Source organism: Suillus discolor, assembly GCF_016758755.1.
Source record: "Suillus discolor strain FC423 chromosome Unknown F5147scaffold_93, whole genome shotgun sequence".
In the NCBI taxonomy this organism is placed as follows: Eukaryota; Fungi; Basidiomycota; class Agaricomycetes; order Boletales; family Suillaceae; genus Suillus; species Suillus discolor.
In genome coordinates, this window is record NW_024541340.1 from 1 (window position 1) to 126238 (window position 126238).

At 48.0% G+C, this 126238-nt stretch overlaps 47 protein-coding genes across 47 annotated transcripts; 31 read left to right on the plus strand and 16 right to left on the minus strand.

The window, feature by feature from the left end:
• Nucleotides 1-611: 611 nt before the first annotated feature.
• F5147DRAFT_748049 (uncharacterized protein) lies at nucleotides 612-2552 on the minus strand (the record flags this gene model as incomplete). Its single annotated transcript, XM_041440020.1, has 7 exons — nucleotides 612-814; nucleotides 888-944; nucleotides 1131-1283; nucleotides 1333-1671; nucleotides 1775-2023; nucleotides 2264-2408; nucleotides 2460-2552. 7 exons carry the CDS (start codon nucleotides 2550-2552, stop codon nucleotides 612-614), a joined length of 1239 nt encoding a protein of 412 aa, XP_041286687.1.
• A 704-nt stretch (nucleotides 2553-3256) lies between these two features.
• F5147DRAFT_748050 (uncharacterized protein) lies at nucleotides 3257-6461 on the minus strand (the record flags this gene model as incomplete). The annotated part of the gene is made up of 11 exons (XM_041440021.1): nucleotides 3257-3561; nucleotides 3616-4280; nucleotides 4332-4470; nucleotides 4517-4693; nucleotides 4754-5148; nucleotides 5204-5352; nucleotides 5404-5569; nucleotides 5619-5692; nucleotides 5721-5813; nucleotides 5861-6193; nucleotides 6297-6461. 11 exons carry the CDS (start codon nucleotides 6459-6461, stop codon nucleotides 3257-3259), a joined length of 2661 nt encoding a protein of 886 aa, XP_041286688.1.
• A 776-nt stretch (nucleotides 6462-7237) lies between these two features.
• Nucleotides 7238-7931, plus strand: F5147DRAFT_779798 (uncharacterized protein; the record flags this gene model as incomplete). Its single annotated transcript, XM_041442361.1, has 2 exons — nucleotides 7238-7283; nucleotides 7330-7931. The coding sequence occupies 2 exons, from the start codon at nucleotides 7238-7240 to the stop codon at nucleotides 7929-7931; spliced, it is 648 nt and encodes a 215-aa protein (XP_041286689.1).
• Nucleotides 7932-8431: 500 nt separating this feature from the next.
• Nucleotides 8432-9684, plus strand: F5147DRAFT_779799 (uncharacterized protein; the record flags this gene model as incomplete). The annotated part of the gene is made up of 5 exons (XM_041442362.1): nucleotides 8432-8511; nucleotides 8568-8729; nucleotides 8784-8962; nucleotides 9276-9322; nucleotides 9373-9684. 5 exons carry the CDS (start codon nucleotides 8432-8434, stop codon nucleotides 9682-9684), a joined length of 780 nt encoding a protein of 259 aa, XP_041286690.1.
• A 347-nt stretch (nucleotides 9685-10031) lies between these two features.
• F5147DRAFT_779800 (uncharacterized protein) lies at nucleotides 10032-11355 on the plus strand (the record flags this gene model as incomplete). The annotated part of the gene is made up of 4 exons (XM_041442363.1): nucleotides 10032-10444; nucleotides 10505-10633; nucleotides 10683-10789; nucleotides 10844-11355. 4 exons carry the CDS (start codon nucleotides 10032-10034, stop codon nucleotides 11353-11355), a joined length of 1161 nt encoding a protein of 386 aa, XP_041286691.1.
• A 914-nt stretch (nucleotides 11356-12269) lies between these two features.
• F5147DRAFT_779801 (uncharacterized protein) lies at nucleotides 12270-12972 on the plus strand (the record flags this gene model as incomplete). The annotated part of the gene is made up of 2 exons (XM_041442364.1): nucleotides 12270-12883; nucleotides 12933-12972. The coding sequence occupies 2 exons, from the start codon at nucleotides 12270-12272 to the stop codon at nucleotides 12970-12972; spliced, it is 654 nt and encodes a 217-aa protein (XP_041286692.1).
• Nucleotides 12973-16630: 3658 nt separating this feature from the next.
• On the minus strand, nucleotides 16631-17838 carry F5147DRAFT_657781 (uncharacterized protein; the record flags this gene model as incomplete). The annotated part of the gene is made up of 7 exons (XM_041434332.1): nucleotides 16631-16669; nucleotides 16743-16793; nucleotides 16843-17067; nucleotides 17261-17419; nucleotides 17472-17532; nucleotides 17596-17681; nucleotides 17749-17838. The coding sequence occupies 7 exons, from the start codon at nucleotides 17836-17838 to the stop codon at nucleotides 16631-16633; spliced, it is 711 nt and encodes a 236-aa protein (XP_041286693.1).
• Nucleotides 17839-18284: 446 nt separating this feature from the next.
• Nucleotides 18285-20249, plus strand: F5147DRAFT_434954 (uncharacterized protein). The gene is made up of 4 exons (XM_041429843.1): nucleotides 18285-18517; nucleotides 18600-19051; nucleotides 19102-19312; nucleotides 19361-20249. Exons 1-4 carry the CDS (start codon nucleotides 18434-18436, stop codon nucleotides 20096-20098), a joined length of 1485 nt encoding a protein of 494 aa, XP_041286694.1. The 5' UTR covers nucleotides 18285-18433; the 3' UTR covers nucleotides 20099-20249.
• F5147DRAFT_722621 (uncharacterized protein) lies at nucleotides 20156-23773 on the minus strand. The gene is made up of 14 exons (XM_041438922.1): nucleotides 23567-23773; nucleotides 23239-23508; nucleotides 23035-23181; nucleotides 22902-22981; nucleotides 22502-22840; nucleotides 22154-22451; nucleotides 22020-22094; nucleotides 21667-21968; nucleotides 21535-21607; nucleotides 21338-21481; nucleotides 21015-21282; nucleotides 20858-20953; nucleotides 20517-20806; nucleotides 20156-20456 (listed from the first exon to the last, which is right to left on the minus strand). The coding sequence occupies exons 1-14, from the start codon at nucleotides 23702-23704 to the stop codon at nucleotides 20400-20402; spliced, it is 2577 nt and encodes an 858-aa protein (XP_041286695.1). The 5' UTR covers nucleotides 23705-23773; the 3' UTR covers nucleotides 20156-20399.
• Nucleotides 23774-23837: 64 nt separating this feature from the next.
• F5147DRAFT_619722 (uncharacterized protein) lies at nucleotides 23838-24791 on the minus strand. Its single transcript, XM_041432596.1, has 3 exons — nucleotides 24512-24791; nucleotides 24405-24461; nucleotides 23838-24356 (listed from the first exon to the last, which is right to left on the minus strand). Exons 1-3 carry the CDS (start codon nucleotides 24714-24716, stop codon nucleotides 24244-24246), a joined length of 375 nt encoding a protein of 124 aa, XP_041286696.1. The 5' UTR covers nucleotides 24717-24791; the 3' UTR covers nucleotides 23838-24243.
• Nucleotides 24792-27257: 2466 nt separating this feature from the next.
• Nucleotides 27258-30019, plus strand: F5147DRAFT_722631 (lysophospholipase). The gene is made up of 7 exons (XM_041438923.1): nucleotides 27258-27383; nucleotides 27437-28244; nucleotides 28322-28456; nucleotides 28509-28660; nucleotides 28709-28954; nucleotides 29006-29047; nucleotides 29097-30019. Exons 2-7 carry the CDS (start codon nucleotides 27461-27463, stop codon nucleotides 29547-29549), a joined length of 1812 nt encoding a protein of 603 aa, XP_041286697.1. The 5' UTR covers nucleotides 27258-27383; nucleotides 27437-27460; the 3' UTR covers nucleotides 29550-30019.
• A 942-nt stretch (nucleotides 30020-30961) lies between these two features.
• F5147DRAFT_435038 (cytochrome P450) lies at nucleotides 30962-33279 on the plus strand. Its single transcript, XM_041429844.1, has 9 exons — nucleotides 30962-31415; nucleotides 31465-31482; nucleotides 31537-31660; nucleotides 31713-31895; nucleotides 31943-32038; nucleotides 32099-32259; nucleotides 32317-32498; nucleotides 32551-32954; nucleotides 33015-33279. The coding sequence occupies exons 1-9, from the start codon at nucleotides 31057-31059 to the stop codon at nucleotides 33069-33071; spliced, it is 1584 nt and encodes a 527-aa protein (XP_041286698.1). The 5' UTR covers nucleotides 30962-31056; the 3' UTR covers nucleotides 33072-33279.
• A 1255-nt stretch (nucleotides 33280-34534) lies between these two features.
• F5147DRAFT_822719 (amino acid permease/ SLC12A domain-containing protein) lies at nucleotides 34535-37164 on the plus strand. Its single transcript, XM_041443748.1, has 12 exons — nucleotides 34535-34613; nucleotides 34672-34718; nucleotides 34780-34862; nucleotides 34916-35004; nucleotides 35062-35083; nucleotides 35244-35274; nucleotides 35332-35422; nucleotides 35476-35582; nucleotides 35636-35897; nucleotides 35953-36175; nucleotides 36237-36531; nucleotides 36584-37164. Exons 1-12 carry the CDS (start codon nucleotides 34586-34588, stop codon nucleotides 36842-36844), a joined length of 1539 nt encoding a protein of 512 aa, XP_041286699.1. The 5' UTR covers nucleotides 34535-34585; the 3' UTR covers nucleotides 36845-37164.
• Nucleotides 37165-38269: 1105 nt separating this feature from the next.
• F5147DRAFT_779808 (uncharacterized protein) lies at nucleotides 38270-39631 on the minus strand (the record flags this gene model as incomplete). Its single annotated transcript, XM_041442365.1, has 3 exons — nucleotides 38270-39077; nucleotides 39134-39533; nucleotides 39592-39631. The coding sequence occupies 3 exons, from the start codon at nucleotides 39629-39631 to the stop codon at nucleotides 38270-38272; spliced, it is 1248 nt and encodes a 415-aa protein (XP_041286700.1).
• A 244-nt stretch (nucleotides 39632-39875) lies between these two features.
• On the plus strand, nucleotides 39876-41586 carry F5147DRAFT_722661 (uncharacterized protein). The gene is made up of 6 exons (XM_041438924.1): nucleotides 39876-40269; nucleotides 40335-40661; nucleotides 40722-40889; nucleotides 40943-41162; nucleotides 41259-41336; nucleotides 41448-41586. Exons 1-6 carry the CDS (start codon nucleotides 40236-40238, stop codon nucleotides 41512-41514), a joined length of 894 nt encoding a protein of 297 aa, XP_041286701.1. The 5' UTR covers nucleotides 39876-40235; the 3' UTR covers nucleotides 41515-41586.
• Nucleotides 41587-41939: 353 nt separating this feature from the next.
• Nucleotides 41940-42349, minus strand: F5147DRAFT_722664 (uncharacterized protein). The gene is made up of 2 exons (XM_041438925.1): nucleotides 42139-42349; nucleotides 41940-42090 (listed from the first exon to the last, which is right to left on the minus strand). The coding sequence occupies exons 1-2, from the start codon at nucleotides 42302-42304 to the stop codon at nucleotides 42020-42022; spliced, it is 237 nt and encodes a 78-aa protein (XP_041286702.1). The 5' UTR covers nucleotides 42305-42349; the 3' UTR covers nucleotides 41940-42019.
• Nucleotides 42350-42864: 515 nt separating this feature from the next.
• Nucleotides 42865-43426, plus strand: F5147DRAFT_779810 (uncharacterized protein; the record flags this gene model as incomplete). Its single annotated transcript, XM_041442366.1, has 2 exons — nucleotides 42865-42952; nucleotides 43008-43426. 2 exons carry the CDS (start codon nucleotides 42865-42867, stop codon nucleotides 43424-43426), a joined length of 507 nt encoding a protein of 168 aa, XP_041286703.1.
• Nucleotides 43427-45143: 1717 nt separating this feature from the next.
• F5147DRAFT_722671 (uncharacterized protein) lies at nucleotides 45144-46744 on the minus strand. The gene is made up of 2 exons (XM_041438926.1): nucleotides 46701-46744; nucleotides 45144-46616 (listed from the first exon to the last, which is right to left on the minus strand). The coding sequence occupies exon 2, from the start codon at nucleotides 46539-46541 to the stop codon at nucleotides 45198-45200; it is 1344 nt and encodes a 447-aa protein (XP_041286704.1). The 5' UTR covers nucleotides 46542-46616; nucleotides 46701-46744; the 3' UTR covers nucleotides 45144-45197.
• Nucleotides 46745-47188: 444 nt separating this feature from the next.
• F5147DRAFT_435224 (uncharacterized protein) lies at nucleotides 47189-48031 on the minus strand. Its single transcript, XM_041429845.1, has one exon. The coding sequence runs from the start codon at nucleotides 47852-47854 to the stop codon at nucleotides 47336-47338; it is 519 nt and encodes a 172-aa protein (XP_041286705.1). The 5' UTR covers nucleotides 47855-48031; the 3' UTR covers nucleotides 47189-47335.
• F5147DRAFT_534976 (uncharacterized protein) lies at nucleotides 47858-49923 on the minus strand (the record flags this gene model as incomplete). Its single annotated transcript, XM_041430141.1, has 3 exons — nucleotides 47858-48025; nucleotides 48077-48304; nucleotides 48355-49923. Coding segments are annotated over 3 exons (1965 nt in total), but the record flags the coding sequence as incomplete, so codon positions are not given.
• A 601-nt stretch (nucleotides 49924-50524) lies between these two features.
• F5147DRAFT_619738 (histidine phosphatase superfamily) lies at nucleotides 50525-53362 on the minus strand. Its single transcript, XM_041432597.1, has 11 exons — nucleotides 53258-53362; nucleotides 52738-53201; nucleotides 52284-52686; nucleotides 52145-52233; nucleotides 52065-52083; nucleotides 51730-52009; nucleotides 51607-51682; nucleotides 51549-51554; nucleotides 51281-51487; nucleotides 51157-51230; nucleotides 50525-51103 (listed from the first exon to the last, which is right to left on the minus strand). The coding sequence occupies exons 2-11, from the start codon at nucleotides 52907-52909 to the stop codon at nucleotides 50813-50815; spliced, it is 1617 nt and encodes a 538-aa protein (XP_041286707.1). The 5' UTR covers nucleotides 52910-53201; nucleotides 53258-53362; the 3' UTR covers nucleotides 50525-50812.
• A 107-nt stretch (nucleotides 53363-53469) lies between these two features.
• Nucleotides 53470-54720, plus strand: F5147DRAFT_642942 (60S ribosomal protein L10A). The gene is made up of 6 exons (XM_041433109.1): nucleotides 53470-53518; nucleotides 53565-53720; nucleotides 53769-53882; nucleotides 53934-54049; nucleotides 54107-54271; nucleotides 54323-54720. Exons 1-6 carry the CDS (start codon nucleotides 53511-53513, stop codon nucleotides 54418-54420), a joined length of 657 nt encoding a protein of 218 aa, XP_041286708.1. The 5' UTR covers nucleotides 53470-53510; the 3' UTR covers nucleotides 54421-54720.
• A 2629-nt stretch (nucleotides 54721-57349) lies between these two features.
• F5147DRAFT_722686 (uncharacterized protein) lies at nucleotides 57350-59440 on the plus strand. Its single transcript, XM_041438927.1, has 2 exons — nucleotides 57350-57851; nucleotides 58021-59440. Exons 1-2 carry the CDS (start codon nucleotides 57517-57519, stop codon nucleotides 59177-59179), a joined length of 1494 nt encoding a protein of 497 aa, XP_041286709.1. The 5' UTR covers nucleotides 57350-57516; the 3' UTR covers nucleotides 59180-59440.
• A 60-nt stretch (nucleotides 59441-59500) lies between these two features.
• On the plus strand, nucleotides 59501-61492 carry F5147DRAFT_722691 (Metallo-dependent phosphatase-like protein). Its single transcript, XM_041438928.1, has 9 exons — nucleotides 59501-59581; nucleotides 59735-59858; nucleotides 59919-60009; nucleotides 60073-60359; nucleotides 60421-60496; nucleotides 60575-60764; nucleotides 60833-60911; nucleotides 61011-61396; nucleotides 61454-61492. Exons 1-8 carry the CDS (start codon nucleotides 59562-59564, stop codon nucleotides 61059-61061), a joined length of 918 nt encoding a protein of 305 aa, XP_041286710.1. The 5' UTR covers nucleotides 59501-59561; the 3' UTR covers nucleotides 61062-61396; nucleotides 61454-61492.
• Nucleotides 61493-61855: 363 nt separating this feature from the next.
• On the plus strand, nucleotides 61856-62502 carry F5147DRAFT_722696 (uncharacterized protein). The gene is made up of 2 exons (XM_041438929.1): nucleotides 61856-62059; nucleotides 62116-62502. The coding sequence occupies exon 2, from the start codon at nucleotides 62235-62237 to the stop codon at nucleotides 62487-62489; it is 255 nt and encodes an 84-aa protein (XP_041286711.1). The 5' UTR covers nucleotides 61856-62059; nucleotides 62116-62234; the 3' UTR covers nucleotides 62490-62502.
• Nucleotides 62503-64548: 2046 nt separating this feature from the next.
• On the plus strand, nucleotides 64549-65396 carry F5147DRAFT_435447 (uncharacterized protein). The gene is made up of 2 exons (XM_041429846.1): nucleotides 64549-64690; nucleotides 64744-65396. Exons 1-2 carry the CDS (start codon nucleotides 64670-64672, stop codon nucleotides 65137-65139), a joined length of 417 nt encoding a protein of 138 aa, XP_041286712.1. The 5' UTR covers nucleotides 64549-64669; the 3' UTR covers nucleotides 65140-65396.
• Nucleotides 65397-66197: 801 nt separating this feature from the next.
• Nucleotides 66198-68242, minus strand: F5147DRAFT_722703 (protein-tyrosine phosphatase-like protein). Its single transcript, XM_041438930.1, has 7 exons — nucleotides 68038-68242; nucleotides 67734-67987; nucleotides 67613-67666; nucleotides 67365-67557; nucleotides 67035-67306; nucleotides 66929-66982; nucleotides 66198-66869 (listed from the first exon to the last, which is right to left on the minus strand). The coding sequence occupies exons 1-7, from the start codon at nucleotides 68100-68102 to the stop codon at nucleotides 66568-66570; spliced, it is 1194 nt and encodes a 397-aa protein (XP_041286713.1). The 5' UTR covers nucleotides 68103-68242; the 3' UTR covers nucleotides 66198-66567.
• A 648-nt stretch (nucleotides 68243-68890) lies between these two features.
• Nucleotides 68891-71221, plus strand: F5147DRAFT_722705 (uncharacterized protein). Its single transcript, XM_041438931.1, has 9 exons — nucleotides 68891-68981; nucleotides 69035-69147; nucleotides 69205-69322; nucleotides 69379-69453; nucleotides 69501-69874; nucleotides 69922-70450; nucleotides 70504-70861; nucleotides 70938-70999; nucleotides 71055-71221. Exons 1-7 carry the CDS (start codon nucleotides 68948-68950, stop codon nucleotides 70854-70856), a joined length of 1596 nt encoding a protein of 531 aa, XP_041286714.1. The 5' UTR covers nucleotides 68891-68947; the 3' UTR covers nucleotides 70857-70861; nucleotides 70938-70999; nucleotides 71055-71221.
• A 1327-nt stretch (nucleotides 71222-72548) lies between these two features.
• On the plus strand, nucleotides 72549-73651 carry F5147DRAFT_764187 (uncharacterized protein; the record flags this gene model as incomplete). Its single annotated transcript, XM_041440691.1, has 1 exon — nucleotides 72549-73651. A coding segment is annotated over one exon (1015 nt), but the record flags the coding sequence as incomplete, so codon positions are not given.
• A 1061-nt stretch (nucleotides 73652-74712) lies between these two features.
• Nucleotides 74713-76326, plus strand: F5147DRAFT_822756 (uncharacterized protein; the record flags this gene model as incomplete). The annotated part of the gene is made up of 1 exon (XM_041443749.1): nucleotides 74713-76326. The coding sequence occupies one exon, from the start codon at nucleotides 74713-74715 to the stop codon at nucleotides 76324-76326; it is 1614 nt and encodes a 537-aa protein (XP_041286716.1).
• A 778-nt stretch (nucleotides 76327-77104) lies between these two features.
• On the minus strand, nucleotides 77105-78050 carry F5147DRAFT_779822 (uncharacterized protein; the record flags this gene model as incomplete). The annotated part of the gene is made up of 3 exons (XM_041442367.1): nucleotides 77105-77295; nucleotides 77358-77516; nucleotides 77570-78050. 3 exons carry the CDS (start codon nucleotides 78048-78050, stop codon nucleotides 77105-77107), a joined length of 831 nt encoding a protein of 276 aa, XP_041286717.1.
• Nucleotides 78051-79064: 1014 nt separating this feature from the next.
• F5147DRAFT_722712 (uncharacterized protein) lies at nucleotides 79065-79914 on the plus strand. The gene is made up of 4 exons (XM_041438932.1): nucleotides 79065-79307; nucleotides 79363-79555; nucleotides 79608-79839; nucleotides 79897-79914. Exons 1-2 carry the CDS (start codon nucleotides 79217-79219, stop codon nucleotides 79497-79499), a joined length of 228 nt encoding a protein of 75 aa, XP_041286718.1. The 5' UTR covers nucleotides 79065-79216; the 3' UTR covers nucleotides 79500-79555; nucleotides 79608-79839; nucleotides 79897-79914.
• A 326-nt stretch (nucleotides 79915-80240) lies between these two features.
• F5147DRAFT_435582 (uncharacterized protein) lies at nucleotides 80241-80844 on the plus strand. The gene is made up of 3 exons (XM_041429847.1): nucleotides 80241-80274; nucleotides 80325-80494; nucleotides 80550-80844. The coding sequence occupies exons 2-3, from the start codon at nucleotides 80404-80406 to the stop codon at nucleotides 80675-80677; spliced, it is 219 nt and encodes a 72-aa protein (XP_041286719.1). The 5' UTR covers nucleotides 80241-80274; nucleotides 80325-80403; the 3' UTR covers nucleotides 80678-80844.
• Nucleotides 80845-81334: 490 nt separating this feature from the next.
• F5147DRAFT_722717 (uncharacterized protein) lies at nucleotides 81335-82246 on the plus strand. The gene is made up of 4 exons (XM_041438933.1): nucleotides 81335-81479; nucleotides 81532-81692; nucleotides 81748-81927; nucleotides 81981-82246. Coding segments are annotated over exons 1-3 (291 nt in total). The 5' UTR covers nucleotides 81335-81477; the 3' UTR covers nucleotides 81876-81927; nucleotides 81981-82246.
• A 79-nt stretch (nucleotides 82247-82325) lies between these two features.
• F5147DRAFT_722720 (uncharacterized protein) lies at nucleotides 82326-83029 on the plus strand. Its single transcript, XM_041438934.1, has one exon. It carries the CDS (start codon nucleotides 82368-82370, stop codon nucleotides 82806-82808), a length of 441 nt encoding a protein of 146 aa, XP_041286721.1. The 5' UTR covers nucleotides 82326-82367; the 3' UTR covers nucleotides 82809-83029.
• Nucleotides 83030-86549: 3520 nt separating this feature from the next.
• Nucleotides 86550-88427, plus strand: F5147DRAFT_435635 (uncharacterized protein). Its single transcript, XM_041429848.1, has 4 exons — nucleotides 86550-87022; nucleotides 87093-87410; nucleotides 87461-87726; nucleotides 87778-88427. Exons 1-4 carry the CDS (start codon nucleotides 86951-86953, stop codon nucleotides 88226-88228), a joined length of 1107 nt encoding a protein of 368 aa, XP_041286722.1. The 5' UTR covers nucleotides 86550-86950; the 3' UTR covers nucleotides 88229-88427.
• A 1967-nt stretch (nucleotides 88428-90394) lies between these two features.
• On the plus strand, nucleotides 90395-93331 carry F5147DRAFT_722750 (uncharacterized protein). The gene is made up of 11 exons (XM_041438935.1): nucleotides 90395-90599; nucleotides 90665-90859; nucleotides 90915-91029; nucleotides 91085-91227; nucleotides 91280-91836; nucleotides 91891-91917; nucleotides 91967-92378; nucleotides 92426-92560; nucleotides 92610-92797; nucleotides 92857-93125; nucleotides 93177-93331. Exons 1-11 carry the CDS (start codon nucleotides 90476-90478, stop codon nucleotides 93289-93291), a joined length of 2280 nt encoding a protein of 759 aa, XP_041286723.1. The 5' UTR covers nucleotides 90395-90475; the 3' UTR covers nucleotides 93292-93331.
• Nucleotides 93332-93848: 517 nt separating this feature from the next.
• F5147DRAFT_840698 (uncharacterized protein) lies at nucleotides 93849-94737 on the plus strand (the record flags this gene model as incomplete). Its single annotated transcript, XM_041444318.1, has 2 exons — nucleotides 93849-94212; nucleotides 94263-94737. 2 exons carry the CDS (start codon nucleotides 93849-93851, stop codon nucleotides 94595-94597), a joined length of 699 nt encoding a protein of 232 aa, XP_041286724.1. The 3' UTR covers nucleotides 94598-94737.
• A 183-nt stretch (nucleotides 94738-94920) lies between these two features.
• On the plus strand, nucleotides 94921-96436 carry F5147DRAFT_722757 (uncharacterized protein). Its single transcript, XM_041438936.1, is given in 7 exon segments — nucleotides 94921-95780; nucleotides 95827-95908; nucleotides 95969-96017; nucleotides 96052-96144; nucleotides 96176-96178; nucleotides 96226-96255; nucleotides 96267-96436. The coding sequence occupies 4 exon segments, from the start codon at nucleotides 95246-95248 to the stop codon at nucleotides 96124-96126; spliced, it is 741 nt and encodes a 246-aa protein (XP_041286725.1). The 5' UTR covers nucleotides 94921-95245; the 3' UTR covers nucleotides 96127-96144; nucleotides 96176-96178; nucleotides 96226-96255; nucleotides 96267-96436.
• A 1142-nt stretch (nucleotides 96437-97578) lies between these two features.
• On the plus strand, nucleotides 97579-99305 carry F5147DRAFT_722765 (uncharacterized protein). The gene has a single exon (XM_041438937.1). It carries the CDS (start codon nucleotides 97868-97870, stop codon nucleotides 99212-99214), a length of 1347 nt encoding a protein of 448 aa, XP_041286726.1. The 5' UTR covers nucleotides 97579-97867; the 3' UTR covers nucleotides 99215-99305.
• A 3012-nt stretch (nucleotides 99306-102317) lies between these two features.
• On the plus strand, nucleotides 102318-103099 carry F5147DRAFT_586049 (uncharacterized protein; the record flags this gene model as incomplete). Its single annotated transcript, XM_041431905.1, has 4 exons — nucleotides 102318-102396; nucleotides 102451-102565; nucleotides 102621-102763; nucleotides 102819-103099. 4 exons carry the CDS (start codon nucleotides 102318-102320, stop codon nucleotides 103097-103099), a joined length of 618 nt encoding a protein of 205 aa, XP_041286727.1.
• A 234-nt stretch (nucleotides 103100-103333) lies between these two features.
• F5147DRAFT_779833 (uncharacterized protein) lies at nucleotides 103334-106037 on the plus strand (the record flags this gene model as incomplete). The annotated part of the gene is made up of 11 exons (XM_041442368.1): nucleotides 103334-103404; nucleotides 103459-103850; nucleotides 103908-104016; nucleotides 104093-104270; nucleotides 104327-104483; nucleotides 104532-104596; nucleotides 104650-104849; nucleotides 104907-105044; nucleotides 105102-105169; nucleotides 105221-105653; nucleotides 105686-106037. The coding sequence occupies 11 exons, from the start codon at nucleotides 103334-103336 to the stop codon at nucleotides 106035-106037; spliced, it is 2163 nt and encodes a 720-aa protein (XP_041286728.1).
• A 178-nt stretch (nucleotides 106038-106215) lies between these two features.
• On the minus strand, nucleotides 106216-107869 carry F5147DRAFT_840703 (uncharacterized protein). Its single transcript, XM_041444319.1, has 4 exons — nucleotides 107626-107869; nucleotides 107468-107557; nucleotides 106596-107412; nucleotides 106216-106537 (listed from the first exon to the last, which is right to left on the minus strand). The coding sequence occupies exons 2-3, from the start codon at nucleotides 107553-107555 to the stop codon at nucleotides 106634-106636; spliced, it is 867 nt and encodes a 288-aa protein (XP_041286729.1). The 5' UTR covers nucleotides 107556-107557; nucleotides 107626-107869; the 3' UTR covers nucleotides 106216-106537; nucleotides 106596-106633.
• A 1089-nt stretch (nucleotides 107870-108958) lies between these two features.
• On the plus strand, nucleotides 108959-110578 carry F5147DRAFT_722790 (uncharacterized protein). The gene is made up of 6 exons (XM_041438938.1): nucleotides 108959-109072; nucleotides 109138-109464; nucleotides 109522-109689; nucleotides 109746-109962; nucleotides 110058-110132; nucleotides 110243-110578. Exons 1-6 carry the CDS (start codon nucleotides 109039-109041, stop codon nucleotides 110310-110312), a joined length of 891 nt encoding a protein of 296 aa, XP_041286730.1. The 5' UTR covers nucleotides 108959-109038; the 3' UTR covers nucleotides 110313-110578.
• A 1978-nt stretch (nucleotides 110579-112556) lies between these two features.
• F5147DRAFT_722794 (uncharacterized protein) lies at nucleotides 112557-113709 on the minus strand. The gene is made up of 4 exons (XM_041438939.1): nucleotides 113598-113709; nucleotides 113377-113538; nucleotides 113114-113315; nucleotides 112557-113017 (listed from the first exon to the last, which is right to left on the minus strand). Exons 1-4 carry the CDS (start codon nucleotides 113653-113655, stop codon nucleotides 112933-112935), a joined length of 507 nt encoding a protein of 168 aa, XP_041286731.1. The 5' UTR covers nucleotides 113656-113709; the 3' UTR covers nucleotides 112557-112932.
• A 1547-nt stretch (nucleotides 113710-115256) lies between these two features.
• F5147DRAFT_822772 (kinase-like domain-containing protein) lies at nucleotides 115257-116130 on the minus strand (the record flags this gene model as incomplete). The annotated part of the gene is made up of 5 exons (XM_041443750.1): nucleotides 115257-115445; nucleotides 115500-115721; nucleotides 115768-115805; nucleotides 115859-115889; nucleotides 115951-116130. Coding segments are annotated over 5 exons (660 nt in total), but the record flags the coding sequence as incomplete, so codon positions are not given.
• A 2316-nt stretch (nucleotides 116131-118446) lies between these two features.
• Nucleotides 118447-120119, plus strand: F5147DRAFT_779838 (kinase-like domain-containing protein; the record flags this gene model as incomplete). Its single annotated transcript, XM_041442369.1, has 10 exons — nucleotides 118447-118453; nucleotides 118498-118571; nucleotides 118633-118811; nucleotides 118865-119012; nucleotides 119063-119140; nucleotides 119194-119388; nucleotides 119445-119475; nucleotides 119530-119567; nucleotides 119619-119843; nucleotides 119901-120119. 10 exons carry the CDS (start codon nucleotides 118447-118449, stop codon nucleotides 120117-120119), a joined length of 1194 nt encoding a protein of 397 aa, XP_041286733.1.
• Nucleotides 120120-126238: the final 6119 nt, after the last annotated feature.

The window sequence follows — 126238 nt, forward strand, 5'->3', positions numbered from 1 at the left end:
ATGGATCAGGTACACGGCCGTCTAGGCCAGGGGGGGGTCATAGCGCCAGGCGGGGTCATAGCGGTCCAGACCGCTGTCTTTCTAGGTGCGGGCGGCGCACCGCTGCGCGGGGGGAGTCTAGCAGAGCGGGGGCGGGTGTAGGCAGAGCTGGGGCTCTAGTAGGTGTTGCAGATGCCTGTAACACCTTGCTTCGGAGGTGCACAACACACAGAACCCAGTGGCCAACATGTGATGGTCTATGGATGGGAAGGATCCATACCTCTTTGGCCCAGTAACGTGTCCATGACATGTTTCACCACAGAACATCATGAGGTGCATTATATCGGATGCACGGGAGGTCATGAGTTGAAAGGATAGCAAACTGTTCAACCATGCGAGATAATTGTACTGCCTCTAGGTAAAGAAGCATAGCGCATTCATTGATGCAAGTGTCATTGAGCAGCGCAGTCTGAGAAGCAAGAAGTGCAATATCCTTTGGCTCGAATACTTGACTAGGACATCCATGATAAGGAGCAGATACTCATGTCTCGACAGTGCCTGGAATGATGATCCCTGCATCTGGTAGAGGCCTTCGGTCAAATGTGATGTCCTAGAAAACTCATGAGCATGGATTACAGCGTGAACATCAGAAAAATAAATGCTACCTCAGGGGATTGCCAGCAAAGGTCGGCCTTAGGTTCATTCATGATAGTGTCGACATTATCATCCTCACCTCCAGTGACTCCACCAGTCAGAATGTCCACAAGGACAGCATCTTCGGTGAAGGTACAACAATTCAGATGGTGAGTCTGAACAATGTTGGGTCTTGCAGAACCTAGCTGCTATGCGACCCTAAAGGGTTTCTGGACCAGGCTCAAGGCTCAGAGAAGAGGAAATATGATAGAAACTTGCTGAATACTCAGACTCATAGTAGAACTGGTGAAAAGGTAACTTGATTATGTAAGCTACAAAAGTGCAAACATAACACTAAGGTAAAAACAGTCTCTGCAAGCCCAGCCAGAAATGAATCCCTACATCGGGTTTGAGAGCTGCATGATCAGCTTCAAAGAACACTTCTTGTCCAGCCTCTTCATCCTCAGTAGGTATGATATACGAGACAGGAAACGTATTGATGCATTCAAGAGGACGACCTTCAAAAACACCTGATAGTTTTTGAGCTAGGGATATGGCATCCGTTGCGCAAGATGTGAATCGTGCTGCAGGTGCAAGTGAGCTTGTCCAACGGGTTTGAAGATGCTGAAGATGCTCCTGCCGCTGGCGAAGTGGGACTAGGAAAATTTCATCTGCAATGCACTGAGCTTGCGTAAGGACAAAGGGAAGTAGGATACTTACTACCGGGTGTCAAAAGAGCAAGTTCTATTGCTGAAAGCTCATTGCCAAACCATCTGCAGAGATTGTCTGCCTCCAATCCAAGACGCTGCTTCTCTTCAATACATCTATCTCTCTTCAACATCGCACGAATTCCATCACAGATATCTTGGTCCTCTAGCCAACGAGGAACATCACCTGTCGAAGGGGTGATCCATACATCTTCCATCAAAGATTGATCATTACGTAGATCATTGAGCTTGGTTGGAAGTGGCATTGGAAGCGGGATGCTGTAGGTTGGGTCATAGAGCTCCTCGAGGCGCTCACAATATGCATTGAACTTGTGGAGTGCAGTCATCAAGGCTGGTTAATGCTTTGAGATTGCCTTGTGAGTCTGTTGATGAAGTTTAGTGCCTACCAAGTATCATCAGCGCCGTCAAATAGAAGTATTACTAGTACCACCTACCCAGTGCCTGTTGTGCACCACCCACTGCACGATCCAACTTATCCCATTCAAAGAAGCTCCCAATAGCACGTTTGCGAATATTGATCTTGATGTCCCGTGCTAAAAGAAGTGTCCAAACAAAGTCAAGGTTCACACCTTTCAACTCTGGAAACTGGTCATGAACATTCAGCGATGCATATAACACCTCAACTTTGGCCATGAGATGTTGATGACCCCGTTCAAGGCTGTCGAGTGCCTCAAGTGTATCATCTGTGGCATCAGCTTTGGTCATCATCTCTCTTGTTGCCTGCAATGCCCTTTCTGAGGCGTCCAGATCTGCTTGTAGAGCAAGAACAGTGTCTAACTCTTTCTTCAGGCGTGCAGGTGCATCTAAATCAAAAGCTCAGTGAGGCTCGAGAGGGCTGGGAGGGTACATACAAGCATGAATCGATAACTGAGATTGTCTCTGGGAGGCCCATTCATTGCATAGCTCATTGATAGGCACTCCACATTCCTCAAGCACGCTCTGCGCTGCTGTGCCTTGCTCGCCAACCCCACATTTAAGTCGACGCTTAATCCAATCTCCTAGATCTGTACACATTTCAAGTCCAATAGCAGCTGCTTGTTGATCAAGCAACCACAGTCTACGCTGATGCTAGGACCAGCTGTCAATAAATTCCATTAGTAGAACATCGAAAGAACTTACTGAGGAAGAATGCTGGATTCCTATCAGCCGAACAAGTCTTGACCACAACCTTTCAGTTCCCTTGCCATCTGACAGCCCAAGGCCATGGCACATTCATGGGTTGTACTCAAGTTGACAGGCCCATTCATGACCATAGGCATGCATTGCTGTGGCGAAGCGCAAGCGCTTCATGATAGTTGGTGGTAGGATGTCATACTAGTAGAATAAATCAGAATCTGATCTCCAAGTCATGAAGTGACTCACCTGATGCAGTGATTGTGATAAGACGCACCCAACATCATAAAGTGTGACAACGGTAGCACCTGATGGTGGGGTAGTCATGCATGATAGTACTGTTACTAGAGTACAGACGTCATGCATCTTGTACTGCTATCCTAGTCTGTCATTCATGCATGGTATACATCAGGCTACACTGTCCCTTGCCATGCATGGTGTCTTGGCTGCACCCCCAGTCTTGCATAGTAGTGTCTTGCCGTCATGCATGATAGCCGCCGCCTTGCATAGTGTCTTGCCATGCATGACAGCCGCTGCCTTGCATGATACCCGCAGTGTTACCCCATGCATGACAATCATGGCACCATACATGACAGCCGCAGTCTTGCATTGCGTCTTGCCATGCACGACAGCCGCTGCCTTGCATGATATCATGCACGACGCATGATAGTTGCCTCCCACGGTGACCGACGCCCACTGTTGCCTCTCACGGTGACCGACACCCATACCACACTGAGAATAGCAGGCCAAAATGCATCATAGTAGATAAAACGTGACTACTGTACAAGCATGTATCTCAAAAATCAAACAGTGAATGTTGCTGTGTCGATGCTTGTTGCTGCTGGGAGGGTAGGTGTCGTCCACAATGCCTGAAATTGAGCCGATAAAGCCCTGCGCAGCGATGCCTGGCGTTCGGCATAGGCCTTCAAACCTTCCCTCAAGCAGTCATCCAAGTGTTCTGAATCGCGGCCTTGTCTTTGACACCACCACCAGTCTGCCTGCCAGTCCAGGAATGCAATGACCCGCCGTTGCTCCTCCTTCAGCAAATCGACCTCCTCCTCCCATCGCATCGCGCGCGCGCGCGCCTTGCACCATTCGATACGAAGGGCTAACCATAAGCATGTCTGTCAGTGCAAGCAAATTGAAAAATATTAGGCCTTACCATCATGTAGGCCAACACTGGCGTCCTCTGCCACCCCCGGTGTCTTCCAGATCCACGACAGGTGTCTCGTCCCCTCCGTCTCCTTTTCCCACATGTCCTTCAACGATTTCAGGTCCCTGTTGCGATTGAGAGGCTTGAATATATCTTGCCAGGCCGGGCCTTCATCGAGAATCTGCGCCAGAGCAGTGAGCGCCGCCCTCGCAACTTCATAACGCTCAGCGGCCATGCTGACTTTGACATCGGTCTTATTGATAGTACTTCTTGCGCGGGTATTAGCTGCTTGGCCGACGATGTTGTTATCCTTGAATTTATATAGGTGTGAGCGGAGACGCAAAAGATTTCGAATGTCCTTTAACGCATCATTTGCTTGGGCGTAGCGTAACATCCATTCGAAGCGATGAAGCTGAGTAGGACACTGTGTGTCTGGGCCGACTGCAGATGGTAGCCACAGATTAATAGCTTCGACAGCGGGTGTTGCATCCGTAGAGGAGCGTGCACAATCTTCATTGGCGCGTAGGCGAGACACGAATGGCATATAAAGCAATTGGATCTCCTGCCACCCATCAACTTTCCTGCGTAATGTATTGGCATGCAGCTGGACCTTAGCGAGTTGGTGGTCGGTTGCATGGGCGCCGAGTGCTGCTATCTCATGCGATAAACGTCGTCTGTGTGCTCATTAGTTCTTTGCTCGTGAATTCACGAGCTGGTTAACTTACTGTTGATCTTCTAGGTCAATTGCGGAATTGATTAATACCGAGGGGGGGACTTCTGCATGAAGGGAGACATTTGTGCCAGACTCAAGTTCTGCAGCTTCAATACGTGCGAGTTCTAGACGAATAGCAGCCTGTGTCTCGGCTAATAAAGTCAACGGAGAGAAATTGAAACGAACAAAAACACATACGTGCTACTCGGACCTTGAATGGATTTGGCTGCATGCGATCCAGTTCCCAAGCCTCTATGTCAATTCTCCATTCGGAAATATCTTGTGCTTGCAGGCAGCTTTCAAGTTCCAAAAGCTCGCGTTGATGATCGGCTTTTTGCTCCACGGCGTTTGCTAATTTTCGAGCAGTGAGTCGTCCTAAGTGCAATATTGCATCATGATTAGTAGAAAGAACAAAATGCCAACGACAATGCTTACCAAGCTGGACAACACGCTTCCAATTCCAATCACCGAAATGGTCATCGAGTGTATCACGCCGAGAGCCTGGGCCCATCTCCTTGGTGCTTGATGCGATCGGGTTAATATTAGCCCACCCGCGTTCCGGAGCTTCGCCATCAGTACGACCAACATGCCGAGAGAAATTAAAAGAAAAATCAATCTGGCATGGCTCGATGTGGGCCGGTAGATGGAATTTTGGAATAAGAAAGTTGACCTGTTTGTTGTCGTGATCCAGATGAAACGCGGAAGGAAGCTTTGACATCCGCGACCACAGATGCTTGGACCATTGACACGCGATATCGTATGATATGTTGAGAACGATGACGTCGTGGTGTTTCATTGCCGAAAAAAATAGGTAATCCATATTAATGTACCTGTGCAGTGTTGTAAGGCGGTAGCGTGACAAAATAAACAATGGGGAATACATACTTCTCGCCCTTCTGTAAGTCACCAACTGCGTTGCGAAGTTTCATATTGTGCCTGGCACAATCCACCGTCCCAACACCTGTAGCGGCAAGGCCTCTAGACTTCTTTGTATCGGCCATATTCACAGTGTTGTGACTGGCGCATGTACTGCGCTATCGGTGACTGAGTTGTTTGCAACAATCGTTGACCAAAAAAAGACTTACCTCCTGGTTCCGGTCTTTATTGTCTTCTAGATATGATTTGTACGCCTTCTCCTCCACAAAATACGACCATCCCTTACTGACTCCAGGATCAACAATATCACTTGATACCAACTTCCGCTTCAGACGGAAGTTGGCATCGATGCCAACGAATAAAGCATACAGCCATCTGTGTTTGGATTAGAAGGTAAAGAATTTTGAACCAATATGGAACTTACCGCTTATCAAGCGAGGCGTTCTCCCAGTTCTCCGGCAGGTTTTTTTCCGGGGTGCGGACAGGCAGGGCAGAGCACTGTGCACTGTCCAGGCTCTGTTGTCACGACGCCATCCGGACAGTGTCCCCGAGCGAAACGTTTGAGCAACTTGAGGATTCGCCATTCGTGCACTACTCGCAAGAATGTAGGATAACGGTCCTGTAGTTCTTGTTATCACAGTGCTTCGCAATAAGTAAATAAAATACCTTTGGCGGATCCATGCCCGTATTGTTGGATAAGCGCGCGAGGGCTTGATAGAACTCAAACGCGGAGGCTTTAGACTCAAAAGACAGTAAGTGATACTGTTCGAGCACGCCGAAAGTAGCCGCAGTTTTGGGGTCAGTAACGGTTGCTGGAAAGAGTCGAGAGCGTAGCAGTTGCTTAACGTGTGTTTGCATGGTCCCACAAGCACAGAAATCCAGTCCCACTTCATGTATTCCAGTCGAGTCGATTATTATGAAGTCGTCATTGAACGCACGGTGAGGGTTGCAGCACGTGTCTCCGATACGGTGCCCCAGCTGAATGCGTAACCCCAATGACTTGAGGGTGATTCATTCGAAGTAGTTACCATTCCAGCGCTGCATAATAGTAAATACCGGATGTCAGCGGATCCTAAAGTATAGATCTTGGGAATCACATTACCTGAAGACGATGTAAGGGCAGACATCGGTGCCGTTCCACAGTACACGAAGGGCAGTAGAGTTCCTGTAAGAAGCAATCTGCGCATCGGATGGTTGGGGCATGTTCTTGACAGTGTCGACAGACAGAATCCTCGGCGTAATCTCCACGGCCTTCCAGGCGAATCATCTCGTCCAAAAATGTGGGGCATTCCGGCTGCCATGCTGCAAGGGGGTGATCCTGGTAGGTACAGGATAAGCAAAATGTTGAGAATAAAGAACAAAACTTACCCCGGCTGTGCGTTTCCTCTTCGAAGTCTCAGTCTCGACGCGAAACTCGTCAGGAATCGGCATATAGTCGAGGAAAGAGCCAGCTTGGTATATTTGCCATTGGTTAGATGCTGGTGGTGAATCCTCATTACGGAGAAGAGTCGTAGGGGGGACAGTTGTGGGAGCAACATGGGCGCCAACCAGGGACTCCGTGCGTACTAAGGGCTTGCCAGATTGGAATGTGTACATGGAGGCCGTGTGGATGTTGGCTGAAGGCGTGTCTGCAAGCTGCTCAGCAGTATGACGCACTAACTTCTGTTTTTTCTTGCCCATTGTGAATGCAGACAGTAAAAAACGAATGAAAAAACGAATGAATTCATCACAGCGAATAAATTTGAGACACACCTTATCAATTGCATCACCCGACATCCAAGGATCTTGCAGTGGTGAATCAAAGAAGTGTTTGTTTGTATCTGTTGAATTTAGACGCATCCGCCAAGCCTTCCTGAGACTCACCTAGTATTACACTTGCATACACCATGACTATTACGTTGTGGGCGATGAATCTATCGCCTTCCTCTCCCACCCAGAATCAGTCGCGAGCCTCCATGGTACTACCATAAATAAGCTGCCAGACGGTAAGTGTCTTTCTCCCATCACTCCACTTCAACCCGAACACGAACATTACTTTACTAGATGACATCAAACAACCCAAGCTCGGTGTCTTCTAGTCACGCAGTCGGTAAGTTTATGATATTTTTTTTAAAATGTGCACTGACTCTCTCTAGATGCTCTTGTGACAGCACTCATGAATCTTAACATGAGTTCTGTCACTGCCCATGCACTCGTTACCATCATCCAAGCAATTGCAGATGGTGGCCAGACCATTCCGTCAGCAGCCGTTCACCCTGGACAGAAAGATCACACAGCCGATTGTGATGTTGAAGACAATGCTGATGAGGGAGCTGAGGCTACTCCAGCCTCCACCACCACTCCACCGCTCTCCTCCACCACACTGGCACCCGATATCGGCAGTATTGCTGAAGCCATCGCGAAACTCTCGCTCTGCAACAATGCAGACTTAGTTGGGACCAACGCAGACTTAGTTGGGACCAACGCAGACTTAGTTGGGACCAACGCAGACTTAGTTGGGCTTCCGCCCAGATCAGTTTCGTATAAAGGGTTCCCATACGAGATTCCGGATCTGTCTGCTGAAGGGCCCTTCTACTGCGTGATTAAAGGCAAACGTGTTGGAGTTTTGGCCACTTGGTACGCCTTTTTTTTGGCTCTATCTTACGCACTTAACAATCAACCAACAGGGAAGACACTTCTCCCCAAGTCACGGGGGTCAGTGGTGCTATCCATAGCCGCTGTCCGTCAGTTGAAGTAGGCGTTGCACGGATCCATGCAGCCATTGAACGCAATAATTGTCAGTACTTGGGGGCGTGATATACTGTATATACAAGTCAAGTAGTTGTTCATAGTGTGTATCATCCGAGTCACGGCAATACTGAATTGGTTCTCTTGATCGAACATACGAGTGAAGGGAAGGCCAGTAGTTGAACGAACGCGGCACTGATAAATAAATCTCCTAAGAAAGTATTCTGCGGCAGGTAAAACATACAACACGCCTACCACCATGTAATGCTGGCCTTGTCCTGCATCAGACTCTGTTTATTTCATGAATACAGTCGTTTATCTTGGTATGTTGCATGAAAAAATGTTGCTGAGCATGTATTCTTGAGTCTTGCAGTGCATACAACGAACAGGCATTCAAACTCGAATTAGGTAACTTAGCGACTCGGATGTGATCACGCATCATTCGTACTACTTACTAGTCTTTCTCTCTCTCTCAGTCTCGACATTCAACACCTCTTTCACACTCCTACCATGGCTCGGAAAAAACTGCACAAGTCCAACAAAGAACGCCAAGAAGCTGCTAAGGGATACAGAAAGGTGTATTATGAGAGGTATGTTCATGTTCTTTCGAGTCGCAGTCACTAGTGTTCATTGCATTCTCCAACAGAAACAAAGTCGCCATCTTGAAAAAGATGAAATTAAAGTATCATGATAGTACATCGAAGCATCCGCAGCATCCAAGGTATCTACGCACAACCCTTCAGAACTCCGAGTCAAACGATACAGGAGACAGCGGCGATACAGGAGCCAGCGACCTCACTACTAGATTGTATGTACTCAATCGCCATATCATTTCAAACTCACTTTGACAACAAACCTTTAGATCTGAACCACAGATTAAATTCCATAGGCTTGTCAATGGGTCCACCCATAAGTTCTTGGATGACCTGGTGTTGCAGTATACGGGTAGCACTCGTTCCGAAGACTCACGGCGGCCTATTCTGGATGCACTTGATATCGCTCAAGAGGCCGAAGAAGCAGTTACAAGAAGTGGAGATGATGGTATGCAGTGCCGGCAAGTCATACTATTTCTTGAAGACATTCTCTTGCGTGTTTTTGAAGATGATGACATCACATCTGCACATAGTCGAGGATTTCTTAGGTATCAGTTGACATCCGATTTCATTATTATGTAGTGATACAGGTTGATAGCTGTACTACGTGTAGATTGGGTGACCGCATCAATGAGATTCAGGTTAATAGACTCAAGCGTGCCGTGTGCTGCCGTGTGTTCATGTCATTCGGCAATTGCCTTGTGGCTTGATGGAGCTGTATTGATGCTGTAAAATTTTCATTTTGTTATTTTTGCACTCAGGCGTCAAAACGTTAAATCCCCATCACGAAATTCAAAGAGAGCGAAAGGTGCGCGGCCGATCAATTTTTCACACAATTGCCTAACATATATCTCACAGATGGTTGCTAGTGAATGGACATCTAAGGAGCAGAAGGAGTGGTTAACGGCACAGCTTCCCGGGTATCAAAAGTGCTCGACTAAATCTAGCTATGCAAAGTTCTGGCCCCCCATCTATGAGCAATGGGAGCAGCAATGGCCCATATATAAAGAGCTCTGGCCAGAACTTCCCGATGAGGATGGTCTGAATGTTACAACCACTGTTTCTTACTATTGTATACTTTCACGCTTCGCGCAATATGCCTTCCCTTTTTGGTCTTGTACTTACTATCTCACGATGACTTGGTCTGTGCACACATATGGACCTATTTAAGCACATGTATTACGCTTGTATTCTTTACTTGAATCTTACTAGGTTTTACCTGGAATATCCTTCGCTTAAGATCTCCAATCTTAAGTCGTCTAGAACCTTGATTCTTAGTTGAAGCACTCCTTTAACTAAGTCCACCGAACTCTCTCTTGTCTGAGAGACTGAGAATCTCAACGACCGAGAACTCTGTTGAGTTGTCGTTGTTAGAACTATCCTAGTTCGTAACACTGAATGCCATACAATCGGCAGCAAAGGGGAAGGCAGTAAAGAGGCGTCAGAAGGTGATGTCGTTAGTTAATTGTGAGCTTGAGATCTTAACCGAAAAGTAAATGAAGCAACTGCGCACCTGGATGTCGTGGCATTCGGGTAATTCCGCATCTCGCAAAGGCAGAGTGGCGCAATCTTCCACACGGGCCACTCGTTTACTCAAGGACCTCCTCCAGCCTCGGGGTGCAAGAGCTCTGAGCGAGGCCGAAATGTACTCCCGACTATATTATAAAACCAATATCCGTCCAACTGTCGAAGCTGCAGTTAGCAAACGTGGCTCCACAACAAGAGGTGAAAGACTAACGATTGTACGAGAGGTCACACGTCAATGTTGGGAGCAAGAAGCCGATGAGACTATTATTGCGGACGTCAAGGCCAGGATGAAAGCAAAGAAGAAATCGAGGAAGGCGAATACTGATGCAGATGATGAAGACGCCGAGGCTCTGGAGGACGAAGATGAAGAGGAGCAATCACCAACCACCGAGGATATGCTTGAGTACGTTCTTCTCGACTATTTTTTTTGATTTGTTTGTTGAGCAACATGTCATTCAAACAGAGCACAGGAAAACTTACCTGCTATCTTCAACACAATCCTCACGTACCTCGAGCACCAAACTGGGTTTTCGTTCTTGGTGTTAATGGGTGGGCCAGATCCCTCGAACAACAACAAAATCTCTGTCGCATTGTAAGTTTGTGAATGTCTTGTGAACAAATGGAGCGCTTACTAGTAGCAGGGTTGACGTCGGTACCACCAAGCTGGGACATTCAGCCCCGCAATTATTGCCTGACTTCAAGGAACACTTTCTTGGAACGTATCTGAAATTCCTTCAAGGTGTACAAGGTAAGTTAATCGTTACTGTCAAAAGGGCATTGCACTTACGCGACAATGATGTAGGCTATTCCTCCCCCGAACCTGAGATGAAAGGCGATGCCAAAAGAGCGGTAGCTGCAGACAACGGAGAGGCCGGGGATGGAGACCAGACGGACCTTGAAGATCAAGACGAAGTAGATGCTGACCCTTTCACAGATGAGCCGGAGGAGGAAATAGAGGTGTCGCAGAGTGAGGGGAATGTTTTGGACGGGAGGGAGGAACGTCAAGAGCAGATTCTCGATATTTATTCGCCTAACTATGCTATGCCCATGCATGACAATCCGACTCAGAAGCCTGACACCATGCATGACTCATTGCAGCCCATCAACATGCATGGCCTCCAGCAACCCATCAACATGCATGGCCTCCAGCAGCCTGAGGGTCAGGCAAATCTCGCCATGCATGATGCCAACTCATCATACTTCGCCAACTCTACCAACTTCAGCAATGATGGTCACTCTGCGGATCTCGGTCAACTGCTCAGCAATCCTCAATTGTGGACTTTCGCCCCTCCACCAATCTATGATCCGCTGTAGAGACTCATGCCTCTCATTGTGCAATATGGCAGTTTTCACTGGGGAGTACATGGCACGAACTTGTAGCATCACTCTGTGTGCTACCTGCAGCTATCTCTATATGAGGCGCAGCTTTCCCGCGCAATGCGCGCCATGCGCGCGTACCTTTCCCGCGCTTCACGATGTATATGCGCGCGCGCTTTCCCGCGCTGTAGCGCCCTATAGCGCCAGCCATCCGGAAGCATCCATCCACTGTCCACCAAGTTCCCTAGTGCGTATATTTCCAATTCTCACATTTGCATATTGTTCCATCTTTATTTTTATCATGGACCCTTACTTACATATATCTTTACATACCTTACTCGGTAGCGCTTCGGCTCCGCATGACAGCGCTTAGGCGCCATACTTAAGCGCCAGCAGTACATACTAACTTACACACCCACCGGGACTCACTTACTCTCCCACCAGAACGACAGAGGACTTACTGGTTACTACCCATCATTTACCTAGCAGAACATAGTAGAAATCTATTTGTTTACACCTCGCATCTCCCTTCTCTTGTCTTACATCATATCATCACCTAAGCAAACTCACTCTTACTCTCTCTTGTTTCCGCATACACGCGCGCGCATTCCCGCGCTTCGCGCATTCTCGCGCCTCGCGCGCACCTGCGCTTTCTCGCGCTTCGCATTGGCCAACCAGTAGCGCTTTCAGCGCATACCTCTAGATCCTTGCTGCACTCGCTTCCCCTTTAGGGTCGAACGCACTTGTCGTCTCAAGTATAGCAGACTAGGCAACGCGCGACCTTACAACATTTATAGATACAACCAGGAGCATTGTTCGTGCCTCGCTGTATCGTTGAACCTTCACCGCTTCAAAATTTCAACAGTTTCAACCATTTCAACCCAGTCCCTAGCTACCCCTACCCCCAGCCTATGGGCTATCCCCAGCCTTCGAACTACCAGCCTTCAAACTTCCCCCAGCCTGCGAGCTACCTCCAGCAATCCAGTGGCCATCTGAGCCATGCTTTACCACCATCACCACCTGCCACCGACAATTCTCCTTCGTCTTCTTCAGACGGCTCACCACCACTGTCACCTATTCCCACACCGTCTCTTTCAGACGGCTTACCACCGCTGTCACCTATTCCCACTCCGTCTGTTTCAGACGGCCTACCACCGCTGCCACCTGTTCCCACACCGTCTGTTTCAGACAGTTTACCGCCGCTGCCACCCGTTCCCACTCCGTCTCCTTCGGTCACCTTACCACCACTGCCACCCGTGCCCACAGGCGATCCTCCCTCGGTTCCAGCAGGCCTTCCTCAGAAGGCAGCAGGTGGTAAAGCTAAACGCGCAGCTTCTACCAGCCAGCCCGAACCCACTACTCGCAAGTCCAGACGTCCACCGAAACCATCTACTCGCAACGAAACCGCTAATGCCATTGGCGCTAATGCCCTCAGCGAAATGCGGGAGAAGGAAAATACGGCCACCGTGGGGGGAAAAAAGGTCCGTAAACACGGACTGGAAGCAGGTGGAGAGCCTATTGCTAAGTACTGCGTACGCTTCATCGGAAATAATGGCCACTGACCGTTGGTTTAGGAAAAAAAAGGTGGCTGCTATTTCCACGGCCCAGGCTTAGTGCACAGGTATCTGACTCTTCGTTTTACTTATTCTTGTCTTCTTGAAAGTGATTAGTGACGCATCTTGATAATCCCCATACCCGTATCTTCGTAGCAAACATATTCGTAATGTAATCTTGAGCAATATATTCATATCTTGTAGCATCCGAGTTGTGAATGGGGGAACTTACTAGCTTTTTGAGAGAGTCGCTATCACGCGCATACGAAGGTAAATGTTCAATAACAGGCTAGTAATAGCAGGATGACAGTAGTAAGACATGGGGGAATTAAGTAAACAAGTCTTGTGGTAGTGTTACATATATACATACAGCAGATTCGGACGATCATGCATGATTAGTAGGCCATGCATGATGCCACGCATAACCGGGCAGGAAAAACTTGAAGTACAGTAACCATGCATGGTATCAGGGTCATGCACGATATCATGCATAGTAAGGTGGCGGTAGTAGTAATACTAGTACTAGCACCCCATGCATGATACCATGCATAAAACAGTGGGAGAACAATTGTGCCGATCCACGTGAGCCATGCATGATGGTATGGTAGGTTGACCGCCGCAGTGGCAGTCATGCATGCTACCATGCATGGTCTGCTATCTGTGATTCTCATTTCTACACATCATGCATGGTGGCATGCATGGTCTATCTATGATTCTCATTACAGTACAAACATGCATGACTACATAACTACAGTACTAGTTATATCATACATGAATATGACAGCATAGCCTGTGGCGAGAACAAAACTGAACGAACATAACCAGCATGTCTCTTTGAGGGCTCACAGACAGGCTTCCCCGTCGCCACATCCCACAGCCGAATAGTCCAATTGTCCGAACCAGATACGATACGAGTCCCATCCGGAGAGAACGAGACGGAGTTAACTGCACCAGTGTGTCCCAGCAAGGGCTCGCCGGCTGGCTGACCCGTTGCTGCTTCCCACAACCAGACAGTCTCATCGTCTGAACCAGACACGATGCGAGTTCCATCCCACAAGAACGATACTGAGTTAACCTCATTAGTGTGCCCCAGTAAGGGTTCGCCAACTGGCTGCCGCGTTGCTGCATCCCACAGTCGAATAGTAGTATCCGCTGAACCTGTCACAATGCGAGTTCCATTTGGCGAGAACGCGACTGATTTGACCGACTTAGTATGCCCCACTAAGGGTTCACCAACAGGCTGCTGCGTTACTACATCCCACAACCGCACAGTCTTATCGGCCAAGCCAGACACGATGCATGTCCCATCCGGCAAGAATGAAATTGAGTGAACCCAGCAGGTATGGCCCAGCAAGGGCTCGCCTACTGGCTGCCCCGTTACTGCATCCCACAGACACACAGTACGATCATCCGATCCAGTTGCAATGAGAGTCCCATCCGGCGAGAATGAGACTGACCGAACAAAATCAGTGTGCCCTCTGATCACAGTCTGAACAGCCGTCCAGTTGAGATCATGTCCAGATGCCAGACGAAGAGAGTCAGGAAACCGTGCAGAAAACGTTCTCGATAATGCACAGTTGACGGGAGAGAATGGCAGTGCTGATACATAGAGATGGGGTGTGCTGTGCAAGATTATGCCGCAGAAGACTTGAATAAATCTCTGCACGTCCATTGCAGCGGACGAGGCTTCTTCATATCCGGTCTGACCCTGTAATTGCGATTCCATGTTAGCAAGCATGTTATCTGATACTCAATAACCATGTGCTCACCTTCAACCACCTGGCAATAAGCGGAAGGATGGGGACTGCGCCGCTGAGCGCATTGAGAAGGCTGAGTGTCTCGAGCCAGAAGAACAGTCGCTCATGATCAAAGAATAATTTAATGTCTTTGGCGAGGTCTGGATCAAAGTCAGTTGTTTGTACGTGGACGGGCCAGAATCGGCAGGCATAGGATAGATGCGGGGGAATGCATTTTTCAACTCGATCTCGCAGACCGGGATCTTCGGAGTTGGGGAAATACGATGATTTTAGATCGCAGACATTGAAGGACAATTTATGTTCCATCACTCGAAGCGATGCAAAAGCCAGGTCTCGTTGTGCCTTTGACACATCAATGCAGAACTCTCCGTTGGATTCACGGTCTGTAAGAAAATCGCGGAAGGAGGCATGAAGGGGTCGGATGGGGGTGGATGAGTCAATGGTGCCGCTGAGAAGGGCTCCCATATGTTCCACCATGACTTGCACTTCGTAACGCTCGTTTTTGTCTGGAAAATGGCTCCGCATCGTATTGAGGGACTCCAAAGAGAGGGGTTCAGCTGCGCCAAGGATTTGCCCCATCACAGAACGAAATCTCGCTAGCTGTTTGTGCTGAGACGCGATATGCGTGGATTTATCCTTTTGCATAACTCCTGTCAAAATGAGCTGATACATATCATACAACAAGTTTGCCCGCTCGGAAGGATCCCGTGACATGACATGACTGAAGGACTCGATTGGAGATAAGGCAGGGGACTCTTTGATGTATCTGCAGGCAAGACGTGCCCACTCGAAAAGTCCATCAGCTTTTTCAGCGAGCGTTGTGAATTCTCTGTCCCCAAAATGCAAGAGCCCTTCAAGCTCCTTCGATACGTAAGTGCAGATGTCGCGCTCTGCTGTGGCTGATGAAATGTCGTCCATGGACATACGTCGGATATGCCGAGCACCTGAGAGCTCAGCTTTGATGTCCCGAAGCAGGCAAGAAGTGACGATGATCCGGAAGTTGGCTGGGAGTTCGGTGATTCGTTGAACACCTAGTTTACCTGCAAGAATGCGAAGAATACGAAGCCGTGTCTCGACTCCGCCGCTCTCGTCCAGTGCATCTATCATGATGACGACAGGTCTTACGATTGATCCTGAGGGCTTCCCGAGTGGTTTCATCAGAAGCTTGTCCCACTGCTGAACGATGTCCGCTGTAGTCTTCAGCGAACTCACATCCTTAACCGCCTCTGCCAGTGCTCGTCTCATCTCCGGATCACGGTCCGCCAGGTCGCGCGCGATAGTAGAAAAAATCTTTTCATGACAACGCTCAGCGTCTCGCTGCTGATCGAAGCAGTAACACGAACCGAGCCCTCCCACATCGTTGAACCAGCTGGCAATCGTGTGCACGATGGCCGACTTGCCCTTGCCTGCAGGGCCAGATAGCCAGAGCACACGCTGAACATCATCTCCGGTACTGTTGACCCAGTCCGTGATCTCAGACAAGATTTTCGTACGCGTCCCTGGTAGGCATTGCTTCCCAGTATCTAGGCCCGCACCTTCTGCATACGCCATGCCGCTGAGGTCCAGTGTATCACCTGGAGATGTGTGAATAGATGTCAACTCGGAAGCGTGTACAACCCTTACCGTACGGTGGACGAATATCTCTACATTGTGAGTGACTTGGTCCCGGAAGCTTTGCATGAGCGCATCCAACATGTCAATGTACTGCTGAGTCGTATTTTCTGCTTCTGAGATAATGTTTTTCCCGAGTCTCTTCCCTACAAAAATAGTACAGAATAGATAATGAGCGAGTGAGCAAAGCACAATGATTCGTGGGTTCCTCACAGAAGTTTTTTGTCGCAGAGTAATCTTTGATGAACTGGGAGCACTCAAGAGTCTGCTGAACTATCCGTCCGACGATCCCCTGCATTGACGGAATTCCGCCAAGAGTCTTGTCTTGCATCATGAAATCGTACACTTGACTTAACTTCTCGAGAAGCCAGAGTATCCCTTGATCACGATCTGTTTGAGCGAGAATTATCTGCATAGATGGCGGCTGAGCATGAGATAAGACCCGGAGTGAAACAATGCGTACTTTGGATGCAGAAGACAGTAGGCCCAGTGTCATCTTTGCGTAAGGGTGCACCTATGAAAAGGGATCAGTCCGGTTCCAACCAAGAGAAACGGGCCCATACATCCGTGAGCTTCCTGATAACGCTGTCAAATATTCTGAGAGGCTGAAGATATGTGTCCCCGACTTTACATGCATCCGCGAGATCCGCTGGTGCATTTTGTGCGGCAGAAACTCCAGACGTCACACATCCTGAAAGTGTATTCATGCCTTTGGCAGCCTTGTTGGCCTCTCGAAGTGCTGATTGGGGATCGGCGCCTTGTTTTTCACCGGAGGGAGCATCCTGAATCTGGTAAACAACAGAATTCACGAAGAGTGCATAAACCGAAAGGCAACTTACCTCCATATGCAGAATCGATGAGACACCTTCACAATCGACGTTTGGGAGAACAGGGTCACAGGTTGCGTGAATCCTTCGAGTCCGAGCGCTTGTGCACGATATCAGCCTTATCCCAATAAATTCAGCATCGATGTCGACTCACAAAACATGCATCCTTGAGATTTGTTGGTGTATTTTGTGCAGTAGAAACTCCAGGTATCACAGGTCCCGGTACATTCATGCCTTTGGCAGCCTCGTTGGCTTCTCGAGGTGCTGATGGGAGGTCGGCGCCTTGTTCCGCACCAGGGGGAGTATCCTTAACCTGTGTGACCAACAGAATTTACGGAGAGTGCATGAACTGAAAGACGGCCTACCTCGATATTCGGAATCGATGAGACAATTTCACGATTGACAATCGGAGGAACAGGGTCGCGGCTGCAGTGAATTCCTCAAGTTCGAGCGCTTGTGTACAATATCAGCTTATCACAGTGCACTCACTATTGATTTCGACTCACAGAAATTCTTTTTATTGCACCATTCGTGACCTTCCCCAGAAGCCGACATATTTTGCCACAGGGTCGGCCCTAGACAAGGGATGCATCGACAAGAGTCAGCGTTTCGAGTGCAACTTGATGAACATCAGCCACGTACCGGGCGTTCCGTAGCGTTTGGTTCGTTAGGTGTCTCGATGTGTGGAGAAGGACCTGACCTTGAGTTCCCCAATTGGTTTTGGTTGTTCATGCTAAATAGTTGAGTTCGATGATCAGTCTGTACAAAGTAGAGCCTGAGTGCGACAAGGAATTGAAAGGGTCGGCGACCTCATGCCATTTAAATACACAGCAATACCCTTGACCGCGCGCAAGCCTCATGGCAATATTTACTGCTGTATTGGCTTCGAGCGCTAAGCATTGGGTGAGCACCAGGGAACCCCGGGAGAGATCTGTCGTAGTAGTCACTGGCACGGAAAGTCGACTTATGGATTGTGCTTGAGGTCGAGCACTGAGTCAGTTCGAATGAGCTGTGGACGCACACGCGACTGATGGGCCGCATAATACACACAATTACACTAAGATCATTCTTGAATGCGGGTTGTTGAAGAACTGTTATAGTTGTATCGACAAATTGGTTGCAGACTATTCCAGATCGTGATCGAGTCGGATCGCAGCTTGCCGCTTGAGCTTGAATTTCGAATTTGGTGCTCACACGCAATGCAAACAAATCATATTGGCGAAAGCCAATACTACTAGCGAATAGGCACTTCTTCGCTTCCATCTGTTGACCTGATGCATCATGCCGTGGGCTTGGCGCGCTTATAACGTATCTTTGACCACCGACCATGACGCTGACCAGTCTTCCACACGATGTTTTGTACCGTGTCCTGTCCTTTCTTTCCGTCCGCGAAATCATCTGCCTTCGACTGGTGAGGAACTACTGCTCATCGTTTGCGGATCATATCCCTTCATATTGATTCATACTGAATGTGTTTGTAATGATTGATATAGGCGTGCAAAGACCTTCGCGACTTGACATTCCACACAGCCATATGGCACGATGCATATACACATGCAAAACTTCCTCGTCCCCTCGGACCGCTCGACTCTCAGTCTCGCGAGTTCTTAGAAATCACCCTTGTCAAAAGCACTCAAGTCGGCGTTAAGTGGAACAAGCAAGCTCTAACGATAACTTCCAAGGCGACTTGGTTTGAGCCCGAATGGTCCGCCTTGCAAGGAGACCATTGGGAAGTGGTGGCTGGCTTGTGGCTTGTCATCCCGCACATTAGCGGCCCCGACATCCTGTGCTACGATCTGGAGCGCGGACTGCGCCACGTCATATATCATGCTGAAGGCGCTCAGATACTGTCGTTCAAAAGTGCGACTTCTGAGGCAGCGGACGGAGGATGTATCATGCACGCCATCGTCATGGAAAGCGCTCGCAACAGCGTGTCGTTCTCACAGTTAGTTGCTCCTAACCATCGCATTTATACACTGAACGATTTTGTGATAGTAAGCTGCTCTCCATTCGTTTCTCTTCTGACGGTCCTTTGTTGGAATTCTCCATGGTGATTCCTGGCGATGTGATCGGGATGGGAATGTCGCAGCTATCTGCTGGGAAGCGATTGCTGTGCATGAGCGATCATTTGACTGGTACTTTGAATTTGGCGGTGGATACTCTCACCCGCGTCCTGTACCGCTTTCCGCTACCAAGCTCTATCATCGTACGTATAAAATACTTGGACGTCGTACGCGTCTCATCATGAAATTAGGACCCCAAATTCGATGTCACTTGCGCGCAGGAGACATACTTGAAGCGTCTCATAGCCACCGAAACCCACATTCTCGCAATGTTTACCCCTCTCACTATGGTCAGCCAGCTCGACGAGGGAGGAAACTGCCGTGCGATCATCCAGGCATTCGCTCTCCCGTCGGCGGGAATTACCAGCGCATCCCCACCTACCCTTGAGCTCACTCACGAAGGACATTGCTATCTCGATATCGAACGCGTCTCGCTCTTATGCGACTCTATCACCAACGCTGTCACAGGGCAAACCCAAATCAAATTCCTCACCCATTGCATGAGACTCAATTTGACAAAGTACTTTGCTCACCGAGTAACTTTATCCCCTCCTCTGCCAGGGCAGAAACTGGGGAATATATATCTCTCCACCGAACAGCTTTTCTCTGTTCCAGGCTATGCTAACACCATGAAGTTTACCACGTCTTTTGACGGGCATGCACGTGGTATCTGCGTACTTCACAACGAAAGGGATGGAACGGAATTCTACGGATTTACGATCGACGCTAGCGGTATGGATAAGCCCTGTTCGGGCGTTGTTGGGCCAGGGGTCGATATCAAAGAGGTTGAAGCGACAGAGTCGTTCCCCTCGTATTTGAGAATGACGTGGAACGTCAAATTGGCATTCAACGGTTATTTGGGTAGAATCTGTTACAGGAAGCGGGGTCAAGCGGGCAGGAATGTGCTCGCTGTAGTAGATTTGGCGTAGAGATCATCGGGCAACTTATAGATGTGCAGTAGAGTGATAGTACTAATTGAATATTTAGTGTTCTGAAGGATATACTGTGATGTACCGTATGCGACTTGAATGTTGCTTAGTGGTAAATACTAGATCATCATGATAGCTCGGCGACAATGCGCATGGTGTAAGGAACTCGCCGGACATATGCCGTATCCCAGATGCAGATGGTTCATACCATAAAATGATGATCATGCCGTGGTCAAATAAAACTCTCCCAGTCACTCAGCGCACCATCGCATAAGCACGAGTGTTCAAAACGCTATCATACTCAAACCTTTCCGGCGGCAGCAGCGTTCTTTTTCTGTTCCTTCAGCTTCTCAATCCGCTGCAAAAAGTCAATAAGTATAAGCCGCAGCACCTCCAAACAAAGAGACAAAACACTCACCAACCGTCTCTCCTCCTTCCTCCTGGCCATCTCAGCCGCCTTCTCCTCCTTAGACATCCCAGCCATACTAGTCGGCGGCGTGTTGTCAGCAGTATTTGGGAGAGGTCGAGGGGATGATATGGGTGTCGATCGAGTGCTTGAAGCGGGTGAGAACGCTGGTGCGAGAGGGGAAGAGACGATGGATCTGCGGGGATGTGGTGAGAGCGTGCGTGAGATCTGGGAGGGATGTGATGTAGATGAGCGACTGGTAGGTCGAGACGATGATGCCATTGCACCCCATTCGTCTGGAACTGTATCAAATAAATCAGTAGGGACATTATGGAGAAGGAAACAATACATACTTGGAGAACTGGGCCGCAGTGTTATACCGAATCCTAGACTATCGGTTGTACTTGCTAGTTTTGATTCTACAGCGGGTGGAGCACTCTCGAACGCGCCTACAAAGAGAAATGACCTCAGTTTGGATCCAGTGATATCTTGAAAGGTCAAAGGACGTACTCCAATCCCCTTCGTCGGCATTGATATCGATCAAATCGTCGTTCCACAAACGACTACTGCCCTGCCCTGCCTCGTTGGCAACCTCGTCAGCGAGCGTAGAAGTTGGGGCTTTATTCCCGCCCAGTTGCAGGCCTTTGCTTCTTACTGGATTTGCGGAGGGAGAAATAGGTGTCACAGGCAAAGGACTGGCGCTACCATTGATGGTTGGTGTTAGTGTTGATCCTTCGATGGTACTTGAGATTGTGGTTTGCATGTCAGCAGGGGCAAGCTGAGCGATAAATTTTTGTAAGCCATCAATATCAAGAAAAACAAATTAAACGTGCCTTTTTGCCAAGGGACGATACAGCCCACCCTGTGAGAGCGGCTGCAGCGCCCGTCGCTGAATTTACAAGGCCAGCCTGTGTGTATGCACCTGGAAGCCTCGCGGCTAGATCGTCCCCGCCGTCTTCTGTGGATGCTGTTTCTGGCTGTGAAAAAGGGGTATAAGCAATACAAACTGGGTTGTATACTACAGACGTACCATAGTCGAAGCGTGAGCCTCTAAACGCTTGACAAAAAGCTCAACAGCTTTGAATGCATGATCACGAACCAGTCTGTACATATCCAGCCATCAACATACATCAAAGTAGTAGAACGAGAGCTGTAGACTCACTTTTCTTTATCCAGCGTAGCGCCTAGGATAGCTGCAACGACTTTACTGGCCACGTCCTCAATCTCGAAGCACTCCGCGGTTGCCATAAATGCCATAACGCCTGCCACGCGAGCGTGGACGAACGAGTCCTTCAGCGCCATGCTAAATGCAGGAACCAGAACTTTTCGCTTGGTATTATATCCTAGCGAAGGGCCCAGCCGGCCGATAAGAATACATGTATTGGTCCGAATGGAGGCTTCTGGATCTGATTGGAGGCGGGCGAGATGGCGGAGGAGATCGTTGTTGAGTATACGGTCGGATAACTTGAGAAATCATCATCAGCGACATTGATCGCACCTTCAAAGTCAACATACCTTGGGGGAAAGTAGAACGATAGCGCGAACAGTAGCTTCTCGAATGATTGCAACAGTGTCGGTGAAGCCAGTTTGCTGCGCGGATGAAGATGAAATGAATTGCTATGTAAGAATAACATGAATATTATTCGTACCAGGTTTGGCCAAATTTTATCAACAACTGTTTTCTTATCCAGTTTCTCGACAAACTCGGGGAGACTATCGAGAAGCGCAATGCGTGTGCCACGGTCGGCACTCGCAAAAAGTTTGACGAGGGGGGCCACAACGACTGAGCCATAGTCGTCGGGTGCGACGTTCTTTCCGAACTGGAGGACGAGAGGGACAATGGTTGCTGCAGAGGCACCACCGAACTCAAGCGCAGAGGCAAGGCATGGGAGAATACGATAAGAGACGAATTCGGGGGGAAATGAAGATGCTGATTCCTTTAGCGTGCTAGTCCAAGCCACTGAGTAATTGGTGGGCATCTGAAAAATAACACATACCGTAGTAAGGATGCCTTGTCAGATTCACTACTCAGGGTGAATCCGTCCAGTCCAGCGCAGACCTTGACAAGCCGGTTATGTACAAAAAATCCATGTCCTTCTCCACCCGACTCTGCCATACCAATGTCTAGTAGGTTTTTGGGTGACATCCGTGATTTTGCATTCGGGTTAAGAAGTTTTTTGAAGGAGGGAAAGACGGACAGGGGTATGGCACCTCTGGAAGAGACTGGAGGTGGTGGGTGAGGAGGCTGAGCAGTTGGTGGTGGGGGGTGAGTGGGATTGAAGACAGCGTGTAGAAGTAGACCGAGAGCGTATCCGTCCGCAGCTGATACTGATACACTGTCCATTCATTAGAAAGGTGGCTGCATGATGTTGTGAGTGTCGGAAACTGAAAACTCACTCTTTGAGGGCAGACCAACCATCTTTCTTGACTTCCGGGGGCGCGCATGCCATTGCGTCTGGCATGAGGCCGCCCATGGTCTGTAAAGGAAGTTTATGGGGAGACGCACGACACACTTGAGAAAAATACGCACATATATGACAGAAAGATCGTCTTTTGGATTGCTCAACACCTCGAAACCTCCCAACTTCCACTCTCCTGAAGGAGTGATAAATATAGCATTTGGACGAACGTTTCCATGGGTTGAGGAAGCGGAATCGTTGAGAAAAGCAAGAGCAACCTGGCTCAGAAGGTCAGTAATTAAGGCCTGAATGCAGACGAGAAGAACAATTCTGACTGAAATTCGGTGTAGCCCCCAAATCAGCCAGTCCTCTCGCTCGCGTGGAACATTGGAGGATGATTGGGATAGCGCAAGGGGTAGAGGGCGAACCCTTTCAGTCATGATGCAAATGGCTGAGTCGGATTCTACGACATCGATGTATCTAAGTACGTCTGGATGTCGTACAGTGCGTAGCTTGCGGAGGGAGTTGCGGGCGAGGGGTATGGTGGACTTGTTCAGAGGGTGGGTTAGATCATACTCGAAAACCGAGACCAGACTACCATCTTCCTGCCTTGTAGATTAGCCTGGACACAACTCGGACCTGTGATGAGAATTGCAAACCTACCCGTTTGGTAGCGTCGTACAAGGTCCAGAAAGTCTCGCAGGAGTAAACTTTGGCACCTAGCGAGAACGGTAGATTTAGCCCCGATTTCTGGACTAGAGTCGACACTGCAGCAGAACCGAAGCTGCGAAGATAATCCATAAAACCCTCAAGTTATACGGAATAGTCGAGTGGAAGTGATCACGGAAAGAACGAGTCTGCCGCTACAACGCAGACAATAGCAAGTACTGCCACCGGCACAAACATTCATTTTGACACGTATGATACACGATTATTCCTCCGCGGAAGACTGGAAGTCCAAAGGCCGCATACTTTGAATTGATAGTAATGCTACGAGTACTAGTACAGGAAACAACGTATATGATGTCTGTTCAGTAAGTGTAACGTCCGCTTCACAGGTTCAAGTGCCCATGAAAGTCTAATACGCTGTTACCATGCTTGAAACCGTTACGTTGTACCCACCCTTGCTGACACGTGCACTCGTGGCGTAAAGATTTCATCTCACTGCAAATGAAATGCAGAATCCATTGGCGGAATGGAGGGGTCGTTATCGACTGCATTGTGGTCGTCGCAGATGTAGATGGGCGGAGCCCGATGATTCCGGGAAAGGGCAGGGTAGAGATGCGACATGGCACCACGGATATGTATATCGAAGTAGACGCAGTAATACGCAGTTGGGTTTACTTCGACGCATCAACTTGGAGCTCGTCAAGCGGAACACGAACAAGCCGTTCTCCGGTAAGTGGTACGGTGGCGTCACTGGGGTCTGACAAGTGCTGTTCCCGGCTGTTCACTGCAGAATAATCAGATCACAAGCTAATGTGGTCGTAACTTTGCTCACAGAACAAACTCAAACTTTGGAACATGAGAGGCCATTGTTCGAGCACCTGACCATGTACTGTTCGAGAAAATTAATGACGGAAAAGGATCAGGATGATGGGAACAAACCTTGGCCAGCATCGGCCATAACTTCGCAATCATCTGCAAGACCCTCGATGCGTTTAAGGAACAGAGCGCTAGCGCGTTCAAGGGCAGCAACGGCCTCAAACTCTTTCTTTTTCTCCAGTAAGCGTGATGTTGCTGTTGCATTATTGGCCTGCGATGCTAGGGATGCAGCATGTGAAATGCGACTCGGAGCAACAGACTGACGCATGATTTTTATTTGCAAAGGAAGTGATTGTTGAGGACGATGAGCTTATAGCTTTCGTCGTCGTGAGTAACGACGTTGAGACATTTTACAAGTCCGACGCAGCTTACCGACGAAATTAGACGTAAACAGACTCGGACACTTTAACGTTAACATGGCATGTGTACTAATCATCACGATTTAATATTTAGACTTTGAGACACTTTGTACATGCGTCGATCAGCGGATGATAACGATAACATCGTGATGTACATGAACAAAGTGTACGTTGATTCGTTGATTCGGTTCAAACTTCAAAGCTTCAAATTGTCTTCTGCATTATCGGACACTTTTCGAATATCACGCTAATTCGTCATTCAGGTTGCTGTGATGAAGGCCAACTGGAGTCCCTTTGTTTCTGTCGTCGCGCAAAAATTTATCTGGTTAATCGCGTTGGGTTCGTCGTTGTTCCGATGACTTCTTGTCTACTCCTTCGTTGTGTTTAGGTCATCTCTTGTGGTCTCTAAAGCTTGCTTCACTGACCTGCTCTGCAAGTACAACTCCCTGTATTTCTGGTGGCCCTGCTTGGGGCTTCTGCTGCTCTTCCGGGATACTGTAACATCACACAATGACGAGGCGTCTGCTTGCTGAGCCTTGCTCGTGAGGACTAAGACCGTGGTGGTATGCTTGATCGGGGTCCGTGACGCGCTCTTCGATCAACAAAGTGCCTCCTCCAAGTTAATGTCGGCCACCGAATGTTTTTTGGCGCCTGAAATAACACATCGGCGCTGCCTTTGCGCTGGGTGTGGGCGGTTGTTCAAACGACGCAAAACTCACTGTTCCCAACTACTTCTCGTATCCTGCTTCGCTCAAACTTATCCACCAGTGACAGCTATTTTCAATGAGCGAAGACAACCAATCGAGGGATTCGAAACCAGTTTATTTTACAGAAGCCAGCAAATCTAGCGAGGCAATCGCTGGTGGAAGCTCGGTAAGTTGTTCATGAGGATCACTCGAAATTCTGGCGCATGCTTTATCCAGGGCCGACCCCATGATAGAATTCTTCGGATTCTGGGGAAGGTCAAGAATAGTGTGACTGTGAATACTTTGGTGAGTCGACGAAGATGCGTAATTAGTGTCCTGGAATAAGGCTGAGATCGTCCAAAAGCTCTCGAAGGCGTGACCCTCTTCTCCCGAACGCCGACCACGAAGGTGACTCATGAACTCCGAATAACCGGGTGGGTCAGGCGTCGAACATGCTGATCCCCAATCGGCACATTTTGTTGTCAGATAAGCTACAAGCGTATGAATCTACCCTGTGACTCATCTGTCGCATCCACAGCCCAAGATGCACTAGCCAATCTCGAGCCTGCATGTAATTTCCAGGACACACACCATAGACCCCTCAGGATAATCGACTCTGTTGTTATGAAGATTCCAGATGAATAGCCCTTCCTCTCGACAGAAAACGTGTCGAGCTTGATCTGATCCGTATGGCACATGAATTTACACTGGCGGGATTACCGAGATGAGTGAGCTCCTAGCCTTCTCTATCACTCGCATTTAATCAACACAACACATGTAGACCTGTCAAAGTTATCCCTAGGTATTGTCGTACTTTAGTTCACAAGTCGTATAGTACGTACATTTAAATTTGGTTTTTCCAACAACCAACTGTACAGAAAGCCTGACGCCCGACAGTCTTGGCATTGTTGTAACCATGTTTCTGTCTGTCGATAACGTCCGTGTACTTATCATGATGAGGGCATGGGTTCGAGCCCGGGTGGATTGCCAATTGTATCATCTCCTCAAATCAAATTCAAACATTTTGATACTCCGACAAGCTATGGTCTGGAGCTCATACGCACGCTGCTTCAACTTGTTCGACAAAAGTGGCAGTCGCATGTGAGGCTGGTTATTGTCTTGTATGGCTTACAAACCCCTTACAAACCCCAGTTTGTAAGGAAGACAATATATAACCAGCCTTACATGCGAGAACCACTTTTGTCAATTTGAACTTTTTCTCGCGGCGGGCCGCCAACTGCTACATACCGTGATCATCATCACGCGTTCAACTACCATCTTATGTAAATAAACGCTCACATGGGAGGCCTCGCTTCTTCCCACCACTGTTTCATTTCTTGACCAACTTTTTCACCTATTCAATTGGATGCATGGCAAACAGGCGCTCGTCGAAGTAAAATGAACGTGCTCGGCGCGGTATCCAATCGTTGCGAAGCGGATGTAATACGCATTTATTTCTAGTTTCGAACGTTGAGTTTTGGCTGCCTCTCAGGTAAGTTATATTTATGTCCTGGTCCAGAAGCTTGTGATTATGCACCTTACTTATCTGCTGAGCGAGGCGCCATGCGACAATCGCAGAGAGGGCCCTGTTTCTCTCATTTTAGGGAGATTCGCAGCAAGTCTCAAACATCGACTACCCTGGAATGAAGGGCTTTTTTCAAACCATTCAACATCAAGTGCTCCTTCAGAACATCGGTAGCGTTGAGTACGGCGAAGGCGAACTGGTGAGACCGTGCTGGTTCGCCATTAGTTCGGGTCCTGAACTACAGCGAGCCTCACGAGCTCAAGACGTGTTTAATTTGGAGCTGCTAGTCTCACACGTAATACGCAGCAATAGCCCGGAGGTTCACTGAAACGTGTATTCTGCGTCCTGATCATTTAAAGGGCATCGTATGCAACTCTTTACTTGAGGTATCGAATCTGGCTCAAACGACGAAAATTAGCATTCCCTAGTCGCGTATCCGACCATGCTGCGAAATCGCTTTGCTATCTTGTTTGCCCTTTTATCGTGGTTAAACACATTCGCCATGGCTCAGACCGCGGCATCTCAGGCGTACACACCTATTTCTGGGCGATGTCCTGCAGGCTTCAACCTGGTGCGGATGGCTGGTACTCCTGGGAATCAGACCCTCAGTTCATCTGAAGCCTCCTACGTTCAAAATCGCAAGGCCCATGTCCTTCCGCAAGCCTGGAAAACTTACCTATCAAATGTCTTATCTACCAATCCTTTTCTCCCTGATTACGTCTCAAGAATTCTTTCGGGCGCTAGCTCCGAGATCCCAACTCTAGGCATTGCAACGAGTGGAGGAGGATACAGGGCTGCAATCTTTGGTGCAGGAGTGTTGAACGCACTGGATGCGCGGAATTCATCTTCCGATGCCGCTGGAACGGGCGGGTTGCTGCAGGCAGCAACCTATCTGTCAGGATTGTCAGGCTCATCGTGGTTCATCACATCCCTCGCTCAAGCCAATTTCCCTACCATGCAAGAACTCATCTTTGGACCCGCTAATCCCACAGCGTCCAACAGTTCGTGGGGAGGATGGAACGCTGACTATGATATTTTAACGCCAAGCACGAACTCTGCCATAGATACGCAATATTATACGAACCTTGCAGATGAGTTGCTCGGAAAGTACGACGCTGGTTATGTAGTGACATTTGCGGACTATTGGGGGCGTATGCTAGCCAGACATTTTGCCAGTGGTACCTTCTCGTCTAATGTCTTTAACGACTCGTACACCCATGGAGCTGGTATATTATGGTCTGCTGTTGCAAACACGTGAGTTCGCTCCCATTCTGGTGAGTTCGTTAGCTGATCTTGGTTAAAGGACTTCATTCGCAGTCCTATTCAATACCATTCCCAATTGTGACCGCAGACCTTCAAGCTCCGGGTCAGAACTCATCGGAGATTATTGCTGAAGACTACATCCCCTTAACTAATCCCAACATCGAGTTCAATGTCTGTGAGTAAAAGTCACAGTTTTTTGTTCCTGGGCCCTGAACGTATCTGAATAGTTGAAACGGGTTCTTTTGATCCGCAGCTTTCTGCATTCGTGCCAACCAAATATTTGGGAACGACAAATAACAGTATCTGTGTCACCAACTATGATCAATCTGCGTTTATTGCTGCGTCATCTTCTGAGCTATTCAATGAGGCCAATTTCACTGTGAGTTCTGTTCTCTTATCGTTTATGCACGTCTGAACTAGCTGGCAGAATACCTTCAATTCGGAGTTTGGGCCCATTTTAGCTCTTATGGCGGATCTTATGCCTGAACCCCATGTTGAATACGACATTGCTTCTTGGCCAAATCCATTCTATGGTGTAGCGCCAGACACCTTTATTGATTCGACGCAAACGAACCTGAATATGGTGGACGGTGGTGAAGATGGTGAAGTTATCCCGCTGCAACCCCTCCTGGTGAAGGCACGTGGCGTCGATGTCATTTTCGCTATCGATGCAGTAAGTAGTCTTCCTACAAACATGGCGATCTTCAGCTGATCTTCAATTCAGACCGATGATATCAACGGCTTCGCGGATGGCAGCTCTTTGATTGTGAGCATACACGATTATCAAATGACTTTCGCATCTGAATCCTCGCTAGGCCACGCAAAATCGTAGTTCGCTTTATCCCTCTGCTTACTCATTCCCCCCTGTTCCCACTTCTATGGGAGAATACACCGCACAAAACCTGACTACGCGCCCGACATTTTTTGGATGCAAAACGACCAGTTTGAACACAAGCACCCCGCTTCTCATATACCTTGCTAATGGTGGTCCACCCGACGGCGAAGCTCCCCTCACCAACACCTCGACGTCTCAAACTTCCTATTCGTCATCGGAGATCCAGGCAATGCTTACCCAGACCTTTGTTATCGCGACCCAGGGGTATCCAGAGAAAGAAGCAACGAAGGATCCGTATTGGCCGTCGTGTCTCGCATGCGCTGTCGTCGACCGTGCAAGGGAGCGAGCAGGAGTGGAAAGAAGTGGCATTTGCTCTACCTGCATGGACAGGTACTGCTGGGATGGAGACACACTCACAACTGCTGCATCCTAGAGCGGCGTCATAGTATAGGCTATGCATTCGGGCAGCTTAGCGCTTTCGAGGTGACTTCGGCTATTGTGTCATGCTGATGATGTGAAATCAATTTGTGCAGGCGGACACAGTCTGAGTTTTCATTGTCAGGATTGATTCATTGACAATGAATGCTTTTGGTTACTGTTGGCTGTTAACGAATTGGACGCGATTATTGGCATGACGTTTGCTTTTGCTGGTTTGGGGGATACGGCGGTGTCGGGCCCTACTGATCATTTTTGATTCAGCGATGGCGGATCCACGTCACAAGTATCAGATACGATGACCACTGGCAAGAATTTCAAACGTGCGGCTACTAACTAGACCTGCGGTGTCGATGCTGACAGGAGCACGAAGCCGAGCTGTCATTGTTAGGCAAGAATGGGCAGAACTTTACATCCATACAGACGAATTTGTGATCCTCCAATCCACTGAAAGGCCTGCTGTCCTCAGTTGTCATTATAAGTTGAACTGCTTGCACTCTGTTGAGCGAATATGATCCGGGGTTGCGGCCTTCGGCAAGCTCCAGACGAAAAAGGCAACCACGTGTTGTTTAGAAACTCCGCGAGCCGTCGATAGATGGCAAAGTTGGGTACTGAGCGTTGCGTATCGGCCTCACCCCGCTCGTCCTCGTGCTGCTTTCTCTTCCAACCTCTCGTCATATGGCACAAGCGATGCTTCCTATACTAAGGACGATGCAAATTTCCCCGGATGGATAGATTGACTTAGATGAATCCCAGAATTAAAACCAGTTGTCCTCGGAATCAGTCCTCATGGCAAACGAATCGCTGACGTTTAACGGCGTGGTCTGGTTTACTGGTCCGATACGGTGTCGTCTGTGTTCTACTGTTGCCTTTGATACGTGATGTCATCCTGTTGATGACGGATACTAGCTTTCTGTTCTGCCAACCTGATCATTTGATCTGTTCAAATCATTGTAGTGGCGCCCGCTATGATAGCCCGGAACATGATGCATAGCAGCCTACTCTTCAAGGCGATTCTATCACTTGCTAGAGAAGTTGCCATTTACTGTGATCGTCAGGTCCTTCCACAGTCCTCGTTTCTTGTCGAGTTATGAGGTCTTCCGTATCGTTGGTCTTGGCTGTATGTACTGGCACGTATTATCGTCTTCAATTTGTTCCCAGAGCGACTGTTACTAATGAAAATTCCGTCTCGTAGCCAAAGCGAGTGTCACGGAGGCGAGGGAGCCAGAAGAGGTATATGGTATCCCGGAAGTAGATTACTTGCGAGTCCATTTTGGGATGGAGGAATTGACGTCCAACCGCCATCGGCGACATTCCATTGACCAAGTGTGACCGCGATTTGGATATGTTTTAGTCACACTTTATGGATGGTATATATACCAGCTACATTCTGAATTCCTCATAGGCGTCCTCTCTTTTCGTTTCCCCTCTATCACTTGTGTCCGCCCACGACGCAGGCCTCTTTTTTGTTGTCTTTGTTGGATTTCCCATTTGCTACACCCACCATGGACTTCACCGCTACCGCTGCGTTTCCCATCTCAGTTTCTTGGATAACCCACAACATCGCTCTCGCCGCTCTTTCTCTTTCTCTGGTTTACCTTGTCTCTCGCGCTATATACGACCTCTTTCTTTCCCCGCTCAGCTCGATACCCGGTCCTTGGTTTGCCGCCGTCTCTAACTTTTGGATTACAACACACGTCTTGCGCCTCCAACAGTGCAAGACCAACCACCGCCTTTTCGAGAAATATGGCCCTGTCGTTCGAATTGGTCCAAACAAGGTCATCTTCAAAGATCTGACATCCATGAGAAGCGTCTACTCAGTCCACAAATTTGACAAGAGCACCTTCTATAAGAGTCTTTTAACGTGCGTTTGTCTTGTATTTGACCCGATTTTAGCTCACCAGTCCATTTAGCAACGAGAATGATCACGCGTGAGTGCACAATGCAATCTGCTAAATGCGCATATATGCTGATTTTCTGACCAGTATGACAACATTGGACCATGCGGGACATGTCACACGACGAAAGGGCTATGCTCCTCACTATGCCCCGGTCAATCTCGCTCTTTTTCAGCCCGAGGCGCATGATTATACCCTCGAGCTTGTTTCGGTATGCCCCTGGAAATGAGCATGACGTTTCCCTTTTGATGCGCCTATTCCAGGTTCTAGAACATATCGGAGGCAAACATTCTTTGGATTGTCTTGCATTGTTCCGCCATTATATGGTTGACGTTATTATTGCGTCTTCCCATGGCTACCGACAGGGTGCTCTCAGTAAATGGATTGCGGGTGTGGAGGATTCTATGGCCACTGCGATCGCGGATTTCCCAAAGCGAGGCATTATCGTAAGGCGATCGACCTTGCATCAAAATTAGACTGACAGGGGTTGCAGAGAAGCGTGGTACCCCCTTGGGTGTGGGATATGATCTGCCGTATCCCCAACAACCGGTGGCGGCAGATGTGCGATTCTGATAAGATTATGGGCGAGGTTGTTCCCTCTCTGTATCTTCAATGCGGTCAATGAAGCTGATTCTCGTCTCTTCTCAAGTTCGTTGGTGCACGCGTATACGAGATGCGAGCAGAGTTAAATGCAGGAAAACTTGGTGAATCTGAGAAGATTCCGATGTTACGACGCCTTCTCCAGCACAAGTATTCCTCTGAACAGGCCATGCCCGACCACGATATCATTTCAGAAATGATGGGACATATGTATGCATTTATCTCTCATTCGACTGTCTATAGTGCGAGCTAAATTGATACCCCTAGGATCGCAGGGTCTGATACTACATCAAACTCGTTGTCCTACTTCTTTTGGGAGCTTAGCCGCAGGCAAGATATTATGATGAAGCTTCAGGCCGAACTGGACCAAGCGATGCCTGATCCGCATGCTATCCCTGATATCACTCTCTTGCAGAAGCTTCCTTACCTGAACGCTTTCGTGAAAGAAGGTCAGGCTGCGCTTCGCTTTAATTTACATCTTCCTCATTACGCATGTCATAGGTCTTCGGTTGTACAGCGCCGTACCAAGTATTCTCGAACGCGTCGTTCCATCTTCTACATCCAAAAATGGCGCCATTAATGAAGCTTTTGATCTTATGGGTTACGCACTTCCTCCTGGTACCATCGTTGCCACCCAAGGCTGGTCTATGCACCGCGATGCATCTATCTTCCCTTCTCCGAAGACCTTCCTTCCTGAGCGCTGGCTCGAAAGACCTGGGAACGCTGAACATCTTTTCAAGATGGCACAATTCCTCATGCCATTCGGAACAGGCTCGCGCGTCTGCGGAGGCCAGAATTTGGCGCAGATGATGTTGAGGATCGCAGTGGCTACTGTGGCGAGGAACTTTGATGTTGTGGCTCCTCCTGAGACCAACGAGCGAAGTATGGAAATCAAGGACTCCTTTGTAATTAACTATCTTTGTGATCACTGTCCGAGGACTTGACTCAAGTGCCTTTTTCTACAGGTTATCTTTCCTGCTTCGATGGAATGCAAACTGACATTCGTCCCACGAGCTCAGTGAGCTCTCCGGCGATTCATCTACCATCACTACGACCCACCACGAGCGTACACGCCTCATAATTTCTCCCCATTCTTTTCCTATTCCTACATTAGTCAATAGAGCTCTTATAATCGGCTAATATTCCTCAACGTGGGCTGGCTACCCTGCGAAACCCTCGTCGAACCTGCTTTCGTTGTAGTAGTGTGGATACACTCTTGGTTTTCACGATGCTATGCAATCGTATTACTATGGTATTCGGCTGGCCCCATGTATGTAGATCAATACCCACTTTGTGTCTCTAGTTTTGGCATCTGATACTAGTGTGGAGTGATGTCCTATCTGACTTTGTTTGTGGAATGGTAACCCCAGACTCCGATGGACTCAACTTCGTGGCCTCGTAGAACATGATGCATAATTCGCCGCTTTACATCAGGAGTAGGTGATGAATATATCATACTTTAGCAACTTGAGTTAACTTCATTGTCCAGGTTTAGTGCCCGAAGTCCTGGCCGAATATTAGGAAAGTGGTCTTTAAACTACCATTCCAGCGTTTTCTGTCACTATATTGTCCACTTAGAACCGACTGCCTCGGAGAGGAGCACGTTAATAGTCGTCCCACTCCCGTATCCAACATCAAGCAACATCATAATTAATCCTTGAAGATTCCTTATGCATCAAACGGCTTATGTTCCAAGGCCAAGCCCAGCGTGCAAACTTGTAAATCGATATATAATTAAAAGGTGATTTTACTACGCGTTGTAATTGGTATCCGAAGCTGTGCTTTCTGTGCTCTCGGGATACTAACCTGACATGGTATGTAAGGCTCGAAGGCGACGGCGCAATAGAGAAGAATGGTTCGCAAAGTCAGGTTCAAAACACACTACTATCAACTGTATTTAGGTCAAGTGACGAGACAGTAGATATGGGTAGATGCGAGAACGGGAAGAAAATAGAAAGCAGAGTCGGCTGATGCAGTGACATATGTCGAGTAGCTATATGTGATGAGCGTAGTTGTGAGTTTGACAGAAATCGCACTGCAAATTCGGAGTCACTACTGCAGCTGATCGCTTAATTTTGCAATCAGCCGTAATGGAACAGATATCGGACGCCGTCCCGTACGCCGTACGGGGGCTGTTCGGTAGCGCCATGATCCATCCTTACACTGCTCTATCCTTGAGCGCTCTATATATGTGACACTAGTCTGATTCTGGAGTGCTACTTGAGATCTTGGAATCTGTTCAATTTCACCACTCGACACGCAAGACCACCAAGACCGCACAAGACTCTTTATCGGCGTTATATCAATCCAGGTAGTGTCTAATAGTTCCACTGAAATTCGTCGACTAGTACCTACTAGAAGCAAGTCAACAGCTCCGAGACGTTTTGCGATGAGCGACATTGAAAAAGATGCAAAACTTCCAGACGAGGCTCCAGTGGATGATGAAGTTGCATCTAAGGCCTTGCCTAGCAGTGGTTGGAAGAGGTTCATTGTTGGGTCCAGCAACGCGCCTGCTGAGAATGAAACAAAGAGGGCAATGCAAAGCAGGCACCTGATGATGATCGGTGAGTATTCGTTTGAAGCAATGGTCATGTACTGAAAGTCTTTCTGGAATCTACGTAGCAATCGGAGGGACCATCGGGACGGGTATTTTCTTGAGCGCTGGATCTGTGAGTGCTTTGTTCTTATGTGAGCGCGTCCTTTTGTTGCTACTTTAACTCTTTTGCCAAGGCTATCGCTTTGGCCGGGCCAGGAAGTGCTCTGCTCTCGTATGTTGTTGTTGGGATGTTTGTGTACAGCGTCGTGATCGCTTTGTATGTTTTCAACATCACATCATCATATTCGGACTGAATGAAAAAAATTGAAGGGGCGAAATGTCTGCCATGTTCCCTGTATCAGGTGCTTTCTCCGTCTTTGGTAGTAGATTCGTCTCTCCCGCGCTAGGATTTACGTTGGGTACTGTACTTCCACCTTGATGTCTCCTCGTGCTGACTGGAGGATTTCTGCGAACAGGATGGAATTACTGGTTTCAGTGGTACTTCTACTTCTAAGATAAATTGCAGGTTCATTGACCATTCTGACGTTATGCATCCATTTTTGTTCAGGAGTCTTTCAATACGTGAGTATCACTTCTGTCCTATTTCGTTATTTTGAAGAGGTGATTGACTTACTCGTTTGTCGTGGTTTTTAGCCAGCGAGCTGACTGCTGCTGCGATCATCCTACAGGTAAGTTGGTTTATTACTTACCATTTCCCGGAAATTGCTGATAGGACGTTTAATCAGTTTTGGGCGCCGCAAGTCCAAGCCTGGGAATGGGCCCTCGTCATTATTGTCCCTGTTTTCTTACTTCAACTGATCCATGTTCGAGCTTACGGTGCGTAGTTGGTGAGCATGTGTGCTAGCTGTCCTAACACTGAACTTCAACAGGAGAGTCCGAGTACTGGTTTGCTCTCGTCAAGGTCCTTATGATCATAGTTTTCATCTTTGTCGGGCTCATCTACGACTGGGGTGGAATAAAAGGACATCCTGGACCCGTAAGCAATGCACGGCGTTCGTCAGCAGTATGGCTACTGATATCCTCTTGAAGGGTTTGTCGAATTTTCAGAAGGGCCAAGCTTTCATCGGTGGCTTCCAAAATTTTGCTCAGACTTTCGTTTACGCCTTTTACTCTTTCGGCGGTGTTGAACTGGTGGCAGTTGCCGCGGGAGAGTCTGTTCGACCTCATAAAACTGTCCCTCGGGCTATCAAGGCTACTTTCCTCCGGATAGTCCTCTTCTACATCTTGACCATCCTAACCATTGGACTTTGCATTAACTGGCAAGACCCTACCCTACTCCGTGCAGCAGACGGTGAGTGATGAATCTGGAGCGGAATCCACCACTCATCTCTTCGATTTGCCATCAGAGTCGGACGTGACAGCCTCGCCACTGACTGTGGTGTTCCAGCGTGCTGGGTTCGGTGCTGCTGAACACGTCGTGAATGCTGTCCTCTTGACCGCGGTTTTATCCGCTACAAATTCGTGTTTCTACGCGAGTTCACGCATGCTTCTCTCATTAGCCAGATCTGGTCAAGCCCCTCGCATCTTTGGCTGGGTAGATGGTCGAGGCGTTCCTGTGCCTGCGCTCATGTGAGTTTGCACTACCGCTTTATGGCCGTAGAATGCAACGTTGACAATATTTTTGATGTAGCATGGCGCTTGCAGTATCATTCGTGACGTTCCTTACGACAATTTGGGGGGAGGGGCTCGTGTTCACTTGGTTGCTCAATCTCACAGGAATATCAGCTTTGCTTGTGTGGTGCTCGATAGGTCTCATTTCTCTGCGTTTTCGTGCGGCATATCGAGCTCAGGGGCGCTCGTTGTTGGATTTGCCTTATACCCAGCCTTTATTCCCGTTGTTGCCTGCTGGAGTTGTCATACTAGCCTTACTGATGTTCATCGCGGAAGGATATTCGGCGGTCAAAGAACAGCCATTGCAAGCCGAGGTATGCGCCACCCTTTGTTGTTACAGCCTTCATCTCACCGCATTCACGCCAGAACGTCGTCGCCACATACATCGGCGTTGCCCTTTACGTTGTCCTATACCTCGGCTACGCCATCTACGAGCGATACGGACTTGGAATCCGGCAGCATTTCGTGCCGTTGCTTGAGGTAGACTTACAAACTGATGCTGTTTGGAAACCTGGAGAAGGTGCAATGATCCGAGATCATGAAGGAAAAGATGAGGAGGAAGCTGCTGTCACGGTAACCCCTGGGTGGCGAACTTGGCTATCTCACGCAGCTACACATATTTATTGACTACTCAATTGAAGCTAGGCTTCAAGCCTCCGGAACATCATTACCTCTTGTGTCCGAGCAATGTCAGTCGTTGGCGTGATCGACTGTTTTCAGTATGTTGGAGGCGCCAAAGCTTTCCTTTACGCCATCCGCAGGCCATGGCAAAACATGCGCTGTGGGCATCTTGTGGCAAAGAGCCTGGAAGCGCCATCATTGGTATGATCCACTACACAGGCTTCCACAACATAGGAGTATAAAAAGGCGAACGTTCTTGACGAGCTTCTCCATCCCATCTCACCATCGTTTTACTCCGTCTTCGCAAGTATAATGTGCAAAACCTCATGGTCGCTCACCTACTGTACCGAATGCCGGATCGTGACTTCAAATGATAGATACGTCGACGAGGTGTGCTCATGGCAGAAAAACATCGAGAGAGCTCGACAAAAGGGCTCGGTCGAGCATGTCAAGGACTGGAAGGCGTTGTGCAAGGTAACTGGAACGCAGAGGCGCGGTCCTTCAGTTTGGTTGCCTGGCTGTGCATATTGTTGATGTAAGGAGATTTTAATTTGACTGGTTGACCTCGTACTCATGACCGCTTCACAGATACCGCGTATAGCAGCACTCGTGAAGAAGGGGACAGGTGTATTTATGGGCATGATTTGTGTTCGAAACTTTACAAATATTCGCATTGTAAACTCAATTGGAAATGCATATGAGACATGGGCCCAGGAGGCCATGGCCATGTCTCATCGAGATGGGAATGGTTTGCATTGCACTACAATCTGGCAGCGAGCCACTGATGAATAAGCACAATGCGACGTGCCAGTGTGGACGGTCCAGGCCAATGCATATTTTCTGCGATGACTCCTACGCACACCTCCATTGAAGGCCAGTGGGTCTTGTGGCATGGCATGCACGCCAGTTCGAGGTATAAGTACAACACGATCACCACGCCACCACAAACATAGGTGAAAGAACTTATCCTTCAGTGCTCACCCAAACACGCCACTATCCTTGTCATGTGCGAAATCATAGAGTCCCAATACGTCTATGTTTGCCCATGCAAGCGCATGGCTGGGCCTGTTAAGACTCAAGTCTCCAAATGCGAGAAGAGGAAAGGAAAAGAGCGAGTCTGGAAGCACTGGGATGCTGCTGGACGGCGTGGCCAGGAACCAGCAATAACATGCACGAGCATGTCGGTGGAAAGAAAGCTGCCGTATCATTTGCCTTGTCGGGATTGTTTTCAACGCTATTTCCGAAGGTAGATGTCGTCACATTCCTCACTATCGATGCTGATATTTCTTCCCAGATGAGCATGTTGTTTTGAACGTGACCGGAGCCCATTCAAAAGCATATTCGTATCATCTAAGATATAAAAATTTGAGCTGTAGCACCAGAGCAGGACTCGAGGTGAAACTTACAGATACTTGAATACATACGGTCATTTCATGGAGCCTCGTGGAGCATCTTTGCGAGCGTGCCCATCATCTTAAGATATACAGACGCCGACGCCGAGGCACCTTTTCCAATAGCCCCGACAAAGTTCGCCAACTTCCCTTTCTCGAATCCTAGCTGATAGTCTGATAAATACTTGGCAACAGTTGTGTCCTTGATTCCCGTCAGCTTACTCAATTCGTTGCGAAACCTGAGTGAGCCAGGCTCATACTTCTTTCCTTCAACAAGGGCCACGTATAGTCCTATGAACGTTTGAGGGCGCCCGTTGACAACGAGGAGCTCTGGATAAGTGAAGTACCGATACAGTTTGCCGACGAAGATAACTCGTGGATGTGTGGGGCTGGCTTTGGTTTCCGGGTTAGAAAGATCAAGTCCAATGCGTGGAGAACGGAACACGGGCGAGGCCGCAAGGCTCGATGCAGGTCGCTTGCGCAAGTACATATAAACGCTCCTCGGTTGGCTCGGGGCCGAAAGGGCAGCGATGTCCCCTTGCCATTTAACAGACACAAGCTCGCTGATGTTCGAAGCATTGCATACGCGCAGAATCTCATCGACGAGGAGTGAGGGCCCTGAGATGACCTTTTGGTCGTGAAATCGACGTATGGTGCGCAGAAGAGCACCACCTCGCAATGTTCCCGATGTGGTGCGAACCTCCGCGCTAGAAGACGTTTGCGTGCACGCCGGGCCACCAAATGTTAAATCAAGGCCTTTACGTGTACCACCCCGATAGCCTCCTGCTACAGTTGCAACAAGATTGGCTTGCGACGAGTTTGAGCGTTTCGGTGCACGATGAAAATACCTGTGAGAGCCAATTTGAACTATTTCTTATACGAAAACTCAAGAGTCAATTCTCACCACTGCCCGCTGTGCTCTTGCTCTGCACTTCCATGAGTGAATGGGTCCTCGTGACAGCCTGATTTCTGGAGGTAAAATTCTAGTTCAAGGATCTCATAGTCCGTCTGAGAACTGCCATGAATGACTGAAAGATAATATTGGGATAATAAAGCGCTTGAAATCGAGTCAAAACGAGCCGATATGTCATCCTGAGAGCATAACGAAGTTAGGTCAAGCAAAGAGTTGATAGTATCTTCGCTGGCATCGGGTAGTGCTGGACATAAAGCGTTTGAACGAGGATCTGCAAGTTCACTTTGGGTATCTTTTTCAACAGCGCTGCTAATTCCAACGTTAACGGAAGATATCGATAAAGGTCGATCAATCTGCTTGGGAATTTTCGTCCGGTGAGTTGGTATCTGCTCTAAAAATGATGTGAGAACCGTGACCGTACAACGCGTGTGTTGGAATTTCGTGCTGACCATCATCAGGATCCTGGTCCTCCCTCCCTCGCTTCACCATTAATACTTCCTCTGGCAGAAGACCGGCAATGAGGCGTCCCACAGGCCAGTGAAACCGAGTCTTCAAGGGCAAGTACGTACTCAAAAAACGCTGGGACTGTCGACGTTGTGATGGAAGGACGCAACTTGAAGTTGCATGTAGTAGAACAGGTTGGACATAATGATGTATGTAATTATAAATTACAAATATTATTTTTGAATTCATTCTATCGCTTCCTCGGACCCCGGGCCAGGCTACTTTGTGGTGTCTCTCTCCCGCGCCGCTCGTCACATTTGTCGTCCGAATCACTCTTTGCAAGTTGGCTCACGAACACGCCTCGTACTATGCCAAAATACTGACTCAACCGATATTCTGACTCATTATCAACATGCACCCTTTACGCCGGAACCGGAGGCCCGTGGAAGATGACCGTTCCTAACGACTGTGCCTCGGACCACAAAGTACTGTGCAATGGATGTACTCTAAAGCACACGCATTTGATACAACCAACAGGAGTCCCGTGGGATGCTTGGCACGACGCCCCTATTCTGTTGTATTACCTCAACGAAACACCCCCTTCGCATCACTCACCCCGCCATGATGGCTACGAAATCCGAAGTCATCGATGATAGCAAGTCCATTGCTAGCTCACCTCCCCCGTACGACACAATTTCTAACATCCGAGTCAAATGCAGACAACCATCTATATTCTCCTTTCTATCAGTCAGGCAGAGACGTGCCACCGTTCTATCTCGCATTCGTGATCTTGTCTCCGCCACAGATGTCACCCCTTCCTCCATTGAATCGATTATCAATGCATGTGTTCATGATCTCACAGTTGCAGAGCTCTCCGACCTTCTGCAAACACCCAATATCGAGGGTCACACGGCGCTATATTGGGCAATTGTGAATCGCCGACGAGAAGTATCCTCGGCGTTTATTGGATTCATTTCTAATTTTTCATCCAAATGCTCTTCAGACCTACGTCTTGCGTGCATGCAAACTAGCGACCAAGCATCATTCTCGCAGCTGAATTTCCAAAATACTAATAGTAAGTCCTTTGCAATGCCCAATCGAGAATGTTTGTATTGATGTATAATGCACTCCTCAGCCAAGGACGAGTCTTTAAGACGATTTCTGGGTTGTCCACCAGATGAGATTCAAGTACATCATGGTGGAGAACCGGACGACCACCAGTTCGTTGCTTCCTTCCGTATCAGGATGTTCCAGAAACGTCTACGCGCTACACAAGAATTAAATTATGATTTTGTTGCACGAGGTATAGATTTACATTTTTTTGGTTTGTTCCTTACGCTCAGCCACCTCCTGCAGGACGTATATGGTGGTTCCGCTTTTTTGTGGGGAAAAAGGGGAGATGGGCCGCTGGCCTTGGTCTCTCTTCCCCTAGTCTTCCAGCTTCTCCACGTCCTTCACTTCTGTTAGAAACAGGAAACGGGGAACCCGGCCGTGAGACACCGACTAAAAGGGTGTTCAAGGGGGCAGGAACACAATTCACGGAAACACAATTCACGGAAACACTCGTGTCGAAAGAGTAAGTTCAAATCTGCCTTGACACATTCGAATCTGAGGTACTGATACATTTACGATTCCCATGCGACTATTCGTTGTTCCTCCATTGGCTATGCAGATACATCGGCGATGTAGTAAACGGCAAGCCTTGTGTCAACATAAGTTGGTGGTTGAATGATCAGTGGGTGACGTACGAGTAAGTCTTTTGCTTCCTCAACTCGGTTCTTGTCTTGCAACAGTGATACAGCAAGCGACATATTTTGCCACTCTTCTCCTTTGACGAATTCAACTGACTGTTTTATTGTAGCAATTCCACAGATGCAGACTGCGATAACACACTACATGCAAAGCTGGAGATCACACTCAAAGAGTAGCTCGTTTTAACATTTATAGGCTCACAAAATGGTAGATAATACATCATTTATGATGCATTTGGGACTGCAGAGAATTTTCACACCATTTGCACGGTCAATGCCGCTTTTGCGAGCGCATAAATCGGAAAGTATTGGAGATGGTCTTCTAATACTCCGAATGAACCTCAGTGTCTTCGATCTTGACATTTAAAGTAGTGTTTCGAGACCATCAAGGCTGTCACCGGCCAACACAGGGCGCCGGAGATTCTGAGAATTGATTCGTCGTTCTGGATGGCCGCTAGCTAGTCAGTGCAAGTGAGAGTTTAGCGATTTACTCACTGTAACGGCCGAGTCCAGCCGAGGGCGGAGTGTGAAATGATACGGCACGAGAAGGTATGTCATTTTTGAAGACCAACACTAATTTATCAGAGTACTTTTGACGCCGATATCATTCATCTGATTCTCAACCGTTCTATGACATAGAACCCAAAATGCTCGAAAGTTACGGCGCTGCCTTACTTCTGGTTTACCAATTTTCTGGTAATCTTGAAACTCGTACATCGCCGCATGCCAGCACCTGAACTTCTTCGTGCCTCTGTATCTTGATTGTCAAAGTCGCAGAGACGACAGCTAACGACTATGTAGCAGATTCGATCCCGATAAGCCAGTATATCTCGCCACTATGCATACCTTCTACGTTGTTGAAGGCTGGCAGAGCCATCAAAATGATCATGAACCATGCCCTTCTCCAACGTTCGGATTTTCCTCGACGCTTTTGATGCATCCGTATTTGATATCGCATGGGTCGCATTATGGGTATTTTGCATCATATGAAGCACCCTAACGTGATTTGTGAACTTATTTTTTCTTCTTGCAACTTCAGATAAACGAAGCTACTAATAAGTGCCACTCACCTTCGAGTTCGAACATTACGAGAGTGTATGACAGATCCTAATGTTGGACTTTTTCATCCAGTACCATCTTCAACGAGAGCACCTGGAAGTTCCGGAGCTTGAGGTTCGTACCATCCCTATTCGTGACCTAACCCAACTTCACTAGGGATGCCCATGATGAGATGTAACCATTTTGAGTCTACCCGCTGGTTCGTTGTCATATCTGATCAGGCTGTTGTGTTTTCCCGTCAGAACCTAGTCGAAGCAATCGTTACAGCAAGAGAAGGAACTTGAAGTTCATACCAGCCACTGGAGGCCAGACCGAAATTATAACATAAAAGAACTTCTGACTACTCGGAACCATGATTATCGTCGCAATATTTTGACCTGGGCTCTTACGATACGTCTGTATGTGGTCGAAGGTATAAAAACTTCGCAACTCTCTGACGTCTAATGACCATCCCTCTCAATTACAGTCATGCAGCCCTCGCTTGTCTTCAAGACACTCCTTTCCTTTATCGTTATTGCGGCAGCATATCCCACACCATCGGTGATGGAGCTTTCTTGTAAGAACTTATACCGAACTCTAGTTGATGGGTGTGGAATTGATATGCAATGCAGCTTTGGCTAAGCGTGGGGGGCTTGGTTCTAACCTCGTTGGTTATTTGGACACTAGGTCCCCCAACGATGTTAGTCAACCTAGCGTGCCCGGCGGCCCTCCCAACAGCGACGTTTACTACTTGAACACTCGGGCCCCTGACGATAGTCGCTCCAGCATTCCTTCCAACACTCCTTCCACCGGTCCTTCCACCACTTCTGGTAATTCTAACGACCCCAGTCACTCCAGTCACTCCAGCAACACTGCTAATACCAACGTCGAGTACTTGAGCGTTCGGGCTCCCGACGACAATACTAGTCACTCCAGCAATTCTGCCAGTAGTGACGCTGACTATTTGAGCGTTCGGGCCCCCGACGTTAGCAACACCAGCAACCCTTCTAATACTTCCAATAGCAACGGCGATCAGAGCGATGGCGACTAGGATTGGATCGTGGAGTAACCATAGAGGTACAGTCTGCCTGTTCATTTCTATCGCTGTCCCAAATGGTGACTCATTGTTTTTCGTACTTAGGACAAAAGAGGGTTCGTGATGATACAATGTGGTCGGCATCACGGTTCATCTGTTCTATATATCTATTTTATATCCACAATACCCGTTTCTGCTCACGTCACTCTACCTTTCTACTCCCAGTACGATATTGTTTCCACTCAGTCTTCCAAACTAAGTCTGAGGGGAGCATATTTACTACCATGTCTGCATATACCTACACGGCGACAATATGGGGTCTCACTTTTTTCTGGTTGTGCGGTAACTCTGAATGTAGTACTGCCAATAGTTGAACCCCATATCCTCTCACTCATCCAGATTCCGCCAATATGCTGAGTATCGATATGGCTGCGCAGCCGCCAATTATGTAGCCCAAGTGCTTCGATAGACGTCCACCCAACTCCCTATCGTTTTCATTCGCTCATCCAGGCCATGTCGTTCCTACAATAGTAAGGCAAACTGTGGCATCAGGGACGGAGGCAAGCGCATTTAATCTGCATTCACTATTCTTGACGAATCCTCGTGGATACTCTCAGGTAAGTTGCCACTCTGGGTAGGCCCGCGTGGTTATTGCTGACGCGATTAGCAGTGGGACCGGGTGTCGATGAGTTCCCCAGTATGTCCAATGATATGTTTTGGGATTCAGATGCGAACATTGCCGAGAATTTCCTTCAACGCGAGCATGTCGAATCTCGACGATGGAGTTGGACTGAGGGAAAGAGGTAGAAGTTGGTATTCCAACATTAATATTCAAGTCGAGTCTCCACGTTCGCATTGGGATCCAGGCCAGTTCTACCACACTCAGGCTGGTGTGTTCCCCCCTCCAGGATTATGTCGCTCACCCGGAATTACTCCGCCTACCCATTACCCACATTCACAGTCGCAACATCTTCGGCGGCTGCGAGATGAATCTCAGCAAGCCGTGCAGCTTCTCTATCAACAAACTAAATGCAAATACCCCGACCATGACTGTGGACTATGGCGGACTGTACCATTCACAGAGCCCTAAAGGGTTGTTCATGTGCACATCTGATCTTAAGGTCTGTCCTGTCCCGTCATACTACTGATTTCCTAACGAGAACTCCAAACTCACAAATGCACCGCTAGATTATCATCTCACAAAATTCAATACCAAGTCTTCATCTAAGATGTTCGTGCTCATACTCCTGGCGTCCATGAGTCTTCGGTTTGAACTATGGAACGTTATGCCCTACCAACGATCCCCGACTGTACTAACGAGCGTCGACGATCCTAAGCTTAGCATGACCTCGGACACTACTTATACAACTCCAGATATCATGAATTCCTGCATTTTGAACCAGTTCTCGCAATACAGAACCTCGCACGAGCCTGACAGTCGAGTTACTTTAGTCAATTTCAGGAGGGTTGTCCTCACTTTTGATCACGTCGAACCGATTGGCTACTCCTATCATTGTAAGGTCGCGCATCAAGGAACGTACTTGCACAAATACGTATCTTGCGAAACTGAGGTCGACTCGTGCATTCTCGCGCGCCCAAGAACGCGGATATCCAAGAACGACTTGTCACTTACTAGATGAATATGCCGTGTTGATGTCAAGGTATACTATGTATTTTGAACAGTTGCTTTCAAAAGCTGCTAGTACTAGTACACTTCTCCTTTTCGAACAGTCCTGATTTAAACGCGGATTTCTCTTTATACTGAAACTGGATCCCCTGAATACCATTACTCTTCGCGCTTGGGTTCCACAAACATGCCAGCGCCGTAATACCTTGCCTCCCCACTGACATCTGTATCATTACCATAGTGCGCCCCGTTTGGCAACGAAAGCTGCAGAATTGCACAGGCCCGTGGAAGATAGAACGAAGCGTTCTTGAAAACTCTGCCCCACTGTCTCTTAGCACGACTCGAAGAAGGCTCTTCTTCATTCTCCTCAGACGGTTGATACTTGTGTGCAAAGAACCGCTCCACACAGTCGAAATGATCGCCATCTTCGTTGGCGCGGATAAGAACAGGATGGAGGACGACGTTGAAATGATTCTCGAGGGCATCAAAAAGCGCCGAGTCGGTTCCCTTGAGGTATTTCTTCTTCACGCTTGCCTTGCGGTAGAGATGAGGGAGCGGGAAAGCGACGACAATAATCCCTTCGTTGTGCAATTCTCTGATTTCATCAATGACAGCCTGCACCAACTTCTGGTCCAAGTTGGGATAAGTGTTGATGTGGGATGCAACGTACTGGTGACGAAGAAAAGCCTGTTGCATGGGAGTGTAACTAGGTAGTTGAATCCAAGATCGAGGTACTTGCTCGGCGAGTTCGACGTCATACTGGAGCACCAGACGTGTGCCCTTGGTCACGGGCATGACTTTGTGCTCTGTGTCTGTGTAGAATGCGACCACAACTGGCTGGAGCTCCTCGCTATGCTTTGTTGGATGCATGTTGACGATTGTCTCGACGCCTTGATGCCTCAACATAAGCTCTCCCCCCTCCCATTCTGTGTTAAGTGCGACGAGCACTGTTCCATGGTGAGCATCGCTATGCGTCGAGTCACGATGCCAGTCGAAATGGCCTCCTTCGCCGTATATGGCGAGCTTGTATAACTTGAGGAAAACGTTTCTCCCGACGAACATGGTGGTCCGAAGTTTATCCTCGACTTCGCTCACAAACTGTCTATATTGTGTTCCCTCCCCCTGCAAACTGAAAGCGAGCTGGTATGCTTTGAGCTCTGTTCCGTTCCTGTAAGTTGGGTCCAAGACAGTTTCTGCTCCCCTGCCGAACGGCGAAGGGGTGGCGTGCTTTTGTAATACGCTGACGTCAGGGTTCATCCACGTCCCCGCGTCTTCTCCCTTGACGAGCAGCTTACATGTGGTTGTCTCTACCTGGCTCTTGAAGGACACGAACGGACTGCAGGCAAGGTTGTCGAGCGCACGTGTGAGCTTGGTCTCTCTTTTCACTTCATATGCTACATCAGAGTAGGAAAAAGAATCGAGATGTTCCCTGATGCGCTCGAAGACGGAGAGCTCATGCTCTGGCTCTGAGTTCGAGGAAACTGATGAGGCGTCCGAGTCCATTTTCGCTGATGTGGTTATTGATGGAAGAGTGTGGTTAAATCGCACGCCCCTAAGCCTGATCATTACATAAATTGACCATACCCCTGTGGAGAAGTACGAACTTTTGTTGTCCGCTGGAACTCAGTACTCAGTGACTGAACTGGTGGCTGTCGTCTGCGTATGATGGTACATCTGTAAATGCTTCTTTTATCGTGGCCAGCATGAAAGAGCTGCTCGCGGGGAAATGCTGTAACTAAATCCAGTATTGAGTCTACGTAGAGCCAGCTAGCCGAGCACCTACGTTTGGGGGTATACGAACCATTCCGTAAACAAAGGCTGCGTAGGGCATAAAGTAAGTGGTGGACTGTCGAAAGATGGTGTAGGGTGAATGGTCTGACGCAGGTCCTCGGGAGCGCCAAGGGTCCCGGCGCAGTGGCAGGAGTCCTGGCTCGAGTCGATAGATGCCCGCTATAGAGGCCTGGCCTGGAGTTTCCCTTGTAGTTCCATTGCGGGCGCTCCATTTTTTTGATTCATTCAAAAAAGTAGAGGTAAATGAAGACAAGCAGTCTGTTAATTCAGGGACACGATCCTCGGACGTCCTGATGGTGATATAATTGATTCATATTGAAATGCAATGGTGAAGACAACAGCGGTGGATATGCAGACCTACTAGTTAGTTGATTACTCGGTGTTAGTGATTCGCGATACAATAGATATCATGCTCAAGATTCAACAAGAAAGACAGTTCGAGCGACACAAAATCATCCAAGTCGTTCGAGTATTCCCATGTCAAAATGGAGGGAACGTAAGGGCATCTACGAGGTCCTCCTCGGCCCACCCCCATTCGCAGCCGTATTCGCGTCCGTCCGAGAAACCAATGACTCGCTACTCGCGAAATACGCAGGGTCATTGTACACGCCTGGGTCATAATGCGAGAACGACTGGTGCGAGCTACTTGACGCGTTTGATCGTTGTCTGTGGGACGAACGCGAAGTCTCGCCGCCACTTGGTTGTAGAGACCGCGGATGTGCGCCAGGCGTAATTCCCGCCATCTGGCTTAGACTCGGCCGGCGTTCATGCGTCGAGGAACTGCCTGCACGCTGCACGGAGCCGTTTGGCGTCGGTTGCCTGGAAATAGGCGGTGCGGGGTAGGAAACACCAGTGGGGACTGGGGAGGCCACGTAAGATTGAGGGGTCTGTGACCGCCTGCCCTCAGGCTGGGCGGCTGCGTAAAGCGAACTACGTTGCGAGGGTGCTTCTCTCTCGTTCATATACGGGATGACAGGACCCCCTGGAGGCGGTGCACCGGTTGGCAGCTGTCCTATGTCATACATGGACCCTACCAACGAGACAGGCGCTGAAACGGGAGTGTTAGGAACTGTAGGAACAAGTGGGGCGCGTTGCGGAACAGGCACAGGCACAGGGAGCGGGTGGTTGGCATGATCGGGACTGAGTAGTCCAGATATGGACGCACGTCTCGATGGAGCGTCAGAGGGAGGGCGGGACTGTCAAGGCTTAGCTTTAGCATTTATCTAGGGTAGAGTAATGACACTTACCGGGGGCTCGATGGTTATTTCAGGGACAGAGCTGTCTGACGATACGACCCTTCGGTGATCATATCTATTCGATCCTCGTTGACTAGGAGTGGATGCTGTCCTTGAATGTTGCTGATGTCGAGGCAGAGGTGTGTTAGTGTCATCCGAATTTAGAGGAGAAAGCGGGTTGGGCATTGTCACGTTCGTTGGGCGAGGACGGGGGGGACCATTAGAACTTTGCGTGCGAGTCTGTGTCGCTCGTCAAATCAAACTGCGTTTCATGTAGTATGAAAGCAAACCTTTTCTGCGCCATATCGACGCCATTCCTCAGCCTCGCCTGGGTTAGACCATCTTAGCTCGTCAGCAAGCCTCTGCTTTGATAGGTCTCTGCGTGAGTGCTTGGTAGCTTCACTGTCTGTGTCTCTTTCATTGCGTCTTTCGCTGCGATTGTAATGGTGTCCTGCATCAGATCCAGTCACGGTTTCATGATCGGCTGCGATGCTTCCATCTTCATGGATGATACTCAGACCGTTGCGCTCTCGACGTTTGTCGCGGCTCGTCATATTAGGCAGGCCGATGATTTCAAGCGCTGATATGGTGGAGGATTGAGACATAGACATCTTCGTTGATGCTTGTGACTCCGGAGAGGCACGGCGAGCATAGTCGAACGTTCTGACAGAATCTGAGGACGGACCAGCGACAGGTTGTGACGGTGTCGGCGAAGAGATATTGCGGATAAGTTCATGCGGGGGAGGAAGAACGATACGCTGGTCCTTGTCCAGGGTTGGTATGTAGCCGTCCGGTGGGATTTGGAACTCTGAGTGCTGAACACTAGGTGCAGAGTTTAGCACCGAGATTGGTTTGATTGAGGGTGACCGAGCTGAAGAACGATCTGACATGGGCCAAGGTTGGGGCTGTGAATGCGAACGAGAAGATTGACTGGTAATGGAGGGGTCTGTCCTAAGTCGCGGGTGTTCAACCATGACAGGCATTACTATGGGGTCAGGAGCGCGCATGCTCATTCGACTGGCCGAATCAGATTCGGAATCACGACGAGAACGAGAGTCACGACGGCCATCAAGTGAAGATGATGCAGGTGTTGGAACACGAAGGACTTCTGGTGCGGTTCGGCTTTCTGGCATGGGTATGGCTGGTGCAGGCTGAGGAGGTAGAACTACAGGAGCTACCTCTACTTCTTCCCGTAAGTCGGAGAGGGTAGCGGCAGCGGCTTCTCGCATTGGAGACCGACCGTCATCAATAACAACGACACGCCCTTCTCGGTAACCCATATTACGACCGCGTCGAATACCTTCTTCATACCCGAGCCTGCGACCCTCCTCCCTTGCGAGCTCAATCAAGCGCTCTTCATTCAATTTTCGGGCCTTTGAGCGCGCGTCAGCAGCGGCAGCCTCCGCGTCATCCCTCTGGGCTTCAATGACTCCCAGTATATCTTGGGCTCTGAGAATTTCTCTCTGCGCGTTATCGAGTTGCAGCTTGTAGAGCCTCAGTTCCTCCTGCGCCCGAGCTGCCTCTTGCTGGGCAGCAACGCGAGCCTCGTTGATAGACCGCGTCCGTTCCAAAGCCTCTGTTAGCTGGGTTTCTGCTTCTTCAGCACGACGACTTTCGGCGTCCAACCTGTCCAATGCAGTATAGAGCACTTTGCGAGTCTGCTTCGCCTCGTACTCCTCGTTTACTAAGAGTCGTAAGAGGTCACGAGCGCTCGCAGCCGCGTGAACACGCTCCCGCTCGTGACGGAATTTGTTGTTGGGAACGCCGTTGATACGGCGCGGTCTGGTTAGCTCGGCGCTCTCGTAGGGAGGCGATAGCAGGGCAGTCCGAGGTGAAAGAGATGCTAGATCAGATTCAGGGGTATCATATCTTTATTTTTCTTAGTACTTTGCTTTACCACAAAGAGAAACATGGCTTACAGCGGCGTCCCGCCCTGGGAAGCCCAAGGTTCTGTCATGTCTTTGGAATGGAGATATGACTCGGTCAGAATAGCTGTAGCAGGAAAAGAAGACACGTACCACAATGATTAGGTATACAACAAAGGAAAAGAAATAAATAAAGAGATAAGTGATTGAATATTTAACGTTGATGGTTAGAAGGAACGGACAGAGAGCATATTGCTTGTGAGCGCGCCCTGTGAAATTGTTGTGCTAGTCGACACCGAAGGCGCTCGATATGTCCGATTGTCCAGACAGTCTGGGAATTCGTATTTCCGGCAGCCTCCGACCGGCATGCCGCATCCTCCGGGGGTCTGTTCGGATCCGCATTGTCAGGTCTCGACATCGTGTCGTACGACGAGTAAATACCCTCCCGCAACCTCTCTCCCTTACTTTATAGATTTGCGAAAGACCTAGTAGCCAGTTGACCCAGATTTCGAACATGAATGCACAGCAGGAACAGACTCGGAAGGTCATGAGATTGCAACCAACTTGGAGGACAATCAGTGTATGGACAAAACTGTCAATCTGTGAAAACACGCAAGCTCTCGATTGAGAAAACGTGCAGCGCGCAAATAATAAATATATAACGCCATATGAACCTCTACACCGCACGCATGTACTGTTACTAATATTATACACCATTCTGATCAGTGCCCTCTATATAAATGCGGTCACACAGCACATCATATGCAACAACGAAACCTGCTCGTCGAGTACAAAATGCGCGTCCTTTACCTTGTTCCGACATCATTAACACTCTCCAAAGGTGGCAACTTGTGGGTTTATACGACCACACTCCACCATCCATTTAACTAGGGCATCTTCCATCCATGATGTGGTCGGGATCAGGCATGGTATAATTGGCGAAACAATCATGCGCAAAGTTGATCTGCCCAATTCGTTCATGCATCCCGCTGATGAAGCTGGGCAGCGCGCAGAGACCGTTTGAATCTTCCGTGCAACCATGAATGCCCGTCAGTGGCACCACGCCATCGTTCAGGAGGAACCGGATATGAGTTGGTTCCTCTGAAGCTGGGCAACTCAACACCTGAGCTACAAGCTGGCCGGAAAAAGGTGCAATCTGGCTAGAAATGTAAGACTGATGTGGCTAGTCAGAAATACAGACAAGCGGTGGTCTATGAGACTGCGTACACGGTGAGGGGGTATATGGTCGGCTGGCAGAGGACCAGATGCAGCTAGACTAGTAAAGTTCAGAGCAGTAGCGACTGAGCCCTTCCGTCAGTAGTCTTGCCATGGAAAGGAAGTGGCAACATACCACTTGCAAGGACTACATCGTGGGTAAAATCCACGTATATAGGTTGATTAAGAGGGAATGTGATGTTGCTCGAGTCAAGAGTGCTGTTGGTGCTGCTGTTCCAGACATTGATAGGAGTGTGAGTGAGACGCGACACTAGTTCCTGAACATAGCCAAGGCCCTGCGCCGCTGCTGTTGGATTGCCTGGTCCACAGCTGTACCAGAAATCTTTGTTCACAATCAAGTCATTAGTCACTCAGGCTGCAAGTTTACCACTCAATGTGCTCACTGAGATCTGAAGCAAGAGTTCAGTGCCGAGCTCAGCAAGGATCATTTGAGGAACATACCGACGTAATACTCGTATCCTTCCCATTCTTCCTCAGTGAAAAGGTCGCAAAATTTGGAATATCCGAGGGCCACGGTCTGCAGGATGTCAGAATCCATAAAAACCGCGTGAAGGATGAGACTACCTCAAAGGCGCACAGTTCCTGCATATCAATCAATAGATCAATAGTCAAATTAAGTCCTTGGATCATTGGTTGCAAGCGCTTTCGAGCATCTTGGAGATAAATATCCGCCCATTTACCACTCGGAATATCACCGAAGCTACCGACATCATCGGAATTGGCATTGGGGCACGCGTGAAAAGGAGCGAGGGTGTTGTTGAAGTTGATCCCCTCGATGATGATCTCCTGGTGATAGTCGGTCTCGTAAGTTCTGATCTCAAAAAAGCCTGCAGCAAAGTTCAGGCTACGCATAGCATTATTAGGCACAGCGCACGCAGAAATATGAATGAATTGCTCACGCAGAATCCAACATGCGATCTATAGGACATAAGCAAACCATCAGAGGGTATTGTGAAACAAACGTTCGATGCAGGCAAACCTTGTGAAGTAGTACGAAATACCGGGAGGTCGGTGAAGGCATTAAGCAACTTGCCATATCGGTAGCGGAAGGCAACCCCGTGGCTAAAGCTGATGGAGGTGAGCGTCAGTAGAAGTATCGTAAAGGAGAGCGTACGTACAGCGATTCACGGCCGTAAGGGGTCAAGCCATTTACGCCCAACTTATATGTCCAAGTTGCCAAGAATTCCAAATCACCAGTGACACTGAAGCCTTTTTTCGATGCAGCAGCATGAACTTTCGAGGCGAACTGAGAAGGTTCGGGTTCGTCGGAAGCTGGATAGCGGGCGCCGTGGCGCATCAAGAGATGCACTGCATTGATGCCACACCCTTCTGGGATGACGGGGGACGCATCAGGAAGACCAAATGACTCCACGGAGTACATGGGCGCAAAGTTGCCCCATTGATGCATCACATTGAAAGTAGTGTCTGCGCCGTCTGCCGAATTAGGCCTCGACAAGGGAAATACGCCTTCGACCTTAGAGAATGGGACTGCAGTGATGATGGCCGCAGGTTCAGCACCGCCTGATTTTATTATTATTAGAACACGAATCAACATTATCAGTTATCACTGACTAGGCGTTGGACCTGCATAACCGACTTGAGATGCATCCGGGAAGTAAGTGTCAACAGCAGTGTTAGTGGCACCGGAGGGAGGATAAGAATCAGCGACGGTTGATCCTGCGTAACTGGATGCTGACTCTGCGGTGCAGAATGGCAGAGCAAGCAGCAGAACGATGGCAAGCATGGCTTGATGAGTTAGAGAGGTCAGTACACAGTTTCATATTTTATAGCAAATGTCCGTGAATTAATAAAAGTGCGCGATACCGAACAGAACGCCGGATATATTAGACATGATTAATGTTGAGTGGCCTGAGTTGCGGTGTCCAGGCCTGATCAATTCGTCGTCAACGTCGGCTGCTATCCTCCGAGTCCGTAAATTACTGGAGGGTTTGTTCGGATTCCGTCTGTGCACACTGCAATGCTAGACTTGTCAGTTCTCGACATCATGTCGTACAACTTGAAGTAGATTGACGTGCCTGAAAATGTGAAAATGAGTTAGTGATCTTTCGGTCTGGTTTTGCCTAAAGCTCACAATATTTGCATAGCCGTAGATACTGCAGTTTTGCAAGCTATAGTTCACGTACATGGAGTATTGATAATAGCTGCTAGCATCACAAATAATGATCCGAGACTTCACGGTCGCGGGACGGAGATGCAGCCGACCTCGTCACACTTCACCCTTCATTACGTAAGCATGTCACGCTGTATATGTATTCCGCCACTTGAACCTTATTGTTTCATATCATCCTCAAGACCCACCCCCTCAAAAAAACCTATCACCAAGCATGAGCTCGTAAGTTTTCCAAATCTTGATTCCGTCGTCTCTAACTATTACATAGTAAGCTATCAGTGGCAAGCGTGCGGGGCTCCGTCAAGGACCTTCTGGCTGACGCCAATGGCGAGAAAAGACGCAACTTTGTAGAAACTATCGAACTTCAAATTGGTCTCAAGAACTACGACACTCAAAAGGACAAGCGTTTCTCTGGTACCGTCAAGTGTGTACCGCCCTCGAGAGTGACACGTCGTCATTGACAATATCTTAGGCTGCCTAATGTCCCTCGCCCGCGCATGTCTATCTGTATTCTTGCTGATGCTGCGGACATTGATCGTGCCAAGCAAATTGAACTCGAGTACAAGTCGGTTGACGACTTAAAAAAGTGAGCAATGCCAAGCTTGTTATGATATCATTTCTGATCTAATTTCGCTAGACTCAACAAGAATAAGAAGCTCGTCAAGAAACTTGCCAAGAAGTATGACGCATTCTTGGCCTCTGAAGCCTTGATCAAGCAGATTCCTCGTCTTCTTGGACCTGGTCTCTCTAAAGGTGAAATCAATTAGCGTTTGTCCGGGAATATCTCACGCCTTAAACTCCATCGACTAGCCGGAAAGTTCCCTACTCCTATCTCTCATGCTGAGGATCTAGCGAACAAGCTCAACGAAGTCCGATCGACGATTAAGTTCCAGCTCAAGAAGGTTCTTTGCTTGGGTGTTGCCGTCGGACATGTCCAGATGACTGATGACCAGGTTCTTGCGAACGTCATGATGAGTATGAATTTTACTGTCATGCGACGATAACAAGCCTCTCACGCTGTCTTAGGCATCAACTTCCTCGTTTCGCTTCTCAAGAAGAACTGGCAAAATGTTTCGTCTTTGCATATCAAGAGTACGATGGGCAAACCCATTCGTCTATTCTAAGTTGGTAGTGTGCATAGGGTTGGATTTGGGTGAGAGCCAATCTGGCATCGTAATGCAAAACAAGAAGCCCCGCACGCTTTTACCAACGGCTTTGAAGGTGGGGAAGCCGATTGGGAGCTGATACGATGCCATGATCTTGAGCTTTCTTCCTGATTCTTGCTTCATTTTATCCTCTAGGATTTATATGTACCTGCTGCTATTATCATGAGCTAGTTATGACGCCGAACGTTCTGGTTGCGATGGCAGTATCGCGGCTTTTGCTAACGTCACAGTTGAAGGGATTCATAGTGGATTGCGGCTGGCTGTGCTTACCGTCATGCGATTTTTTCGCAGTTCGAAGTCTCGAGAAAAATGATTACGCCACTCGAGAACCCGGCAATAGGTTCTTCAGCCACTGCCAACTTTACATTGTCCGGGCCATCATGATGGCCAAGCGACTCTATTGCCCTGAAGATCAAGAGCATAGCCTTCTGGGATCGCGCGCCTTCCCGCCCTTCCCAACGTACTGGCTCCATTTATAATTAAATTGAGCTTCCGTGGAAGAATATTCAACGAGTTTTAGCGCCTCGGGGAATGCCTTACTTTGCTCCCAAATGGGAATTTCACTCGAAACCTTATTCTATCGTTGCGCGACGTCAACGAAAGTTTGAATGATAATCACCATATATGGTATACGAAGGGAATTTTTTTCTTGTACGTTTTCGCGGTGAACTGCCAGAAGCAAAGTTCTTATCTGTCAGAAGGATAGTTGCGCTAAGGCGGTCTTTTCGAAGCGTCCTGTCTCAATCAGATAAGGAACTACGGCGACACTAAAATTAATATGTTGGTCCGGATATTTACCAGAGGACAGCTGGCTCAGTCTTATTGGTTTCGGTGAGTCCAACTCGTGCTGCGGTGACTTACTGCTGTAGAATCTGTTATTATCCTGAAATTACCACCTTCAACCAAGCGCTGCCAAAGAAGATGATGCATCAGCATCAGCATCAGAAAGTCACTGAAGCCAAACAGTCAATGTGTTCCAAGACTTTGTCTCTGACGGAGCTCTCCATCAAGACTTTCTCAAGCCACGGCCTACTACTATGATGGTCATATTGACTGTCTGCTGCCGCAGACAGACGCTGTCAAGAAAGTAACCGGTCATAGGCATTTTGCGGGTTTCGGCATGTACGGAACTGCGATTTTTTTTTCTGGATGATAAGTCAAATGTCTGACACCAGGTTACTTTTAGGCAAGCGTTTGATCACTATAAGGAATTTTTATCATATGAGGTATGCATGTCACGTTCTGTTATGAGAGACCTTTTTGTGTCGTTCGTTGACCAGGTCCCGTAACGGCTCCGCTCTACGATGGAGATGCGTCTCGTAAGCCCCTGGATCGGTCCCTTGAACGCCGTCTATCATTCCTTCGTTCAATGTGCCAATCCCGCATCAAGGAGTTCAGCTAACCATCCTTTCATTTTATCTGTGTTTAGTGCACCGCAAGGCGATGCACCCACTTCGCCTGACCCCCTGACATGCCATCCATCATAATTTGTCTCTGCGTGGGTATAGATCAGTACATAACGGTTGTCCCAGATCCCGAGGCTGCGACGTGATTGAGGACATGCCCGGTAGTAATTGGCGCGTCCGCAATGGTCCCCGAACCGCTAAAACGGAATGATTTCCGTCGTACGACAGTTTGAGTGAGACATAGACAAGCGCGAGGCACGGTGGACCTTAACAGAGTTAACTCCTTCAGGGTTGCTCTCATCTTATGCTTAACGGTCGCGGATCTGGGAAGTGACGTTGGAGTGGTCTTCTGACTTCTGACATGCGTGATCCATCCGGAAGCTGCACGGGAGTGCACGGGACTTCGTCGACCGACATGGTGACTGATGGGCCGAGCATATGATCAATTGAGCTAGCTTCTTTGTCACTGGCAGTATGTGTTGTGTATTCAACCATGGTATAGAGTTCGGCGCCTGTTATCAGAGAAAGGCAGTCTTGTGGCGTTGGACAGAGATGAACTAAGTGTGAGAGAATTTTGAGTGACGATCACTCAACCTATCGACGACTAACTGCTTTTGCTATTTAATTATGTCAAAGATGCCTTCCTTGGCTGCAACTCGTTGAACGGAAGCAGACGGAACACTAATGTTTAGAGATCAGCGAAGTCAACGGCGACCTGGTATGACAAGTTGTTATGGACATTGAAAACTTTGCATGACATTTTTGTGGAGTGGTACACTAGTGAGGAGTAAGTAATTTAGTATCCATGGTAAGCTGGCAACCCGAGCGAGCGACTTTGGTTCATTCATTCAGAGAGGGCGCAGTGTTCAGCCGATTACCGTGTGTTGAATGACGAGAAGGGCTTACTAAGTTGTTGCGAACATTGGTTGATCGCGATCGAAACCGCAAATGGATGGTCTGGACGGTCCCGAAAAGAGCATTTTCATAACGGTGCCTGGGTACAAAAATTGAATTGCGTGAAGCGGTTTTTTTGTGCGTAAAGATACGAAGTTTGGGGGGAGAGTGTGCGGGATTTCAACAAACATACTATCTCACGTGGGCGAGGAAGAAATGTCAGTCCAGGCGTCTATTCCACGGTTGATCTGGCAGAACTAAACCTTAGTATAGACTGATCAAAAGGAAGACGATGGTCAGGCATGCAAGCATCGAGGACAATCCAGTGCAAGGTTAGTATATCTTATAGAAGCTGTATAATAAATGAGATATGAATCTGCAGGACGACGGTGATCAACCCCGGAAGTTTTGTCTAAAACTGCATCCGCTCCGAAATTAATATTCTCTTTTTGGTACGCTTCCGGAAGAAACGGCAAGTGATTATCAACAACTGTATGTTACGAAATGTCAATTCCAAAGTCTAAACGTAGCCCTCAATTGAAATAAAATTGAGGTTCTCCCCATTGGATTCTATCAATATAACAAATATCAGAACATTTATTTGGTGCGACCGCACTTTTTTACGTATTTTCCTCTTGGGCGTCACTGCCTCGACACTTCTTCTCCTCAAAAGCCTGTTCTCCAGTTCCTCCGCAATCCGTACATTCCTATCCTCCGTTTCCTCTCCACCCCTGCAAATTGCTTTTTTGCCCATATGCCCCGCCATACTTCAACAAAGCATGATTCTGCTAGTTCTCAGATCTATTCTACTCAATACTCCTCTTCTACACAGTATCTATCTGATTCTAGTCAGTCTCCAGGTCACTCTCCCCAGTCACCAACAGCACCCTCTTCTCTTTCTCAGTCTTCCCAGTCTTCTGCGGTAGCTAATGGAAAGAAAAAGCATGTCTGTCCGACATGCGACCGTGGCTTTACTACCAGTGGCCACCTTGCCCGACACCTCCGCGTTCACACAGGTGAACGCAATCATAAGTGTCCCTTTCCTGGATGCGAAACACGTTGTTCTAGGCAAGACAACTTACAACAACAGTGAGTACTTCTTCTATTCTTTATCGCCGGCCGCTGCGTCTATTATTGCCGTACTATCGGTGCCACACAGCAAGTGCACCATTCTGATTCTATCACTATGATCTATTCAACTCATTTTCTCGCTCCATTTCATGTACAACAACTGAGCTTCGCCTTCTTTCTTCTACAGTTACCGCATTCATCTCTCCCCTGGCTCACGACGGAGCTCAAGCTCCGCAACGCGTGCTGCGATCGCCCGTGCCGTGGGCATTAGCGGTTCTGGCACAAAAAATAGCCGAACCGCATCCTCATTGATGTCCTCTGAACACAATTCGTCGGATACTCCCTCTCCTCCACCGGCACTCGAGCACGCAATCCCCCCGGCGCCCGACTCACCCCCACCTTTGGTACAAGCATTTTCTGTACCGTCATACTCAGATAGCCTGCATTCTGGAAGTGTATCAAGTAGATCGCCAACACCTCCCGACAACTCCTTCCCAATGATCAACCAACATTCTCAGTCAATGTCCAACGGTCAAGTAGCTTCGCATTCGTCGCCAATCCAGTCGCACTACAGCGACAACACGCCAAGCTATGATGAATCCTCGCAAGCTAATTACGGCTACGTCCCAGCGGGTGTTTCGCAGACTTCCAGTGGACATGCTGTGCATGATCACTCATACGACTATTCTCAGGCATACGGCGAGAAGCCATCCATGTCGCGTATTCATTCTTCCTCTCTTCATCAATCACCCATGGAAAATGTTCATGATGGCTCTCCGCAGTCATCCGCTCACCTTTCGTCTGTATCATCTCGTCTCTCAATTTCACACATCTCGCATCCACACTCCTATCCTACACAGTACCAGGCAGTCAGCACGCCATCACCGGAATCACCGCACTCCGTCTCACCGCACTCCCAAATATCTACGCCCAACTACTCAGCCTACCGGGATGACTCGCACGAAGTTGCATCATACCAAAACGGCTCTGGGATATTGGATCCTGTCTCCGATCATTCAAACATATCCAGCAACTATATGAACACACAAAACAACGTCGTCCACGGATCATATAGTCACTCTCTTATGTCGCATCATTCGAGCATACCGAGATACGACTCGCCACCGCCTGTTCTAGCGCCGATCCAGGACGAGAGGGTGCTTCGTGGGGACATTAGAATCCCTCAAATGCACCATTCGATAACACCGCCCGCCTCACTGTCATACATACATCATTCACAAGTGCAGAGTTCATATCCTTATCATGCTCCGCACGTCGGCCTGGGTCAAAGCGCTTGGAAGTCAGATAACGTTCTGCGAGCGCGTCCCTCAACGGGCTATGTATAACACCTTGTTTCATGTTTGCTGTTGTAAATTTCGTATTTTATAGCTGTCTCGTAACCGGATTTTTTTTCTGCTCCCGTCGATGTCTGTGTTTCGTGTATGGATTACTATCGTGCATTTCCTGCTATCTCTAGAGCAGTCGTTACGCTGCTTGGTACCACGCCGCCACTGCACACATACCATATACCTGCGTATCTAAACTGCATATACATACTTTGTACATTATGTTGTTCATAAGAATTGCATCGTGGATTCCGAGCCGATTTGACGTGGCAGTACTGAGGCAATAACTGTGCCTTGATGTGACGTTGTTCCCACGGTGCACACGTACTACAACTTGTTGTCGAAGGCCCATCCGAGTCGACGGTCTATCAGATAGGTTGCAATGCCCAGCGATCTCGACAGGTGAGAATCTCACTTTTTTTTGTCACAACTTGTTCTCAAAGTACCGCAACAACGTGTATTTGGCGATCAAAAACCGGCTTCTGTGCATTGCGTTATCCAATGTGCACGACACACGTCCGGCCGCTGCGTACTTCTCGCCCATTGATCTTACAGGCAAATAGACCAGCTTACACGATGTGAACCCATATCCGAGGAACAGGTCAAACGGCTTTGCTTCAAGGCCCGTGAGATCCTAATAGAAGAAGCCAATGTCCAGGTCGTGGACTCTCCTGTGACGGTGAACGCATTCGATTCCATCCTCTCCTAGGCTAATACTTATTCTGCTGTTCTGATTAAGATCTGCGGCGATATCCATGGGCAGTTCTTTGATCTTATGGAATTATTCAAGGTAGGCGGGTTTTGCCCGGAGACGAACTACCTTTTCATGGGTAAGTACAGCGCCCTGGTGCGTTTCAATCGGCCGTCGAATATTTAATGTCCCGTTGTCACAGGTGATTTCGTGGATCGCGGCTTCTACAGCGTTGAAACGTTTCTGCTCCTCCTGGCCCTCAAAGTCCGCTATCCAGAGCGAATTACGTTAATCCGGGGCAACCACGAATCACGACAGATCACACAGGTATATGGGTTCTACGACGAATGTCAGAGAAAATATGGCAGTACCAACGTGTGGAGATGGTGTTGTGAGGTGTTTGACTATCTTGCGCTGGGCGCGATCGTGGACGGCAGAGTTTTTTGTGTCCATGGCGGACTCAGCCCAAACCTGCAGGCCATTGATCAGGTGCGTTTACTATGTTTACATTACTCCGTGTCGCGCACGCGTTTCTTAGCTCTGCCTTTAGATACGCGCTATTGATCGAAAACAGGAAGTTCCCCATGATGGTCCGATGTGTGACCTCCTTTGGTCCGATCCAGACGGTATGTATCTCCTTAAGTCTTGCTTAGGCATGCTCGATGGCAATGTCTGCTCACACAATATGTCTTTCTTTCAAACAGATATAACTGGATGGGGCCTATCTCCGCGGGGCGCTGGCTTTCTTTTCGGCGCTGACATTACCAAAACCTTCGCGCACCATAATTCTATTGACCTCATCGCCCGGGCCCATCAATTGGCCATGGAAGGATATAAGCTCATGTTTGATAACATGATAGTGACGGTGTGGAGCGCACCGAATTACTGTTATCGGTGAGTTATGATCAAATGGGCACCCTGCATGGGTCTCCGCTTTCGTAACCTATCATGTTTTATGACAGGTGTGGTAATGTAGCTTCGATTCTCGAGCTAGATGAACGCCTTGCTCAAGAATACAAAGTTTTTCAACATGCGCCCTCGGTAAGTTCCTTGCGGTTTGATCTCCCCCAAAAGGCGATATGCGGGGATGAAATCTTGCATTTCATCCAGCGCTGTGATCTGATCATGTCGTGCCACTAGGATGTACGCTCTATCCCGGCAAAACGACCTCCTGCGGACTACTTCCTTTGAATGGGAATTTTTACCTTTCTGATTAGAAGGTTGCTCTCTTAGCAACAACTGCCTGCCTGTCTACCGCGTGTCTTGGGCATGCCATAAACGCGACTTTCTCATCAAACGGTGCATTTAAACCGTCCGTTGCTTCTAAGGACCGTGTGGGCGTAGCGTGGTTGGCTGGAGGCGCAAGATGGAGGTCAACAGAGTGCCTGGCTTTATCTCAATCTCCTGTGGATCCTCCTCGATCTTCGTTCACCAGTTTAGAGACGCCCAAAAGCATGACATATAGTGACCGCCCAACTTCAAGTAGAGCAAATAACCATATAATTGCACCGTAAGCGCTTGACTGTCTGATTTGTGTGTTTAGTCTTTAAATAAAGGCCTCGTGAGATGTCACCTCAGCTCACTTCATCATCATGTCTCCAAGGGGCCAGACCCGCGTCGCACCGGGCCACCGCACGCTAGCACCCATATGTTCATGCTAGTTTTTTTATCCTCTCCGGTAGGACTGAAAATTTTGGTGCCCGGTCTATGGTTGTCAAGTGTATTTTTGTAGCGCGATCCGTCGACTCCCGTTTATTACCGTGAACCCCGAGTCCCCCGACCGACGATGTCGCTTCGAGTCCTCTTACGCGCACATCAGCGCGCTGATGCTGTGCCTATACTTTAAGTTGTTTTCACTTTTTTTTTTGATCTCACTTACGCAATATTTACGTTTCGTTGCGCAACCTTGTAAGTGATCACGACGCGGTCTCGGCATTGTGTATTTTGGTGAGGCGGTGACTTACCTCATGTATCTTGTAAACCAGGGCTCAATCAATTGCTTGTCGATCAATCAACCCTACGTCAAGCGATGTCAACGTCAAGACATACATAAATACTTTCGTCATCTTACGCCTCCCCGCGCTCTTTGTCTCGTGATCCTCTCACCTGCCTCACATCTCAACGTTTTGCCTGCTATTTTGTAGGCAAAAAAATGGTTGTCCTTTTTCGGTTCCGTGCCATCATCTTTTGTGAGTGGTCGTACCGTGATGGGGCCTTGAACCTAATCGTGTTTTGTACCCATTAGTTTAGTAGGGCTCTCATAGTCATTAGGCGCATCTGTGCTCGCATCGAATCGCTCATCCCTGGATAATAAAATATTAACTTAAGCTTTGCTGCATTTGGGCTTGTGGGTGGCACTCCTCAATGTATTGTCTCTCTCCGCTGTCACGGTTGTGGGTGCCAATAAACTTTTTGAAGATGGAACTGGTCTTGGAATATGTAATATGCTTGGGTCGTGTGCGCTGTGGAGCGTTCGTCTCTATGGTTGCGCTTGACGTTCGGTCCCGAGCGTTAAACGTTGCGGCGATTTTCTTGTTAGTTGATCGTCTCCCAATTGTCCTGTGGGTGGTATGGGTCGGTACCGCTGAAACTATTGCACGCTCGACCTACTATTTCTGAGTCTCTGATGGACGTATTCACACTGATTGCGAGTCGTGACTGACTCTTTCCACCTGTCAATCCTGATTACTAGATCCCACAACTGGCCAGATTTGTTCTGAGGAAACTGTAGCGGAGGCAGCATTTATAATATTCTTCTCTAGTATGTCTCGAGTATATGAACGGTCGCCTTTTGCTAAAGTATCTTTCTTTCAGCCTGCATCTACTACGATACCAACGTCTCGTATGCGATCTTCCAAGCTATCCGTGGATAGGGAATCTGGACGTCTTCCATCATTGCAGCAAGCCCCTAGGGCCTAGGCCTCCTCTAACTCCAGCCTTGCCTGTGGCTCGGTATACTGCAGTTCTCGGCGGTCAAGCTCCATATACTATACGGTATGAAGGCTACCCTCAAAATCCTCACATAGCAGCTGTACAACAGCTATTCCGCCCAGCCCTTGGATCTACAGTACTACAACTGTCCTCCCGGTTTACCTGCTTTAATGAACACTTAAACCCCTCCTGGCAGAGATTACCCAGCCTCCCCCTATCACCCAACTCCTCCTGGCAGATATTACCCAGCCTTCCCCTGGCAGATATTACCCAACTCTATCAGGCAACGCGCCCCTCTCACCCCAGCCCAATCACACCCCATACCCCGCCGCCAATCAGGGTCAGATCCTTCCCGGCGGATATCAGAACAGCCACACTATGGGATAAGCCATGCGGTCCAGCCTGAAGGGAAGTGGTGGTAATATCCGCGACGGAGGACGTTTATGCGTTGGTCCACGAGAAGGCAACCTGAAGAAGCTTTGGTTTGTGCTTCAAATACATTCCCCCATGTATGCTTTGTTCCATTTGCATAATTGATTTACCCTTGCGACAATCGCTCGTATTGATACCGAAGAGGTGCTCCTACACACGATTTGCAACAACTGATTTGATGGAATATGCTTCTTGCGTCCATGCCATGCGGACACCGATAGGTATTCTTTGAATCCTTCAGGCAAGTCTCGCATAATCGAAGTTGGATATCATCTTCTTATGATGCGCTGGTAACTTGCGAAAGAGTTGTTCTGCGTCGGGCGCGGAACTCCGTCAGAGCGAGAGACGGTGTCAGTAGAAGGCTAGTACCGTCGGTCACCAATGTAAGTCAAACACGTCAAATTATTTGTCTGAGTTGAAGGTCACCATGTGCATAACATCTCTCTTTTAGTAGTTGTGATGATTGATTCTAGGCCCTTTGATCGAGAACTCGAAGGATTATACAAGTGGCCACGAGAGTATCATCGTGTGAGCTGGCAAGATTCGTGCTGCATCGACAACTTGAAGACCGAATCAGTGGACCTTCAAAACCGTATGCTCGATCGATATCCTGGTGACAAATTTTCGCAACGCACACATCCTCATTGTTTACCTCACGGACTCGGAGTCGTCCGAGTCTTCCTCACTTAACGACGAGGGAGAATGGATTTTTATAGATCGATGAAGGTCATCCAGAGGTGTGGTAAGTGAGGAAGTTCTGACTTCTGCATGACTTCATTGGAGCCTTGCAACCGGGACTACAGCTGTTGCCAAAATGAAATCCTTGGAAGGTCATATATATAGCGAGATGAGATTACCCGTGAAAGCGCGTGCGTCATTTTGCAGACGCGGTTTGTGGACGGGCACTGCAGGCCTACTCTGCTCCACTGGGATTTACCAGACTGTGAATTCCGTTTGAATCGGTTTGATACATACCATAGAGACAAGTTATTGATTGATTTGTGCCATGACAATCTTCAATTATTTTACTGCTAGAGTGAACTCTGACATTGAATTTCGCGTAATATGTTTGTTAACGTACGCCGTTGCGTGTCTGCAACATCCACCCAAATTTTAGCCGCGTAAATCTGAACTTTGTTGCCATTGCGCTGCTTCAGTTTTTTTTTCGGTATCGCCGCACGAAAGAGTACCATGCCTGCCTCCTCATCCCAGATGTTCTAAAACACATTTTCTCTGACATCTATGACTTAGGCGCGGACGGTCGTTTACATGATTGGTATCACGGCTGATCTCAACCCAATCCTTGAAGGAGTGGCGCGACGTTCTCTAGCTGCTCTATCTCGTATCTGTCGTGCCTTCAAAAACATAGCTTTAGATGTGCTATCGGTCAAGCTGGAGAATTTTAAACCGCTTTTCATTGGCCTTCTAGGAGACCTATGACAGGTGATCGGAAGCTGGTACGTGCTACCTGCCCTCTCAGCCTCTTTATAACAACTGCCAGCTCCTACAGAGACATATAACCACTGCGGATTGGTCGGCCTACAAGCAATATACATCTCGGGTGCAAGTTCTGGGAGACATGAATTCAAATCTTTTCGGAGGCATAGTCGTACATGCCATGATAGGTTTTCTTCGCCTAACCTTCGAGGACTCAGGCGCGGAGAAGGCCCTCATAATCTTTATGCATGCATACGTTGCCGCCCGGGTCCTAGCCTCGGGACGCTTTGTCTGCGTCTGGTATCTAAGGAAGAAGATTTCTGGGCGCATATCATGTTTTCAGTTATATCAGGTCTCAGCAGATACCACGTTTAGAAGCCGTGGAACCACATGCGACGTCTCAAGTCAGCGAGCTCGCTCTCTATGGACTCACGCACCTGCAGGAAGTATCACCACCCTTGTTCAGTAACGACGCTTTATCTTGTCCAAGTGGTCTTGTTGGCCTTCAAGTATTGGATATCCGAATTGCAGTACCTCTCACCCGCGTCGAGTCTCAATTTCGTACCTTCAGCCTGGACAAATTAATTGTCCACTCGTCCGAGTTGATCTTGGGCGGTAACCTGATAGAAGGCTGGGTGATTCTATACAGACGGCTGCAGCTGGTATCCGAGCATCCTGAAATTGTGCTTGCCGTCGAGCGCTCCCTGTGCAAGCTGAACGATCGAATCCTCTGGAGTGTGTCCTAGACGTACTAAAGAGTGGTGAGCATATCGATTATGCATTCAGCTCCGCACACTCACTCCCCTCGTGCACTTCTCCAGCCTGCGAAAGGTCAATCTTTCGCAATCTTGTGTGGCATGGCTTGACGATGATGGATCGATCTGCCTACGGCTGAGAAAACCAGGAGGAGGAGTTGCAACTACCTTTTGGGTCGGATGCTCTCTCATCGAACAACCATTGCCAGTCGCGGTTGTGCTTTCGGCGATCTTGCCCTGCTTGAAAGAGCTCTCCGTTGAGCTCGAAGAGGGGATTTTGGACCAAGATGCACGACAGACCAAGTGGGAAGAGGTATGGCGTACAGTGGTGTTCTCACCTTGGTCAGGCGGCAGGCCTTAAGGTTTGCATGTGCGCGTTTGATCCAAGCGCTATGGGCACGGAGTTCGGTTGTGTTACGGAGAAGGTCGACCTGCACAGTCACTCGTCAAGTGTTTTTCTACGTGATCATTGTAATACCTTGCGATATTAGATGTGGAGTTTGACGCAGCCGTGACGCAGGACTGGTGCCGCTGGTCTGATGTAGTGCCGAAGCTGCATAGAGGTTTGGGACGAGCTTAGCAAGAGAGCGTCGCAATATTTGCAAGTTAGACCGGCAACCAGGAATGCTGACGAGAAGACCAACACCAATGCGGGGGCCACTCGCAAGTAATTGCTGTATGGTTTTGAATAGTGGTTTCTATTGTGGGGTGAGTATTTGTATGCTTCCAGTACCAATGACACCAACCATACGGTGACATATCGGTTTCTAAGCCAGCAGCTAGTGACACATGGATACCAGAAAGATTAAAATTACTCAAATGACATTACCGATGGCTAGGTAAGCGAGCGAAGAACCTGAGAGGTCTTCCACGGCGATACGGAGGGAACGGTTGGGGAGGAGGAAGAGTCATATAGGAAGGGTGCGTGATGGTACGCTAGAATACCGAGGAAGGAGGCGTAAAAGGCCTTGTACTCAGCTTGGTACATGTAGATGGTAAGTGGTAAGTATGTGACCTGGGTTTTACATACACTAGATTCTCATAGACACCGATATGATTTCGTCGAGATAAACTGTTCATGGACCAAGGGAATGGTATAATCAAATGAACAAGCATGTTAAACAGCAAATACTAGAACCGAACTATGTGCGCGCAGCGCCCACGCTCGTTGAAGTCGACTGAAACCGTGCCAGCACCTCGCTGAGGGCTGCAAAATCAAACACCTTCGGCTCCGTCGCAAGTGTCATCGTCGTGGTCGCAAGCAATAATGTATCGCGTCGGATCGTGGTAGTAGATTTCTTCTTTGAGGAAGGCTTACCGGCCTGAGTGCCTCCTGAGATCCATGCTTGGACAAGGGGGTTATTGGGCGTTGGAACATATTTGCACGCTGCAAAAAGGTCTAGATGACGGTAGAAGTTGTCTGTGGGATTATACAATGGAAGCGCTGGAATAATACACGCGTAAACACGTATGCTTGATACGTGTCCAAAGTTTGAAACTTACCAGATTCAAGAAGTCCGAGTGCTTGACGTGGTGATACATGACGCGTGAACATAACTGGTTGACAGCCATGTAGAAAGTATATCAAAGGAAGAGATGAACCACTTACAATAGGCACAAACTACGATACAAGCTCTGAGCTCGACGCGGCACTGAACGAGCACTTGCCCTCCGTCGGTGATGGCATCACCAATAAATTTACATGCTGTCGGAAGCTCTAGCAACAAAGCTTGCCGACCATTATTTGGGATATCAATAAAACAGTGATTAAACAGAGGAAGATCTGGCTTCGGAAGTTGTGCAGATGAGATGGAAAGCACATGCGTCATGCCCAAGTCCAAAAGAAGTGATTCGGCAGCATCAGGATCTCCCGGGAAGTCACTGGGTATTAAAAAGCGTAAACTGCAATGCGGTTTAACTACACAATCGAGTTCCGCACCTACTAAGGTATAATTGATCTGGTATCACGGGTACGGTGTCGGCAATCAGGTCGAGATATTTAGATACTTCTCGTTTTTGCCTGCGCTTCCAGGCGATATACTCGCTGTTTGTGCATGAAGGCTTATAACGGCACTCGCCGAAAGCAATCAACTGTTTCATGAATCCATAATTGGGGTGAATTTTTGGTCGACCTGTGTAACCGAACGATCATGAGTCCAATGAAATAAGTGGGAGGTTGAATCTTACGTTTTCGTACGTATTGTATTGCTGCATGAGCAGATAGCCGTTGGGTGAACATTACTTGACACGCGAGAGCCAAACTAAGTGCTCCACAAAGAAAGCAAGGATCAAAGTGACGTAAACTTACGGTAGGCACAAACGACCGTGGGGCTTCTTGAGACGCCCATGGCACAATGAACTAGAACCTTTCCCCCTTGGTCCAAAGCGTTTTGAATGAAGCTACATCCCCGAGGTAGATGTATAAGGAGATCTTCGTACTCTGAGTCTTGCACGGGTATAGTGAGGTGGTTGTGGTCTGTAGACGAATACTCGGTGCAGACTGAAAGAATATGTGTTATTCCAAGTCTCTCGCGTACATCCGTTGATAGAGCGGCAGAAAGACTGAAGTCTATGTCAGATAAGGTCATAGTACTGAACGACAGGCCACATACTTTCCAATATAAACATTGTCAGAAATGATCGGGTCTATCGAGATTGGTACATCTGACCAAGTCATGCTTGGTGAGTAGGTGAAGGAACGGAGAGAAGGGAAGGGAAAGGTGGAGCTGGCCAACTAATATGATGCCAACGTTTATACCAGGGCCGGTATGGAACCGGTGGAAGGCTGATCACAGGTTCCGATCGTTTTTGGGTTTTGCAGAGAGAGCTATCATATCGGAAGTTGCCGTTGCACCGGAACATGCACCGTGTGAATGTTGCATAAGTGCACTCTACTCCTCCCAGACCAGGTCGCCCGCGCGTATATCGCTCATGGGTACTAGTTTGAATACAGCTGGCATCAGAACTGGAATTATTGGAGCAAACCTACTGCAATTTTGGCGTTGAGTCGGATCTTGGTTGATAGATATCAATTGGCTCTATCTGCCTCACCCATTGGTATAATTCCCTCAGCGCATTCATTGCCAATTGATACGATTTTCTCCACGGAGCCGAGCAAAAAGCGGATGATACTCACGTACTAACGGCGCGGATGTTCTCATTCTTCATGAGGACCTGCTTCTATGATGAAAGGCTCAAGGTGGTAGAGCCAGCCGCTGGTGGACATATTTGGGAATGATGCAGTGTGTCAGTGAAGCCGCGGCGCCGTCTGTGGAGTTCAGATACGAATCATATAAGTTCTAACCGACCCTTGTAACTGCGCCTTCGAGTAACAATATGAGACAGCTTGAACTGTACTCTGTAAACCCTATTTTTGTGCGACCGTACACCCCTGCGGGCCGGCGCGCGCCGCCAAGTTAGGTTTTCGAACCCCGCTCCAAGTCCTAATGCAGACAATTCCACCTTCAAACATTTGAAGTTAACGCCCGTACGACAAGTTATTTTTCCATTAACACACAAGAGATGTCAAAGAGGCGGGTAGCTTACTACTATGATGGTGTGCTCATTGTAAAATCCACACTTTTTATTCCTAACGAACCAATATTACAGGTGACACCGGTTCATATACGTACGGTCTTGGTCACCCAATGAAACCGCATCGAATGCGCGTCACGCATGATCTTGTATCAGCCTATGGAATGCTCGACAAAATGCATGTTCTGGTATGCCTTATCCCCTGAACCATGTATTCTTCTGTTAAGAAAACAGCACATGCGTAGCGTCCCAAACGCGCTACTCCTGAAGCCATGACAGCTTTTCATACGGACGAGTACATACATTTTCTAAATCGCGTGACGCCAGAGACCGCAGAAGAGTTAACTTATCATGGCACCCGTTGTGAGTACCAGCGATTCCTCTTTGACGCACTTGTTACCCATGATATGCCTCCGCAGTTCTGATGGGCGAGGACAACCCTGCATTTGAAGGTGTATTCGAGTTCTGTTCAATATCAGCCGGAGGCTCAATATGTACGACCATGTCCCTTTACTGCGCGTTCTGCATTGACATTTCTCAGCTGCCGCACAACGAATATCTTCAGGAGCCGCAGATATATCTATCAATTGGGCAGGTGGTCTCCATCACGCGAAGAAACGGGAGGCATCAGGCTTCTGTTATATTAATGACATTGTACTGGGTATATTGGAGCTCCTGAGGACATACCCCCGCGTTCTGTACATCGATATCGACTGTCACCACGGAGATGGCGTAGAGGAAGCATTTTACACCACAGACCGCGTCATGACCTGCTCATTCCACAAATTTGGGGAATATTTTCCTGGCACCGGTACCCAGGAGGATCGAGGAAGAGGAAAGGGGAGGAATTATACAGTGAATATCCCCTTGAAGGACGGAATCACGGATGAGGCTTTTAAGAGGGTGTTTGAACCGGCGAGTACTCGTCAAGTATTCATCTACTTCCGCTAACATCGCATCAGATTATAAATAAGATCATGGAAATTTATCGACCTGGTGCAGTCATCTTACAGTGTGGAGCGGACTCTCTTGCAGGGGACAAACTTGGATGCTTCAATCTGACTATGAATGGACATGCTCACTGCGTCCAGTATCTGCGCGCATTCAATGTCCCACTCATCCTTCTTGGAGGCGGAGGATATACAGTGAAGAACGTTGCGCGGACTTGGACGTACGAGACTGCATGTGCTCTCGGCATTCAGGACGACATTGACCCCAATCTGCCATGGAATGAGTACTTTGAGTGGTTTGGGCCGCGTTACAGGCTCGAGGTACCAGAGAACAATATGGATGACTTGAATGTACGGGATGGAAGTTTGGACAAAGTGCGCGCGACTGCACTGCAGCAGCTCTCACAATTGCCTTGTGCACCCAGTGTCGGGATGCATGAGGTACCAAGGGAAAGTCTGGGGCGGCACCTTGGATTAGATGTCGCTGAAGAAGATGCCGATGAAGACGGTGGCACCGATGATCTAGATCGTCGGCTTGCTCGTAAGCGTCAACCTGTCATCACAGCTTAATAGAGTAAGTCTGACACTCTGCAGAACATTCCCGGTTCGTGTACAAATTGCAGGAGCCAGGGGGCTCCGACGAATCAGATGATGAGCGATACGACTCTGACGGATCTTCATATCGCCGACGGAAGCGCATGAGTATCCTTTCAAATCGTGTCGTCAATGTTGACCCTGACATTGGGAGGGGCCCACCACGAGGACGACGCTTCTTTAAAAGTGCTGTGCGGTGGGACGAGACGTATGGCCGTGTCCGGTTGGGTAAGGAGCCGGTACTAGGCTCTCTGAACGGGAGTAGACTGGGGGGGATGATGGATGCGACTGGACGGAGTACCCCAGGTGGAGATGTTACTATGGAGGAGTGGGAAGATGGTACTTCTGTATGATTTAGGTGAGTGGTGTTACAGCCTCCGTTTGTACATTCGCTGTTATTAACTACCTAATCTTAAACGTGACGTTCACCTTAGAGCTTTTGCACTGGTTTAGTGCCTGTTTGCGCTTTAGTACAACATAATATGTAGTCCCACAGGTGCCTTGCGAGTATATCTCTCTTCCAATGCGCTGAAAATTTTCACCTCTTTCAGCTTGCAATTTAAGTGGACTCGATCCAGTTGCACACTCACTCTCGCGCATTCTTTGCTTAAAACAATGAATAGAGGTCCATGGAAGGCTGCGAGTACATTCCTTATACTTGCCTGTTCGATGGTATCCATGGGAACTCTGTATATCCAAAAAGCAAAATCTAACAGCCATGCGTTCGCAGAGAACTGGGAAGGCTCACAAAGAGCTAGCGGTGATAACACGCGCTACCGCTGAAGCTTTATCCCACATTTTCGTTCACTGTCTCCCGGAAGACGAGTGCTTGTCGCCCGCATCGAAGCTGGCATCCTGTTGACCAGAATATGTTGACGATGGAGGGGGGTTGCTGTTAGAACCCCCAGTTTGTGGTGCAGGAATGATGTGCCATTCGACTTCAGAAGACAGCAGGAACTTCGTTTCCGCCTTGAGTCGGATGTATGGCTCAAGCGATCACGAGGACGTCTGCTCTTGTTGGCACTCACCTGTTGCTTTACCTCAACTGTGATCGAGCTACGATGCCTCTCATCGTTCTCTATCCATTATCGCGTGGTTTCTGACAAATTTGACCCTTGTTAAAAGACCTTACAGCACTCTGGCTAATCATCGATAAGCCGATTACTGAAAAATGTTTCTCGCGACTGTCGCCCACTCTGCGCCGGAGAGTCCTATTTTGAGCTCAAGCTCCTGCCTTCTTGCGAGCCTGTATGGGCTAAACTTGACAATTGTCGAGATCCCCATACATCGCCCGGGTGCAGTCCTCTGCCTGCTGCACCTATGTTCCAACTTCTGCTCGTCAGCAATCCGGATGAGCTCACCACTGTATGCTTGTTCTTCTGAAGGAGCACCGTTCAACGTATACTCGGAGCTCAGGCCGCCTCAGAGACATTTGACATTCGGTCCGTGTTCTAGCTCGCCTCAACATTGGAACAAGAAATTAAGGATGGCATACTGTTTGCAACTTGAACAAGAGCGTGACTCTGTCGAGGTGCAGGTATGTCAGTATCAAAATTTGTTGACAAGAATGTAGAAGAGACATGATCGACGAAAAGGGAAACGACCCTTCAGTGCGTATGGTAGGAGGGTGTTGAATTGCCAAGGAGAATCAAAGCCTGATTTCTGTGAGTACCATACTTATCAAACCAAAAACTCACAATTCAATACTACAATAGGGCACACAACTCGACAAATTCTATAGCCTTCGGTTGTCGTCCACATGAGAAGAAAAGGTCTTGGGGTGTGCCGAGGCCACCGGTGAGCGAGATGACCCTCGCATTGATTCCACGGACCCTCGCGATGGTTCACTTTGCAACAATGTAAAGTCTCTAGATGAATGGCTGGTCTTTTGCTGAAGACCCGCCATGGGCAATTACAATAGCAAGGTGGGTTTGTCGTTGGCAAAGCGTTATAATTTAAATAGGGACGCGACGGTTGACAGAACTTCCAACTTTTCATTTCCATCTTCAATATCTCAACCTCCTTCGCGTTAATATGCATCGTATTATGCAGTCCAACAATTCTCACAATGCACTTCATTCGACTATTTGTCGCCTTCCCACGGAACTCCTCTGTCAAATCTTTCTGTACTGCATGCCAGAAGACGAAGAATGGACGCCTGGACCAGATCCGAGTCTAGCCCCCATGCTGTTGACCACAATATGTCGACGATGGCGGGACGTTGCTGTGGACATACCGAGTCTATGGCGCAAGCTGCGATTGGAAGTCGGAGACAGTGACTGGCAGAAGAAAGCTTTCTGCTATGAGTCCTACCTCAAGCGATCACAAGGACGTCAGTCATTGACACTCGAGATTCGTGACGAAGACTGGACGGTGCCACGAAGCCTGCTCCAACCATATGTCCATCAAATCTCGAATCTGTCTATCGAGTTATTCCCCGGGGTTGACTCCTGCCCAGTGGTGGCAGCGGACTTCGGCGGACTTCAGGAGCTGAGCGTGCACAATTACGGTACTGCAGAAGCCATCGCGAATTCTGTCGCACAATTGCCTCCCAACGTGCACAGTCTGAAGTTGACGAACGTGTGGCTTACCAAGAGGGAGTTATCTGGCTTCAATCCTCTTGCATGGGCCAGTCTCACAAGTCTTGAGATCATGGTAGAGGAATTAAACTTGATCCCCTGCTTGCTCCGTCTATGTCCCAACCTCTCGTCCTTGACGATGATAGGAAACTTCACGGGGGAGATCGAGACCTCAGAAATATTGGAGCACACCAAACTTCAATCTTTGCACCTAGACGAGGCCTCGGATGTCGACACGCGCGAGAACGCGAGCAGAATTTTCGAGCTATTCGATGCCGTGACACTCCCCAATCTACGGGAGGTCAAGGTTTGCAATATAGGACGATGGCCTCACGAAGAGTTCAAGGAGCTTTTGGAACGGTCACAGTGTCCCCTAGAGCGCCTGACCTTTGATGGTTTTGTGATAAGAAAGAAAGAAGAGCTAGCAGAATATGTCACCCTTCTTCCTTTGCTTAAAATAGCGATGTACCCTCATTATTAACAGACCAAACTCCCCAATTTGGTTTCAAATAGTACATAGTAGTATAGTAGTTGATGATAGCGGACTTACGATACAGAGGTTAGAAACGACAGGGGGTTGTATATAGTGCTCGATTTTGTAACATTACGTCATCCACTCTATGGTTCCCAATACAATTTCAACATTGCCCCCACGAGTTGTATATCTCGGAGGTGGTTCAACAGCTAATCTCATTTGCACCGCCTATGACTATTTTTCCCACTCATCATCCACCGGTGTGGAGGACGAAGTCACAGCTTGATCAGTTGGTGTCGATGGACCTCCACGAGCAGCTGTGGTCTGAATATCGAGGAGATATATAGAATACTTGCTTACCCACATGGAACTCGTTGCTTTTTGTGCCAGCTAAATCCACATGGACCGTGATATCACCCGGGCCATCATCAAGCTAATTCCTCTCTTCATCATCCGAGTCTGAACATCTACCTTGAGGTTCATCATTCGAACTCGAGACAAGGTCCGCGGTCGTGATAGGTAGCCGAGCAGGTTGCGGGCTAACAGTTGGTGGCTCGAGTTAACGGTGGATGGTGGAATTTTGGTCATCTATCAAGCCGGTAACTAATTAACTTATTTCTTTCGACTATGTAGTATGCTTGTTCTGATATATTGATGCCATGTTATTGACGATGACTGGATCCCTATGGTAGACCTCAAAACTCCGTACTACTGCATATATTATCCGCTCTGTCATCGAGTTCGCAGACCGGCATGGTATCAGCGCCATCATCAAACAACGCCAGGAGCAGTTGGATGCAGCTTTGCAGGAAATCTCGGACCTGGAAAGTTATGGACGGCATCAAAAAATATCCACCAACAACTCATCGGAAAGAAGGACGAGATCACCCAGTAAGCGACTTGCGTCTGGAGCTTACCAACCAACGTCATATCTTACTTGAGCATTGCCTATGAGCCCCTATACCAGATGTTGAACAATCCGCATCCACACACAAGTGAAGTTCGTTGCCTCTCTCACATCACCATATCCACACAGTCGAATTGGATCGTAAATTGGGAACCATTTCCATTGCAACCTGCACATGCGACGTAGTAAGTACATAAGTAATCATTTTTCCGAATCTCACTTTGCCTTTCAGACTACAAGCATTCGACATGCACCGCTGTCTTCTGCTGCCTGAGATCCTCGAAGTGATATTTGATTTTGTCTTCAATTCTATGAAAGTGGCTCTCGAAAGAAGTGTTTCCATCTTTCACCCAATCCCTTATATCTTACCGTCTTGCGATCATCACGATCGACGCTCTGTCTTCTGTCTCGCACTCACATGCCACGCATTCCGTGATATAGCATTAGATCTCCTTTATTCTCACCTGTGCAGCATCCGGCCTCTTATCAAGTCCCTGCCTCACTCGGAATTGGTTTTCTCGGGCACAGCGTCCCTGGTGCTTACATCTGAACAGTTCAACTCTTCGATTCCCTACGCCGCACGCGTCAAGTTTCTCTTTATGCAATACGACCACCACGGGACTGTATATGCAACCCTCCTTGCAAGTGCGCCCAAAGACACCCTGATATTTCCCAACCTGCGCTCGCTTACATGGTACGATGGGCGCATCACCTCCATCCCAGTTCTCAGACTCCTCCTACTTACTCTCGAGACCCTTTCCATTAGCATCGCAGAAACATCATTTCGCCAGGCCATCATCCCTGACCTCCATATTACTGCCCCTCACCTCAAAGCTTTCGAGCTTATGGGCAATTACGTCGCAACTCAGTCGGAAATCGAGTTGTTGTTGCTCACTTATCATGAGGGTCTCACAAAGTTTCCGTTTCAATATTGCAATATCTCGAGTAGCTTGCTCGATGTTATTGCTACATGGCCACGCCTCCGATGGCTCACTCTCCAGCTGGGTTCCGACAGCATCCCCTCTGTACCACTCCACACGCCACAGATGTTTCAGGCACTCACTCACTTAAATATCTCGTGCAACAATCTGGGAATTTTCACATCTTTCCTGCGCGCCTTCCGAATGCTCCGAATGGATTCTAATACGTATTCTCTTGAATGCCCCAACCTCAAAACAATCCATATCAACGCAAAAGAGTGCAACTCATCCAGCACCTGGTCCGAACTCCTCAGCAGTCTCACATGTACGAAGCTAGAGCACCTCATTATCGAAGAGCTGTGTGATTGGTTTTCTTGCACATTAGCAGTCTTTGATTTTCATCCCCTCCTTGTGCACCCCATCGCCCTCGCAGAGCTCAAGACCCTTGTTCTCATCCCAAACGGCTACACTTCAACCATCACACTCACCGATACGGACATCATCACGCTTGCTCGCACATGCCCATATCTCACCGTCTTTGACCTAAGGGCGCGCAATACGCCTATATCCCTATATGCCTTAAACTTCCTTGTAAGGTGCTGCCGCGAGTTGCGCCGGGCCTTGGTCTGCGTGAATGCGGAGCTCGATGCACTTGGAAGAACGCTTCCAAAGAACGACCTCGACAACGATCAAGGGGGTCTGCAACCCAATACGCAGCTGTCTCAACTACACATCGGGGGGAAGTCGCCTATTGCATGCGTGGGCCCCTTGCGCCCATCGACGGCGCCAGACCTGATGATGTCTATCCCACGGTTCCTGCACATGATGGCGCCGCGGCTTCGTCTCTGGAGGTCATGGTACAAGGGAGAGTATGGACGAAGATGGGAGATGGTGTCGGACGCTTTGTCGGTAATGGTGTCGGACAGTGCGAAAGAAAGTTGAGGATGATGATGGTATGATGGTATGATTTCGAGTACAGCTACAACGTCAACCACGCCGTGCACTTGCTTACTATTCCTTCCGTGTGCTATTAAAGAACTAGTATCGCTTTTGCGAGTGGCTTAAATAGGACTCTGTTTGAATTGACATCGTGGCTAAGGTACACTAGAAGGTACAATCAGCGCAATTAGAAATAGGTTGCATCCTCTCATCCCTCATCGAGTCCCCCCCTTGATTACGCGCTAGCTCGTACATAATTGTTCAGGTACTTGCATCACCTCGCGGTAACTTTTCTGTGCCCTCAAACACTCCATATACATTGAAATCCAAATTTCAAATCATAATTGTGCTCGTATAGCTCAACAAGAACTGCCCATTCATTTGTTATCGATGTAGGAAGTAAGTACACTACTAGTACCCAGTTTTGCACGTCACACTCAGTGTTGCATGTAGGGTGCCATCACGGTCCACATAGACGGGATTACTGCTATGACACAGTTAGTTAAATTCGGCAAAGGAGAAGAGTCATATTATATGTTGTTAGTACGATTGCTGCAAATACATCACATAACATGGAGCGAGCTAAGGAAGCTAAAGACTTACTCGTGCATCACCCAATCGCCCAATGGCCACCAATGGTTGATGTAAGACTTTCCAGCTACCCCGCCATGTTTTTCATGGCAATCAGGTCTGTGAAGCCGACATGAGAACAAATGATATCCCACAGGAATCATAAATCCATCAGTTCCTTCAAATGAGTCAGAGCAAATACACTACAAACTTACTCTTGTGGCACAATTGTCTCGATGAATTCATCACCCGGCGGCAGCTTCAGGGGTTCGCGGCCAGGTTTCCCTTCTATCTGAAATGAAGCTTTCGGGCAAGCTGGAAGGCTAGGCGAAGAAATGCCATACAGAACGTGCCACTTCCACTGAACAGTGCTCATATCAAAGCGGAGAAACCATATACGTCCTGCAGGCCATGATGTTATCACATCAGCATGATGAAAAGAACAAGAAACCTGCACCACGCACCATCTGCGACAAATTCATAATTCAACTTTTGCGTGATGCGCAAGCGTTTCTGGAACTTCCTGATGCGGAAAGAAACGACAAACTGATCGTCGTTACCCATCCCGACTTCAATCTCATCCGGTGGACAACCTAAAGATCGTCTCAAAACCTCACCCTTGGCTGATGCGAAGCATGGTAGATAAGTGAATGCACTCTCGCGTAGGGTCACTTACCATCAATATTTGCCAATTTGAGCTGCATAAACGATGCGTGGTCGCTAGTTGCCATGCATGCGAGACGCAATTCGGAAGAGCATGCAGGCGAACATTCAGAGATGAATGCAGCGAGGGCAACCACAACTTCTCGCTGGTTGTTCACAATTGCCCAATATAGCGCTGTGTGATCCTCGATATTTGGCTTTTGTAGAAGCTTGGAGAACCCTTTAGTTGTAAGATCAGCAGCACAGGCGTTGATGATTGAGGCGGCGGAAGATTGGTTGAAATCTGGAGTGAGAACGATATCACGGATGCGCGATAGAACCGCGGTGCGTTTCTGCCTGGCGGCGAATAAAAAGGAAAAGAAAGATGATAGGCTAAATGATTGGCGAGTGGCCGATGATGATTCAGACAGAGGTGTCGTGTCGTACGAGGGAGGTGCATCACCGGCACCCACAAACTTTTTATCGTCGGAATCTTCTGAAGGATTGGTGGTCATGATAGCTACAGAGGGGCGAGTCAGAACGTCGAAGTATTAAAAAAGAAAATAGGGGCCACAACCAATTTCCTTTTTGGTCATACGAGCGCCTTAATCACTTTTCGGCAATAATAGGAAGTTTGCCCTCAACGTATACCCTGCAAACTCACCAAACACATAAAATCGATTATGGCGCTGATTTGTTTCGGTTCTACCTGATATGAAAGTGTCCTTGCATTACCGCACGCAAGCCTATCAACTTCTTTGTTCCTCTTACTTACCGTCCAATATCTTCAATTGGCAAGGTCACAGATGGTAGCTGAGCAGGCAAGATCCCACCCCTTGTGTCTTCTCAATCCCTAGTCATGTCTGCGTTTTCAGCATGCATATTGACCCATGGAACGGATGGACACTTTCTGGTCAGTTCAAACTTCACCCACTAGTGCTAGAATTGTGCTTATCAAACACTTCCCAGAGTCCTCCACGTGGCCACGTCGCATCTTCAACCTTTTAACGCATTGACGCATGTGTGACGCAAATCTTGGAAATCATTACAGGTATTTTCGCGTTGCATGAAACATAGTCCGGCACTAAGACTCTTACTTCAAGTACCTCATTGTTCGGTCTTTGTTCCGGAAACAGACCACCTTCGATGACGAGATTGGCTGCTTCCTACTAATTGCGACCTAGAAGCTGAATTTTTCAGCCAGAGCTGCCGGAATTGATGAGGAAGTATGCCTTCTATTAGCATATCACTCCATTGAAATGGTCCCGAAGTTCTAACATGATACTAAGTAGAGATGCCTTTCAACCGAACCATGTTGGGGCGTGACGGTCCTTTGTAACGGATGCCGCTACAGTCTACTTGCTAGTCAGCCTTCAGGAAATCCGATTGTCGCATGAGCATCCAGTAAGTAGAAGCAGTTGTTACAGCACGAGAAGGGGTCTCAAGTTCGAAACAGCCATTAGACATGTACGCGAAATTACGACGTGAATGGGACACTTAGCCACGATTATGGCTCCAGATGTCCTGACTTGCTAAATTTCTTACGATGTGTCCGTATTTTTTCCCCTCAATTAAACTGTGCTGATCCTATCATTTCGTCAGGTGCTTCGAGGGCTGCGCAAGTATAAAAACCCTCACAACTTCGACACATCGACAAGTGGCCACCTTCTCGATTACAATCATGCAACTCTCGTTAATTTTCAGGATGCTTATGTTCTTTGCCGCTCTTGTTGCTGCATATTCCCCGCTAGACTTTGGGACAAAAGATACATGTGAGGACTCATGCGTCGATCTAATTAGTGAGAGGGATACTGATATGCTTTGCAGCTGTGGCTAAGCGCGAGGGGCTCGACTTTGACCTCACTCGCCAGTTGAAGGTTAGGGCGCCTGATGTTAGTCACGTTTCAGCGCCCAACGATCCTGATGATCCTGTCGAGCCTAACGATCCTTTCGAGTCTAATTAAAATGGCTGATGAGTGGCGACGAGAAGTGTGGGGAGTACCCATGCGTTATAAGAAAGGTACTGTTGTTTCTTTCTACCTCTTTCTGATACGCGACTTATTGCTTCTCAGCTGTACAATAGAGGTGGACCGTGAAGGGTGCTACAACGTCATCAGTGACTAACTATAGCTTCTGTTTGTAGAATACTTTATTTGCGTTTCGCGTCATCCTGTTCTTAGGAAGGAGATTCCAGACTCATCGGAACTTTCGAATCGGATGATGTCATTGGTCATGTTCAAAAACTCGCAACAACACTGCGTGCTCTCCGCGGATAGTTGTATATCCCAACGTTAAACAGCACAGGTAGTTTCACATCATTTGACTGCCACGTGAAAGATAAGTGATGTCAACTCATTCAAGACTGGGCCTGCTGACCGCAACGCCAACACGACGGAACGTCAACATTTCAATGCAATCACTGCGCCTCTGAAAGATATTTCGCTACCCTTGTAGCCATGACTTTTGCAACAAGCCTGTCAAAGGTGTCTCGACTGAATTGAAAGTTGACGAAAATTCATGCCGCTACAGTCTACTTGTTAGTCAGCCTTCAAGAGATCCGATTATGTCGAGTTGTCGCATGAGCACCCAGTAAGCAGAAGCAGTTGTTACAGCACGAGAAGGAGCTTCAAGTTCGAAACAGCCATATGTAGACATGTACGCGAAATTACGACGTGAATGGGACACTTAGCCACGATTATGGCTCCAGATGCTCCTGACTTACTAAAGTTCTTACGATGTGTCCGTATTTTTCTCTCAATTAAACTGTGCTGATCCTATCATTTCGTCAGGTGCTTCGAGGGCTGCGCAAGTATAAAAACCCTCACGACTTTGACACATCGACAGGCGGTCACCTTCTGGATTACAATCATGCAGCTCTCGTCTATTTTCAGGACGCTTATGTTCTTTGTCGCTATTGCTACTGCATATCCCTCACCAGACTTGGGGACGAAACAAACTTGTGAGGATTCATGCGTCAATCTAGTTAGTGACAATGATACTGATATGCTTTGCAGCTTTGGCTAAGCGTGAGGGGCTTGACTTTGACCTCGCTCACCAGTTGAACGTTAGGGCGCCTGACGTTTCAGCGCCCAACGATCCTGACGACCCTGTCATGCCTAACGATCCTTTTGAGTCTAATTAGAATGACCGATGAAGGGTGACGAGCAATGTGAAGAGTAAGTTAACTAACCTCTCCTTCCGTTGGGCATTCAGAACTACTAAGAACTCAACCTTTAGTGCTCGGAATGCCTCGCTAACCCGACGACAATACCTGAAAACAGAATCAATTCAATCACCACTCGGAGAGTCAGATCCACGCATACCATAACGAAAAAGAAAATACCCAAGACGTGTCGTTGTGGTTTTGTTCCAATCGAAATAAAGATGCTAGTTTTGCAACCAGCCTGTCAAAGGTGTCTCGACTGACTCTGATTTAATTGAAAGTTGACGAAAATTCTTTGATTCATAAAACTATACTACACACCGAAAATAGTGTCGAGTTCACGATCAGGACCTTCCAAGCAGCATGAAAAGAAGTCTGCATCGGGATCAGACAAATAATCAAGGTCATCATCACTGGCGAGTTCACTGAGGTCATCGTCATTGTCGTCCAGCACAGTCGCAAGCCTCATGAGGAGTTGGGCTTGCCCTGCAAGATGTGCTTGAAGTTCAGCCTGTGTTGGTTGCACCATACGCATTAATTGCCACAGGTCGGCAGAGTTGCGGTCCTTTTAAAAATGTCGAAGTTTGACAGGTGAACTCAGCTATACTCGCGAACTGAGCGAGCACAAAGCGAGCAGCCCTATTCAATGGACAATATTCATTTATTTCTGTATGCTCGATAATCGGACTCACCTACTACTATACCATATATATGCATCTGCATCAGGCAAAGCCTACAATGTCAATAAACGGGAAAAAATGGCCTGACGTTCTTACGATATGTCCGTATCTTTTTCTCCCGACTAAATTGTGCTAACCCCATTATTTCGTCAGGTGCCGCGCAAGTATAAAAACCCTCGCGACTTTGACGCATCGACAGGCGGTCACCTTCTCGATTACAATTATGCAACTCTCGTTTATCTTCGGGACACTTATGTCCTTTGTCGCTATTGCTGCTGCATATCCCTCACCAGACTTGGAGGCGAAACAAACTTGTGAGGATTCATGCGTCAATCTAGTTGGTGACAATGATACTGATATGCTTTGCAGCTTTGGCTAAGCGCGAAGGGCTTGACTTTGACCTCGCTCACCAGTTGGACGTTAGGGCGCCTGACGTTTCAGCGCCCAACGATCCTGACGACCCTGTCATGCCCAACGATCCTTTCGAGTCTAATTAAAAGGACCGATGCAGGGCGACGAGCAGTGTGAGGAGTAACTACATATTACAAGGTACTGTTATTTCTTTCTACTTCTGATACGCGGCTCATTGCTTTTCAATAAAGGTGGACTGTGAGGCCTAGGGGTGCTACAAGGCGTCAGTCACTAACTACAGCTTCTGTTTGTAGAATACTTTCTTTGCGCTTCGCTTCGTGTCTTGAACTTTCGATCAAGCTTGGCACTTTGAATCGAATGATGTCACTGGTCAATCAGTCATATTCAATATCAGCCTGAAACTCGCAACAAACACCACATATTCTCCCCGAATAGTTGGTAAACTCGGACAATTGTATCAAGAACGATATAAGAATGAAGCAGTAAACTTCCTGACCTATCATATTGCAGCGAAGCAGTCTTACATAATTTGGCTACTGATGTCAATTCATTCAAGACTGGACCGCAGTCACGGTGCTGACTGCAACGCCAACACGACGGAGTTCGTCAACATTTCAATGCTCAGAACAATGCAATTTCTGCGCCTCAGAACGATTTCTCGCTACCCATTGTCCTCGCACCATTCTCTTCACACATCTACCCGTCTCTCGTATTCTTCATCAGACGCACCTAAGCCCCATAGTGCAGACAGTTACTTCAAAGATGTGGACGAAACAGCTCCACAAGACCCTACTATTCACCGCGTCGACGCCGCATCAGAGGCAGTACAACGTCCTTACGAGCCACCTTCAGGGCAGTGGAGTCAGGCGGGGGTCAGGACCAGCGAGTACTATGAACACGTTAGCAAAGACGAGCCGTATGACGTGCCTACTGGGCAAGCAAAAGAGAACAACCTGCGCTACGGTGGCACCGAGAAACTAGGTCCTGAGATTAGTGATCCTGGGGAGGGTCCAGAGGGTCAATCGAAGGGAGGGCGGAAACCAGAACGAAGTGCCTGAACATAAATTCAAGGTATCATTGTCAGATCGTTCTTTAGTTTTTTGTAGTTTTTGATCGACTTATGGGATATATCACAGCTTCGACGATTCGTGATAGGCGTGTAACGTTAGTGGGATGTATGTATTATGAAGTGCTGGCGTAGTTGTTGTACGAATACTATGTTTTTATCTGCAGTCGAGTGTCTTCCTGGGCATTCATTGTTATTCATACTCGCCTTCACCAAACCGGAAGTTGAATTCAGCTGGTCACTCGTACAGACACTACCTTCGACAGTACGTTCAAGGTCCCTTGGAAAGATGCAGCCAAAGATAGTGCGTGTTGCTCAAGGAAGTATGGTTACCTAGGACAACACCCAACAAGACACTTCTTGTTTTGTACAGTATGATGACACTAAACGTTAAGAATATAAAGCCGGCTGTTCGATCAAGGCATAAGCTCCAATACAGCTTCACAGCTTGTTCCGCTTGGTCCTTCGTGCCTCCCGGTTGGCACCCTAGGTTCATGGCTCAGCCTCAAGTTTTACCGAGCACAGCAAGATCTGAGAAAGTACAAGCGCAACGCGCAGTAGTTGTTCGATCGGACAGCACCTGACAGAGAACTTGGTTATATCTATGTGGCAAACACCTTCGGGTCTCCCAGCTGGAGGCGGACCTACATTCGTAGCGTCAAATACCAAACCAAGGCTCTCGATATTGGGGCATGATAGTAAGGTGACAAGGCCCCGAAACATAATCCTGAATTGTGTGCGCTTGAGGCGTGACCATGACTTGACGACGGTGCCGGGTACATCGCCATCCAACCACAACATACAAAATGATGAAAGAACCTGCTTGAGACATGAGAAGCGCACGAAGGCGGTCAATGTACGAAGGCGGGATGCATAGTCCAGACGGCTGTGATATGAATGGTTGTCCAACTTGCGCAGGGCGCGTTCTACATTGAGCGCTATTTCGGGATTACCGTACAAGAACCACAACGACTTGCAGTGGACCCAGCCTTCGACAATTTTTCTGATAGACTGAGGCCAGAACGGATTATGACTTTGTTAAGGGACGATTTACTAAGTCGAAGGTTGCTGCCTTCACATGGTGTAGGGACCGTGATATACGACTCGTGAACAGGCGAGCCATACGCTTTGCAGATGCTAAAGCTCACAAAGAGCAAGCCCAGCGACTTCAGGAGATGTCACATGTAGCCCGAGAATGTCCAGTCGTGGTGAATGCCTGCTGAGACCTGAAAACACTGAACACATGATGTCCGTCCAAAGTTCTGGCTTGGGTGAAGCTAGGCGGAGACAGATGAGGTTGAGACCCAGGAGGTAACACGTACACGATTTGAGATCCCGAGAATATTCTTGGCAGCAAAGGACTCGAAGGATTGGCACTGACAACGACCATGAAGAAAGGTCCGACATGGCATGAATAAACTCCACATGCTTGCTTCCGAGCCCGTGTCCCGGAACTTGCACCGGGATGCGTAACGCTCGAAAACCCACCAAGATGATTCGGTTCCATATTCTCCAGCTCGGCCCAGAGACCAGCTAAAGAATGTCGAGCGATCCTGAGGAGATATTAACGTAGAAAAAAACCAGAGACTGTGACCGACGAAGAGATACACCTTCTGAGCATAATGGGCCAGCATGCAGAGAACCTCGGGCTTGGAAAGTTCATATTACACTGACTCAAATTTCAAAGATGAAGTGGTGAGTGAGTTGAAAAATAGTATATGCATCGCACATGAAGACAGCTGCTGAGACAGTGGAAGAGAAAAGTAAGGTGAGCCGACTCTTCGAGCACTGCCACGGTCTTAGACACTATCAGTGGGATCTTCACGTGATCGCATTGGAGTCAATGCTTATTTCAAAAATTCCATAATCCGCGTCTAGACTCTGAATCGACAATGAGTTTCCAATCTGTCGCGCCGGAAGAATGTTAAGATATAAAAAGTATTTATTAGATTTAAGAGTTAAATATGTAGAGAATGATCGAGCTCTCCCGATGAATGAAATCATGCAGACGTCCTAATCAATACGCATCAAATAAAAGTACAAAATGTTAACTGTCGACAAGAGGCTGCTTCTTGTTCCAATATTGGAAATCGACGCAGTCCTCACCGCGGGCAATGACTACACGAGTTCACAATGTTCCAAACGAAATCTACCGTGCCACTTCTGTCGAGACAGGTCCTGTTGTATGCCGCAATATCATTGCGTGAACGTCGAATGAGATTGTGCTCCGAGTGGCTATTGATTGCAATGTTGCAAAGCTCCCGTGCATTGCACGCCTCGCTCTGGGATAATCCTGTCCGCCTGTCCCATCCACACCTCGTGCAATGTTCGAGACACATTTTTGTGAGACACATTGCGATATTTGTAAGATGAGATTTTTGGGATGAAAAGGAAAAGGATGGCGGATGGCTTAGTCTAATGCTTTGTGAAGTGAAGGGATTACTTACCATCGCGCTGAATTTATACCTTGGATGCTCTCGGTGGCGGCCTAGGACGACATCCATACGTTGGAGAAATAACCCAATAAAAGGTGATCGCTTGGGAGAGGTGGCGAAATGTGAAGACGTGTATACCTCCATGGGGTCGCCCAAAAATTGAGTAGCGGCCAAAATCGTAGCCGGCAAAACAGCATGAGTGACGTGGGCTGCGGCACGAAATGCAACAAACTGACTGTAGGTCCTTGGGTGGCGGTCAAAGACACAATACGTCAAAGAAAACCGACTGCGCATACCTGAACTTTATGCTGCTTGGAGGAAAGACTGGTAGCACGGCATGTGAGACCTCAAAGCACATAATTGCGACAGTGGTACTGATGTGGAAAAATGTCAGCCTGTCAGTGTAATCAATGTCACTGAGATTTTTGTAAGCGTTAGCAACTAGGTGCCGATGCTAGCCTCGAGCAGGCATGACGCCACCTAGCAATCATCCTACTGCCACAAACCCTTTAGCAATGGAGGAACGGGGATGAGAGTGGAAGAACCAAAGCAATGGAAGGTGAACAGCCCGCAATAAGCAGTGTTATAAATTTTATGGTATGTGGCGACATGCCTATGGTCACCTTCCAAGGGTGTTTCAAAAATATGGATGATATTCCATGAAGGAAACGATGGTTATATCAAAATATCTTTCTGACGAAAAAAAAACAGTTGAAAATAACTCGAAGTGCATCCCCCAGATATCATGGCCGTTGAGTAATCAATTACCTTGAAAAGAAATAGACCAAGCACTACTCACTTGTACGTTATCGGGGGACAGCTCGACCTGCCGACAAAGCAAGATATGCGCACGCTTTGGAAGTTACCAGCTAGAATCTAAAACTCGTTCTGCATCCATAGCGAGGCTTTGAAATTTGGTCTACCACAGCAATAGATCGAGCCGACATAGACGGAACGTCAAACCAGCGTTAATGTACAAAACTGCGCAACCTTGTTAATGACGTAAGCGCACTTGAAACCGGAGACGACTCGAACTCACCAAAAATATCGCACAGTACAACGCCGGTGGGCATGATTAATCTGAAAAGGAGCGTAGGTGCAATTCTACACAAGATGCACGCCAGCAGTGAGGATACATGTTTGCAACGTCTATGTTCAGCCGCCATACTTACACTGCACGTAGTCCACACCACCCCACTATGTAGTGCCACGCACTGCAGTAGTACCGCTTCGAAGTTCGAATCAAAGTTCAAGCTAAATCGGAGTTGATGCAGCGTCACGTGCGTATCATTTTACCGACTTGAGGCTGTTCGTTTACGATAGTACTGCACGCAAGTCTCGAGTTCTAATCTCCGGCGGCTGAACGCTGACGTAGACCTGAATCACAAAGATGCGGTATATGAAGGAACCACAGGAGTATTACGTCGCAGGTATCTTTTTTCAGCTGTTTTCAATCATAACGTGTACAACAGCAAGGTGACCGAGAAGAGGGTTATGGATGGCAGGAGAGGCTGAGTCCAAGAGTGTGAGGATAAATCCGCGAGGCGAGTGACAGGCTGACAGCTCGTTTCCCCTCCTTATCCTCTACGCTACCGACAAACATTATCCAAGGCATCCCGCACATCCATCCAACTAGAATTATATCAGCAGAGCTCCAAGTCTCGACTGAAGCAGTCAGTTATTGATAAAATCAACCATAATGCCAGCGCCAGTAGCGGTGTGCGTTGTTGCGGCTATCGCAGGTGTTGCTGCTGTCATTGCTTTCCACGAGGTGATTTTAAATCTATCAAAAACTCCCCATTCCGACTTCAACGTTTTTAACCCTCTAATCTACTCTACAGTTCGTCTTTGAACCCCACATTGCCCCTGCTATTGAGCGTTGGGCAGAGAACTTCCTCGCCGACCGTCGTGCTCGACGCAGAGGTCCTATTCCTTTGCAATCAACCCAAGGGTCTGGGCATGGAGACCCAGGGCCTAGTGGTGTTGATCTGAAGAGAAGGACCCCTGCGGGAGAAGAAGATTCTGTCGAACTACAAGGGTTCAACCTCGATGAATGGCGGAACCAGGTCCATCGCACCACCCCAGGCACGGGTATGAGGCGGAGAGGCGGAGTAATTCCTGACACAGACGAAGGGAGTATATCTAGCACAATGGACGAGGTATGTCTGTCTTCCATCGTCTATCTTACCTTTTGATCAAATATGAACAGTCTTTCTCGTCGCTCACGCACACTCTTCTCACACCCACCCATTTCATTTCCAATGTCTCCTCCCCATTCGCGGAGGCCCTCTCTGTTTCGACCCGCACGCCCAGCTGCTCCCACTCCGGTTCCACTCCCCGTACAAATCCTGCCTACTCTACCCTCCCAATCTCTCCGGTTGTGCGCACGCCCATGCGCTCTCACGTACCATCGAGCAGGTCTTCTCTGCAGCACTCGAGCTCAAGCTCGCACATCAGCGTGGGTATGCAGGGCAGGTGTGTGAATATTGACGCTGTTGGCGAGCATGTTAACTTTAATATCAACAGCGGCGCCAATGCGAGGATGCACGAGGATATGAGCACAAACACTAGCATCATGGAGTCACTATCAGAACGTTATCCTGCTCCGCCCACTCCCCCTGTCATGCTCTCGCCACCTTCATCACACACTACCTTCTCCTCCCCAAGCACAGACATACTGAGCCTTGGGAGCAATAGCCGCTCCGGCTCTCCACTTGACTTAACCTCTCCGCCTGTTCGTATTAGTGAGGTGCACCTCCCCCCGTCTGCATCCCTCTCCGGTGCTGCGAGCGCACTATCTCCCTTGATGAGTGAGCACGAGTTCATAGTGTTTGGCGAGGCATTAGATCCGGATGGGGTGGCTTCACGAAGCGGAAGTGCGCATTTGCATAATCCGTTTACTGATTTTGACGAGGAGGGTTCCGACAGTGGTAGTGAAGGGAGTTGGAGACGGGTGAGTGTGGCATACCGCAGGTGATGCTTGTTTTGAGGGCGAGTATATCGTACTATCAGAATGGTGGTGTAGTGTGCGTTGTTCTTTTTTCTCTTTCTTTCTACTATCTGATTATCTATTTCGTTGTTATCTCATACTGGTTGTTCTGCTGCTCTTTTCCTTCGCATTGTAACTTTTCCCTCATTGTGCTCGTTGTGAACCCAGTCGTGTATTATGCTGCAACATGTACACGGTATTCGTGGTATGCAGATTGATCTTAGCTGCATACTAGTACTTGTGACTGGGCATAGATGATATTCGTCTTGCAAGTCATATGCTGAACTTACTGGCTTCCAAGTGCTGGATCGAAAATCACACGTTTGAAGGCGACCTTGAGTAAGTTGAGTTGTTGCATCCCTCGGTTCTTCTTACATCTAGTCATCAGTGTTTCGATACCTGAGCTGTACATGGTCTGTGTTGTTTCTTTGCGGATCAAGATGTTCTAGAGACGCCTGTACAGCACACAAAAACTGACCTCTGAGTTTGTTGCGGGGTGTGTTTTCTATCCTTCTCGGTTTGCTCCTGACGCTCATCTCATGACCTGCCAGTGAAGGACGTATATGGTGGCTGCGCTTTTCTATGGGCCCCGAGTGGAAATGGATCATCGCGTTTGGTCGTTCTTCGCCTCGTTCTCCAGCTTGTCCAAAATCCAGAGACGCTTGTGTCAGATGGCTGATGTTCCGATTCATTTGAAGGCAAAGGCACTGATGGATTTACGATTCCCATACTATCATTCAGGTTGGTCACACAGACCTGATACGGTGGTTGTTGGGCGATTGGTTGATGCACGAGTAAGTCTTTCATCTCCTCAACTTGATCTGTGTTGCAATCCGGATGTGTTTTGAGCAGTGATCGGACATATCTTCGACTCTTCTCCTTTGACGAATCTAACTGATGGTGCTGCTGTAGTAATCCCATCTATGTAGACTGCGACAGCGCTTTGCATGCGACACTGGAGATGACACTCAAGCCAGTTTTTTGGATTGGTTGGCAGCGAGTTGAACGGCAAGCGGGTGAGAGATATCTGGTATGTATGATCATTCACGTTAAGATTATCTATGAACATGCTTTTCGTGAAGATATAGTCTACATAATTTGAGACGGGTTATTGCGAGAGCCGTTGGGGGCAGCGAGTTGATCACGCACTCGAGTACTTGCCTTTGTTGTCTTCCTCTCCAATCGATTCCTCTATTCACCCGTCAACGTATTCACTTGTGCGAAGTATCTCGCCGCCTCGAACCCAGCGAAATCGCAGGTATGGAGAAAGAGATCATCGGATGGCAATGGTTAGATTTTTGGGATAGTGCGATGCGTTCAAGGGAAGACAGACTCGGAGAAATAATGGGGAAGATTCAAGACATCATTGAAAGGTGAATAGAGGAAGTAGAGGATAGGGAGAAGAGGAGGGCCCGTGAGTGGGAAAAGGAAGAAGACGGCAAAGGGTAGGGGGCAGGTTGAATGACGAGTACTTGTCGGAGGAGGGATGATCGATGACGGAGGGAGTACAACATCGAAACATCAACACTTCAAAACAGACTTTATTGGCATACCTTTATCCCGTACACTATTACCTAGGACAGCTTGTAGAGCACCGCGTCTCAACGTTAACACGTTAACATTTTCCGCTGTTTATTGCAGTATATAAATATAGACTCTCTTCTCTCTCCAATTGGTTCTCGATTTCACTCTTGTCGTGTGCTTGTCACAGTCTTGTTCGATCTCTCTCGTTTGCGTTGTATCTTACCCTCGTTCTCATCATGATCATTTGGCGAGTGACTTTGGACATATCGAGTCATATGAGGTTTCGGATGGATTCTGTTTTATTTTGATATCTGCAATCAATGTTTGATATTGAAGTCATACCAGGTCATACAGCGGCAGGTGAGTTTGATCGATCTCGTAGTCTACCATGACTATGTCGCGTCCATGAAATGAGCGGAGCTCAATTCTCTTTTCAGTGATACTATGACTTATAACCGCCTTAGACGTCAGTGATTCAGCAGGGATTCCAACTCGTTTGACTACCCGAACCTGCACCCGAACCTATCTCAAACCGGTTCGGGCAGTTCAGCACCGCACCCCGGCAACACGGTCACTTGCTACTGACAAGTCGCAAGCCCTATGGGGATAAATCGACTGGTAAGCCAGCTCAGCTCATCCTGACATAGTAATTATCACCTTGGTCTCTTCCCTTAAGTTCTTCACGAGCGCTTTCCCTGCTGCGCAGTCTCCATGACTCACACAGAAAAAGTCATATCTGACATTACAATTGAACGAACGCAGAAGGCATTGGATGATGCCACCTCGAGTTTAAACTCGACCTTCGCTAGAAAGCTCGACAAGTGGGATCAGGCAGGTTCGTCATTCACAATTCATCCGGGTAAGTGAGGGTGTTATTCAGATTACTATGATATTCTCCAGAGGACTGCGTCGTCCAGACCGCTCAAGAAGTTGGATCGGTGTACAATTTCTATAATCAGAATGCAACTATCAACTCTGCATCTGATGCGATGGTCGCGGACCTATCAAAGAAGAATATGGGTGATTTTTTGGGAGAGGCAAAGAAGGTGATGGAGGCCTTGGATGTCCTGCAACAGGTTCACCCGTTTGTCGGTGGTGTGTTATCACTTGTCGATGTTTCTACCTCAGCTAATATTTGGATAAATTCCAGTGGCTATACTCGCTTTCAAGGCTGTCGTGAATCTTGAACTAACAAGAAGGGAAAACGATCGTAGAGTTGGACTGATGTTAGCTCAAGCATCTGACATGATGACCATGCTCCTCCAGTTCGTGATCCGACACTAGCTTTGAACGATTTTTACTGACTCGATTCTATGATAGACTTAAGGACACCAGAGATACTGCCATAGTGGGGCCTCATGGCAACATTCGGGGGCGATTGGATCGTATCCTGGATGGCATCAAGCAAGATATCCAAGATTGCGGAAATGCCATTGACAAATACTACAAGTCAAAGTTCATGGGTTAGTTTTCCTCATATTCTTGGTCGTTTCATATAGAGAACAACATTCCCAGTGAAATTCTTCAGATCCTCCCATTGGGCGAGCGAGTTCCTGAGAGTTTGCAACAGCTTTTTCCAGCGCATGCAGGACCTTCAGCTCGCCTTAAATATCAGGACGACATTGAGAGTCGATATTGCCATTGATAAGCTAGACCAGCTGATCGCGATGCAAACCGATCGCGAAGCAAGATTCGAGAAAGAAGTGCAAGCGCGTGGTGGAAGAGAGAAATGTTTAGAAAGCGAAGACAAACTGGGCGAGCTACTGAAAATCGCCGAGAAACAGGAAGAGCGTCCGCAGAATAAAGCACGTGCCGATGTTCCTACCAAAGATGTCAACAAGCCTACTTCAAAGACCGCTTCTGCGAATGGATCGGTCGGCAAGCAGTCCCATCTTGATGCATCGCTGCTTCACGAACTGCATACTCCGTTACACAACTTACTCGACGAGAATCGCGCGCTCTTCATGTTCAAGCTTGATGCACAGACATCCGACATCAAAGATGCCATCAAGGATTCCGAAACGCGCATTATGTGGGCCTTCAACAGCAGATTTCGACGGGTCAAGGATCCAGTAAGGATTGAAAAACTCAACCTTATGCATCATTAACTCGTTCAATTTCATCAGCACCTCCGATATATCTGGAAAGAGATGGTATGTCTTTGTGCAGGCATCATCGAAGCGAATACTTATCATCACCAAGAAATGGATAACAAGCGTCAAGACATTGTACTTCATTGCGGAACTCCATGATTATTACGTGAACCGTTTCTCCCGCCTCCGTCACGATGCTCCACTCCCAGAAGCACCATCGGATGTTTCGCCATTGGTACTGCGAGTCCCGTCTCCAACTCCCACCGTCTCCGTCATGTCCGATTCAGAAGGAGAAGACCGCGAGCTTCCAGTAGCCGATCCTTCGTACCAAAAACTCCCTAATGTCGACCCTGCAGACAAATGGTGCTTAAAATATCTGTCTGTCTTCTACGTTCCAAATTTATCCGAAGGCTTCGACGGCGATGCGAATGGCTTGGTCAGTATAAGGGAGGTGAATGCTTTTACATCCGCAATGCCTTTGGGCTGGACTCTGCCGCAAGCACTTGCATACTGGGCTGCAGGTAAGAAGTTTTATCGTCAGGTTGAGCCAGTGCTTACGTCAGTGAAGGCTGGAGGGTGGATAGCCAATGCTATCATGTACGAATTGAACAGGTCTTGAACAGCATGATTTATGCACAAGCAGATGTACTTCCAGAAAACAGGAGGTGTATCGCCAGATACTTGAACTCACGTGACATCGATGGTGCGTCGCTCTGCCCATCTTTTGACGAGGACATTTACACAGCAGACAGATGTCAAAAGGCTCGTCCGTTCTCTTGCAGAGCTTGGTTTGGAGGATTCGGACTTGGATCTCGCGCAATTGACTGCTCGGCGTCGCGAGGCTCAAGAGGCGACATTGGCGGACAAGCTCAATATCGTCAAGTATGAAATCGACTCCAAAGATTCCATCAAACTTTTTGGATCTGGTCGCATCGAAAATGTGGGTTATTGACTCAGTGATTGCGCTGAATGCTCACACGCGTCACTGTGCTTGTTCAGTTCTTGCTGCCTTTACTTTACCTCGTAATTAGGAGGCATTTACAGATCATGAAACTTGCCAGTACAGTGATTCTGGTCGAGAGAGAGTTTGAAACTGCAACTCAAACGATACGAAATATCTTGGAAGGGGTGTCTCTGCGCGTGGACGAACTGGCAGGTGCGTTTCTAAGCTATGTCATGATGAGCTATCTCCTTCCACCATCACAGAATCGTTTCGTCAGCAGGGTAATGATCCAAAAGCAAGATTCACATGGTATGCGCATGGCTTGGTATGTGGAGACAGCAACTTTGTATCAATTCGGTCTAATACCTCGTAATAGTACAACTTTTGGTACAGTCCAGAATTGGCCACAGATGACACTGAATACTGGGAAAATCATTACTTTGGGCTTGATGACAACAAGCTGGAGATCGAGATCGATTCAACAGCATTGAAGCTCGGCCCTTTCAGTCTGGCAGAGGACAGTGAAGGGATAGGAAGACCTGTCAAGCTCGTCGCATCTAGTCCTGTTCAGCAGCCTGAAGGCACCATGGATGAATACATCCGTTTGCGGTGCATGAATGACCTGTCTAACTTGGCCAATATGTGGAGCTACCCTTACGATGTCCCGCCTTACCTATCGTTGACAGACAAAGAGAGGTTCGATATCTTGTCCCAGGAGCTACCATCCACAGACGTCGAGCGCTGGGATTCATTTGCTGAGCTTCAGATACGCAGACGAATATTCGAGTGAGTCCATCTTCTGTCTATTTATCATTCTCTAAATATCTGCCTTTCCGATTTTCAGCCTCAGTGCGATGCATGCCATTACCTTATCGGCGATGTCCTTCACCGTTGTATAGACTGCGAGCGCCGTGAGGGTCACAGAGACATTTCATTCGTGCAAGACGGCTAATGTTCTTACATAGATGACTATGATGTGTGTCCAGATTGCGAATCTCAGCCGGTCTCAGATCATAAATATCCATCTGACCACACGTCAACGCACAACATGCTTGTTTTCCGCATGTCGATACCTTATGGTCGCTACAGCAGAGTCCGATGGTATGCCAGGAATTTCTTATCCACTTGCGTGCCCGCTGCAGTACCACTAGAAGCACCATTGACTGCACGAAAAGACGAAACCCAAACGCAATTAGGTGGTCCTGAACTTCCACATCCGACAGAAGCCACTCGAGTAGATGATTCTTCTGCCTCTGTCGATTTGCGCGACGGTGATGAGAAGCTAAATGGGAACATGGGAGTAGCATCCGGGAGGGTACCTGTAACTGCAGTCGCGAATGGGGATGCCTATGCTTGTGCTGAGTGTGGCGTTAAAATGAAGGGCATATTTTATGTATGCCTTACCTGCGGAGGTCAGATTTCCATACGTCTGACGGGGCACAAAGCTTAACAATTATCACAGAACACAATTCCCCCATTGCCCTATGCAGTGATTGTGCATTTCACGATGTGTTTAACGTAGTCACAGAGCACCACCCTTACAAACACTGGCTGATCAAGATTAAAGATCGGGTTCAAGATATAGGAATCGGAACATCAGACGAACCTCTGGATAATGTGGACAAGATTACTTCGCTTTCCTTACGAGTCGATAAGCTGGCTGCAATGGTGGAATCTCGCTTCGTAGAACAGGATCTCCGGCTTAGTACACTTGTCACGCAGGTTGAATACCTTGTGCATGGTATGGCTACATTGACGGGAAAAGCAGAGCTTCCCTCTGAATCCGTCACTGATTGATTGGCTCATAAATTGGCAGACTGTTGTTGTATTTGATTCTTGCTGCCTCGGCGACCTTGTACTAGTATAGATCAGTCAGTATCAAAGTATTATATATACACCATTCGTACATGTGCAATAAACATGTTTGTTGGCCTTCATTGTGCGGAAGAGTATGAAACTGGGAAAGTGACGTCGTCTAGGTGTTCTTGTGTAGGTGATTCACGCAGCGGTGCCATTTAACGTCTGTCCTTTTTACACGAAAATAAAAGAATAGATGTTCATTTGCTTTTACAAAAAGCAAGACAGACGCTATACAAAGGCTAGCGCTCAACCACCATATATATACGTTCATGACGTTCATCATATCGGCATCATAGAAACAGAGGCATGCAACTAATGCATAGAGAAATGTACATCGTCTCTAAACTACTACAACCACATGATAAGCATAAAAAGAGGGGACCTTGTATTGTCAGGTAAATATATGCACCAGATGCGGCAGTAAGTAAGTACTTGGTATTGCTGACCTCAGTCTTGGTTCACAAGACTGAGGGGAAACAATATCGTACTTGGAAGTTTACTAGAACAGGTTGAGAGGTAGAATGACGTGGGCGGAGGTATCAAGAATGATTGGGGATATAAAATAGATATATAGGATGGATCGTGATGCTGACCCGTTGTATCATCTTTCAGCCCTCAAGAGTCGCGAACCCTCTTCGTCCGGTTACTCCCCACAATTCACATTTTAACATCCTCGTCGCCATCGCTCTCATCGCCATTGCCATTGGCAGTGTTAGCAGGGTTAGAAGTGTTAGAAGTATCGCTAGGGTGACTAGTGTCATCGCCAGGGACTCGGACGCTCAAGTACTCAGCGTCGCTACTGGCAGAGTTGCTGGAGTGACTGGAGTGACTAGTGTCGTTAGGATTACTAGAAGTGCTAGAAGGAGTGTTGGAAGTGTTGGAAGGATTGCTGGTGTGACTCTTGTCGGGGGCCCGAGTGTTCAAGTAGTCAACGTCGCTATTGGGAGGGCCGCTGGGCATGCTGGGCATGCTGATATCGTTGGAGGCCCGAGTGTCCAAGTAGTCAATGTTGCTGTTTGGAGGGCCGCTAGGCACGCTCGGTCGACTAACATCGTTAGAGGTCCTAGTGTCCAAATAACCAACAAGGTTAGAGCCAAGCCCCTCACGCTTAGCCAAAGCTGTTTTGCATATCAGTTCCACACCCATCAACAAGAGTGATGCATAAGTCCTCACAAGAAAGTTTCATCCCCGATGGTGTGGGATATGCTGCCGCAATAGCGATAAAGGAAAGGAGTGTTTTCAAGACAAGTGAGGGCTGCATGACTGTAATCGAGAGGAATAGTCATCAGATGTCAGAAAGTCGCGAAGTTCTTATACCTTTGACCACATACGGACGTATCGTAAGGGCCCAAGTCAAGTATTAGGACGATAACGTGGTTCCGAATAGTCAGAAGTTCTTCTATGCTATCATTTCGGTTCGGTCTCCAGCGGCTGGTATGAACTTCAAGTTCCTTCTCTTGCTGTAACAGTTACTTCGACTAGGTCCTAACGGGACGATACAACAGCCTAATCGGATATCATGACGGCGAACCAGTAGACTGCAGCGGCATGAAGGCTTGTCATGCCTCATCATGAGTTCATGAGGCGTCTCTAGTACTGTGTTATAAAGTTAGGTGAGGTCACAGATAGGCGTGGTACGAACTGAGTCAAGTTCTGGAACTTCCAGATGCTCTTGTTGAAGATGGTACTCGATGAAAAGGCCCAATATCAGAATCTGTCATACGCTCTCGTAATGTTCGAACTGGAAGGTGAGCGGCACTTATTAGTAGCTTCGTTCACAAATAACGTTAGCGGTGAGGCAAACATTGTCTCGGTGACCTTGTAGACTTGTATTAGTATAGATCAATCAGTACCGAATTGCTATAAATCCCTCATACATGTGAAATAAAGACGTTTGTTGGTTTCCCCGGGCCTTGTGACGTTGTACCGATATCATCGAATAAAACGCTAATGCACACTGGCAACAACCATTTTTGAGTGCACCTGGGCTCTATGCCCCGAATACAACAGGACACAAACTTGAATGTTATCCCTGATAGTGTAGAGTTGCAATATGGTAAGCGGGAGACACCTTGATCAATATGATGGCACGCCATACCTGTGGCAGCTGCATACTGCAGGATCGTATCACTCTGCTCCGTTGAACTCCAGTTACATCTCTGTATATAGCAAATGAGCGTGTGCTGCATTTTAGTTGATGAAAGCCGCTGTGACAAAGAGAAACCAACCAGACCAGTTATCAGACATGACGGTCTACTCAAACATCCCAGCTTCAGATTACAAACACCTGGCACTGTCGAGAAAGACTGACTGCAAGTACTTTTGCATACATGATACATTGAGCAGGGTGTCGCGCAACCCGAAGGCATCGTCTTATATATGACAGACTTGGACAAGAGTTCATTGATGATAAAACAAATGTAATAGCGAGCGGACACACCAGTAGCCATCCATCTATGCAACGGCTGAACCCAGGCATATTACAAAGACATTCTAACACTCAACTAGCAAGTTGGCAACACAAATTCTGAGGAGACGATTTCATCGACAGTGAGCTGATTTAGCGCGTTTTCGAATTTGCGAACACAACGATAAATGCGCCGCATCGTGAGATTGCGCTGCCTTGTTGTTCGGATTGGCAAATGGGTGTCCGTCGAATCTTGCACGGTAGCCACTAAGTCACTGCGCTTGCGTTTTTCAGCTCTATTCAAGTTGTCGTCACCTACTGCAGCTATGATCTCTTTCAATATTGTTAATTTATCCAGGGTAGAATCGAGCTGTTGCGACTTGGTTCAAAAATTGTAAACTGGATCGGTAATGTCACACACCGCCACATTGAACGTTTATTGATATTTATGATTGTTTATTATTGGCAGTTAGTCCCGCAAGCAACTTGAAGGTGATACGGTTCGTATACCCCTAAACGTTATAGGCGCTTGGCTAGCTGGCTCTAAGTGGACTCGATAGTGGATTCAGTTCTAGTATTTGCTCACAAGCAGCTGTTAATCGGGGCCAGGCCTGCCTGTTCAATCCATGCTGGCCACGATAAAAGAAGCATTTACAGATGTACCATCATGCCTAGCTAACGTCTAGACGACGGCCACCGGTCCAGTCCCTGGACAAGTGTTTCGATCATTTTATGTAATAATCAGGCATAGGAGCTCGCGATTTAAACCATTTCTTCCATCGATAACCACATCAGCGAAAATGGACTCAGACGCCTCATCAGTTTCCTCAAACTCAGAGCCAGAGCATGAGCTCTCCGTCTTCGAGCGCATCGGGGAACACATCGACTCTTTTTCCAACTCTGATGTAGCATACAAAGTGCAAAGAGACACCAAGCTCACACGTGCACTCGACGATCTTGCCTGCAGTCCGTTCGTGTCCTTCCAAAGCCCGGTAGGGACAGCCACATTTAAGCTGCTCGTCAAGGGAGAAGACGCGGGGACGTGGATGAACCCTGACGTCGGCGTATTACAAAAGCACGCCACCCCTTCGCCGTTCGGCAGGGGAGCAGAGACTGTCTTGGACCCAACTTACAGGAACGGAACAGAGCTCAAAGCGGACGAGCTCGCTTTCAGTTTTCGGGGGAAGGAATCACAATATGAACAGTTTGTGAACAGAGTCGAGGCTGAACTCCAGACCAGCATGTTCGTCGGGAAAAACGTTTCTCTCAAGTTATACAAGCTCGCCATATACGGCGAAGGAGGTCATTTCGACTGGCATCGTGACTCGACGCATAGCGATGCTCACCATGGAACGGTGCTCGTCGCACTTAACACGGAATGGGAGGGAGGAGAGCTTATGTTGAGGCATCAAGGCGTCGAGACAATTGTCAACATGCATCCAACAAAGCATCTGAGAAAGTCCGGCGAAGAGCTCCAGCCAGTTGTGGTCGCATTTTATACAGACACAGAGCACAAAGTCATGCCCGTGACCAAGGGCACACGTCTGGTGCTCCAGTATGACGTCGAAGTCGTCGAGCAACCGTCTGAATATGGGGCTACACCACCTAGTTATACTCCCATGGAACAGGCCTTTCTTCGTCACCAGCACATTGAATCCCACATCAACACTTATCCCAACTTGGACCAGAAGTTGGTGCAGGCTGTCGTTGATGAAATCAGAGAATTGCACAACGGAGGCACTACTGTCGTCGCTTTCCCGCTCACTCATCTCTACCGCAAGGCAAGCGTGAAGAAGAAATACCTCAAGGGAACCGACTCAGCACTTTTCAATGCTCTCGAGAATCATTTCAACGTCGTCCTCCATCCTGTTCTTATCCGCGCTATCGAAGATGGTAATGATGACGACTGTCTAGAGGAGTTCTTTGCACACAAGTATCAATCGTCTGAGGAGAATGAAGAGCCTTCTCGTGCTAAGAGGCAGTGGGGCAGAGTGTTTGAGAACGCTTCGTTTTATCTTCCACGGGTCTCTGCAATTCTGCAGCTTTCGTTGCCAAACGGGGCGCACCTTGGTAATGAGGCAGAGATCGGTGGCGAGGCAAGGTATTACGGCGCTGGCATGTTTGTGGAACCAAAGAGCGAAGAGTAATGGTGTTCAGGAGCTCCAGTTTCGGTATAAAGAGAAATCCGCGTTCAAATCAGGACTGTTCGAAAAGGAGAAGTGTATTAGTACTAGCAGTAGGAGAAATTCACAGTGAATTATGACTCGATGATCATCAGCGGGACAAGGTGGCGGTCCACGAATCATGGTTTGACCTAGGATACTGTCATTTTGAAAGCAACTGTTCAAAATACATAGTATATCTTGACATCATTCATTTAGTATATCTGAGCCCTTAGCCAGGCGCGCGCAAATGCAGAGATCGACCTTGGTTTCGCAAGATATGTATTTGTGTAAGTACGTCCTTCGATGCGCGACATTACACTGACAGGAGTCGCCAATCGGATCGACGCAATCAAAAGTGAGGATAACCCTCCTGAAATGAAGTATGGTAACTTATTCTTCCAGCGCAGTGTATCATTTGAGAGCAGGTGCTTGAGCTGATGGTCGTATCAATGAATGATCCAAGGGAAGTGAATTCGCGCAATTGAAGGTTTAACTTACTCATCCAACGACGGACACTTTCTGGCGTGATTGAGTGGTCCGGTGCGAAGTACGAGATCCGCATTGGGGCATGCACACAGGTGGGAATAGTCGTTCCTGCGGGAAAGTAGACTGTCAGGCTCGTGCGAGGTTCTGTATTGCGAGAACTGGTTCAAAATGCAGGAATTCATGATTTCTAGAGTTGTATAAGTAGTCCGAGGTCATGCTAAGCTTAGGATCGTCGGCGCTCGTTAGTACAGTCGGGGATCGTTGGTAGGGCATCACGTTCCATAATTCAAACTGAAGACTCGTAGACGTCAGGAGTGTGAGCACGAACATCTTTATAAAGACTTGGTATCGAATTTCGTGAGATGATAATCTAGCGGTGCATTTGTGAGTTTGGAGTTCTCGTTAGGAAGCCAGTAATATGACGGGACAGGACAGACATTAAGACCAGATGCGCATATGAACAACCCTCCAGAGCTGTGAATGGTACAGCCCGCCATAGTAGCCCACAGTCATGGTCGTGGTATTTGCAGTTAGTTTGTTGATAGGGAAGCTGCACGGCCTGATGAGATTCATCTCGCAGCTGCCGAAGATGTTGTGACTGCGAATGTGGGTAATGGGTAGACGGGAGTAGTTCCGGGTGAGTGACATAATCTCGGAAGGGGGGAGGAAACACAACAGCCTGAGTGTTGGTAGCGTAGAATGTGAAGAATGGACGAGATGAGGGAGGAACAACTGTGTATATATATAAAAGCTAGTCAGTATATAAGCACCATAGTTGAAATGGTAATGCGAAGGACAGTGTGTTGAACGTTGAGGCCTAGGCCTGAGGAGTGTTAGAACCGGCCTGGATGCCAATGCGAACGCTTGAATATTAATAACTTCTACCTCTTTTCCTCAGTCCAACTTCATCGTCTACAAAGTTCGCTGCTGTATTGGCTTCAGGCGCTAAACATTGCCGCACCGGGTGGGCGCTAGGGAACTTTGGGAAACGTAAGGCAGTCGAAGGAACCATTTAACGCGTTAACCTTGAGATCTTGAGACTTCACATGATGTTGGACACGAATGCCGATTGTGTCGCACTGGACTCGGACTGAACCCAGATTACATAATTCAATATGTGTACAGTGTACCTGTTAACTTTATGTCAGCCGTCTTCGTCTTTGAAAGTCATCGGGAAACAAAATATAGTCCTTACCTTCTGCTACTCCATCACAATCGTCCCAGTTAAGCCAGTAAGTTAAGTAGTAATACGGCTATAAGCAAGCACACATCAACATACATTTGCGCTGATGTACCATTCGTTTTCCTTCCACTGAACTGATGGTCCATTATGTTCACTCCGCACCTCCAACCACTGTGCACAGATTTCGACCCATACCTACTATCCAGTTCTTATTCTTTTGGGAACCTCGCAGAGCCTGCGGCTGTCTATCGATACAGCGATGTACCTTGCAGAAGACTTATCACATGTAGCGAAGAAAAAACGACTATTTTCATCCCTTTACCTGTGGTCTTCCAGGGTAGACTTGGTAGAACTTAGGTGTGTTCCTATACTATTCCCTATCACCCAAATAATCACATGTAACGTCCTCACTCCGCGACAAAAGGAGAGCCGCACCTGATGCGACACTGTCAGTACCATGGAAGGACCAGTAGAAATGAGTAACCCGGGTCGTGAAAAATTTGGCTAAATCACCGCAATCAGAAAAATACTCGCAAGTTCAATTGATCTAATCTTCATTTACTAACCTCCCATTGCAGTTTTCCTTTTATACTTACTTGCGCCATCCTGCAAGATGGCGCTTGGAGTAAGTATCCAAATCATATAAATACAACGGCACCACATCAACCACATATGTACAAAGGAAAGGATGCAAATGACGACATAGGGCCTATGACCCCGAAGGACTCACTCTGACGCAAAAGTTTAGGTGAGTTGCACGAAGCCCCAAGCACTAGCACCCGATCAAATTTGCATAGTACCAATAATCTTCTGTAACTATCCTCATTCATCTAGGGGAGACTATTTTGCAGGGTATGCTGATGATGGGATCAGTCTGACTCCCTCGTGATCGTACACATGTAGTACTGTGTGTGTGTCAGACGTCTTACGTTCAGTCGCTCCTTGATGATGCAGAATAAGGCTTATTTGTGATGGAGCACGCGATTCGGCGCTTACAAATGTCAAATTCTATGGATATAAACCTACTCGTAAGCTCGTTGTTCGATCGTCCGCTTTTGATTCACTTACCCTCTTTTGTTGCTCAACAACCTCTTTCTTCTACAGAACCTCCGAGGTTCATCAAGAGCAAGTCATGTCCGATATTACCACGGAACAGGCACAGAAGGCATTGGATGATGCCTTAACAAGTTCTAAATCGACGTCGGCTAGAATGCTCACCAATGTGGACCGGGCAGGTTCGTCGTCGTCACTCCATCCACCCATTTAATAATCAGATTATCGTGTCCTCGCATAGAGGACTTGGTCATCAAGACCACTCAAGAAGTTGGATCAGCGCGCACATTATACAATCAAAATGCTACAGTCATTCAGCAGTCCGCAGCTGACCAGATGGTTACGGACCTGATGAAGAAGAATATGGGCGGCTTTTTTGGAGAGGCAAAGAAGGTGATGAACGCCCTGAATACTCTACAACAGATCCATCCCTTTGTTAGTGGTGAGTATTCGACTTGTCGACAACAAATACCACATCAGCTAAGATAACTCGAAGTGGCTATAATCGCTTTCAAGGCTGTCGTGGATTTTGAAATAAGACGAAGAGAGAACGATTGTACAGTTTGTTTGACGCTTGCAAAGGCATTTGATACGATGAATATGCTTCTTCAGTTCGTTGGTTGATGCCCATCCAATACGATTTTCGCTGATTCGATTCGCTGATAGACTTAACGACACTAGAGACCCTGACATTGTAGGACCTCGCGGCACTATTCGGGGCCGACTGGATGGTGTCTTGGATAAGATCAAGACAAATGTCGAGAATTGCGGAAATGCCATCGACAAATACTACAAGTCGAAATTCATCGGTTAGTTGACCTCGAGCTCTTGACTTTCTCGCCGGATTGAGAACTGCATTTTTAGTGAAATTCTTTAGATCATCCCATTGGGCAAGTACGTTCCTCACGATTAGCGGGAACTTTTCCCGGTGTATGCAGGAACTTCGGGACGCCTTAACCATCAGGACGGCGTTGGGAGTCGACACTGCGATCAAAAAACTGGAAGAACTCACCCAGATGCTAAGTGAACGCGAAGCGAAGATCACGAAAGGAGAGAAATTTCGCAGTAGAATGGACCAATACTTTGAAAGTGAACGCGAAAAGAGATTTGCGAGCAAGCTGACTAAAGGAGTGCGCAATTCGTGAAGCATCGAGGCATCAAGGCGGTACTGCTCCGCGACCGATTTGTTTGCCGATGGGGTTTGTGAAGGAGGTTTGTTGATATCTTTGGATGGAGTATCAGAGTGCGCTTGATTCTGTGGAGGTGCTTCTTGTTGCTTGGCGAATTTCACTAGCTCTGCTAATTTGTCTTCGCTTTCGAAACGTGGATCCATTTCACCGCGCATGATCACTTCTTTCGAAGAGAATCGCGCACTCTTCATGTTCAAGCTTGATAAACAGACAGCCGACATCAAAGATGCCATCAAGGATTTAGACGGGTCAAGGATCCAGTAAGGATTAAGAAACTCGACCTTATGCATCACTAACTCGGTCAATTTCACCAGCACCTCCAATTTATCTGGAAAGAGATGGTATGTCTTTGTGCAGTCGTGGTCGAAGCGCATACTTATCATCTTCAAGAAATGGTCAACAAGTGTCAAGACGCTATACTTCATCGCAGAACTCCATGATTATTTCACGCACCGTTTCTCCCAGCTGCATCGCGAAGCTCCACGCCCACAAGTGATATCAAGTGTACATCGTGCTGAGTCTCCTCCAATCGACCCTGCAGACGAGTGGTGCTTGAAATATCTGTCAGTTTTCTACATTTCAAGTTTATCCGAAATCTTCGACGACGACGCAAATGGCTTGGTCAGCGTAAGGGAAGTTAATGCCTTTACTTCCGCGATACTTCCGGGCTTGAGTCTACTTCAAGCACTTGCATACTGGGCTCCAGGTGAGTATTTAAGTCATTGTCGTCAGGTCGAAACTTGGAGTGTTTACATCAGCAAAGGTTGGAGAGTGGATAGCCAATATTACCATGCACGAATTGAACAAGTCTTGAACAGCATGGTTCATGCGCAAGCAGACGTACTTCCAGTAAACAGGAGGTGTATCGCCTTGTACTTGGATTCAGATGTTATCCATGGTTTGGCGCTTTTCTCACCTTTGAATGCAGATATTTACACATGTAAACAGGCATAAAACGGCTCATGCAGAGCTTAGGCCGGAAGACTCGGACGTAGATCTCGCGCAATTGGCTGATGGATGTCGCAACGTTCAGGAGAAGGACTTGGTGAAAAGACTTGACACTGTAAAGTATGAAATCGACTCCAAAGAGTCCTTCAAACTTTTCGGATCCGGTCGCATCGAAGATGTGAGTCATCGTTCACTCAACGCTTGTGCTGAATGCTCACATGAATGCTTGTTCAGTTCTTGCTGCCAGTGCTTTACCTCGTTATGAAGAGGCACTTACAAATCATGAAACTCGCCAGGACAGTCATTCTGGTGGATAGAGAGCTTGAATGTGAAACTCAAACCATAGCCAATATATTGGAAGCGGTGGATCTGCGTGTTGAAGAACTGGCAGGTATGCTCCCAGACTCACGATTGTGATGCGCTTTTCCTTCTACTACAGCAGAATCGTTTCGCCATCAGGGAACTGATCCAAAAGCGAGGTTCACGTGGTATGCACAGGGCTTGGTGCGTGGAGACAGCAAGTGTATTCATTTCCGGTCCCTGACACCCCGCAATAGTACAACTTTTGGTACAGCCCAGAACTAACCCCAGACGACGCTGAATATTGCGAAGCCCATAATTTTGGGCTTGACGACACTGAGCTGGAGATTGATACGACCGCGTTGAAACTCGGTCTCTTCAGTCTGACAGAGGACCAGGAATTGTTAGAAAGACCTGTGAAGCTCGTCGCATCTACCCAAGGCAGCAGCCTGAAGATGTCAAGGACGAATATATCCGTTTGTGGTGCATGAATAAGCTCCACAGCACGAGAAAGTCGTACCCTTTCGAAACGCCATCTTATCTATCGCGAGGAACAACAAAGGTTCAAATCCCTGTCCAAAGGGCTGCCTGAATCAGATGTTCAACGCTGGAGTTCATTAGCTGAACTTGAGATGCGCAAACGATTGTTTGAGTAAGTCCAGCTTCTGTTAGCTATCATTCTCTAACCATCTACTTATCTGGTGTTCAGGTGTTGCTGCGATGCATGTCACGCCCTTATTACTGATGTATATCACCGTTGTATAGACTGCGAGGATGGTGAGTGCGATCAAAATATCTATGGTGCGCCATACGACTGATCATATCTAGACGGATATGATTTGTGTTTAGAATGCGAATCTTTGCCGGTTTCAAAACACAAATATCCATCGGACCACAAGGCGACGCGCAACTTGCTTGTTTTCCGCATGGTGCTCCCTTATGGTCGCTGCGGTCGGGTTCGATGGTATGCCAGGAATTTCCTATCTACTATCTTGCCCATCACAACACCGTCGGAAGACATATGCCAAACGCAATCAGATGGACCTGAACTTCCGCATCCGACAGAAGCCACTCGAGCAGATGATTCTTCCACCTGTGTCGATTTGCGGGAAGGTGATGAGAAACTAAATGGGAACACGGGAGTAGCACTCGAGAGGATACTTGGAACCTCAGCCGCGAATGAGGATGCCTACTCTTGTGATGAATGCGGCGTTAAGATGATTCATGAAAGGCATTTTTTATGTATGCTTTACTTGCGGAGGTCAGTTTTCATACGTCTGACGGGGCACAAAGCTTAACAATTATCACAGAAAACAATTCCCCCATTGCCCTATGCAGTGATTGTGCATTTCACGATGTGTTTGACGTGGTTACAGATCACCACCCTTACAAACACTGGCTGGTCAAGATTAAAGACCGGGTTCAAGATACAGGCATCGGAGCATCAGACGAACCTTTGGCTAACGTCGACGAGACTACTTCGCTTTCCTTACGAGACGATAAGTTGGCTGCGATGGTGGAATCTCGCTTCGTAGAACAGGATCGCCGACTTAGTGCACTTGTGACACAGGTCGAACAGCTCGTGCATAACATAGCTGCGTTGACGGGAAAAGCGGAGCTTTCTTCTGAATCGGTCACTGTTTGATTGGCTCATAATTTGACAGATTGTTGTATTTGTTTCTCGCTGTCTCACTAACCATGTACTACTATATATCGATCAGTACCGAATTGCTATACGTCCGTGCGAGCTCGACGTGCTTCTGTACCCCCTCGACTACCATATGCGCGACGCTCATCATATTAACATAATAAAAACATACATACAGCCAATGCAAGGAGTAATGCACATCGTCTAGCCTCTGGACAGACTAAACTATTTCAACCGCTATAAGTAGAAAAAGGGGACCCCGTATTGTCAGGTACATGCGGACGTGGTAGTAAGTATGCTCACTCAGTCTTAGTTTGAAAAACTGAGTGGAAATAGTATCGTACTGGGAGGTCTATTAGAACAGGTCGAGAGGTAGAATGACGTGGGCAGAAACGGGTATTGTGGATATAATATATATATATATATATATAGGACAGATGGATCATGATGTCGACCGCGTTGTATCATTCCTCGGGAGTCACGAACCCTCTTTTGCTCTGCGAAAAACAACGAGTCACTATTGGAACAGTAATAGAAAACAAAGGCAGACAGTACCTCTCTTGGATATACGTTTACTCCTCGCGATTCACGATTTAATCTTCATCGCCATCGCTCTGATCGCCATTGCCATTGGAGGAGTTAGCAGTATTAGAAGTACTGCTGGTGTTACTGACGTCGGGGGCCCGGACGCTCAAGTACTCAGCGTCGTCGTTGGCAGAATTGCTAGAGTGACTACTGCTATCGTCGGGGGTCCGAACGCTCGAGTACTTAGCGTCATCACTAGCAGAATTGCTGTCATGACTAGTGGTATCGTCGGGGGTCCGAACGCTCAAGTACTTGGCGTCATCACTGGCAGAATTGCTGGAGTGACTAGTGGTATCGTCGGGGGCCCGAGCGCTCAAGTACTTGGCGTCATCACTGGCAGAATTGCTAGAATGACTAGTGTTATCGTCCGGAGCCCGAACGCTCAAGTGCTTAACGTCATCATTGGCAGAATTGCTGGAGTGACTATCATCGTCGCCGGGAGCCCGAGTGTTTAAGTATTCAGCGTCGCTATTAGCAGAGTTGCTGGCGTGACTGGCGTCGTTAGAACTACTAGGAGTGGTGGAAGGAGTGGTGGAAGGATTGCTGGAAGGATTGCTGGAGTGACTATTGTCGGGGGCCCGAGTGTTCAAGTAGCTGACGTCACTATTGAGAGGTCCACTGGGTACGCTAGGTTGACTAAGGTCGTTGGGGGCCCGAGTGTTCACGTAGTTAACGTCACTATTGGGAGGGCCGCCGGGGACGCTAGGTTGACTAAGATCATTAGGGGACCTAGTGTCCAAATAACCAACGAGGTTAGAGCCAAGCTCCCCCGAACGCTTAGCCATAGCTGCATTGTATATCAGCTCCACACCCATCAACTAGAGTGACGTATAATTCCTCACAAGAAAGTTTCATCACCGATGGCGTGGGATATGCTGCTGCAATGGCGATAAAGGAAAGGAGCGTCTTGAAAACAAGTGAGAGCTGCATGACTGTGATCGAGAGGAATGATTACCAGATGTCAGAGAGTCGCGAAGTTTTTATACCTTCAATCACATACGGACGTGTCATAAGAGCCTAGATCGGAATATTGAGGCGGTAATCATGGTTCCGAGCAGTCAGAAGGTTTTCTTCTGCTATAATTTCGATTAGGTGTCCAATGGTTTGTATGAACTTCGAGTTCCTTCTCTTGCTGTAACAATTGCTTCAACTAATGGGACGATACAGCAGCCTAATCGGGTATCATGACAGCGAACCAGCAGGTAGACTGCAGCGGCATGAAGGATTGTCACGCCTCATAATGGGTTCGTAAGACATCCCTGGCACTGCGTTATAAAGTTGAGTGAGGTCATGAATAGGCATAGCACGAACTTCAAGTTGCGGAACTTCCAGGTCTTGTTGAAGACGGTACTCGATGGAAAAGCTCAACGTTAGGATCTGTCATGCATTCTCGTGATGTTCGAACTCGAAGGTGAGCGGCGCTATATATTAGTAGCTTCGTTTAGCTGAAGTTGCAAGAAGAAAAGATGAGTTCACAAATCACGTTAGGGGTGCTCTATCATTACGATACGAAGATGCACATGCGTTAAAAACGTTAGAGAAGGGCATGTTTGATAATCACTTTGACGAGTCTGCCAAGGATGTGTTCTGTGAGTGCGATTTCAGAACATAACAAGTGACAGTACTAGTGTACGTTCCATGGTGCCCCGTGCCTATGGTAGTCATGAATGTTCCAACAACGCAGACTTGACGGAGTGATTCAGAAAAGGCGCAATACTGGCTAATTGTGATCGAATCTGTTACATAGTCGTCAGCTGTCTCTGCGACTTTGACAATCAAAGATACAGAGAAACGAAGAAGTTCAGGTGCACTGCTGGCATGGGGTGATGTACAAGTTTCAATATTCCTAGAAAATTGGTAGAACAGAAGTAAGACAGCGCCGTAACTTTCGCGTGTTTTGGGTTCGATATAGACGAATGATATCGTCAAGTAGTATAGTATTCTGATAAATTACTGGACGTGTCGTAGGCGTCTACGACACAGTTTTCAAAATTTCACACTCCGACCCGACTGCGATCGTAGACTAGCGCTTACTAATACTTGCATGACTCTTGCCAGGCAGGGATTTTTTTGCTACCTAAGCCGTTGGGTTGATCCCGTTTGTCGCACCGTGACAACTTGTTACGATGCATTTAATCTTTCTCCTTCAAGTTTGTCTATCGTCGGGAGGTCTCTAGCGCTCTTCACAGTACTCGACACGGACCGCTCAGTCTTGTGCAATGGATATACTCTGAAGCACGCACATACTATCATGGACAACCAACTGTTACCAACTGTTACCAACAGTCTACTTACCCTATGGGGTCGCGTGGGATGCTTGGCACAACGCCCCCATTCTATTGTATCACCTCAACGAAAGACCCCTTTCGCATCACTCACTTCGCCATCATGGCTACAAAATCCGAAGTCATCGATGATAGCAAGTCCATTGCTAGCTCGCCCCCATCGTACGACACAATTTCTAACATCCGAATCAAATGCAGACGACCATCCATATTCTCCTTTCTATCAGTCAGGGAGAGACATGCCACCGTTCTATCTCGCATTCGTGATCTTGTCTCCGCTACAGATGTCACCCCTTCCTCCATTGAATCGATTGCCGATGCATGTGCTCATGAGCTCACAGTTTCTCAGCTCTCCGACCTTCTGCAAACACCCAATATCGAGGGTCACACGGCGCTATATTGGGCAATTGTGAATCACCGGCAAGAGGTATTCTGGACGTTTAAATCATTCATCTCCAAATTTTCCTCCAAATGTTCTTCCGACCTACGTCTTGCGTGCATGCGAACTAGCGACCATGCATTGTTCTGGAAACTGAATTTTCAGAATACTGATGGTGAGTCCTTAATGCGCATCCGAGAGCGTTTGCATTGATGTATGACGTATTGATTAGCCCAAGACGAGTCTTTAAGACAATTTCTTGGCTGTCCACAAGATGAGATTGAGGTGCATAATGTGGCAGAACTGGATGACAACCAGTTCGTTGTTTCCTTCCATATCAGGATGTTCCAAAAACGTCTGTGCACTACACGAAGGTTGAATTATGATTTTGTTGCGCGAGGTATATCTTATTTTCCAGGCTGTTCCTTACGCTCATAATCATGCCATATGCTGCAGGACGTATATGGTCGTTCTGCTTTGAAATGGGGAGTAAGGGGAAATGGATCGCTGGCTTTGGCCTCTCTTCGCCTAGTCTTCCAGTTTCTACAGTATGTTATTCACTTCTGTTAGAAACTCGTACAACGAAAGGGGAATCTGGCCGTGAAACGCCGCCTAAAAGGGTGTTTGAGGGTGTGAACAGGAAATGTGAACTCAGAACACACGTACCGATGGGGTGAGTTCAAATCTGCCTTGACACATCCGAAGCCAAGGTACTGATACCAATCTATGATTCCTATGCGATCCTTTGTTCCCCCGTTGGCTATGCAGATACACCGGCGATGTAGACGGCGAAAAGTACTTTTGGAGCAATTGGAAGTTAGGCGATCATTTGGTGACATACGAGTAAGTCTTTTGCTGCCTCGACTTGATCCTTGTCTTGGAACCGTGATTGTGGCGAGCGACATATTGCTACTGTTCTCCTTTGACGAATTCAACTGACTGTTTTGTCGTAGCGATCCCACAGATGTAGACTGCGGTAACATCCTACATGCAAAGCTAGAGGTGACAATCGAAGAAAAATAGTTCGTTATGGCATTTATTGGCTCACGGAATGACCAGGATACATCATTTATGATGCATTTGGGACTGCAGAGTGAATCTTTACATTCGTACGGTTGTGACTACGCAATCGATGTCTTATTTTTTGATCGTTACGAAGATTCTGTGTGTTACGAAATCTTGTCATCTTGAATTTCTAAGATTTGTATCTACCTGTACTTAGACATCCGCATCTACACATATCTACCTCATCGTTTTTTGGGTATGAAGTACCACCGTCCGTGCTTCTCTGATTGCACCATACATGCTTTAATGGCTATTTCCATCTCGATTAAGGCGATAGCACAGACTCACGAGCGCAGGCACAAAACGCCTCGGCTGGTTACCCACAAAGACGCGAGAGGCCTGATCAGAACCGCTGTCAAGAGGACGGTGTTCACGATGTGTGCAACGGTGCCAAACCTAGCACGCTGGAACACCACAGTCAGTGTAGATACTGTCACATCCGAGTCTGATAGTAGGTCGAAGAGATGAGCGGTGAATTCCACTCCAGATTCATCACTCACCGTCCGCTGCGCGTAGGGTTTTTCCAGTTGATACTGAGTCCAATTGTTAGGATGGTCAAAGGACTATCCGGAGGAAAGTAGCCCTGATAGCCCGAGGGATAGTTTGATGCGGTCAAACGGACTCTCCCGCGGTTACTGCCACCAGCTCAACACCACCGAAAGAATAAAAGGCGTTGATGAAAGTCTGACTGAAAATTTGAAAGCCACCGATGAAAGCTTGACCATTCTGAGAATTCGACAGCCCCTTCCTGTGCTGCTGACGAACACTATGCATTACTTACGGGTCTAGGATGACATTTTACTCCACCCCAGTCGTAGATGATCCTGGAAAGATGAAAACTATGATCAGATGGACCTTGATGAGAGCAGAGTAGTACTCAGACTGTCCTGTTGCAGTTTAGCGTTAGCACACATACTCAACAATTACGCACCGTAAGCTCGAACGTGAATCAGAAAACAGGGACAATGATGACGAGCGTCCATTCCCAGGCTTGGACTTACGGTGCCCAAAACCGATTACACGTCCCATCAGCAATTTTCTCCGTATATCGGGGACACAATATTAATATGACAGACTGACTTATCTGTAGAGATTGCAGCCTATTCGACACATGTCACCATCAGCCGAATACTTCACTACCCGCTTTTTCCCATTTCCTTCTCGTTCTCGCGTTGATCCGATATATCTAGTGCCTCGTTGACCTTAGTCGATAGTCACTCCATACAGTCTCATAAGGGTAAGCAGACTGTTCAAGTTTGTGTCCATGATAGTGTCGAACACGCGTGCTTTAGAGTGCATTCATTACACAGGACTGAGTGATCGGCGCCGGGTACTGTGAGGAGCGCTAGAGGCTTCTCGACGGAAGACAAACTTGAAGGAGAGATGTGGAATGCACCGCAGTAAGTTGAACGCGTCACTGAGCGGCAAAGAACCTAGAAGATCAACCCAGATGGCCTGCTTCCAGTTCAGCTTGTCGGCGGTGGTAGTCGTTGATATAATTACTGCGACTCAGGCCGACACCATCCCGAAATACTAGAGTACCGTATGAGCGTGGGTAGTCGAAAATCTGAAGTGATGGTAGCCGGCTCAAGCGAGCTAATCCTCAGCGCTCATCATTGGGTTACGCGATAGGACAGCATGAGAAAAGCAAAAAGTGATTCTGTGAATCTAGGTTCGGGTGAAAGAGTATATTTGCTGCAAGCTGGCATCGCCCAACAACTTGGCGCTGACTAATGTTCTAAATACACCCCATACACCGCGGAACTGTCACAAGGTTAAGCCGCGGTGCTCTACGAGCTGTCCTGTGGAGAAGTGTACGAGATAAGGGAAATATGTATAGTCGTGTTGATTTTCTTACCCTTGCGTCGGATGATGGCGTGATGCTGATTTGATATGATAGAATCCCCCCTCCCCTCGTCACTCAGTTTTCGCCTCGAGCCCAGGGTTTATCGTCTTAACCGCTGTAGATAGGTAACGTATTTGGATGGCTGCTCGCATGCAAGCACCTTCTTGGTCGGTGTTTACTAGCCGTGGTGCCTGCTGGACAATATTAAATTTATTAATCCATGAAATTTCTTTGCATATCTATGCTCGCACCATAGGCAGGGCCCGCGAGCTATTATAAATCTCGTGACACTCACTGGTATTCCGTTGAACCGCAGGTGATTTCGTTCGCATACAACCAAAAGATCAAATAGAACAGGGACACAATGTTCCGGTCACAATCAAGTACATAGGACGACCACTAGTAAGACAAGACATGGAGCAGCGCAAAACACCGAATGAAGCTCGCGGTACAACAAAAAACAACCTGTATGAAATGTTCGGTCTCTGAGTGTGTTATGAACGTGCATATGTACGTATTGGAATTCAAGTGCGCTAAGGCGAACCTGTCACAACGAGCGGAGGATTTTCGAATGTGATCTCCAGCGTTGCATATAGGGTGTCATCGCAGGCTAGATCGTTGGGATTGCTACAACACAGTCAGTTGAAATCGTCAGAGGAGAAGAGTGGCAAGATATGTTGCTTGCAGCAATCACCATTCCAAGATAAGGGTCAAGTTGAGGAAGCAAAAGACTTACTCGTATGTTACCCACTGATCGCTCAACTCCGAGTCCCAATAGGTGGCCCGCTTGGCTTTTCCATCTGCATTGCCCGTCTTTCTGCATAGCCAACAGGGAAACAAAGAATAGTCGCATACAAATCATAAATTCGTCAGTACCTCAACTTCGAATGTGTCAAGGCAGATTTAAACTTACCCCTTCGCCGCTTGTATTTCCATGATTCCCTTATCCTCGTGTACCTTTTTGGGTGTTTCACGGCCAGGTTTCCCTTCCTTTGTATGAGTTTCTAGCCGGAGTGAAGAACGTGCACAAGCTGGAAGACTGGGCGAAGAAAGACCACAGCTAGCGACCCATTTCTCCTTAGGCCCCACATTAAAGGAGAATCGCCAAATACGTCCTGCAGGAGATGGCATGATTGTGTGAGCGTAAGGAACAACCTGAAAGACATGAACCTATACCACGTGCAACAAACTCATAATTTAATTCTCGTGTAGTGCACAGGCGTTTCTGGAACTTCTCAATAACGAAGGAAGCAACGAACTGGTAGTTGTCTCCCCCATCTTTCACCGTAACCTTATCTGGTTGACAGCCCAGAAACAGTCTTAAAGGCTCGTCCTTGGCTGATGAGTTGTCGTACATCAATACAAGCACTCTTAGGTGGGTATTAAAAGGAACTTACCATTGATACTATTTTGCAATTTCCACTGCGAGAATAATGGATCGTTGCTAGTTCGCATGCATGCAAGACGTAGGTCGGAAAAGCATTCGGGCGAAAATTTGAAGTTATCAACTTCGAATAACTTAGCAAATGCCGAGCGTACGTCTTGCCGGTGATTCACAATTGCCCAATATGGCGCCGTGCGACCCTCGATATTACGTGTTTGCAGGAGTTTGGAGAGCTCTGCAGCTGTGATATCCCATCCAACGGGGGATCCGGAAGGGGTGTTACCATCTGTAACAGAGACAAGTTTACGAATTTGAGTTAGAGCAGTGGCACGTCTCTGCTTGGCGGATAAAAAGGAAAATATGGATGGTTTTCTGTATTTAAATTCCGGGGTAGACATTGGAACAGGAACTGATACCCTCAGACCGAAGGTAATAGAGGTGGATGATTTTGCGTTAGGTGCTACTACACTACATGCGCTAGGTAGTATAAGTACATGCAAAGTATATGAACACCTCGAGGCCCAGGCAAGACCCTCCCTAGACTGGCCCCTACCCGCCCACCCCCTGAAAATGCGCGTCTAAAGCGCCACACCCTGGCAGAAATTAAACTTCGATACAACCCGGTACCCTGCCTATCATAGAAAAGTAGCTATACATACCTCCGTGTCGCTGGTATGCATACAAGCCTTGGGAGCCCGACCCAAGGTTTCCTGGTATGCATACAACCCTTGGAATGGCTTCGGAGACATGTCGATATCTTGAACATACTGTTGTTTGATTCTTCTCCGCGCTTAAATGCCTGCCCCTCTGTGCCCTCCCTTCATGTCACAGCCACAATTTCATTTCACCGCAGCTCGATCTAAAAGTTGCTTTCCCATAGAGTACGTAGCACTTACAAATAGCCGATAAAGTTATGTTAGCTTGCGCTTGCGTCGGGATGGCGTCATGCTGATTTGATATGATACAAGCCCTACTCCTTCCGTCGACACCCCTCACTTCCCTCTCTGGGAGAAACACGATGCTAAAGACGTCAATTGATTTTTTTGTCCATTTGTAAGGCAACTTGAATGGCCTCTACGATACCCAGAACCCCTACCTTTGAACGTGGAACCCCAGGTATTTGTCATTTCAGGAAGGGGGAGCTTCGTCTTACTAGGTTCTCAATTTCATTCATGTCTTCCTCTCGGCGGACCCAGTATTGATCGTCTGAGCTGCAGTAGGTGCATGACGTATTCTGGATGGCTGCTCGTATACAAGCGCCTTCTGAGTCGGCGTTTATGGGCCGTGATGCCTGCTGAACAATATAAAATCTATTAATTCATGAAACATCGTTGCACGGTTTTGTCCTCGTACCATAAGCGGGGCCCACTGACTATTATCAATCTCGTGGTTATTCCATTGAACCGCAGGCGATTTCATTCGCATGCAACCAATAACCAAAAGATCAGATAGAACATGGATGTAAGGTTCCGGTCACAATCAGGCACGTAGGACGACCACTAGTAAGATAAGACATGCAGCAACATAAAACACCGAATAAAGCTAGCGGTACAGCAAACCACACCCTGTATGAAATATTCTGTCTGCGAGCGTGTGATGAACGTGCAGATACACGTACTGGAATTCAAGTGCGCTAACCCATACCTGCCATCCGTAGCTCAGACTCGAGAAATTCTTCTATTTCCTCGATAGTTGGACGACTGGCAAGTCCGCGAGGAGACCAACATCTTTGAATAAAATTCCACTGTGCACTAGTGAGGTTCGTTTCCGGAGGACATTTGGGTTTTACGCCTCTCGAAGATAATATAAGGACACGGATGTTATCCTTGATATCGTAGTAAGGTATTGATCCCGTGAGCAACTACGGTCGCAATATGGTAAGCGGGTGATGCCACGAGGACAGGATGTACCATACCTGTAGGAGAACACTGCCTATTGAATAGATATCAGTCTGCTCCGTTGGGATGCTTAGATTGATTTCGCCTTTTTGGACATCGAATAACTGAGGATCGGTCCATCGCACCGCAGAGCGGATACCCCCAGATGGCTGTGGCGAAGATGGAATTTCTGCGAGCAACGACATGATTCCGAAGTCACATAATTGTGCTCTACCTTCATGGTCCACCAGGATATTGAGCTAGACAAGTATTAGCGAACCATACTTCTAGGGACAGTTATCTTACTCCAGATATATCTCCGTGTACAATAGAATGAGCGTGTACTACATTTGAAATCAACGAAAACCATTGCCATGACGAATGAAAGAAAACTTACGATAACCAAGCCCAGCTACTACCTGTTTGGCCTAAGGCCATGCCAGTGCACGAGTAAGAAACACGTTTCCACCGAAATGGCTAAAGTCTTACGAGATCCAACTTGCCTCCCAGTGACAAATGATGATTAGCGATGTAGTCATTCAACGACCCCTCGTTCACCCAAGGCGTCACTAGTGACGGAAAGTGCCCAAAACCGTGCGCAATTCCATATAGTGGCAAAACGTTCCTGTGAAGTAGTTGCGCCCAAGATGATACTTTATCCATTAGTTTCTAAGTCATGCGTACTAAGCGGATTTTCTTGAACACAAACGAAAGGACGAACTTGACGATTATTACTTTTCTCATCCTCATTCAAAAATGGAATTTTCACTGACTTGACCGCAACCTTGACAAGGTTCAATTTGTATTTCGAGGATTCTAATATGTAAATTTCACTCACATTACGCTTTTGCTTGTCATGGCACCACGTTGACCGCCAAACGTCACTGTACGTACCCGACAGAGTTGGGTATATTTCGCGCCGAACAATTTTCCTGGTGAGATCAAGGGCAGAGCTGCACTGAGACTCTCCCGCAGGATGCCCCTGCGAATTGGAGGGAGTGGTTGGTGTACACCTGGAAGAATCTGATGATGGATTCATCAAGCTAATACAGAATTCAGCCAATGAACACTGAGAGAAGCGATGTGTGTACTCAGGAATATCAATGTGGTGACCTTTTCTCAGGACGGTCCAAGAGTCTGAGATGATTGGATTCGGAACGGCGCCTTGCGGATTTGGGCACAAGCCTTCAGAAGACGAATGGAGAGTTTTTGGTGCCATTTCTCGGTATGACCATCGAATGAACGTCAAGGGTAACTTCACCACTAGCCCAAAATATGAAAGCAGGTCAGATACGCCAGAGCCCTGTTGAGGGGCGTGGTCCAACGTTTTGTTGGACATGACCTCTGGTTATTGAGGCAAGCACGAGATATGGATGTTCCAAATAGACGCTGAATGCAGGCGATATTCATACCTTCGACAGCATGCTATAAATGCAACATGAATGCTGTTTTTAATTATGTTTCTGAGTTCACAAAGTCACAGTTCTTCCGAGAACCATCATGACATGCATCAATCCGAAGACCCACCTGTGTGTGCCATGTTAAGTATGGCCTGTAAAAGTTTTTACCATCCCCAAAAGCCAGCCCGGCTGCGGTGGACGAGGCAATTTGATGTAAAGTACATCCATACTATCACCTCATACAGCTTGTAAAATTCCCAGGGCAGTGGGCGTTAGGCGATCCACTGAAGCTTCCAGTTGGCTCAACTGGCAGCCAATCGATTCGGGCATTGAGATGCATGGAAAACCTTGTTCTAAAGTTCATGTAGTAATTCTAGTGCGGAAATCTCGGGCCTCGAGGTCTATGGAAGATTGATCGTGGAGGTCGCAATTCATTTGAACGCTTAGTATTCGGAAAGCCAACCCGACTCCTACAGGTCTCGCGGTGACGATTCATTCGAGTACTTACATTGATACAAACCTTGGTACACAGAACAAATTTTGGTTTGATCAGTATTCATAACGGTATTAAAAGACTCACCCGAGCCAACCACCAGTGCACCATCGACAAGCTGTGCAACTCAGTGGCATCACATCGCGAATCTGACATGGGGTTAACCGGTCACCTACGAAAATGCCGAAGTACACGTTCACCGCCGCGAGGTGCGGACTTTGAAAAGAAGCCGCCAGCAATGCCTTGCTACTATCCGCTCTATTGGAGTATTCGATTTCGAATGCCATTCTTAGAACAGCGGTGATCAGTGGCAGGAATAATCGAAGGATACACAAACTCAATCTGCAGAGTAAAGTTCAGCAGCTACCAGCACTTGTCCCGCGAACATCCAAATATCTTGAACGATAGGCCATTGTGTACTAGTATGGCCAGCCTGAGGGTATGTCACAACTACCAGACTTGAATTCGCGAGCACTGACTTGGACTTCACAGCATAGAAGAGGCATTCAAACCTGTTTGCTGCGTACATGACAAGTATTCACATCCAGTAGGTACTACGCTACCGTTGTTCGCGGAGAAGCACTGGTCGGCCAATACACAGCACCGAGTTGTACTCCCGAAAGGTTCGTCTGAGCTGTTCTTGTGATATGAGAAACCATCACTCTTCTTATCGAGTTAACAGCGTTGTGAGCGCTCGCGTCAACACATGATTGCGGTTAAACCACTTGATCATATTACAAGGGTCTGCCACCTACCTCAACCCTACGGTTGCCTGCCACGGTGAATTCATTAATGTGGGCTCAGCCGCCGTGAATATGGTGATCATCCACCTGATGTTTTGGAGAGATCACGGCCAAGAACGCAGGTTCTGGCAGGTCAGAAGACTCGCAAATTAGTGCTCATGCTGATATGTGATGGCAAGTTCATACTCATGGTTTACTACTGTGAAACTTGCAAGGATGCTTCCAGTCTAATAAATGTGAGTTCGCTCTCCACTTGCTGTAGCTCCTGACACTTCCTATTCTCGAAAGTCTTCTCTTCGTTGCTGCCCCAGCATCATGTCACATCCAGTTGCGGAGAATTCAAAATCTAATGGCAAGTAGTGTTCTACCTGGTGGATCAAAGCTGATGACGAATGATTAGGAACTGACTGGAAGAAACTGCGCATTATTTGCTCGCAGTCTATCTCACGCTTCACCAGCGGGAGTGCCACTTCAGTAAGTGCTTACTTGTCAATGGGCGCCCAGAAGACATTGACCGAATTTTGTGTACCATTAGGGCAATGATTCTGACGAATCAAAAACTGTCCCGAGTCTTACAACGAGTAGCACTGACTCTGAATCGCCCTGTATTGTCTCGCCTTCTGGGTCATTTTCCAGTTTCGAGGACCTTGCATATGATGACCCTCACTACGAGGGGGATCTTCGTTCACCACTGACGCAAACTTTCCTAAAACCGTACGTATACTTCTCCCCAAAACAGACAGTGCTTTGAGCTATGACATTTCCAGATATGTTGACTTCAAAAAATACCACGATGAACCTGAGGATCTTACGGCTTATATTTCACGCATCGATGAGTTCCCCCGCAATTTTGGCGGATTCGGCAACGTCTGGAAATGCAAATTGACAAGTTCCTTCCTCCGAAACGGTACCAAAGTTCGTTTATTAATTGATTTCCTTCCAAAAGATTAGCTCAATCCTAATAGATACTCCCGCAAAAAGTCGCAGTCAAGGCTTTCAGAGTGCCGTCAAGGAAACCAGAAGACCTAAATAAATTGATCAAGGTTAGCTCTCGTGTAGTCGATGTATGTGGCATTTAACATCACTTTCTATACAGAAATTACGTCAGGAAGTCTTTGTCTGGAGACAGCTGGAACATTCGCACATAGTGCCTTTGTATGGCACTACGGAAAAATATGAAATTATCCCAGCGCTAGTGTGTCCATGGATGAAAAACGGTTCTCTCCATCAATATCTGGGCACAATGCGGCGTGAGCAGTCGCCACCTGAAATGCGTCGTCTCTTTCTTCTTGTGAGTATTTCTTATCTATGTCTTATAAACGCACCCTCAGATCAGTTGAAATACAGCTCCTCCAAATCGTATTAGGTCTGCAGTATCGTGAGTGAATTTAGTTGCTATGTGACCTCATTTTGACGATGCACGATGAATCAGTGCATTCTAAAGATATTGTACATGGAGACCTTATGCCTGTATGTCACTATTTTTTCACCGGTCAGTCCGCGTTGCTCATGAAATCTCAGCCTAATGTTCTGATCGATGAAAACGGGAATGCTCTACTTGCGGACTTTGGTCTGTCGTGCCTGCTGGCGGATCATGAGACATCTTTCTTCGCATCTCACAGCTCAGGCGCAACTCGTTGGGCTGCTCCAGAAATTATACCGCTTGATACCGAAAAGCCCGACGAATGTGTTAGCAAGCCAAATAAAGCGAGTGACATCTATTCATTTGGTTGCATCATGATGCAGGTAACGCCGAGACCCCTCTTATCTTCAGCGAATGAATGATTCCAAATATTTTATTAGGTGCTATCTGGCCGCCCCCCGTACTTTGACATGGAGACAGAGTCTCTTGTCATTGTGGCCAAATCTAAAGGCATTCTGTCAATACGACCCGTATCGCCTGCAATTGCCGATGATCACTGGTGCTACATTGAACAATGTTGGTCGACGCAAGTCGAGATGCGGCCTTCGGTTGATGAAGTTCTGGACTATATAAAGGGAGAGTATGACATACAGAGTTAGCTATTCCTGCTAGTGATACAAACGAGTTGATCTCGAACACCACATTTTCTTGTGTCCTTGCAGTCGCAACACATGTTGTATTTATTCCATGATACAGTGCCACTGACATCTAGCTCCTGACTATAACTATGATCAGAACGACCTGGACGAGACCAAAGTAGTGCTCAGACTGTCCTGTTGCAGTTCAGCGTTAGCACACATACTCAACAATTACCCACCGTAAGCTCGAACGTGAATCAGTTGAGGAAGACAGGGACGATAATGACGAGCACCCATTCCCAGGCTTGGACTTACGGTGCCCAAAACCGATTAAACGTCCCATTAATAATTCTCTCCGTGTATTGGGGACACGATATTAATAATGTGACAAACTGACTTACCTGTAGGATGCGCAGCCTACTCGACATATGTCGCTATCGGCCGAGTACTTCGCTACCCGCTCCAAACCCGCTCCTTTCCACATTCTCGCGTTTACTAGTGCCTGGTTGACCTTAGTCGATAATCACCCCATATAGTCTCATAAGGGTAAGCAGACTGGTGTTCATGATAGTATCAAACACGTGTGCTTTAGAGTTCATTCATTGCACAGGACTGAGTGGTCGGTGCCGGGTACTGTGAGGAGCGCTAGAGGCCTCTCGGCGGGAGACAAGCTTGAAGGAGAGATATGGAATGCACCGCAGTAAGTTGAATGTGTCACTGAGCGGCAAAGAACCTAGAAGATCAACCCAGATGGCCTGCTTCCAGTTCAGCTTGTCGGCGGTGGTAGTCATTGATATAACTACTGCGACTCGGGCCGATGCGTGGGCAGTCGAAAATTTGAAGTGATGGTAGCCAGCTCAAGCGAGCTGGCGCTGATCATTGTGTTATGCGATAGAACAGCATGAGAGGAGTAAAAAGGAATTCTGTGGGTCACCAAAGAGTTATATTTGGTACATAGCTATCCTCAGAGCGACTCGATGCTGACTAATGAGCAGCTCAATGTTCTATGTATATATATACACTCAAGCATGTCCATATACCGCGGAAACTGTTACCGCCGCGGTACTCTACGAGGTGTACAGTAGTGTACGAGATAAAGGAAACAAGGTATAGCACGAATATCCGAAAGTCGTGGTGATTTTTCTTAGCTTGTGCGTGCGTCCGGACGGCGTGAATCGCCGCGTGATGCTGATTCGATTTGATAGAATTCCTCCACTCAGTTTTCGCCTCGGGCCCAGGGTTTATCGTCTTAACTGCTGTAGATGCGTGACATATTTTGGATGGCTGCTCGTATGCAAGCACCTTCCTGGTCGGTGTTCACTAGCCGTGGTGCCTGCTGGACAATATTAAATTTATTAATTCATGAAATTTCTTTGCATATTTATCCTCGCACCATAGACAGGGCCCGCGAGCCATTATAAATCTCGTGACACTCACTGGTAATACGTTGAGTCGCAGGCGATTTCGTTCGCATACACCCAAAAGATCAAATGGAACAGGGATATAACGTTCCGGTCACAATCAAGCACGTAGGACGACCACTAGTAAGACAGGACATGGAGCAACACAAAACACCGCATAAAGCTAGCGGTACAGCAAAAAACCTGTATAAAATGTTCGGTCCGTGAACGTGTTATGAACGTGCAGATGTACGTACTGGAATTCAAGTGCGCTAAGGCAAACCTGTCATGGATTTTCGCGTGATCTCCAGCATTTAATCCAGGGTGTCGCAGGCTACATCTTTGGGATTGCTACAATAACACAGTCAGTTGAAATCGTCAGAGGAGAAGAGTGGCAAGATATGTTGCTTGCAGCAATCACCATTCTAAGATCAATTTGAGGAAGCAAAAGACTTACTCGTTACCCACTGATCGCTCAATTCCCGCTTGGCTCTTCCATTTCTGTATAACCAACAAGGAAACAAATAGTAGTCGCAGTGACAAATCATAAATTCATCAGTTCCTCAACTTCGAATGTGTCAAGGCAGATGTAAACTTACCCCTTCAGCGCGAGTATTTCCACGAATTCTGTTCCCTTGTCCTCGTATACCTTTTTTAGCAGTGCTTCACGGCCAGGTTCCCCTTTCTTTGTATGAGTTTTCTAGAGTGAAGAACGTGCACAAGCCGGAAGATTGGGCCAAGAGAGACCACAACTAGCAACCCATTTCCCCTTAGGCCCCACATTAAAGAGAGTCGCCATATACATCCTGCAGAAGATTGTTGAGAGCCGATGTATCCGAGGAGCATAAGGCCGAGAGAGACAGAGCCGAAGGGGAGAAGGAGAGTACGGCCGAAGAATGAACCACATCGAGTGCGAGCGTCTCCAAACGGAGAACATGGACGACGTGTCAACGTCGGCAATCTTTTTGTTCTTAAGTATATATGTTTTCATCAAAAGTCTTGCTGGCACACTCACCGTATAAGAAGAGCCAGCCAAAGTCGTAACATCTCAGTTTCATAAACGAATACTGAGATGTGAGTTGTTATCCCACTGTAACGTTTGAGTAGAGTACTGACGTACAAGTAGATTCGTACCTGTTTAGGTACAACATTTTGTTAATAGAGTTTCATAAACGAATACTGAGATATTCGTACCTGTTTAGCGTGTCGTGAAGCCTCCCGCTCGTATAGATTCTCCACAGGTTATGAGCCCTGTCTCGACCATGGACTCGTCTGCTCCCAGCGCCAACTCAAGTCTTTTTAACATCCCGAAGCTTGCCGAAGACGGCTCGAACTGGATAACCTACAAGGAACGGACATTAACAGCAATAGGTGCACGAGGACTCACGAGATATACTGATGGTCGAGCTATAGAGCCTACGCCTTTCATAGTGAGCTCTACGGGGGTCGTTACGAAGCCGGATGGTACAACGCCTACGCAAAAGGAGATTGATGAGCTCGATGCGAAGACTGACGAGTATCAACAAAAGAACTCACTCGTAACACAACAGATCTTCTGCACGATCACGGATCGGCTCCTGTTACGAGTCCAAAAGTTAGGATCTGCGTCCGAAATCTGGAAAGAAATATGTCAAATTCACGAAGGCAAAACAGAACTTGTCCAGATAGATCTGAGACGAAGGCTCCAGGAGACGAGGTGCGAAGAAGGAGGAGACGTGAAGGCGCATTTTGCTGAGCTTTTGCGCCTGCGGGAGTCCCTAGCTGGAATGGGGGTTACCGTCGTCGATGCGGACTTCCATGCTATAATTTTAGGGTCTCTGCCCGAATCCTACCGCCCACTTCTCTCATCCATGAACGCAGCCGCTAAGATCACCAAAACACCTCTATCTCCCTATGAACTCATCATGATCATCACCGAGGAATACGAACATCGGTTACTCACCGACAGACGTCCCAACAAAAGGGGAACGAACAGTGCGCTCTCTGTGAGAACAAACCCGGGGAGGAGCAGGAGCTCTCAGAGCTCAGCCCCACAGTCCAACCCCGACGCACTCTGCACGAACTGCGATCGCAAGGGACACTGGAAGAGTGACTGTTGGCGGAAAGGAGGAGGCAAGGAGGGTCAGGGGCCGAATCAGCGACAGAGACAAGGAGGACGCACCCAGAAACACAGTGCCAACGCAGCCAAGGAGCCGGAGGTAAAAGATAATTACGCTTTTGCGACGTCAGATCTAGCAGTCATCGCTAAATCTATGGACGTACCTCCAGACCGCCGTGGAGCTATTGTAGACTCCGGCGCGACATCCCATTTCTGCCCCGATAGGGCAAAATTTGTGACCTTTGTCGATATCCCACCGCAGAAGGTCTACACTGCAAACGGCTCTACTGTCAATGCGACAGGATGCGGAGATGTTAAGATAGACTTACCATTGGGCCTGAAGCGGACAACTGTCACGCTCAAGGACGTCCTCTATGCCCCCTCCATGGCTTTCACCCTAATATCCACCAACAGGATAGCATCTGCCGGCTTGGCTGTACTGTTCGAAGGGGGAATGTGCAAGATACTATCTGCTGCCCCCGAATGAAGGACCATCGCGGAAATTCCCCAAGTCCAAGGACTTTACTCGGTGACATCTGAGCGTAAGCATAGAGCCAACGTTGCCGCGACAAAACCTACCATAAACCAACTCCATCGCTCCCTAGGACACGTGTCGCATGTGGCCCTTCTTGACTGCGTCAAGAAGGGCCTAATCGAGGGCATTGACGTTGACCCGGTGCCCGCCGCCGAGTTCTGCAAAGCCTGTGTCAAAGCTAAGTCAACGCGGCAGTCCTTCCCCAAGGAGACGAAGACGCGAGCACTTACCTATGGCGAACTTGTCCATACGGACCTATGGGGGCCGGCGCAGACGACAAGCTTGGGAGGCTGCAGCTATTATATTAGTTTCACGGATGATTTTAGTCGCCAAACGAAGCTGCAGTTCCTGAAACACAAGAGCGAAGCACTCACGGCTTTCAAGGCCTACGAGGCCTGGCTCGATCGTCAGACACCCGGAACCCGGTTGCGGAAAGTGCGTTCGGATCGGGGAGGAGAATACCTGAGCACAGAGTTCAAAAATCACCTGCGTCAGCAAGGTATCGAGCGCCAACTAACGGTCCACGACTCACCTCAGCAGAACGGCGTTGCAGAACGCCTCAACCGCACCCTGGTCGAGCACGCGAGAGCGATGCTCCTGGGCAAGGATATGCCAAAATACCTGTGGGCCGAGGCCGTTAGTTACGCCACCTGGCTCAAGAACCGCCTACCGTCGAGAGCCATCCCAGGTAGCACGCCCTATGAGCTGGTGCGCAAGTCCAAACCGGACCTGTCTCAGGCCCATGAGTTTGGGGCCAAGGTTTTTGTCCATGTCCTGGAGGCGGGCAAGCTGGAGGCGAAGGCGGAAGAGGCAGTATTTGTGGGGGTGGATGCCGAAAGCAAAGGTTACCGGGTGTACTGGCCGGGTAAGCGGCGTGTCTCAGTGGAAAGGAACGTTACCTTCCCACCGATGGAGGTAAGAGATGGTGTGCTGGACGAGGGGGAGTCTGCTGCAGTCAACGAACATAATAGCGGCAATATTAATAAAGACTCACCTAATAGCGTCCAGCCCATCTCCACCAAACCACAACAGCAACCTCAACCATCTACCGGCCAGCAACCTCAACCATCTACCGGCCAGCAACCTCAACCATCTACAGGCCAGCAACCTCAGCCATCTACTCCTCAGCAACCTCAGCCATCTACTCCTCCTACGAGGGAAACGAGGGCCAGACCACCTCCAGGATATTACGCGGCGCTAAACGAAGGCCAAAAGGCTGCCGTCGCCATGGAAAACCTGTTAGAAGCGTCAGAAATCGACCTCTTAGATGAAGAGGTGCACATTCACCTGGCATTGGCAGCGGTACAACCAGAGCCAACCCTCCAACAAGCCCTGAAAGGCCTGGACGCTGTGGAATGGCAAGAAGCCATAGATTACGAAATCAGTCAACTCGAGAAGCTAGGCACGTGGGATATTGTAGACGCACCTCGAGGTGTAAACATAATCCCATGTCATTACGTCCTGGCCATGAAATGCGGCCCGGACGGCGAGAAACTGAAGCTTCGAGCGCGTCTAGTTGCCAATGGACAGCGCCAGAAGTATGGGGTCGATTTCTTCGAAACCTTCGCCCCCACAGCCAATATGAGCACTATACGTGCCGTGCTAACGATGGCGGCTCAGCGTGACTGGGAGATACATCAGGTGGATGTTAAAAGTGCGTACCTATATGCGAGTCTGCAGGAGGAAATCTACATGAGAGCGCCCCTGGGATATCTGAAGGATGGTCAGGAAGGAAAGGTGCTAAAGTTGAAACAGAGCTTACCTGGACTCAAGCAGGCCGGGTACGAGTGGGCACAAGAACTGGCTGGAGCGTTCAACGAAATGGGGTTCAGTCGATCGAAGGTAGACCAAGCTGTCTATTTTAAACACACCTTGAACGAACACGTCGTCATCACCGTGTCAGTCGATGACATGGCTGTCACCGCCAACCATATCTCCCATATCCATCGTTTCAAGTCCGAGCTGTGCACGCACTTCGAAATTACTGACCTAGGGGAACTGAGCTGGTTACTAGGCCTTAAGGTGATGAGAAACCGAATAGCACGCACCTTGATGCTATCCCAAAAGGCGTATGTCGACACAATCCTCGAACGGTTCCACCTGGAAG

Bases quoted from the DNA above. Each gene is read 5' to 3' on its own strand.
- F5147DRAFT_722621 (XM_041438922.1), bottom strand. From the start codon at position 23,704: ATGGATTATCTTCGCAGCTTCGGTTCTGCTGCAGTGTCGACTCTAGTC. The intron at 23,509-23,566 runs GTAGGTTTGCAA...TCTACAAGGCAG, and splicing joins TGTACGACGCTACCAAACGG to GAAGATGGTAGTCTGGTCTC. The intron at 20,457-20,516 runs GTGAGTGTTTTG...GACTTTTTGCAG, and splicing joins GGAAGGAGGAGAGACGGTTG to CGGATTGAGAAGCTGAAGGA.
- F5147DRAFT_722750 (XM_041438935.1), top strand. From the start codon at position 90,476: ATGACTCACACAGAAAAAGTCATATCTGACATTACAATTGAACGAACG. The intron at 91,030-91,084 runs GTTCGTGATCCG...ATTCTATGATAG, and splicing joins ATGATGACCATGCTCCTCCA to ACTTAAGGACACCAGAGATA. The intron at 92,561-92,609 runs GTGCGTCGCTCT...CACAGCAGACAG, and splicing joins GAACTCACGTGACATCGATG to ATGTCAAAAGGCTCGTCCGT.
- F5147DRAFT_722686 (XM_041438927.1), top strand. From the start codon at position 57,517: ATGCCCCGCCATACTTCAACAAAGCATGATTCTGCTAGTTCTCAGATC. The intron at 57,852-58,020 runs GTGAGTACTTCT...TTTCTTCTACAG, and splicing joins CAAGACAACTTACAACAACA to TTACCGCATTCATCTCTCCC.
- F5147DRAFT_840703 (XM_041444319.1), bottom strand. From the start codon at position 107,555: ATGCAGCTCTCACTTGTTTTCAAGACGCTCCTTTCCTTTATCGCCATT. The intron at 107,413-107,467 runs GTGAGGAATTAT...TATACAATGCAG, and splicing joins ATCGGTGATGAAACTTTCTT to CTATGGCTAAGCGTTCGGGG.
- F5147DRAFT_435224 (XM_041429845.1), bottom strand. From the start codon at position 47,854: ATGTATGACATAGGACAGCTGCCAACCGGTGCACCGCCTCCAGGGGGT.
- F5147DRAFT_435582 (XM_041429847.1), top strand. From the start codon at position 80,404: ATGCAGCTCTCGTCTATTTTCAGGACGCTTATGTTCTTTGTCGCTATT. The intron at 80,495-80,549 runs GTGAGGATTCAT...TATGCTTTGCAG, and splicing joins CTTGGGGACGAAACAAACTT to CTTTGGCTAAGCGTGAGGGG.
- F5147DRAFT_722696 (XM_041438929.1), top strand. From the start codon at position 62,235: ATGTATTGTCTCTCTCCGCTGTCACGGTTGTGGGTGCCAATAAACTTT.
- F5147DRAFT_722720 (XM_041438934.1), top strand. From the start codon at position 82,368: ATGCTCAGAACAATGCAATTTCTGCGCCTCAGAACGATTTCTCGCTAC.
- F5147DRAFT_722691 (XM_041438928.1), top strand. From the start codon at position 59,562: ATGCCCAGCGATCTCGACAG. The intron at 60,010-60,072 runs GTAAGTACAGCG...CCGTTGTCACAG, and splicing joins GACGAACTACCTTTTCATGG to GTGATTTCGTGGATCGCGGC. The intron at 60,497-60,574 runs GTATGTATCTCC...TCTTTCAAACAG, and splicing joins CCTTTGGTCCGATCCAGACG to ATATAACTGGATGGGGCCTA.
- F5147DRAFT_722703 (XM_041438930.1), bottom strand. From the start codon at position 68,102: ATGACTTGGTCAGATGTACCAATCTCGATAGACCCGATCATTTCTGAC. The intron at 67,307-67,364 runs GTGCGGAACTCG...TTTAATACCCAG, and splicing joins GATCAATTATACCTTAGTAG to TGACTTCCCGGGAGATCCTG. The intron at 66,983-67,034 runs GTAAGTGGTTCA...GCTGTCAACCAG, and splicing joins TATCGTAGTTTGTGCCTATT to TTATGTTCACGCGTCATGTA.
- F5147DRAFT_722661 (XM_041438924.1), top strand. From the start codon at position 40,236: ATGATAGCAAGTCCATTGCTAGCTCACCTCCCCC. The intron at 40,890-40,942 runs GTATAGATTTAC...CACCTCCTGCAG, and splicing joins TTATGATTTTGTTGCACGAG to GACGTATATGGTGGTTCCGC. The intron at 41,163-41,258 runs GTAAGTTCAAAT...TTGGCTATGCAG, and splicing joins GAAACACTCGTGTCGAAAGA to ATACATCGGCGATGTAGTAA.
- F5147DRAFT_722765 (XM_041438937.1), top strand. From the start codon at position 97,868: ATGGACTCAGACGCCTCATCAGTTTCCTCAAACTCAGAGCCAGAGCAT.
- F5147DRAFT_619738 (XM_041432597.1), bottom strand. From the start codon at position 52,909: ATGCTTGCCATCGTTCTGCTGCTTGCTCTGCCATTCTGCACCGCAGAG. The intron at 52,687-52,737 runs GTCAGTGATAAC...TAATAAAATCAG, and splicing joins TTATGCAGGTCCAACGCCTA to GCGGTGCTGAACCTGCGGCC. The intron at 52,234-52,283 runs GTACGTACGCTC...CACCTCCATCAG, and splicing joins CCTTACGGCCGTGAATCGCT to CTTTAGCCACGGGGTTGCCT.
- F5147DRAFT_435635 (XM_041429848.1), top strand. From the start codon at position 86,951: ATGCCAGCGCCAGTAGCGGTGTGCGTTGTTGCGGCTATCGCAGGTGTT. The intron at 87,411-87,460 runs GTATGTCTGTCT...AAATATGAACAG, and splicing joins TATCTAGCACAATGGACGAG to TCTTTCTCGTCGCTCACGCA. The intron at 87,727-87,777 runs GTGTGTGAATAT...TAATATCAACAG, and splicing joins AGCGTGGGTATGCAGGGCAG to CGGCGCCAATGCGAGGATGC.
- F5147DRAFT_722705 (XM_041438931.1), top strand. From the start codon at position 68,948: ATGTCAAAGAGGCGGGTAGCTTACTACTATGATG. The intron at 68,982-69,034 runs GTGTGCTCATTG...CCAATATTACAG, and splicing joins GGTAGCTTACTACTATGATG to GTGACACCGGTTCATATACG. The intron at 70,451-70,503 runs GTAAGCGTCAAC...GACACTCTGCAG, and splicing joins TCTAGATCGTCGGCTTGCTC to AACATTCCCGGTTCGTGTAC.
- F5147DRAFT_722790 (XM_041438938.1), top strand. From the start codon at position 109,039: ATGATAGCAAGTCCATTGCTAGCTCGCCCCCATC. The intron at 109,465-109,521 runs GTGAGTCCTTAA...CGTATTGATTAG, and splicing joins GAATTTTCAGAATACTGATG to CCCAAGACGAGTCTTTAAGA. The intron at 109,690-109,745 runs GTATATCTTATT...CATATGCTGCAG, and splicing joins TTATGATTTTGTTGCGCGAG to GACGTATATGGTCGTTCTGC.
- F5147DRAFT_722664 (XM_041438925.1), bottom strand. From the start codon at position 42,304: ATGCGACCCATGCGATATCAAATACGGATGCATCAAAAGCGTCGAGGA. The intron at 42,091-42,138 runs CTACATAGTCGT...CAATCAAGATAC, and splicing joins GCTTATCGGGATCGAATCTG to AGAGGCACGAAGAAGTTCAG.
- F5147DRAFT_722794 (XM_041438939.1), bottom strand. From the start codon at position 113,655: ATGCGAACTAGCAACGATCCATTATTCTCGCAGTGGAAATTGCAAAAT. The intron at 113,539-113,597 runs GTAAGTTCCTTT...ACAACTCATCAG, and splicing joins ATTGCAAAATAGTATCAATG to CCAAGGACGAGCCTTTAAGA. The intron at 113,018-113,113 runs GTAAGTTTAAAT...TTGGCTATGCAG, and splicing joins GAAATACAAGCGGCGAAGGG to AAAGACGGGCAATGCAGATG.
- F5147DRAFT_822719 (XM_041443748.1), top strand. From the start codon at position 34,586: ATGCAAAGCAGGCACCTGATGATGATCG. The intron at 34,863-34,915 runs GTATGTTTTCAA...AAAAAATTGAAG, and splicing joins TACAGCGTCGTGATCGCTTT to GGGCGAAATGTCTGCCATGT. The intron at 35,583-35,635 runs GTAAGCAATGCA...ATCCTCTTGAAG, and splicing joins TAAAAGGACATCCTGGACCC to GGTTTGTCGAATTTTCAGAA.
- F5147DRAFT_722712 (XM_041438932.1), top strand. From the start codon at position 79,217: ATGCAACTCTCGTTAATTTTCAGGATGCTTATGTTCTTTGCCGCTCTT. The intron at 79,308-79,362 runs GTGAGGACTCAT...TATGCTTTGCAG, and splicing joins CTTTGGGACAAAAGATACAT to CTGTGGCTAAGCGCGAGGGG.
- F5147DRAFT_434954 (XM_041429843.1), top strand. From the start codon at position 18,434: ATGACGCTGACCAGTCTTCCACACGATGTTTTGTACCGTGTCCTGTCC. The intron at 18,518-18,599 runs GTGAGGAACTAC...TGATTGATATAG, and splicing joins AAATCATCTGCCTTCGACTG to GCGTGCAAAGACCTTCGCGA. The intron at 19,052-19,101 runs GTTAGTTGCTCC...ATTTTGTGATAG, and splicing joins AACAGCGTGTCGTTCTCACA to TAAGCTGCTCTCCATTCGTT.
- F5147DRAFT_435038 (XM_041429844.1), top strand. From the start codon at position 31,057: ATGGACTTCACCGCTACCGCTGCGTTTCCCATCTCAGTTTCTTGGATA. The intron at 31,896-31,942 runs GTAAGGCGATCG...CAGGGGTTGCAG, and splicing joins TCCCAAAGCGAGGCATTATC to AGAAGCGTGGTACCCCCTTG. The intron at 32,955-33,014 runs GTAATTAACTAT...CTTTTTCTACAG, and splicing joins TGGAAATCAAGGACTCCTTT to GTTATCTTTCCTGCTTCGAT.
- F5147DRAFT_435447 (XM_041429846.1), top strand. From the start codon at position 64,670: ATGACAGGTGATCGGAAGCTG. The intron at 64,691-64,743 runs GTACGTGCTACC...CAGCTCCTACAG, and splicing joins TGACAGGTGATCGGAAGCTG to AGACATATAACCACTGCGGA.
- F5147DRAFT_722631 (XM_041438923.1), top strand. From the start codon at position 27,461: ATGCTGCGAAATCGCTTTGCTATCTTGTTTGCCCTTTTATCGTGGTTA. The intron at 28,245-28,321 runs GTATATTATGGT...TCTTGGTTAAAG, and splicing joins CTCGTACACCCATGGAGCTG to GACTTCATTCGCAGTCCTAT. The intron at 28,661-28,708 runs GTGAGTTCTGTT...ACTAGCTGGCAG, and splicing joins TCAATGAGGCCAATTTCACT to AATACCTTCAATTCGGAGTT.
- F5147DRAFT_722671 (XM_041438926.1), bottom strand. From the start codon at position 46,541: ATGGACTCGGACGCCTCATCAGTTTCCTCGAACTCAGAGCCAGAGCAT.
- F5147DRAFT_619722 (XM_041432596.1), bottom strand. From the start codon at position 24,716: ATGCGTCAGTCTGTTGCTCCGAGTCGCATTTCACATGCTGCATCCCTA. The intron at 24,462-24,511 runs GTTTGTTCCCAT...TTTCTCGAACAG, and splicing joins TATGGCCGATGCTGGCCAAG to TACATGGTCAGGTGCTCGAA. The intron at 24,357-24,404 runs GTGAGCAAAGTT...ATTATTCTGCAG, and splicing joins CCAAAGTTTGAGTTTGTTCT to TGAACAGCCGGGAACAGCAC.
- F5147DRAFT_722757 (XM_041438936.1), top strand. From the start codon at position 95,246: ATGCTGACCCGTTGTATCATCTTTCAGCCCTCAAGAGTCGCGAACCCT. The intron at 95,781-95,826 runs GTTTTGCATATC...GTGATGCATAAG, and splicing joins CCTCACGCTTAGCCAAAGCT to TCCTCACAAGAAAGTTTCAT. The intron at 96,018-96,051 runs GTATTAGGACGA...CCGAATAGTCAG, and splicing joins ATCGTAAGGGCCCAAGTCAA to AAGTTCTTCTATGCTATCAT.
- F5147DRAFT_642942 (XM_041433109.1), top strand. The intron at 53,883-53,933 runs GTGAGCAATGCC...TAATTTCGCTAG, and splicing joins TCGGTTGACGACTTAAAAAA to ACTCAACAAGAATAAGAAGC. The intron at 54,050-54,106 runs GTGAAATCAATT...TCCATCGACTAG, and splicing joins TGGACCTGGTCTCTCTAAAG to CCGGAAAGTTCCCTACTCCT.
- F5147DRAFT_722717 (XM_041438933.1), top strand. The intron at 81,693-81,747 runs GTGAGGATTCAT...TATGCTTTGCAG, and splicing joins CTTGGAGGCGAAACAAACTT to CTTTGGCTAAGCGCGAAGGG.